Below are 113184 nucleotides of genomic sequence, written 5' to 3'. Positions count from 1 at the left end.
CTTCTTGCCACTCTTCCATAAAGGCCAGATTTGTGCAGTGTAAGACTGATTGTTGTCCTATGGACAGACTCTCCCACCTCAGCTGTAGTTCTCTGCAGTTCATCCAGAGTGATCATGGGCCTCTTGGCTGCATCTCTGATCAGTCTTCTCCTTGTCTGAGCTGAAAGTTTAGAGGGACGGCCAGGTCTTGGTAGATTTGCAGTGGTCTGATACTCCTTCCATTTCAAGATGATCGCTTGCACAGTGCTCCTTGGGATGTTTGAAGCTTGGGAAATCTTTTTGTATCCAAATCCGGCTTTAAACTTCTCCACAACAGTATTACGGACCTGCCTGGTGTGTTCCTTGGTCTTCATGATGCTCTCTGCGCTTTCAACAGAACCTTGAGACTATCACAGAGCAGGTGCATTTATACAGAGACTTGATTACACACAGGTGGATTCTATTTATCACCATCAGTCATTTAGGACAACATTGGATCATTCAGAGATCCTCGCTGAACTTCTGGAGTGAGTTTGCTGCACTGAAAGTAAAGGGGCCGAATAATTTTGCACGCCCCACTTTTCATTTTTTTATTAGTTAAAAAAGTTTCAAAAATCCAATAGATTTCGTTCCACTTCACAATTGTGTCCCACTTGTTGGTGATTCTTCACATAAAATAAAAAATTTATATCTTTATGTTTGAAGCCTGAAATGTGGCAAAAGGTTGAAAAGTTCAAGGGGGCCGAATACTTTCGCAAGGCACTGTATATAGAGCTTTTCTGGACACTCCACTTAAAGCGCTTTGCAGGTAATGGGGACTCCCCTCCACCACCACCAATGTGCAGTATTCACCTGGATGATGCAATGGCAGCCATAGTGCGCCAGAATGCTCACCACACACCAGCTATCAGTGGAGAGGAGAACAGAGTAATGAAGCCAGTTCAGAGATGGGGATTATTAGGAGGCTATGATTGGTAAGGGCCAAGGGGAACTTTGGCCTGGACAGTGGGGTAACATCCCTACTCTTTTTGTGAAACACCCTGGGATTTTTAATGACCACAGAGAGTCAGGAGCACCTCAGTTTTACATCTCATCCAAAGGAAGGCGCCTGTTTACAGTATAGTGTCCCTGTCACTATACTGGGAATTTAGGACCCACGGAGACCACAGGGTGAGCGCCCCCTGCTGGCCCCACTAACACCTCCTTCAGCAGCAACCTCAGCTTTCCCAGGAGTCTCCCATCCAGGTTCCGACCAGCCTCACACCTGCTGAGCTACAATGGGCTGCCCACTGTGAGTTGCAAGGTAATATGGCTGCTGGCCGCATGAATAATACAAGCCAGTACACAAAGTAGATGGTGTGCAGATATGGACTTTACTTACTAAATGTATCAAATATTTTATGAACAACAAAAATGTCCATTCATCAAAACATGCTTGACAGTATTAGAATGTTAAGCTACAAAATGTAAAGTGTAGGATGCAAACAAATGTACAGTTAAAATTGTGAAATGCACTATTAAGACCCAATTTAGAATATAGTTTATGCTTTTAGTCATCTCCATATAAAACAGATACTTTTGTTCAGAACAGAGAAGACAAGAAGGAGTCCACAAACCAGTGGGTGTCTTCAGAAACAAGAGAGAAACCACAACCAGAGCTCACAAGGCGAAACTAAGGGGAAGTGTGTTTTTAACTGAAAGCAGGAGTCACTTCCTCCTGTAAATGGCAGTGAGAATTTGGAATAAAATGCCCTGCTATGATGCTGAAGCCAATACACTGACTTCTTTCAATAAATGACTGAATAAAATCCATTAATCTATTAGTTTAGAGACCATATGGACCAGATGGGCTGATTGTTCATCAACTTGATTTGGGGCTGGAAATTCAGGACCATTGTGAATTGTTACTGTTTTCTACAGCAAGCAGAACAAGGCCTATCCCCTCCACACCTTGGCATTAGAGAGCGTCTTCAAAGTGACTCTTGCTTCCACTCGTACTGCACAGTTCCACTCCTACACAGTTTGTCTTCAGGCGTGAAACATGCCAGAGGAAAGAGCCTGACTGTTTGAAACATCTGTCAGCAGCCAAACGTCAAATTTAATATGACAAGAGTACAATGAACATGCAAGTCTTTCAATATTCTTATTTAAAAACTCTTACATGGTTCTTTTGATTCTGTAACACTGAAAGAATGTTTTTTCCTTATTTCCATTAGGGGGGTGTAGAGGTATAAAATATCAGAAACGTTCTGTGCAGAAAACCCACTGCAATCTGAGGCACGGCTGTGCCTTTAAGAGCATCCCATCCCCAGCACTGTGGTCACCCGTTGCCTACAGGAAGTGCAACTTCTCAGAACAACATCTCTGTAGCCATATTTACACAGGCACATTTATACTATAAAAGATGAGAAACTAAACCTCCTGTTAAAGGACATTTAAAGATATCTTTGCGTGTTTTAGGTGACTTTATCCTCATAGCCTCAGTCACATGACACAGTAGCTGGCGTCTTATCTGCCTGAAGAAACGGTATAGCTCCTCCACCCCAGTCAGAGCACTGTGTAACTCTGGAAACACAGGTTCAGTGCTGCTATGCTCCTGTCAAATATGAACCTGTACTAATTAATTGTCATTTTTTTATCAAATCAGTAATAAAACTATACAAAAGAAAATTCTGTCTCAATTACAGTAATTATAAAAAAAGTACATGCAAAGCATCTCAGTGTCCATTTTCTATTTCCAGTGAAATGCAGATTACAGTCTTTTATTGCTTGCAGTGAGCTGGACTCAGAGATGTGTTCCCCTGCATGTCATAAGCCATGATTTCAAAGGACAAGGAGAAGAGTGAAGTGTTTGACATCAGTGGGATTGCATTCCTTGCTCTGACAGCACTGGGCCTCCTGGCCTTGTACAGCCTTTAAAGCTTAACCCTCATCCTCTATCCTAATCTCTGAATTTAATTATCCCACCCAGAATTCAAATAACTGTCAGTTATCTCAGACTGTTACTGTTGGTACTTTTAGCATTTTTAACTCGATGAGCTCCGGCTTTACAGGAAGCTGGGCTACAGACATTTACAAGCTGTTTATCACACCACCAAATAAAAACAATGTCTATTGTAATCAGAACTAGCTGGGGAGGAGGATCTTATCTGAAGCTTGAAGTTCTGTGTCCGATAACATCGCTGTCTAGGCGCTGCCCCAGATCTGGGTCAGACGCCCGGGGCTGAGATCTGGACCATGGGGACATGCCCTGTCGAGCCAGGCCTGCACTTCAGCAGCTCGGGAGGTGTGTATTTTTAGCAGTTTTGGTTTTGACATATTACAGCACTTAGGCTGTTCTAAAAATTAAAAGAGTCACTGTCAAATTGAAGTCAATTAAAGAGTTTTTTTTTCTCAGCTGCAATTCTTTTTTTTGCCTTCTGTGGCTTTTTCTCTGAGTCTGTGGGAAAGCATATGTCAGGATTCACTGTTATCATAAAACAAAGTGTCTAGATTTTTAGGGATAAGGTTTCCCTAAAAGTGTGTTTCTGCATTGAGAAGAAAAAAAGAGCCAAACAGGGCAGTATCTAAGACCTGTGTACAGCTGATTACATTTGAGCAAAGTGATTTACGTGCAATTAATTTAGGAACAGATTAAGATTCTGCAGAGACTTTACTGTATAGCACACATCTAGTTATTCTCTTGAAATATCCTCAATACGGACACTTAAAGAGAGGGAGAAAAGTACAGTTGTGCTACTATAAAGGGTTCAGGTCATTCATGCTGACTGTGCTGCCAGCTCCTCGGTCCACTCTTCCTCTCACCCTCCCATAGTGCTGCGCTAGTAACTCTGCTACTCTGCTGCTCTGGCCAACAGGCGCTGAGTGATTTCACACTCTGCGTTATTTCCTCAGAATTTCCACCTGCGCACTGACGTTCTCAAGTGCGGCACCTAGTTCTGTAACGGCCAGTTTCACAATAACTGTGATTCCACAGCTGGGCACCACAGTGGTGGACACCAGTCTATTGCAGGGTACACACAGACACGCATTCACACCAGGGCCAATTTTCACACACGTCAGTGAACCTGCCTACACATGTTTGGACAACCATAGGGAGAGCATACGAACTCCACACAGACGCCGGTGCTAACCAATGCTCTTTAAAAGGTAGAGGTCATGGAAAGCTCTGTGACATGAGGACACAGAGAGCTCCAGTCATTCCCATGGGGAAGACAAGGCAAAGGAGTAGTTGATGCAGATCATGTCTTTTCATGGGGTGTCTTTCAGTGCGGGGGGCACGCATGGACTTGTGCACAGGTTGCATTTTTTAAGCGCCTTGTGCTGCATGTTTGAGGCCTCACAATTTCCTGCGTGTGCCTGGGCCAGCAGCCCGTGGCCACCTGTTTCAGTTCCTGTTGGTGGGTGAGAGAGTGCGCTTCTCTGCTGGACTTAAGACAGCCACTTCCTGTTACAGGCTTGATGTTCCGCACAGTCCGTTTGTAGCTTGAAGGGCTCTGCTGGGCCGGTGCGAATACAAACCAGAATAGTAACGAGACAGCGATAGCACAGAAAGGTACTTTCTGCTCTCGCAGATCGTGCAAAGCCCCGTGTGGATCCGAGGCGGGGCGGAAAAGCGACACCGAGCGTCAGGGGCTGTCGGAGTCAGCAGCTCTGCACAGGGCGGCGGAGAGAAGGAGGAGGGGACAGAGGTATAAACAGAAAGGAGCATTGAATTTGCGGAAGTCGGGGAGCGGGTGGGGTTTCTGAAAGAACCCGAGCCGAGAAAGGGCTCTGTTCTCCAGCAGGAAGCTTTCAATGTGCGACTACAGGGCCTCCTTTGACTAGAGCAAGAAGGGGAGTATTGATGTCGCCGCGCAGTCTGTCGGAGTGCCACCCCTTACCCCTGTGTCATTAGAAGGGTATCGGTGTCAGCGATGCTGAAGAAACGTTTGAAATCGCCGGTTTAGTATAAAGGAAGGACGGGTTTCTAACAAAAAGGTGATTTTGTGCGTTCGCACTGACAAAATAAATTATCATTTTTCAGTCCGTACAAGAGGATAGCAACAGACATTAATCGGCAAGTACCCCTGTTTCTCCTCCCGATCAGAGGAATAATAATGAGTAACGGGCAGGAGATGTCTCCGGATTTTGTCTTGATGCGCCTGGTGTCCGCCGCCGAGGATGACCGCTTGGACGAGGAGAACGGTAATTTATCGTCAGCCAGCAGTGTCGTGGCCGGGTTCGGGACTCCGGTCTTGGGTCACCACCACAGCAGCGGCATGAAGAGCGGGTTTGAATTCGAGCTGGGCAGCACGGCCGGCCGGCCGCGGCCGAGCAGCCCTTCCCAGCAGCTCAGGCTGCCGCCGGGCGGCGGGACAGCAGCACCTGCGGACGGTGTGATGCTAACTCGACCACCGCAGCCTCTGCCGCCTCCTGCAGCCGACTCAGCCTTGGCCCAGCGCTTCGATTTCGCTCACAGGGCCAGGGGCTCACGGCCGCAGCTCATGGTGTTTCGGAACCTGCTGCGGGCTGGAGACGGTACCAGGGAAAGCGGACCGGAGCACACGGCTCTGCAGGTGAGCGACGCGGAGAGAGAGGCGTCTTCTTGCTCCGTTTCCACTGCGAGTGTCGGCAACAATAACAACTCGCTCTGCGGTGGAGATGAGCCACAGCAGCTTCATCTGTCTCAGAAGCCGAGATGGAGTTTGCACTCCCGGGTGAAGCCGGCGAGGCCGGCTGCCGATACAGGTAGCCTCCACCGAGAGGGGCCCGAGCTGTGTCACCGGCACCGCCTGGTTTCCGATACCCAGGGCTGGCTGCCCTTGCCCGGGGTTTTACTGGACGGAAAATCAGTCCACCACCCTCACGATTTCCTGGACTCTAGGTGGGCCTCGACGCTCGGTGGAACAGAGCTGCCTTCGCTAGGAGACCCCGTAATTGATCTGGCGAGGAAATTTGGGGAGCTGGGGGTCGACAAGACCTCGAAAATGCTGTTCAAGGATGGAGAGCTGCCGCACTGCCCCTGCCAGGGTGTGCTGGGCCCGGCCAGCGCGGGCATGGGGCCTGGGGAGGACCCCACGGAGACCAGCGACGCGCTGCTGGTGCTGGAGGGGCTGGGGTCCGAGGAGGTGGACGGGCTGGACCTGCACGGCTGCCTGGAGGAGGAGTTTGCCGACGGCTCGGCTCAGACTCTCGGAGTCGGTGGGAAAGGGCTGCCGGGCGGCCTGTCCAGCAGGGCCCTGACGGGGCTGATGCGGCAGGCGGAGAGGGCGGCCGCAGAGCCCTGCTGCCCGCTCGACAGCGACCCCGTCTCGGGAGCGTCGACGCCCGTGGGCTCGTCACCCTGCGGCTCCACTCTGGATTTGCCCGCCCCAGGCCTGGCCCCGGCCGGCAAGGTCCGGGTGGGCAGGTGTGCCAGCTCGCCGCTGGCCCAGGCCACAGGGGGCGTGGAGCCCGGCAGAGTCCTCAGGGTTCCTGGGAAGTCACGGAAGGGCTCCCTGAAAATCCGCCTTGGCAAGCTGTTCAGAACTAAGAGCTGCAACGGCTCCAGTGACCCGCTGGATAAGCGGCACTCCGTGGACCTGGCCGCCTCGGCCGGCAGCCTGAGCGACACCTCCACCTCCAGCGGCGGGGAGCAGGACGCGTGCAGGTGAGGGCCGCGGTTTCCAGCTGCCGGGGTCTGTGACGTGGCAGCAGGTGTTTCTGGGAGGCCTCGCCTGGCCGGGATGGCGCAGGTGTGAAGGCGTGTGTGTTCCTGTGGGATGCGAAGGGGCATGAGGTGTGTTTGGGGTTGCTGTTACAGCACGGCTCTGCTTGTACAGGGCAAGAGCATCAGAAGGCTCTTAGGTCCCGGTGGCGCCGATGTCTCTGGAGGACTCCAGGTGTCCCGTGTGCATCAGTCGGCTCATCTGGCTCCTGTGTGTGTCTTTGTGCCTCCATGTGTGTCTTGAGTCTGTCCTACACACTTGCGCTGTGTAAAGTCCTCATTTTGACTCTGTAAAATGTAATTCTCACTACAGAACATCACTAAGGAAGTTTATTTACTGATTTATTTGCCCGACACTTTTACTTTTAAGGGACTGGTGTTTGCACCTAGGTCTACAGGTTTGTATTGTTGGGACAGTACAGGTGAGGCACCTTGCTCAAGGGTGCACTGTCTCAGCTGAGATTCGAACCCACAACCTGATAGTTACCCAGTCCAGAGCACTGACCTCTGCACCACCCAGCTGCTGTTCACGAGAGAAAACCAGTCTTGCATCTTGGTGATTTTTACACAATCATTGTTATTATTGTAGTTGGTTGTGGGCTTTTGGTGCTTTGAAGGAAATGTCTGTCTTGAGTTCAAACAGTCAGGTGCAACAGGGATGAAAGAAAATTGAGCAAGTGTAAAAAATACTTTCAAAAGAGGAAGGAAATGCTCGCGTGTGTAAATGAAGAGCAGAGAAGCACTGTGGAAAGTAGAAAGTAGTTTAGATAATTTATAGTGAGACACAACATCAAGCATGAAATTGAAAGGGCACAAACACTTCTGTATCTTGCAAGGTGGGCCTTGTGCAGACAGCTTTGCAATACGCTGTCATTTATACCTCAGACATGAAAGTATGGTGGAAAGATGGGTTAGTCCTACTTTGTGTTGGTATGGATTTTTAGATGGTGAGGCAGTGGCTGAACTTCAGGTGGGCTACAGAGTTTTTAAGCTCTTTTGCTCAGCCTTCTCTCTGCAGCTGCTTGTCACAACGCACTGTGTGGCAGCTAGACGCAGTTCTCCGCTGTCCTGCTGACAGGCTGTGACTGGCTTTCTGCTGGGGGAGTGTGTGCACAGGGCACAGGGCCCGTGTGTGCTGCAGTGGGCTGTGACTGGCTTTCTGCTGGGGGAGTGTGTGCACAGGGCACAGGGCCCGGGTGTGTTGCAGTGGGCTGTGATCAAGCACACAGACTAGATACCCACATGCACTGCTGAGGGGACTGGCTGGTGTTTCAATCAGTCTTTGTTTCGATTTTAAATGTTTCTGCACTATAAAAATGCTGTTGAATGATGCTTGTAAAGAATGGGAAAAGGTTCCGTTTTGCAAAGCAGTTTGATGAAATCCATGTGGGTAATATTGCAATACTTTCATCTATGTAACATTGTCCCAGCTCCTGACACCTGAGATTTTTCAGAGATTAGACCATGTCTAGTGGAGCATCTCAGCCTTACAAAGCCCATGTCTGCTGTGTTCTCAAAATGCCAGGGAGATAAAGATCAGGGCTCTGTTAGCATTTCCACTAACAGCACAGAGACTTTCTTCCTCTGCCTCACTGTGTGCACTGGGGGAAGAGTGGATATTGCAGCCTAGTACAGTTCATTCACTTTGTGGATGACCAGAAAGTCTTCTGATATTAGCTTTGCTGTCATTTGGTCTTTTAAAATCTTATTGCTTTGTTACTTTATTTCTGAAAAGACAAGTTCTGAAGCCTGTTTTTTTGCATGTCTGAATATCTGTATAAGGAAAAAAGGACTGAATGTTTCAAAACATACAGTTAGAACAGGATCATTACAGTTTTAAATGGTGTATTGCTTGACAATCATAGCTTCGCATACAGATCTATATATAATATATAGGCTGTTAATTCAGTAAATAGAAAGTGGAGTCCCAGAAGACTCTGTGTAGTCTGTTAGAGATATATGTAGAAATCCTTTAAGTTTTACTGCAAACCTTTTTTAAAAAGGTTTTTTTTTATTTAAGCTGTTCAGTTGTACATCATTTCATTGTGTTGTGTTGGATTTTATTACTTTTTAAATTATTAATTTGGCTGACACCATTGTTGTCAGGAGAGCAAATGTTACAGTAAATTGCAATATTGATGTAAGGGGATGCAGTAATGCTACAGCTTGAGGCTGTGCTTTACAGAAGTCTACACAGAGCAGGATGCACAGTAGTGAGCGAGGAAAGGGAGCACAGAAGTGGTATCTGATCCTCTAGATGTGGCCTTCCATGTGGGCTGAGGGCTGTGAGGGCTAGCAGATGGCTGGGCCTTGCTCAGCCTGGGGTCCGCTGGTTATCTCCAGACCAGGTCAATACTGGCAGCCGCCACATGTCCCTTCAGGGCTAAGGGGGAGGTCAGAGCTGCGGCGCAGTGCCTCTCGCTGGCAGACCTGCTGCCCTCCCAGTCCAACGGCTCTCTGCAGCCAACTACCGGCGTGAGGGCAGGTGTCGTATTGGCCGCAGAGCCAGAGTCAGTGTCCCTGCAGCCTGTGTGGGATCTACAGGGGCTGCTGCAGTTTGTCAAATGCTTCCTGACCCATCGGATGCTTCCTGATAGTTCTTCCTTTTAGTATTTTCCTTGTTCTGTTTCTCAGTCTGTGCTTTTATGGCTCCAACATCCCCAGTCCATACAGGCGTGAGACATGGAGGTGGGCTTCTGTATGAGGGCGTTATGTGGCACCAGTCTAACCCTGTTTATGACAGCGTCACATATCTGCTCATCAATAAATAATACTAGGAATTCTTATTTTCCTGTTAAACACATGCTTCAAAAAGTTGTGCTTTAAGTGGAGTCCACAGGAAATAAGAGAAAAGATTACAAGCACGCATTATGAAATAAGTTTATTGTCATCTTTCTATGTTTTTATCATCCGTCCAAAACAGTGGGAATTTGTCATTGTATGGTATCACTGTACAAAACTATAGCAAAAAGACAAACAACGCTCAACATAAATTAAATACATGTTAAAAACAAATAATAATCCTAGACATGCAACAGTACATACAGTGGATATAAAATGTCACACACCCTTATTGAACTTGCAGGTTTTTGGGATGTAAAGCCAGAAATCAAGATAAACCATGTCAGCCATTTTTCCATCTTTAATGTAACCTTGCAACCAACAAATTTCAATAGAAAAACAAATAGATAATTATTAGGAAAAATAATTGAAATAAATAAACCTACAACACCCTGGTTGCATAAGTGTGCACCCCCCCTCCCCAACTAATACTTTTTGGAAGCATCTTTTGCATTTATTACAGCAGTAAGTCTTTGTGAATAAGTCTCTATCAACTTTGCACACCTGGACTTTGAAATTTGATCCCACTCTTCCTTGCAAAAAAGTTCAAGCTCCTTCAAATTGCCAGGGGATCTGCCAGCCATCTTTAGGTCATTCTACAGGTTTTCTATGGGATTGAGGTCTGGGCTCTGACTGGGCCGTTCCAAGACTTTGATCTTCCTTTTCTGAAGCCATTCCTTGGTTGACTTTGATGTGTGTTTTGGGTCATTATGTTGGAAGGTGAAATCCCTCTTCATATTCAGCTTGCGTTTTGTGCCAAAATATCTGGATATTTGGAGCTAGTCATTATCCCATCTATCTTGACCAGAGCCCCTGTCCCAGCTGAAGAGAAGCAGTCCCAGAGCATGATTCTGCCACCACCATGCTTCACAGTAGACATGATGTTCTTTGGATGATGAACTGTGTTGTCTTTGCGCCAAACATATCTTTTAGAATTAAGGCCTTTGTCTCATCAGACCATAAGACATTTTCCCAAATGGTTTGGGGTGATTGAATGTATTTTTTTTTCTCGCAAAATTTCGATGTTCTTTTTTGTGAGAAGTGGCTTCCATCTTGCCACTCTACCCCGTAGCCCAGACATATGCAGAATACAGGAGATTGTTGTCACATGCAAAGAGTGACCAGTACCTGCCAGAAATTCTTACAGCTACTTTAATGTTGCTGTAGGTCTCTTGGTAGCCTCCCTGATAAGTTTTCTCCTTGTCCTGTGTCTCCACTTATTGATGATAGTCTTCACAGTGCTCCATGGTACATCCAATGCCTTTGATATTCTTTTATACCCCTCTCCTGATCGGTACCTTTCAACAATAAGATCCCGTAGGTGTTTTGTCAGCTCCTTGCGGACCATGGCTATCCCAGTAGGATGCAACCATGGATGTTTCAAGGAAATCCTACAGCTGATTTGTATTTGGTGTTAATCAGAATCCCTTTCATTGATGGCAGGTGTATGCTACCTACCTTTGGACATGATTTTGAATGTGATTGGTTAACTCTGAACACAGCTACAGCCCCCATTATAAAAGGGTGTGCACACTTTTCAACCAGGGTGTTGTAGGTTTTGTAGTTTCAATTATTTTTCCTAATAATTATCTATTTGTTTTTCTCTTGAAGGTCAGATTAAAGATGGAAAAATAGCTGACATGATTTATCTTGATTTTTGGCTTTACATCCCAAAAACCTGCAATTTCAATAAGGGTGTGTAGAATTTTTATATCCACTGTATATACACATCTCCCTTTGCCTGTATTATAATAATAATAATAATAATAATTGCTTACACTTATATAGCGCTTTTTCTGGACACTCCACTCAAAGCGCTTTACAGGTAATGGGGACTCCCCTCCGCCACCACCAATGTGCAGCATCCACCTGGATGATGCGACGGCAGCCATAGTGCGCCAGAACGCTCACCACACATCAGCTATCAGTGGGGAGGAGAGCAGAGTAATGAAGCCAATTCACAGAGGGGGATTGTTAGGAGGCCATGATTGATAACAGCCGATGGGGAAATTTGGCCAGGATGCCGGGGTTACACCCCTAGACTACCATTTCACATAATCTGATAGCTTCATACAGGAAACAGACACTTTTAATATACTGATTGCACAGGGAACAACAGATTTCTTGTAGACATTTTTCTTGGCCTCAGGCTTTCTAAACCACCTCCAAGGTAGCAGTTGGAAATGAGAAAGAAGAGGGTGGGAGGGGTTGTCAAAGATTAGCAGAGCTTTCTTTTGAACTGCGGTATAGTACAGCTCTTTAGTTCAAGTTCGTTTATTGTCATTATACTCATATACAGGTATATGGTAAGCTTTAAGCTGTTTTTGTGGTCAACCAATTATTTTACTGGCAATATAAACAATTCTGGCCAGCTTCCCTTTACTCTTAATACTCAGACTACCAGACCACACCGTGATACCAAACGGAACGATGATTTCTACTATTCTGTAAACCCTCTTTAAAACGTTTTGTCTCACTCCAAACCCTTTCAGCCTCACGAACAAAAACATACACTGACTAGCGTTCTTTAAAAATGCCATTGGCATTCTCTGTAAAGTTTAAATGATCATCTATCAATTTTCCTAGTTGCTTGAAACACTGAACAACCTCCACAGGCTGATTAATAAGAGGGAGAGGTTGAAAATCTAACGTTTTACAACCACAAGTATCCAGTTCTTTGGTGTTACCAGCATTAATATGAAGCTCAACTCATACCACCTTCCCAGTTTACTCATGTGTTCAAAGGAAGACTGTTAAGAAAAGTAGTGCATGCATAATAATGTTGGAAAGAAAGAGCAATACAATAGCTGTACAAAAATAATCTGAAAATTGTATTAAATACAAAAACTCTAGCAAGTTTACAAAGGTAGTGTGGAACAAAGCATTCATGTATTGCAGAGATCCCATTGTCTGTGTGCTATGTTTACAGCGAATGAGTCCAGCAAATTAAATCTCCAAACTGAACATTACGGACATGAGTGCGATACAGTGTGAGAGTTACTGAAGGATATGGCTGAGGGCTGAGAGATCACAGGTGCTGTCAAAACGGATCAGTCCTGAGCAGATAGTGGGATTAGAGTTGAATGCTACGCCTGACAGGATTGAAAAATAATGCTGTCCTCTAGCCTGCCTGGCTGTTCAAAAAATAGTTTTTCAAATGTTACAGGGCTACGACCGGCCCTGCTGACTACCTTTCCCCCTCTAGCCTCGGGGCGCAGGTGTGGTGGAGGGTTAGGTTGAAGGCTGAGAGTGGGGTGAAACACCAGGAAGCCCAGAGCCAGATTGTTGTCTTGTTTCCCCTGTGGGACAGCACTGCTGAGAGTAAAAACATGATGCGCAGCACAGAGCCTGGCCACAGACGTGTTGACGCAGTGTGAGACTGCTCAGGAAACCCTTGGTGAGCATCTTGGAACAGAGGTGTCTGAAGTGCGGTGAACCAGTTTTTAAACACACCCTGGAATCAGTCTGGGAGCCAGCAGGAATTCAGAGCGAGCTTATTAACAACACCATCATTTCCAAGTCTGCTTTTTAGTTCGGAGAACTTAGTCTGCAGTTATGTTTCTGTTCAAACTAGATTCCACTGCTTGCTTCAGTGTGACTCTCTTCCATTGTAATCGGAGGCTGTATGTACAGTACAGAGTGTTTGGGATGGATCCTGGCTGCATTTGCTTACTAAGGTTAAAGGCTGCATGTGAGATCATTGTTATCACTTCTAGAAATATAGCTTATCTTGTGGTTTGGAGAAGAGAAGTGTTTTGGAGTATGTGGAGCACAGTAGGCAGCCCAGTTCCTTCCTTAAAGAGATCACTCCCCCTCAGCCTGACTCAGGGCCCAGGTCTAGGAGCTCAGCTTTCACAGCAGAGCTGTGCTCCCGTTTCCTTATCTACAATGTTACGGTACAGAAAGATCAAGGTAGTCAGCGACTTCTTTTCTTTTGTATTCACAAATTTATTGACGATACCCACAAAAGAAAAAGAAAATACTTATAATAACAATTACTCATAACGAGTAACAAAAAAAACAAAAGTTCACTTATCAAAGAGTCTTTGTCCATAAATGCACTTCTATCACTTTTCTGTAGATTAAGCTGTTCTTCGGGTTTCCTTTTCTATTTGTGTGTCCACCAAAATGAAGTAAAAACAAGTCGCAAAGTTCAATGTCCAAAGTCTCTCAACGAACGGTAAATCCAAATATAAATCTTATCCGTAAGTGAGCGGATCCTAAAGAGTGCTGAATCCCTCTCCATCCTTCTTCTCTATTCTCTACTCTTCCCACCACTAAGTTGATCCCCTTTTTTATACACCTGAATCAAGTCTAGAAACTTCTAGACCCCTCATGTGACATGTCCACATCCAAAGATTTACGTAACCATTCTAGTACATTCTAGACAATAATACTAATTATTTACATAAAGTAATATCAATTACAAATGACAAATGTTCTAGTAAATAAAAAACATAATTAAAAAAATAATTATTCATAACACATAACTGCAAAAGAATATAAAAAGGTCAGAAATGAGTTGAAGCCATTAAGCTGATCTAGCTCACTTTGCTGAAGTCAGCCAGGGGATCGATTTGTACAACATGGCTGGGTAGAGTGTTCCATACACCCACCTCCCTTTGTGTAAAGAATTAAGCTCTACTCTCTCTTTTGTTGATATGCTTGTTTGTGGTTTGGGAAAGTCAGTAGAGGTCCCCGACAGTATCGTACAACACGAAAGTGTCTGGTTGTGTGACAGTTGTGTGAGAGTCCCTGACAGTGTGGGAGCCCAGCCTGGTTTCTCATCCCTCCAGTGTCCTGGGACAGTGAGGTGAGGGGTCTATACCAGGAGGACAGTCCTTAGTGTCCTGGGACAGTGAGGTGGGGGGGTCTCTACTGAGTGTTCTGGGACAGTGAGGTGAGGGGGTCTGTACCAGGAGGACAGTCCTTAGTGTCCTGGGACAGTGAGGCGAGGGGGTCTCTACTGCGTGTCCTGGGACAGTGAGGTCTCTGGGTGCAGGAGTGGGGCTGTGAGGCTGGTATCTCCTGGGGTGGAGAAGCAGTGACCTCACGTGACACACGGCATTGCTACACAGAATTAAGAATTACTGTACCAGCATGTGTCCATAATGACTGGTACCAGATGCATGCTCACTCTTCCATCCTTGATTAGCTTTATTGTTTGTTTTCCCCGCACAAGACAAGTCAAGATGAACTCTGCTGTTGTTCTCAAGCTGATAAAGCCTCTTTCACTTCCTCCTTTTCCTATATAGTTTATTTTCTGTTTCACATCATCTTCAGTGTTCTGTAAATTATGCTTTTTAGCATAAAACGCAAGCAGTCTGAGAAGCTCTATGAGTTGTTAAAAAAATACCATCTTCTCTTTTGCTCTCCTGACTTTCACCCTACCTGGGAGTCTGTCACTGTTAAACCTCTAAGCTGACAGAACATACGGGCCTCGGCAAAGCCACAGATTCTCCATACAACCCAAATATATCTTATACCTGCACACAGCTCCCAGCACTGACCCACACCTGCACACAGCTCCCTGCACTAAGCCACACCTGGACACCGGCACACGGCGCCCTGCACTGAGCCACACCTGGACACCGGCACACAGCGCCCTGCACTGAGCCACACCTGGACACCGGCACACGGCGCCCTGCACTGAGCCACACCTGGACACCGGCACACGGCGCCCTGCACTGAGCCACACCTGGACACCGGCACACGGCGCCCTGCACTGAGCCACACCTGCACACAGCGTTCTGCCTGACCCACACCTGGATGCACAGAAAGCTGCAAGAATGAATTGTTTTATGGTTCTCTACCACACAGCATCCCACCAATCACATTGCAGCTATATTGCAACACAGTATTGCACCTATCACTAGACCTAGATTAGAATTTATTCCTTTAGGGGCTCTTGTGTTGACAATTTCATCTCCATTCCACTGGTAAGCGTAAATCAGTTAAAACATGTAACTACCATAAAATGCTCACTGTTAAATGTTCACTCACTAAGCAACAAATCAGTTCTGGTTAATGATATGGTGCTTGACACCTACTCTGACCTGTGCCTACTAACAGAAACCTGGCTTAGGCCCACTGACACTATTCCTTTAGTTGAAGCCTCACCTAATGGCTATATAGTTTTTACAGAAAGCTCGTTGCTCAGGGCGTGGAGGTGGTCTAGCAGCCATGTTCAGTGAGTCTCTGAGAATTGAATTAAAAACTGTTAATGACTTTCACACATTTGAAGCAATGCTCCTTAAAATAGCACCCGAATCATGTACATACATTCTTTAAGTGTACAGACCCCCAGGACCATATGCATTGTTTCTTGCAGAATTTGGTGAACTGCTCTCTGATTGTTATGAATTTAGACTAAGTTGTAATATTAGGCGACTTTAACATACATATGGACATACAGACAAACACCTTCAGTAAAAATGTATTGTCTCTCCTTGTCTCTGTATGTTGTAGTCAGCATTAAACAGGACCAACACACATATACAGTCATACACTAGACTTAATTATCATAGAGTTGATATTCATCATGTACTAGTCCATCCAATCAATAACTCTTTTTCTGACCACTCTTTAATTACTTTTGAGATTCGACTGCGCTTGATAGCTCCCAAGGAGAAGACTATTACAACACAACACATCAACAGGGGTACTTCATTAAATTTCATGAGCACGATGAACAATGCTATCTTCATCTCCAGTAATAATGTTGAAGAAATCACACATAACTATAAAACAGTGGTCAGACAGGCCCTTGATGAAATTGCCCCATTAAAGACTAAGGTAGTCAAAGCCACTAGACACTCTCCATGGTGTAATGATCACACACGATCCCTTAAACAGGAGTGCCACAAACTAGAGCGCAAATGAAGGTCTACTGGTCTACAAGTATTCAAGTCAGCATGGACTGATGGCCTGCAGCAATATAAGAAAACCCTATATAGAGCTCATTTGGTCTACTACTCTGAACTTGCACCTTGCATCAGGTGTTGTACCTAATCAATTTAAGGTAGCGGTTGTTAGACTGTTCCTTAAGAAGCCAAATTTGGATCCACAAGTTCTTAACAACTACAGGCCTGTCTCAAACGTCCCATTTCTATCTAAAATTCTTGAGAGAATAGTTGTGGCCCCAACTTCAATCGTATCTGGACTCAAATTATATACTTGAGAAATTCGAATCAGGTTTCTGCCTAGGCCAGAACATTGAAACTGCATTAACAAGAGTCGTAAATGACATTCTGTTAGCTAATGACGTGGGGAATGCAACAGTGCCTGTGCTTCTAGATCTTAGTGCTGCCTTTGACCTCTCTGTTTTGTTATACAGGCTTGAGTTTGAGGTTGACTTATGTGGAACCATCCTTAAGTGGTTTACTTCATATTTAACTAATCGTTTTCATTTTGTTCAATTATCTAATAATTGTACTGCTTCATCAATGTCACCAGTTCAATTTGGGGTACCACAGGGATCAGTGCTGAGACCAATATTGTTCTCTCTGTACATGCTGGCGCTAGGTAGGATAATACAAAAACATTAACTTTCATTCATATGTTGATGACCCTCAAATATACATTTTGTTTACACCTAACGACAACTCATCTATTATCACTTTAGTTAATTGCATTAATGAAGTAAAGACTTGGATGTGTGAAAACGTTTTGTTACTCAACTCTGATAAAAATGAGGTTCTGTTGTTTGGAGGCAACAATACTGATAGGACTACTTTAACTTCAGCACTTAACTCAGAGGATTTAAAAATTTGCCTCAAGGACTCATCACGTAACCTAGGCATCATATTAGACACAAGGCTCTCATTTAACTCTCATTTATTGTTTAACTCTCTATGTATCGAAAACATGCTTCCTACAGTTAAGAAATATTGCAAAACTAAGGTAGTTTCTCTCCACTCAAGACACAAAGAAATTAATACATGCTCTTGTACACAGCAGGTTAGACTACTGCAATGCCCTACTATCAGGGAGCACCCACCACTCTTTCAACACCTTACAGCGAATTCAGAATGCAGCAGCTAGAATTGTTACTAGGAGCAGAAAGTACGACCATATAACCCCTGTACTTAGCTCTCTTCGTTGGATTCCTGTCAGTTACAGGGTCTACTTAAAAATCCTTTTACTTATTAGGCTCTCAGAAGTCAGGCACCTGTCTATCTAATAGAACTCATTAATGCTACCATCCAAGTCGCCTGCTTAGATCACAGAATGCAGGTCTCCTTCATATTCCACGCATTAATAAAAAAAGTTGGTGATAAAGCCTTTAGTTACAGGCCCCTAGCTTATGGAACGGTCTCCCACCCCATGTTCGGGATGCAGAGTTAATCTCAGTATTCAAATCCAGACTGAAAACCTGTTACTTCAGCCTAGCCTACTCACACCTTACATCATAGCCTGCTGCAACCATGGCTGCTGGTGATGCTGTACATGCCGTTGTGTGTCTCTGTGTTGGCCCACCAGGTAGATACATCTGTAGAGGTAGATGGTGCCTGAGATGGGCACCATCTGAGTCAAATGCTGCATCACTGCCATGGATCCAAGAGGGACACCATGGATATAACTATCGTTTAGGAGGACTTTGCTGGTCAACAGAGATCTGTAGTCAGTCGGGCAGCCAGTTGACCTTGGACCCCTAGGGGTTTGTTTTCTCCTTACTAAGGAGTTTTTGGTTCCTCTCCTCCATTGTCTTCCGGTCTTTTCTGTTCTGTATTCACATGTGTGGTCACTTGCATTGATAAGTGCTTTGGGGCAACTTTGTTGTGAGAAGCGCTATATAAAAATAAATTGAATTTAATTTTAAGACTTGTCATGCTGACAGTGTCTCTGTCCCCTTGCAGGAAGCCGTGTCTGACCAGGACTCAAAGTGCCTTCTCTTCTGTCTCCTTCAGCCCCGTCTTCACAGGTGAGAGCCTTCCTGATTGTGTTGACTAGGCCTAGGCCACTAGAGTTTTTTTTTTTAATTGAAAGCCAGAGACTAGAGTCTAAGCACTACTCCACACCGCTGCTCTCTGTACTTTGCTATACAGGTGGACAAGACCTCATACATATTGGATGTGTTCATTTTGTTCCTGGTAACTTATTAATCCAAGTATCTTATCCAGCAGGATCCAAGAGAAGTAACTCCAGTTATATAGCTGGGCTGTTTGTTCCAAGCCCCTACAACCTTTTGTGTAAAGATGTGCCTCCTGAATCAGAATGAATGCACTGAAGTTCTTCTGAGTTTTCTCTAGTGTCCTTTTGTCCTCGTTTCACAGTTAGTACTGAAGTTGTGCACCTCATAAGAGGTTTGGTTCATTTGACCTGTATGTATAAAACATTTTTGCCCTTCTTTGAATTGAATGTATATTTTTTAATTTTAATGACCCCAAGTTTACACAGTATTCTAAATCAGGTTGTATCAACATATTATTTAGTTACCATAACTTTTCTTGACTTGAATTCTGCTATTTTTCACAATATACCCTCAGACCACACAACAACACCTAAAGTCTTCTCATAGGTCACATCCAGGAGCCCAGTGCCACTCATTTTATATTTACAAGGTCTTGGCACTTGTCTGAGTTCAGGACCATTTTCCAGGAGTTTGCGCACTGCCGGATGGTGTCTGAATCGTTTTGTAATGTCTTTACTGTTTCTCAACCTCTTGTGTGGAATCTTATCCAGGACACTCAGGTCCACTCAGACACAAACCTTCCAAACACACTCTTGAAGGTGTTCCAGCTGGATCTGATTCTTGGTTTGTTACTAGCAAGCTGGGCTAATTGACCACCACTCATTTTTTGCCTTCCTGAAGTTCTTGAACTAGTTATGACCCTTTCAGGGTGACTGTCAGTGACTGCTCTTCTCGTCTCCCTCTCTCCGGTACCGGCAGGCGAGACTGTGTCGCTTGTGGATGTGGATATCTCTCGAAGGGGAGCAAACTCTCTGCACCCTCCCACCCCACCTCCCCCACCTCGTCGGAGCCTGAGCCTGTTAGGTAAGATTCTGCTGCCCCATCTCACTCTGTGTCTGGAGCTGCACTGAGGCCAAACGGAACTTCTCAGAGTGAAGGGAGATTAAACCCGAACTGAAATCACTTCGGTCACCACACTTGTCTGTCTGTCTCTGTTGTTGTGCCTTGTTGTGGCTACTGCACTGCAGCTGCTCTGTCTACTGCCAGTCTTCCACCCCCAGCACACTTCTGTAAGAAACACATCAGACACTGGAGGGCTTATGTGCTTGTCAGGAGACATCATCGCTTTCTGCTTCCAGCTCAAACATCTTGTACAGCACTGCGAGGTCTGGTCTTCAGCGGGCCTGCTATTTAGTTTGTTTACTAAAAACTAGGTGATTTTGTTTTTCTATGAGGTGAAGCGTAAGGGCCCTGTGTGTGATACCGCGGGCATTGCAGTGTCCTGCTGCAGCTCTAGCAGTGAAGCTGCAACACTCTGCCTGGCAGACGTTCCCAAGACTTGACTTCACAGCTCTGACTGCTGCCATGAAGTGTGGTGCTTCTTGTTACTCCTGACTTTTAAAACCAGAGCAGCAAGTCCTGTGTCTGTACTCCCTCACTGCTGGCATGTCCAGAGATTCATTCAGATTCTCTGATCTGAACCTTTCTTGCAAAACATGCAGACGATGAAACTTTTGAAAAACAATTCTTAGAAAAAAAACTGAAGTATATCAAAAGAAAGACTAGATGATCGATGTTTAATTGTAATGCTGAACACAATGAATTGTGGTTCATTTTATTTTTGTATGATACAATAACACTTTGTCTTATTTCTCAGAAATGTGTTTTGTGGTTTATGAGCACAGAATCTTACAAATAACAAACAGTAAAAATAAACATTACGTTTTATGGCAGAATAGTCAAGGAAACATATCTGCTGACAGACCCTGGTGAGAATAGTTAAGCTGTTTGGACGCCCAGTTGTGTTCTTGCCATTTCAGCTCATTTTTACTTTATAATTTTATTATAAAAAATCTTACCATTGGATCTATAACATATTAATAATTAAAGTACTTTATTACCAGTAATATTATACTTTCTGACAATATTTTTAAATTTTTCTACAAGTGAGCTATACTTTTTGTACAGTAACTGCCATTCAGTTAGTGCCCTATAAAAGGTGCTAATCTAGTTGGTAATAATATTGTTAAGGCAAAGGGGAAATTTAGTTTCTTGCCCCCTTAGAGAAAGATTTGGATAATTCTACAGTTGAGAGTTGCAAAAGGTTAAGGTTGCTCAGCGTGTCTGGGCGCTCCTCCTGGGACAGGCCATCACTCATCGCTGCAGCCCCTCCACTATGTTCCTGGTGGGGGGTGGGGGGGGAGAGGACAGTGGGCAGCTTCTTCCACAGAAAATGGAGATAGAGGGAGGGTAGGAGTCCGTCTGTGCCCCCCAGTGCAGAGCCCGGTTTCTGTGTGCTGTCATCTCTGTTTGTGTGCACTCTCCTTCAATCCTTCCCTCTGCCGTTGGCTCCGGAAAGCAAATCAGATTCACGTTTTACTGCAGTTTTAAATTGTTCTAGGGTGCTACTGTGGAAGCCGTTACTTTGTTTTAACGAAGTTATTATAGATACACCAGCAGTAGCTAGAATGTTTTCAGATACATTACTTTCTGTTTGATTGCTGCAATTTGTATAAGACTCCTGCACCTGGTAAAAACTGAAGTGGGTCACACTGCAGTGCGATAGCCGGCCGAATTGTTTGCTCCGTTTTACTGCAGAGCTGTGCAAGTGTAGAGTGTCTGAGCAAAAGCACAGGACTCAAACAGCCACACGTCTCCATGTCTTTTACTGATAGGGAATATCTGTGTGAGTCATGTTCTTATTTTCTAAGGCAGGCAGTTAAAGACAGGGTGTCAGTGAAGCCTGCAGGCTGGGTCAGTGCTCTGTGCTGTTTGGGAGGGATTGGCTGCTTCAGTGCAGACAGTGAGCTATGGCACAGCAACAGGGAGAAGATTATTGTGAGCCACGAGGGACCTGCTGTGTCCAGTTCATCTTTTCTGTTTGCAGTGTGAAATTTCTGTATATAAGATACCGTGGGCAGGAGATTGTTCAGTGTCAGTAGCTGATTGGCCTGTTCTTGTTGTATATTTAGTCTCGTTGAAAAGCGGACAGTCTTGCAGGGTGTTTTCTGTGGTGCACAATTTATTACATTATTTGTAACATTGGGCAGCTCTGTCTCCCAACTTGATCACTTTCAGATGTGTTTTCTAATCTTCATAGCCGCAGTTAAGTCATGTGCTCGATCTTCAGATTCCTGCAGCCCGTCCTCAAACATTTTTCCATTTCTGCTTTCCTGAAGGGCTGAAGTTCAGCAGCAGGTGGAACTGTCACACTTCTTGCTGTCTCTGTAGAGCTGAAGTGTGTGTTTTGACCACAGGCCTTTATTTGTCAGCTGCCCTTAGCTCATTCCAAGTTGTTGAATCAGGCTGGTTTAGTGCCTTATTTGAACAAAGGAGTGTTAATTAGGTATCTAAGACCAACTCATAAAAAAATATAGAGACTTATGCTGCTTTTGTTCAAGGCAGTCAACAACAGCTCTCAAGCAACTTTGTGAGGGAGTTTGAGTAATTTTATAGCTGACAATATACCATGGTTGTAGTTCACAAGCCCGGAGTGCAGCTGTAGGGTCGGACGTGCGCGAGGGTTGTGTAGTGGCATTGTGGTCTGTGTGTCTGTGGACTGCCCAGTGCAGACTGTGCTCTGTCCTGCTACTGCTTCTTGTTTGTCTGCCTGTGTGTCAGTGCTGATGCCTGTGCAGAAAGTACAGACAGACACAGAGTCCCACCGCTTGAAAATGGGCTGCTTTGACGGAGAGAGAACACTTATACCAGCAGTGGAGAAGTCAGGAGCAATGAAAAATATCATTTACAGACAGCACTGTCTGGTACAGCTCGACCCTGAGCATCGTGCAGGGCCTGATGCAGACACTTCCACATGATACTCCTAATTACTCTATGGGAGTGTTATGGGAAAACTGATACATCCACAGTGCTTAGATGGCGGAACCATTTTAATGTGGCAGGGCTCTGCACCAGTGGAGCATAACAGCCAGGAAAAGGTGAAAGGTCAGCTGATTGACTAGGGGCCCCATCGCTGTCTGGACCTTCACAGCGGTCGGCTGGCTGTACCATGCATCACCTCCTGACCTGGCCGCCTTTGAAACTGTGCACTCTTGTTCTGTTGCAGATGATATAAGTGGGCCGCAGCCAGGGCCTTTCCTATTGAATGTTGTTGGGGCTTCCCTGCAGTCCCTCCCTCTGCCTCCTCCTCCTCCCCATGTCACCATCCAGCATAGCCTCAGCCTGAATGGTAAGACCGGCCGCCAACGCAGGGGTCTGAGCACGGGGGCAGTAGCGGAGCAAGCACATCACTGCTCAGAGTCCGGCTGTGCTGCACCTGTGGGTTTTACCCTGCTACTGCTTTGCATTGGACTGGTACAGGTCTACTCAGGGACAGCTGTTTCCCTGGATAAGCTGGCAGAGTGCTTATAATTTGCTTTAAGCAGAAGAGTCTGTTACTATATCAAATGTTAAGGAAGTTCAGAAGTGAGCTGGCGTAGAGAATTGCAGCTGATTATGGTATTGCACTTTCAATTAAATATATTACGATGAAAGAGTTTATGATCCACCGTGGCTGTCAAGTCAAGGTCTTCATGAAGTGAACAACCACAGGGAAGGTGGACTAGCCCAGGTCCTGCTCCGTTCTTAGATGTCTTGTCTTGGGGTGGTCTATACCTCTGAGCACTCCAGCTCGCTTGCATCTGGAGGTCTATGCCAGGTTCAAGTCACTCAGATGTGTTGGCAGAGCTGGACTAACAGAGTCAGACACAGAGACAGTGATTCCAAGTGGCGTGTGCTGGCTGCACACTCAAGATTAACACTGGGACTGTGGACTAGCTGGTGTTGGTACAGCAGTGTTGAGTACTACTGGACTGTATTCTGGGTGTTTGATTCTGTACTAAAAATGACAAATTGCAGGCAAAGCTGAAGGTGTCCCTGTGACATGTGACTCTGTGCAGAAGGGCAGCATGCTGTCAAGCACCTGGTACAAGGAAAGGTCTGTGGGAAGGGATGTATCTCTGCAGGATAGGACTGTCTCCCTGATGGACAAGGTTGTCATCCCGGGATAGAACAGTTTACAGTTTAAATGCCACAATCAGTGGAGCCCAGGGAAATCCAGTCTGAACTTTAGAGAAAGCTAAGGTTTCAGCCCTTTAAAAGGAGGAAGTGGGAGAGGGTGGTGCCCTACAAGCGTGGCTCACACTGAAACACGGCTGGGAGTGTGGAGGCCAGGCTGGGGCTCCCAGGGCACGAGCCGTCTACCTCTTGCCCACTGCAACAGCTCCCCCGAGCGGAGCAGCAGAGTCACTGGGGTTCCCTGAACAGCTAAGCATCTGTTGTTCATGAGTGTTGCAATCAGTCTCTCTCTCAATGCAGCTGAATGGATTGTGTGGAGGTGGCAGCAGTCTAGTTTGTTATAAAGTCATGACGTTTTAGATCTGGTCACCTCCTGACCATATCCTGTCACAGATGTCAGTACGGCACTAGCAGTAATTGTGCTCTTGTTCTGTTGCAGTAGTGAGTGTGATAAGGCCATTAATAAAATCTGTTTTCTCCTCCATCATCTCTTTCTGCATGTAACGAATGGAAGTCCCACAGCTGCAGTAAGATAAGCTAAGATCACTTTATTGGCCATATATAATTTCTTGTATGAGGAATTTGTCTTTTCACAGACCCCAGCTTGCTCTCCATGAGACACACAGACAGGGAGAGAAGCTTGGGGTCAGAGTGCAGGGTCAGCCATTGTACAGCACCTGGAGCAGTTGGGGTTAAGGGCCTTGCTCAGGGGCCCAATGGAGTAGGATTCCTCTGCCGGCTGCGGGATACGAACCGGCAACCTTCTATCCTTAGTCACAGAGTCAAGGCAGTCCCCCATTATAGCCAGCAGCCATATCACCCTGCAACTCGCAACTGGCAGCCCACTGAAGCTAAGCAGGTGTGAGCCTGGTCAGTACCTGGATGGGAGACTCCTGGGAAAAACTAAGGTTGCTGCTGGAAGAGGTGTTAGTGGGGCCAGCAGGGGGCGCTCACCCTGCTGTCTATGTGGGTCCTAATGCCCCAGTATAGTGACGGGGACTCTATTCTGTAAACAGGCGCCGTCCTTCGGATGAGATGTAAAACCGAGGTCCTGACTCTCTGTGGTCATTAAAAATCCCAGGGCGTTTCTTGAAAAGAGTAGGGGTGTAACCCCGGCATCCTGCCCAAATTTTCCCATTGGCCCTTACCAATCATGGCCTCCTAATAATCCCCATCTATGAATTGGCTTCATTACTCTGCTCTCCTCCCCACTAATAGCTGATGTGTGGTGAGCGTTCTGGCACACTATGGCTGCCGTCGCATCATCCAGGTGGGGCTGCACATTGGTGGTGGTGGAGGGGATCCCCATTACCTGTAAAGCGCTTTGAGTGGAGTGTCCAGAAAAGCACTATATAAGTGTAAGCTATTATTATTATTATTATTATTATTCATATTCATATTCCAACATGCAATTGCACGGATCATATTGTGCCACAAGTCTGCCCCGCAGTGTGCAGAGAGTAGGTTTCTCAGGTGTGCCACTGGTTGTAGTCTGGTGTGCAGCCTGCTGAGCAATCTGTGTCACTTCAGTGAATGCATGTGTTAATTTGATGTACAGTCAGTTTTTGTGCTACTGCACCCCAGGATCATATCTACAAAAAGACTTTGCTCTCGTGTGGGGCACTGGGACAGCACTGCAATATTTCTTCAGACTAGACAGTTACATTAGTGATTTATTGTTTTCTTACCTGCATTGCATCATGAGTTTACACCATTAACTTTTACAGTTACTTTCTAAAAAAATGGTGGGTAAATGTTGTACTTCAAAAAAAGATACACAGAGACAATGTCAAGGAGACTATTGCACAGTGTCAGAGGCAGTGTGACAGCACAGTGGCAGTGTTAATGTTGCTTTATTAGCCCTATACAATTTCTTGGATTAGGAATTCGTCTTTTCGCATACCCCAGCTTGCTCTCCATGAGACACAGACACACAGACAGGGAGAGAAGCTGGGGTCAGATTGCAGGGTCAGCCATTGTACAGTGCCCCTGGAGCAGTTGGGGTTAAGGGCCTTGCTTAGGGGCCCAACGGAGTAGGATTCCTCTGCCGGCTGTGGGATTTGAACCGGCAACCTTCCAGTCACAGGCACAGATCCTTAGCCACAGAGCCACTGCTCCGCCCGGCAGTGTCAGAGGCAGTGTGACAGTGCAGTGGCAGAGGCAGTGTGACAGCACAGTGACGGTGTCAGAGGCAGTGTGACAGCACAGTGACGGTGTCAGAGGCAGTGTGACAGCACAGTGACGGTGTCAGAGGCAGTGTGACGGTGTCAGAGGCAGTGTGACGGTGTAACGCGTCTTAATGAACTATCAGAGCCAAACCAAAACCGTACACGTATAGCCACTGAAGGATAGCCACTAGACTGCTGGAGGCATCAGCTTGATTCCGATATATTCCGAAATAGCCCTTACCCTTCAATTACAGTGTTTTAGTGTACATTGCTGAACCCTCAGTGCGAAACATTAGATGAATCCTTGACTACTCTCTGACACACTTCATTGGTACCAGTTTGGTCTGAAGCCTTTGATAAAGGCCTCCTGGACCCAGTACCCATGTGTGCAGGCCTACCCAGTCCATCATCCAACTCTGTGTTGGCTACACTGATGGGAGGTTTGAACAGTGATTCGGGGGCATCACTGCAGAGAATAAGACTGTTTAACTGCAAGGGTCATGAATGTGTAAGACACCCTTGATGACCTGTGGCACGGTCACACCTGTATGCCCAGGCAAGTAGCGCGGTGTTGCTGTGGTGTGTGCCTGTGTGCTCAGTCGCCGGTTCCTGCCGTCAGCTGTGCACTGAAGCCTGTGCTGTCTTTCTGTGTTTCAGACACCTTCCTGCGCGCGCTCCCTCGCTCCTCGCCCTCACAGCCTGATGCCCCCCCTCCGCCAGCAGCGGCCCCCACCTCCCAGTCCCTGCTGTGTCCCCTGAGCCGCCCGGACGCCAGCAGCTTCGCCGCCAGCCTGAGGGAGCTGGAGAAGGTGAGACTGACGGCCGCACACCCCCACTGCGCACACCCCCACTGCGCACACCCCCACTGCGCACACCCCACTGCGCACACCCCACTGCACTCACCCCCACTGCACTCACCCCCACTGCGCACACCCCCACTGCGCACACCCCCACTGCGCACACCCCCACTGCGGACACCCCACTGCGGACACCCCCACTGCGGACACCCCCACTGCACACCCCCACTGCGCACACCCCCACTGCGCACACCCCCACTGCGCACACCCCACTGCGCACACCCCACTGCACTCACCCCCACTGCGCTCACCCCCACTGCGCACACCCCCACTGCGCACACCCCCACTGCGCACACCCCACTGCGCACACCCCCACTGCGCACACCCCCACTGCGCACACCCCCACTGCGCACACCCCACTGCGCACACCCCACTGCGCACACCCCCACTGCGCACACCCCCACTGCGCACACCCCACTGCGCACACCCCCACTGCGCACACCCCCACTGCGCACACCCCCACTGCGCACACCCCACTGCGCACACCCCACTGCACTCACCCCCACTGCGCACACCCCCACTGCGCACACCCCCACTGCGCACACCCCACTGCGCACACCCCCACTGCGCACACCCCCACTGCGCACACCCCCACTGCGCACACCCCACTGCGCACACCCCACTGCGCACACCCCCACTGCGCACACCCCCACTGCGCACACCCCCACTGCGCACACCCCACTGCGCACACCCCACTGCGCACACCCCCACTGCACTCACCCCCACTGCGCACACCCCCACTGCGCACACCCCCACTGCGCACACCCCACTGCGCACACCCCCACTGCGCACACCCCACTGCGCACACCCCACTGCGCACACCCCCACTGCACTCACCCCCACTGCGCACACCCCCACTGCGCACACCCCACTGCGCACACCCCCACTGCGCTCACCCCCACTGCGCACACCCCCACTGCGCACACCCCACTGCGCACACCCCACTGCGCACACCCCCACTGCGCACACCCCCACTGCGCACACCCCCACTGCACTCACCCCCACTGCGCACACCCCCACTGCGCACACCCCACTGCGCACACCCCACTGCACTCACCCCCACTGCACTCACCCCCACTGCGCACACCCCCACTGCGCACACCCCACTGCACACCCCACTCCCTCCACTGCACACACCCACACTGTACACACCAACTGCGCACACCCCACTGCGCTCACCCCACTGCGTATACCCCCCACTGCACTCACCCCAATGCACTTGCTACACTGCGCACACCCCACTGAGCACATGCCCACTGCACTCACCCCACTGTGCACACTCCCACTGCACACCCCACTGCGCACACCCCCACTGCGCACACCCCCACTGCGCACACCCTGATGGACACATGCACAGGAGTGCCCCTTCCTCAGAAAAGCATCATGCATTGGTCGTGATGTAATTAGCACTGGGCTCTCAGGGTGTCCTTGTCCTGAGCAAAGTTCAGAATCAGGGTTTGGACCCAGTACTGCTGGGTCGCAGGCTGAAGGGTCCTGGTTTTTAGAGTGAGAATCCCCTGGAAACAAGCCTGTATTATTTTCTTTATTGTTTATGTGGTCAGTGGATCTCCTATCCAAGGCAGCTGACAATATACATGAAGCTTTGTATTCTGAGTGGGTATGAAGGAAAACTCCCGAGACCCACGCCCTGTGCACCCCTGCCCTGCCCTGCTCTAACCCTGTGTCCATGCCCGCAGTGCGGCTGGTACTGGGGGCCCATGAACTGGGAGGACGCGGAGATGAAGCTGAAGGGGAAGCCGGACGGGTCATTCCTGGTGCGCGACAGCTCTGACCCGCGCTACATCCTGAGCCTGAGCTTCCGCTCCCAGAGCATCACACACCACACGCGCATGGAGCACTACCGAGGTGAGGGGGCATTCCCGGGCGCTGGGGCCTCAGGCCAACAGAGGCCTTTATCTGCTGTCTGAAAAACAACAAGCAGGTACGTTCCACTGAGAGGAGCGCTGAGGGGAAGTGGCAGGAGTCCCTGTGGGCAGGCTGACCCAGTTTGGTTCTCCTCTTACGGGAAACTGTTTCTCGTGGTGGTCTGGTCATTGTCATTGCCGGCCACCTCAGCCCCAAACCGCAGCCATGCGAGAGGAAATGGCAGCTCTGACAGAGAGACAGAGACACACACACACAGACACACACACAGACACACACACAGACACACACACAGACACACACACACACACACACACACACACACACACACACACACACACACACACAGAGACAGACACACACACACAGCGAGACAAGGGACTGAGCAGTGGGGAAAACCCCAGGCTCACTGTCAGTGAACCCATCCGCTGACCTGGATGGTCAAGCCACAACCAGCAGAGAGAAACAGATGAACAAGTAAAGGTTTATTCCACGCTGAAAAGAGAAGAAAGGAAACACAAGGTTTCGGCTGTGGAGCCTTCTATGGGTGTGAGAAAGACAGGGAAGTCAGCAGCTCATATAGCATAGGAGAATAAAAGCTGGGAGTGTAGAGGAGGCAGGAGCAAGGGGAGGCAGAGTCCAGAGAGGTGAAGAGAGGTGGGAAGTCGAAACCTGCAAACGAAAACAGAAACAGAAACAGATGCTGGGCTGCAGAGAGGCCGGGTCTGGGGTGAGCAAGTTGAGACAGGAGAGCACTGAGAAGGAAAAGGGGGTGGCAGAACTGAGAGAGAGAGACTGCAGGGCTGAGAGAGGAAGGGGGAACCAGGCTAAAAGTGATTTGGAGAGAGTTTGCAGGGATGCTGTGAGCTGATGACTCCACTCCCCTGTGGCCTGAGGTTTGGCAGTGGATGGTAATTCTCATCCAGGAAGTGATGTCGCCCTTCAGCCAGCATGGCTGAGCAGCGTAAGGTCAGGCTTAGTCAGCCCCAAGTAAACCAGCAAACTATGGCTAGGAGGTGTGACAAACTGCAGCTTGTGTCTGTGCTGTATGTACAGAAATGGGCTGAAGCTTCTAAAAAACAGAACCCATGAATTGCATGTAAGATTTAATCTTCTCTGTATAATTTATTTTAGATTTGATTCTAAATCTTTCTGCCTCTGTAGCATTCTGTGTGTGTGGCTCAGCCAGTGCTGCTCTCTGACTTTGTTGCTCCGTCCCTGCAGGGACCTTCAGTCTGTGGTGTCACCCGAAGTTCGAGGACCGCTGTCACTCGGTGGTGGAGTTCATCGAGCGTGCCATCATGCACTCGAAGAACGGCAAGTTCCTCTACTTCCTGCGCTCCCGAGTGCCTGGTGAGTGCGCGGGCCTGGGCTCTGCCCCAGCTCCCCGGCTCCCATTTCACAGTCAGACCAAGTGAAAGCAGTCTAAAAACATCCAAGACCAACAGACCACAGGAACAAGGAAAATTGCTTTAAATTTCTCTGTGCATTAATGCACTTAAACAAAACATGTGCAGGGTAGGGTTGTGATGTCTTGTCTGCGGGGCTTCCCCCATGCTTCTCCTCTGCAGCCAGGCGGAGGTGAGCCCGCCTCACTGATCCTTGTCCACCTGTCTCCACAGGGCTGCCTCCGACTCCAGTGCAGCTGCTGTATCCTGTCTCTCGGTTCAGTAACGTGAAGTCTCTGCAGCACCTCTGTCGGTTTCGCATTCGACAGCTCGTCCGAATCGACCACATCCAGGAGCTCCCCCTGCCCAAGTAACGCGCCTCTCTCTTTCTCTGCATGCTTCCCAGCTTGTTCCTGTCCGCCTCTCGGACAGAAAGACGAGAAGGACACAGTCTGTCCTTCTCCTTTTCTCTTTGATTTCTCATTGTGCTACTCTAGCAGTCTGTGGCTGATTTCACCTCCATCTTTTAATCCTTCTTACTCATCTGAGGCTTCCTGTCTGTGGATCTGCCTCTGTTAACCTGTCGGAGAGCATTCTCTCAATGAGGAGAGCATCCTCTCAATGAGGAGTTCTATCTGAACAGGTCTGTGTCTTCAATCGGAAATGCATGGTCAAGTTGGTGTTTGTACATTACTGCAGCAGTCAGCCCACATCTTAGCTGAGATAGTCTGCTCTCAACCTCAACAGGACAGCCAAGCTCTGCCATGCAGTTGTGCCCTGTGAAGCTGGGTTACCCTGTTCTGTGCCTGAATCCTGTTCTCCTTTGCACTCAGACCCCTGATCACATACCTGCGGAAGTTCTACTACTATGACCCTGAGGAGGAGATGTACCTGTCGCTCAAGGAAGCGCGCAGCAGCCTGAGGGCAGAGCAGGAGGCAGAGTCTCAGACGTAGCTGCTGGAACCATGTTGGCTCAAGTAAGTGTCCATGTGGGCAAAGCCATCACAGGCTGCTGTTACCCACTGTAGCTCTTCGTTCAAGCAGTGAGGAGTACGTTTGTCACAGGAGATACTTGACTTGATGGGCATGTGTAAGACAAGGATAAAACCTTAATTGTGTTCAACTGCAAATTGCAGATGGTGTCACGGGATTGTCATTGGAGTCCTAATATAATTCATCTAAAATTAATCTTCTTGATGTGTCTGAAATACTGACTTCTTATATTTAATCAACTCAGCATGGCCTTAGCACTTATCCTGCAATTTAGAGCAGCTGAGAGTCCCAAACAGGAATGCCTGAATCTAGTGTGTCTGTCCTTAGTTTTTGTGGCTCACAGGTTGGTGTCCCTAGAGGAAGTGTGAGGGTGTAAATATCTGGAGGTCAATTTTATAATAATTATTTTAATGTTATATAAAGATAAACCGGCAGGAGAGAGGAGACTGTTGTGTCCGACTGTGCCAGGAAGTCCGAGAGCGAACCACATGCCTCCAGAAACACATCCTGGCCCTGAATCGTGTCTGCCCGCGTCCTTCTCTCCCAACCCCAGAGGGGGGTTCCTCCACTGGAGCACCAGTGGTCTGGGCAGGCTTCCCACAGCGTTGCTGCTCGGGGGTGATGGAGAGGCTGAGGTTTCAACAGAAAGACCTTGCTGCCTCCAGCTGGGGCTGTGAGCTGGCTGTGTGTCTGCACTGCGACCGAAACAGACGCGTGTTGGGCATTTATGACGGTCAGCCTGCTGACTGGGACTCAGGCCATTTCGGATGTTCTTTCTTGTTTCCTCACACGTTTGCAGAGGGGGACCCAGGGAGGATCCCAGCCCCTGGAGCAGGGCGCTCTGGTGCTCACTGCTGTGGAGCCATGCTGACACTTTTTGCTAACAAGCCCTCCAGTGGCAGACTGTCCTGGTAGTGGTCTCTCACTCTGAAGGCAGATTTCTTTATATTTAGCCATTTTCAGTCGCTCCCCTCTTTTAATTCAAGTCAGGAGGGCGCAGATGCACTTGTTTTGTGAGCACACTGTGGCTGGCTTTTATTCACATAATGTTGGGCTCTAGTTCTAAAATTAGTGACAGGTCTGTGTGCTGCCAGTGTGCAATTTTACTGTTCTGTTTCCTGTCTCTTCCAGATTTCGGGCTGTGCTGCAGAGTGTGACCGAGGCTGGGCTGTGATCTGACAGCAGGGGGCAGCACCAGCCCTGACTGATGGGGATGTGTCTCCCACTGCAGCCCAACACTGCCCCCTGCTGCCGGTCAGCACTGCTGCTGTGGTGATGGACACCCCCCCTCTTCCCCGGACTGTGGGAGTGGGGGGGTTCACTGGTGGGAGACTCCTCTCTCTTACCAGTGCAGGGGGCACTGCCACCAGACTGGAGTATTACTGAACTGGAGTGCTGTGACTGGCAAATGCACACTGGATCCTGATTTGGACACTGGAATTAAAAAATAAAAAAAGAACTGAGTTGAAATAAACCCCAGGACTGCTGTGGATTTTGAAATGATTCAGAGCTCTAGACACCCTGCACTTCTTTCTCTCCTCAGTGTGTCCCAGGAGCAGAGGAGAGACATGGTGAGGTCAGCGTTTCCTCTCTGCACTGAGCCTGTCTGAGCTCACTCCTGTCTCTCGGGTGAATACAGCTCTTGTCATCCGACTGGTTGTGGCAGCTTGCAACACTGACACACTCCCCCTGGGACACTACCTGGCCTGCCTGCCACAGCTGGGCTCTCAGAGAGGACACTGTGAGCACGTCTGGTATGAACCTGAATTCCTGAGTAGGACCCTGCTTCTTTTGGGGGTAAAAAGAATCCGATGTGAAGCTCAATCTCACCTCAGTGCTGAATGCCTGACGTCTCTTGCTAACGTTCGTTAGCTCTGTGTGAGCGGAGCTGTTTCAGAAGTGCTTCTACTGTACCCACTGTCTTATGGCCTGACTGTATAAAATGCAAAGGACTTCTGCTGTACTAGGAGGGGGGTATGGAGCTGTGTAAGTGTCTGCTGTCTAGAAGATTTATTTTCTTATTTATTTCTTGTTCTGTTTTGTGGTGACTGATCTGTAAATAGTTGTTCTAAAGAAACCAAAAAGGAAGAAAAAAAGTGAAAGATGGGGCCCTCAGTTCAGCGATGGGAGGTGGTGTGGCGGCAGTGCGTGTGAAGAGCATCGTGGGTGAGACAGGAAGCTGTCAGCATCTCTGCACCGCCCAGCAGCTCACCTGTCACTGGGGACATCTCTCTGATAGCCTAAAGTAGGCTAAAAACTACTTTTTCCTTTTTTGATAAATACATTCAAAATCACAGACTTGGCTGTGCGACAATGCACGTGTTTTATTTCCAAATAAAACAGGTTTGTTAGTCCGTTTTAAAGGACTTTGCTTCTTGTCCCTTTTTGCGTTTCCGTGTGCTGGTGTGTCCGTGCTCAGTATAGGGCTGGAGGGGGAGAGGAAGCAGGAACTGCAGCTGTGCTCCTGCTGGCTCCTCTGCAGTGCTCCCTGCTGTCGCCATGGCAACGCCCCCCCCCCACCGGAGAGCAGGGAGGCAGCAAAGCCGAACCATCGGGGACACGTCCTGGGAGCTCACAACAGCTCAGACCTCCAGGCTCCTCCCTCCCTCGCCCCTGACCTCCCTGCGCTTCTTCATCCTCTCTCGCCTTTCCCACCTCCCCCGGCATCCTCTCTCATCCTGACCTTCAGCTCCTGCAGGCAGAGGGGTTCCCATGGTAACGGGCTGAGTCTCCGTCTCCGAGGTTCCGTGTGACAGTGGGGGGGGGTCCGACGCACATTGGGAACTGCAGCAGTTGCTGTAAGCAAGTACTAGAAAGGAAACAGAACAAGCAAGCCCGTTGTGTTTTTGACAGCAGTGCAGCCAGAGCTCCTGTGTCAAGAGTTTCCTGACAAACACGGGACCTGGAGGCCCGAGTCAGGAAGGCATGCTGGCAACTGGGTTCGATTCCATCCTGGGGGCCTTCTGTGGGGAGCCTGCACGGTCTTCCTCAGTCTGTGCAGGTTTTCACTGGGTGCTTTGATACTATGAGTCATACTCATCAGTGACATGTTGAGTGGATTAATTGAATGTGTGTCTCCCTTGATGGGCTGGCGTGCAGGCTGTAAAGAGGCACATGGAATGATTAAGCAATGGTAAAAAAGGTATTACTGTGAGGAGTGAGAATCGTCCTCCATAGTCTAGTCTTTCTCACCTGTATTTTTATTTCAAAGACAATACAATTGCGAACGACGACCACATCGGATGCCAATTCATTTCAATACGGAACAGAATAAACAAATGCATTAATTAATTTGGCATTTCCGTGTTTATTATTCCATGTATTCGTCTTCTTACAACTGTAAAGGCTGCCGGTGTAAATGCGGCGGAGATCGAAGTCCTCGGGACAGAGAGGAAACCCGAAAACCTGTATTTTCGGCAAATACAGAGGACAGAAATAACGAGAAGTGGGAATTCAACGGGCACAGTAAGGTTAAAACACTATTTCAGGTCGCACATTAGTACGTTCACGTCAGTTAAACTGTAACTCGGCAGCACTTGCACATATCAAACGGTACACTTGTTCTTGATGCGCTACATTTCCGGGTGTGTTAAAAGTACAAAACGTCTTGGCGGGCTCCAGCCGTCAGTACAGGAGGAGAGCGGTGGCGTCACTTCAGACTGACTATTTTATTGTTAATAAAAGCACGGAATTGCGAAGGGTCCAAGCTCACCGACAGAGCATTAGACAGCAGTTCAAGAGGCCCTCGAATCAAATCAGCTGCGTCGCCTTCAGAAACCCACACGGAGCGCCTCGCCTGCAGCTCGCCCGTCCGGCTCCGCTCTTCAAACTCAAACACGGTTTCGAGGGCCCGGTCCGGCCAGGCTCCACCTCCGTGTCATCGTCACCCCCTTCTCCGCCGGCCTCACACCGAGGGAAGACTAAGATATCTTACAAAAACTGAAATAAAATAAATAACCCCAGCGCCCCCGCCGCTACAGTTGAGTCTTTGGATTAAGATTCAGAGGGCATCTGTTGAGTCTGATTCGATGATCACCGCAGTGCCCCGGCTCAGGGGCAAGTAGCTGCTCTCTCCCGGACAGAGGCGTTTGCGGCGCCATTGGTGCAGGATGGCTGCAGCTGCTCAAGCGCCCCAGTGCAGCTCCCCTCCCCCCGCCACAACCCGCCTTCCCCTGGCCCGGGGCGGGAGACAGCGTGTAATCAACTGCGTCATCTTCCGCACAGAACCAATCACGTTCCACTTAGTAAAGCATCCCACCCCCTCCTCTCACATCATTGGGCAGCATAGTTGTCATTCAGAATTTGAGCGACAGATCCGTGGGGGAGGTGATTGGATATAAAGACTGTCGGTAAAAGGAAACGCCCGCTCCATTGGACGGCGTTCCATCAATCCATTCTTCGAGGTCCGCCTAAAAAACTCTAAAACTCGGTATTCTATTGGTCTAGTTTGACGTCAATCGACGAAACACACGGTCCTGGCCCAACTATTGGCTGGACTGTACTTCATTCACGGAGATGCCCGCCAGCTATTGGCTAAGCGCGCCGTCCGTCAGACTCCCGCCTGCTTCTGGATTGGCCCCCGCGCGCGGGCGGTGTCGCGCGCTGGCTCCCTCTCGGAGGCTCGCGGAGAGCGAATGTCGTCATGAGCGGTGGGTAGGAATTAAAACGTTGGTGTTTATATTACATTGTACTTCGTAAAACAATTGATTTGTAACAAAAACGGATACAAATTAATCCCGGGTGCATTAAAATGGGTAGAAAGAAGAGGAAGAACCTATGTGCTGGTTAAAGCGAACTGCGTTTTATTCGCTCAAGTTTCCACGGAATGAGTGTTTTTCTCGGGAAGCGCCCGCGGGCGGTCGTGCGGGTGGCGGCCGGAGCCCCAGGCCGGGGCCGCCTCTCCCTCTCCCGGCCGCGGAGCCGGCGGGCTGCGCTCTTTGTTGTGCTTGTGGGTGTTGTACCGGGCTCCATCGCCGGCCGTGCGGCTCCGCCGAGTGTCCTGCGCTCGATGGCGGCGCTGTTGCAGCCCTGGCGCGACGCTTTTAAAGGGCCCGGCGCCTCCTCGGGGGCTGACCTCGGCCGACGCATCCAGAAACACGGTTTCGGCTCCCGATCACTTTGACGGCACCCCAGTGGGTTCTCTGGCGTGCGTGGCGTGTCTGTGTTGTGCTTTCGTCTGGTACTTGTGCTCGGGTGCAAGGGGGCGGTGGGCACAGCTCCTGCCCCAGGTGCTCCGTCAGTCCCACGGCCGGCCGGGTCGGTTCAGCGCAGCGGTGGGACGCGGACACCCAGCTTGTTAAATTAGCAGCTCCGTCCCGCCTCTGAAGCAGGTACGACATGGTCTTTGGCAAAATGAGGGCTGCTGCCTGCAGAGTGAGAATTGAGTTCTGCCAGCAGTTTCAAGGGTGCCTAGCGTGCTACTGCCTTACTAACCCCAGTGAGTTTTTTTGCGAGGTGTCTGAAATAAACCGTGGATAGGGTGAGGATGCCTTCACACTTGGAGCTCATCTTGGGCGGCCTCTGTCAGGCACCACATGGACGTTTGATGCAGGGACAGTGAGACTATCCCCTCTCTTGCATGTCCCCCTAGGCACTGTACACAAATTAGGAGTAGGAGAGAAACGCCCTTCTGGGCCTCTCTGAGCACTGGTCAACAGAACTTGCTCAGGCTGAGATGCACAGGGTGAGGTGCTAGAAATTAATGAATTTCTAACAAAGTGAGTAAATCTGTGGGACAGCTTTTAAGAGACCCTACAGAGTGTTCTGATCGAATCCTATAAATGAGTTCTTACTTTCTTGTCTCAATCTGGTGAAGTTTATTTTGCTTTATCAGAAATGTCCCGTGCCTGGAGCTGGGGCTCCTGTGCTGCAGCTGCAGTACATCTGGCTCGGCTCTGCACTCTTACCACAACACAGGAAGCTGCAGAAATCTCTTGAAGATGTTATTTCATTTCCTCTCTGCCCGACCGAGCAGTAAGATGACAGAAATGACTAAGACAAGTGAAAGAAACAAAGGGAGAGAACAGAGAACTAGTTTGCCCTGTTTCCTATGCTACAAGCCTGTTGTTTATCACTGTGCACACACACAATGTTTGTACATTTTAAAAAGTAAGCAGATAGGTTATATTTGGAATAACAAGGTAGCAAGATCAAGTGGTAGGTTCTCCTAAGAATGTCAGGTGCTCGGTGTTTGTTATTTGAGTTTAATTAAAAATTCAGAACTGAGTTGATTAGGAATCTGTATAAATAGCCATTTGGAAACACATGATTTTAGTCTACTGAAGATCAGTGAAAGATATGACCGTAACCCTGCCTGAGTAATTGAGATCATCTGTTTGCTACTGTTTTGACTGAAGGCATTCTGTGTGTGAGAGATTGTAAGCTGTATTTGCTTTAGTAATCCATAGACTAGTGTACATAAACCAGGAACTGGCTGTGTGATGGACAGGCCATGTACTGGAAGGCAAACGATCACCCCACTGTTAAGCATCATTACATCCGTCTGATCCTTCTGTTTAACTGACTGCAGTGGCCAGCCACTTCCAGGAAATAAGTATGTACTGTACTTTAGCTAAATGACCATAACCCTCTATCTTCATGAAAAATCTCTTCATGTACGAAGGCTGTTGATAGGCAAAATGGTGACCGTCTTTAATGGTGCTGAAGTGTTTTCTTCAACTGTGTGCGGAGACGTTGTGGTGAGCTTACTGATATATTTTTCAAGGCAGCTCGGGGGATGTGTAAGTGTGATGCAGGAAGAAATCGTCCGTAGCAAAATAATACTTTTCAATTGCTGCACAATGAGGAAGACTGAAAGCAGGCATGTAAGCAGGACATGGGGGTTAACACCCTTACTCTTATGAGCAGTGCCACGGGATCTTTAATAACCAAATAGTTAAGACTTCAATTTTACATTTTCTCCAAAGGATAGCCACCCTACACACTAGTCTTCCCAGTTATCGTACGAGGCCATGGGTTTGGAAATTCTAGCCCAGAGGGAAGTGCGTCACCTTCAGACCTGCCACTAGCACTTTCAGCAGCTGCCTGGTTTTTCTTGGAGGCCTCCCAGCCCATTGCTAACCAGATCGGGCCTTGCTTAGCTTCTGAGATCAGGCCAGATCAGGCTACAAGTGTTGCTGTAGAACAACTGAGAGACCCAAGTCGCCTTCAGCAGAAGACCACAGTGACCAGCCAGCAGGAAGAGTGGCAGGACCTTCCACAACAGGTGTCCCGAAGCTGAGCAGGTCTGTGTTTCAGTGCGGCCAGGATCGTGTTAATACTGAAGCAAGTGGTACTCAGCACTAACTGTATTGTTTTCATCCTGACAGCATGTCCCATTTCACACTGAAATATATCATGAATATATCAAGTTTCCTATCTGGATTTTTGTTCACGTTTTCCTGGAATGTGCAGTATCTATTTTTAAAGTACAGTCTGCACAGCTGGGTCCTGAGGTGCTGGAAGGCGGTTACAGATGTTTGAGACTATGGAAGCTAAAGGCTTCATCGGGTTACAGACAGGGACTGGGGTTACAGTTAAGTGCACAAGTAAGAGGTGCAATGGCTGATTTACTGATGCTGTTTGTTACAAAATCTGTTGTGAGCAGGAGTTACACTGGAAGCTGAGTAAGTTTGTGTCGTGTGTTCCCAGACCAAAAGGACAGTATGGCCGCCACAGCAGCTGTTAGTCCCAGTGAGTACCTGCAGCCCTCTACCACCTCAGCACAGGTAAGCACAGACATTTTCCTAATGAATGATGTTTTGATATATATCTGAATATCCAAAAAATAGCACAAAGAAATCCATTCATCGCTATGTATTAATGAACATATTTGGAATATTTAGACATCTCACATTTCTAAATATTGTTTAAAATATTTTCAAATAATATTTAGACATTTCACCACATACACGTAAAAAGCAGTGAAAATATCTCATTCTGTTTGGTAGGTATTAAGAGTTTAATCTTAATCTCTGTGAATTAGAAGTCTTGAGAAATGCAAGCTGTATTGAAAAAACAACATGTTTCTTTTTGTATATAATTTTACCATCCATATAAAACATTTCTGTAAAAAATATCATCATAATCTGAGCTGTGGCTGTGTACTTTCTTCTAGTTTTTTTTTTGTTTATCTATGAATGAAAAATATATATATATAGGAACAAGTAATAGGTTTATTCCATGCTGAAAAAAAGAAGAAAGAGAACACAACGTTTCGGCCGTGGAGCCTTCTTCAGGTGTGAGAGAGACAGGGCAGTAGGCAAAGGTAAAGTAGCGGGAGAACAAAGGTTGAGAGGGAGGAGGAGTGAGAGGCGGGAGCAGGGGACAGAAAGAGAGGCCAATCAAGAGGTGTGAAGTCAGAATGGGTGCAGAGAGGTGTGAAATGAAACTTCCAATGAATGGAGAAAATTTAAAAGAACAGTAATCTGTCGTTAAGGGAAGGGAGAATGTGTGATCCTAGTTGCAGAATAATTTTAGTTTCGGTGGTCTTTCTGATGTATGAGTTCGGAAAACCGTCTTTGAGAACACAGACGGAGAGATTAGAGTGGTCGTGGCCGTCAGAGGTGAAATGAGAAACAATGGGCTTGGAGAGATCTTTAATCTTCACAGCCCTGACGTGTTCTCTGAAGCGGTCTCCGAGTCTCCTTCCTTCCGAAACAGCCGAAACGTTGTGTTCTCTTTCTTCTTTTTTTCAGCATGGAATAAACCTATTACTTGTTCCTTTGCAGCCTACGCATGCTGACGCAGCTACCCACCTGAACTATATATATATACTGTTATTAGGTTCTAGTTATTAATCAAATGTGAGACATAATTTAACCAGCACAGATCTTTATGATATAATTATATTGGAATCGGTGCTTCTGCATTGTTCTACCTGTCACTTGTAAACCACTGTATACACTGCCCTGGATAAGACTGTCTGCTTTGCAGTGAATCTATTAGCACTTACAATACCATTAATGAGATTCAAACTTACAGGCTGTTTGTACAGTATTGTATAGCCCTGAATAAATATGTAGTGACAATACCTCTATAGAGTAGATGCTTCTAATAAAAATGATTTTTATTTATCATGGTAGAATAAAAGCTAAGGGGGTTGCAAAAGAAAAATGCCCTCAGCATGATCAGAGGAATTAATCAGAGTGTTCCTCGTCGACAGCTGTGATTTATACCCACTGATGAGACAAGTGTCCTGGGATGATGAACTGCTTTTTTCTGTACAGTGTTGTGTATAAACTTCAGTGAATTACTTCTAAAGCATTATAGATATATGTGGATAAATGTCCCTTCTGCAGTGTCTTCTGTGTACTTTCATAGTTAAAGAAGCTGAAGTTGTATTTGCATTACGTTCTTCAGCACAGTCAGTTCACATCCTCTTATCTGTTTAAGGAGGAGAAAGTAAAAGTGTTTGGCTGCTACACCAGCGTTCTTTGCCTGATCTTTGACATTTATTCCTCAGCCGGACTCCCAGCCCTCTCCCTTGGCCCTCCTGGCAGCCACCTGCAGCAAGATCGGCCCGCCTGCCGCCCAGGCCCCGGTGAGCACCGCCCCTGCCCAGCCTGCCACACGCAGGTTGCAGCCCATCAAGCCTGCGCCCATCGCTCCTGCGCCTCCCAAGAACATTGGCTTCCTTTCGGCCAAGGGCAACATCATCCAGCTGCCAGCTGGGCTGGGCTCCTCGAATCCGGGCACTCCACTGCTGCTCACCATCCAGAACCCGGCTGTGGTCAACAAGGTGGGCCGGCCCAGTGCTAACATCCAGTACCAGGTGGTGCCGCAGCTTTCTGGGAGTGCTGGGCAGACCATCCAGGTGGCCGGAGTGCCTCAGAGCGGGCACAGCCAGATCCAGATCATCCCAGGAACCAACCAGGCCATCATCACCACGCAGCCTGCCCCTGCCACTCCCGCTGCACCGCAGAAGGCGGTGGCCATCAAGCCCTCTCAGAAGAGGCAGAACAGCACTGCCAACATCGTCCGCCTGCCGGGCGGGCTGACGCTACCGCTCAACGTGACGGGGGCAGAGGCCGCGACGCAGATCGTGGCCGAACCTGAGCCCGTGTGTCCCGCGAAATTGATACGCAGATCCCGGAAGAAGCTGGCAGCTGCAGCAGCACCCCAACACCAGCCCCCCCCACCCTCTGTTGCTGTAGCTGAACAGGTGGAAACCCTGCTTATAGAGACCACTGCAGACAACATCATCCAGGTAGGCCTGTTTACAGTACTGGGTATGTGATAATTACAGTGATGCACCAGTGCTGTAATATTCTATATGTATGAGTAATATTCTCGTTAATTTGATTTGTCTGATACCTTCTTCAGAGTTGACCTGTAAGAGTTTCAGTGAGAAATTGACTGACCATGTGCGATTTGCCTCTCAAAGCCCCCCTCTCTGAGTGCCTGTGTGTAACCCCGGCTCTGTGCTGTGTCCCAGGCAGGCAATAACCTGCTGATCGTGCAGAGTCCGGGCTCAGGCCAGCCGGCTGTGGTGCAGCAGGTCCAGCTGGTGCAGCCGAAGACTGAGCAGCCACAGGTGGTCCAGATCCCACCGCAGGCGCTGAAGGTGGTGCAGGCTGCCTCTGCCACGCTCCCCCCTGTCCCACAGAGACAACCCACCCCGAGTGTGCAGGTCACCCCAGCTGAACCCACACAGGTGTGCTCACACTGCCTTTACTGCACAATACTAAAAGTCAGTATTGTGTTACAGCCATATTGTCCAGAAATCTTTGAATTGCACAATTTCCATCTAAAATCTTACAATCTTTAATGGAATACAGAACTTTATATGTGAAATCCCTTTGTTTCCATTTGATTATAGTATGGACGAAGGCAGGTTTGTTGTTTGCTGGAGTTGCGATGGTGACCACTGAATTGAGAGTGACCCTTAGCTCAGATAACTAAAATGCATTTCTGAGTCTTTACATCGCAGAGTAATGTAAAACGCTCCCTTCCCAGGTGCTAATCAAGACCGCGTCAGGGGAGTGGCAGGCAGTCCAGTTACAGGAGACCGCACTCACCCCAGCAGCAGCCTCCTCGAGTGCTGGGGGGTGTGTGTCAGCCAGCCTGCCCTCAGCGGGTGGCAAGAAGGGGGCGACTGCAGGACGTAAGGAGAGGACACTACCCAAAATAGCCCCAGCAGGGGGGCTGATCACCCTCAACACAGCCCAGCTCTCCTCTGCAACGCAGGCAGTGCAAACCATCAATATCAACGGGGTGCAGGTGCAGGGCGTTCCTGTCACCATCACCAACGCAGGCGGTAAGGGCTAAGCTGCTCCACTGTCTGTCTGAGAAACACGGACTTGAACCACGCGCGCCTTGTGAGGCTCCGATTGCTGAGTGTTTGTATGGATGTTTCCATCCCTGCTCTGTGTGATTCAGGCGGTGTGTGCGTCTCTCCCCTCAGGCCAGCAGCACCTGACTGTGCAGACGGTCCCGGGAAGCGGGCTGGCGATCAGTGGGGTGAGCCCGGCGCAGAGCCACCAACTCCAGGTGGAGCACACCCTGGCGCTGGAGATCCAGGGGCAGCCGGGCGAGAAGAAGCGCCGCATGGCCTGCACCTGTCCCAACTGCAAGGACGCTGAGAAGAGGCAAGTGGCCATTGCTAGCAACGATGAGAACAACCCTCGTTTCCATGTCACAGAGCTCCCAGGAACTGTCCTGAGGATTAGCACTTGAATTTCCTCTTTTGTAATGCATTCACATTTCCCAGTATTTCTTACCTTAATGCTTTCTGGTGCCAGCCCTCTGTGGTCATGTTTGTCTGTGTGACCCTGGCTGACTGTCTCCTCAGGCCAGGGGACATCGGGAAGAAGAAACACATCTGTCACATCCCCGGGTGCGAGAAAACCTTCCGGAAGACCTCGCTACTGCGGGCACACGTTCGCTTGCACACGGGAGAACGACCCTTCGTGTGTAACTGGATGTTCTGCGGGAAGCGCTTCACACGCAGTGACGAACTTCAGCGGCACGCCAGGACACACACAGGTCTGCATCCAGGGCTCAGTGCAAACCACTGTAGACATACTGTACCGCTGTCACAGCACTGGGTAATAGAGCTCTGTAGTAACAACACCTAGCCAGTAACACACTGAAGTGGTAATCGTCCACAACACACCAGGAACACTAGCAATCATTTCCATGTCTTCACAACATGGAAAAGGCACTATACGGTGATACAAGTGTCAATATCACAGAGAGAACACTGTGCAGTGTGTTTGCAGCATAAGCACATCCACAGTGAAGAAAGGCTGTTCAGCTTTTCATGCTGTCTCACTTGGTGACTCCTCATTAGACACTTCAGTTGCCACATGAACTTATCGTCATGTGCAGTGTGTTTTTTGCAATGACTGAGGGTCCAGCTCTTCTCAGAAAATGCTAGCAGACCGAGGCCACGTCGCTGTTTTCACCTGTCCCTCTTGGGGCAGAAAGGTCATTAATCATCAAATGGAGGAACTGGTGCAGTTTTTGCTTGAAGTTTATTATACAACACTTTATCATTCGCTTTGGAATAAAACATGGCTGGGTTTGACGGGTTATTGCTTGGATGGTAATCAGGTTCCAGTGCGATCTACATTAATGCTGGACTGATTTGTTAGGACTCAAGACGGGTTCAATTAATGGGTAGTAAGAAGGAAACAACGTCAGGAAAGTCAGGGCTGGGCAGGTTACCTAGTCTTCTGGTCTTTTAATTTAGGAGACTGCTGGCAAAAGCAGGATGTAATAACAGACCTTGGGCTGGCAGTGTTCAGGTGTCTGCACTAAAGGGCAGGGCTTGTGGGTTCAGATCCCAGGCAGGACACAGCTGCTTTAGCCTTGAGCAAAGTGCAATACTCAGATGACTTAAACCCACCCAAAGAAATAAAGATCCTTTTTTAATACTGATGACCCCGACTGGTTCACTGTGCTTGGATGAGACTGCAGTGTGCTGTTGTTATTCTTCCTGTTCCTGTGCTTTATTGAGTTGTGTAATTCTTAACACCAACCTGATGAATATGATAAGTCTGTTCTGTGAAAAGCAGAGATGTCTGAAATAGTGCTTTCAGTATTGAAATATTTTTTTGTTGTCTTTTTCTGCAGGAGACAAGCGTTTTGAATGTGCACAATGTCAGAAGCGCTTCATGCGGAGTGACCATCTCACTAAGCATTACAAAACGCACATAAACACCAAGAACTTGTGAAAGTAATTTTACTCGTGTGTATATTTATATATCTACGCATTGATATATACACACATTTAAAAAACTGATACTGAACTGGGGGAGGTGGCAGGAAGAGGACGAGTTAGTTTGCCTTGTGGACCTTGTCCTGGGTGGGCACCATGACCCCACACCCACTCATCCCGGCGCCACAAGAGACCCTAGCACACTTTCTTTCCCTGGGTCTGGAGATCTTATGTTTGACTTTTTTATTAAATCATTTGGATGTATGAACATGAGTGTGGACAGACTGTGCACTCTGGGACTGTTTCAGTAGCCTTTGTGTCTGTAGCACCTGAACCCGCAGGGAAACGGGGGTTCAGCTCAGAGATGGGGCATTCTTAAAGAATGCTTTTTAAATCAGTTCAAAACTGATATGTTACACTTATGAGATCAAAACCTTTTTTTTTTCATCAAAGAAGAGGAAAAGTCGTTTTTAATGTCCTTTCTGAAGAGGAAGACTTGACACCCCAAACGTACAACTGGCCAAAGGCTGAAGGATGCTGTTTTTAATCTGTCTTTTGTAATATATATAGGGCGTTAGACCGGAATGATGATGAGCATTCGGGCTGTTCTGACTGGGTTTTGAAGGATGAGAAAGCTGTACAGTTTAATTGAAGTGTAATGTTGTAAAGCTCATTCCTTCTTTTTCGAGAAACTGAAAAAAAGAACCTTAGAGAAACTTTGTTCAATATATAAAGTTGCCTTAGATGAATTGCACCCAGTATTAAAAGAGATTGTCTGTTGTGAGGAACTGCTTTTATAGGTTTATTTTTTCTCTAACATGGTAAGAAAGCTTTCTCTGCAGAGTGGATGTGAAGCCACAGACTTTCTATTTAACTACTTTCCTCCAGAGTGAATACAAGAAGGGAGTTTCCAGGCAGTTGAAAGGAAATATGGGACACTAAGTATATGTAAACATTTTTTCAATAAGATGATTGTCCCTCAGGCCTTCAGAAATAAGCATCTGACATCAATTACAATCTTTTGGTGCCAGTTTTCCAGTTCAGTGGGTATTATTCTAGGTTTTATTAAATGTTTGTCCTTGAACTATAGTTGTCTCAAGGAAGGGGGTGTCACTGACCTCTTAATAAATATTATTCAGACTTAACTCACACCTGTCCTTCTTAAAATACATTAATTTATTATATCTGGGTTTAACTAGTCCTCAAAACAGTGAACACGTCTGCTCTTTCTTGTGCAATGCTCAGTGAGAAGGATTTTACTATAATAGAAAAGGCTTCAGATTTCAATGCAGTCTTTGTTTTCATCTTGGTTGTGGTTAAAAAAATAAAACTTGAATCATTTAACGCCTCTACGGGTTCCCACAGTCCCCTTGGCAGTGAGATGTCTGAGTTGAGTTGTTTCAATGGTGATTTCAATAAATATACAACTCGTGCAGCTGTAAAAAGGAAAGGCAGCAGATGTTCGTCAGCTGCTGTTAAATGGCTCTAAGATCTGGTGTTGAGAATCGCTGGAATTAAACACTGGGACCAGATTTAGTTATGTGCAAGCAATAAAAGTGGATTTAAAATAAAACTTGCCCAGAACTATTAAAAGTAATGCAAATCAACTTGAGCTGAAACATAAGCACTGATGGGTGTTGCTTTTTAAAAATATTTAGTATTTTTAAACCTTTTTAATAAGTCCTGACTTGTAGTGGGAAAAGCTCTCTCAAAGCCTGTTCCTCTGACTATAACTGCTCTTTTATTTACTTTAAATAAAAATGTACTTTTATTTGCACTGTAAAGACACCTGTATAGACCCAGCAGGGTTCTGTGTGTCCAGTTGTTTGTGAAGAGGGTCAATAAAATCAGGGTAGGGTTCAAGTGTCTTCACCATTCAGGAAGTAATATACATGCTTCCATTTTCATGGCTGTAACAGAAAATACACTTTATGAAAGAGTTCTAGTTTAATTCTGGAACATGCTTAAACTGATATTTCTATTCTAAATCAACAACTGATCTCTATCCCCATCATCAGGCTGTTGCATAAATACACAAGGATGGTACTGTAAGGGAAATTGTTTACCTTTATTTTTTTCCTTGGAAATCTACATATTGTGTTTTGAATTATTTCGCTGTATATAAAATGCAACTAACTAAACCCTGAACTATATAGTCACTGAACTAATTTTCACTCCTGCAATTTATACAACAGGTTGTTAATTCATTTTTCATTGTTCTTTCCTACCAGCCAATTGAGAATAGTGTTGCTACCCTAATAAAACAGCTGCCTGTTTGCCACTGTTTCCAGTGTGGTTTTGGACCGACCATTGACAATGCAGCTGAGTGATTTCAGTGTTTTGAAAAAAAACTAAAAGCATTATAACTTTCATTGTTAGTGGGCAGTGGGAAGCTCTTTCAGGGGTAACAGTAGTGCTCCTAGGGTTTATAATGTAGTTCCTGGGTCATGCCTGGTGGGAACTGCGTACTCACTCAGCATAGACTGGAGGCTACATCATAACCTGGAGGGTCCTGCTGTCCCAGTTACTGTAACAATTCTTACATTGTAAAAAGCCACTGTAAACAAGAAAACATTCAGCTGTAGTGGAATGGTAAAAGTATAGCATTAAAAAATAAACTTGTTAATAATTTTATTTGTGTCGGACACGTCTGGCCAGAGTGTCTTAGGATATAGAAAGTTTGCAGTGTGTAAGTACACGGGACAAAAGTGTTGGGCGAATCGGTTAAAATGAAATAAAATAAAAGAGCACAGACCTGGATTACAGAAAGTGCTGCACAAGTGAAAAACGCTAAAATTAGCAATGATCAGAGTGTACAGTCTAAGAATGAAAAACAAAAACAAGGGGGGTCGTAGAATGCCCCCTTCTGTGGCTGGGAGGAGGTGAAGGAGAGTAAAGGAACTGAAGACGGGCAAGAGGCAAGTTGTGCCTCTGATGTGTACGGTGACAGGGCAGTGCAGGCGCTGGGGTAGAGGGGCAGCGCTGCAGAGGTCAGGGTGACATGGGGGGGGGCAGTTGGAGTTGGCAGGGGTGGCGGGAAGCTCTCATTGTCCACGTGGGAGGGTGTCTGGGCTGAGAGCTGAGGACGAGGAAGGAGTCGGGAGGTTCTTAGAAGAGGAAGGCTAATAGAACAGAGGACAAGGAAGAAGAAGGAAAAAAAGTCCAGCCTGCAAGTGGTGGAGTTTAATGAGGAGAGGAATATCAGTGGGAAGAAAAGGGGTTTAATTTCATTGCAACATCTGCATGATAAATAATACAAAGAGCCATAAGAGATGATGACCGGTCCCGGGAATTTGAAATAGATAACAGTGATGCACCATCTTTAAGGCAGGACATTGAGACAGCACAAACTGATATCCATACTTGTGTAAAACAATGTAAACCTTAGATTTCTCTGAAGTCTCCAGTAAAATCCTGTTTCAGAGCAACGTCCCTTCTGTCCCCTGGCTGGATCTGCCCCTGAGCATCTGTCGGCTGGTCGGGACTGCTATGTTAGAGAGCAGACTCAGCCCTGGGCTCTTCTGTTTCCTGGTTGTTCCAGCACTCGGTGTGCTCTGTTTCTTGGTGCTGTCAGACATCCTGCTCGCTTTGGCGATGCCTGCTCTAGCGCCTCCTCCTGCCTTTCCTACTCCTGGAGCGGGGCTTGCGTGTCCGCTAGGAGCCACTCTGTTTGGGGGGATGCTTTTGGTTCTGGTGCTGGCTTCAGCAGCGGTGTTGCCCAGCCTGGGTGGAGCTGTGTTGGCAGGGCCTGCTGCTGCGCTGCTTGACCTTGCCGCAGGAGTCCGAGTGCAGCTGGGTGTCCTCTTCGTGGTGCTCAGCCTGTCTTTCCTCCCCCGAGGGGGCTGCAGGGGAGGAGTGGACTTCTTCCTGCTGGGATCCTCGCTGCCTGGGCTCTGGCTGTGCTGACTGGCAGCAGGTGTGGCCACCGGCTCTGGGGGGGCTGCGGCTGCGGGTGCAGGGGTGGCCTCACTGCTCCTCAGGGCCAGGAGCTCCTGCAGCAGGTCCTCATGCTCCGAGGCTGCCCAGCTCACTCGGCCCCGGGACCGACGGGCCATATCCTCCCGCAGCGCCCGGAAGAACTCTGCACAACACACACACGCGACTCGAGCAGACCGCTGAGGGAGCCCGAGCGGCCAAAACACATCCTTTGCTCTGTGCAGTAGATTTACTCATTTATTTTTTATCTTATGAACTAAATAAATTACTAAAATATTCTAGTCTTGAGTTCACATTAATATATATGACTGTATTAAAACTTAAAAACAAGCATGGTTGTGTGGCTTAATGTGGCTTGAGTATCTTACAAACTGGCCCTTTAGATTTGCATTAGTCTTTTTATGTGTCCATAAACTTCCAGCTATGAATAATAAAAAAGCATTCAAGGGATTTAAATGAAGATGCTGTAAATGGCAAAACAGTATTATAAAGAGATGGTTAAATCATTTTAAAAGGCAGAGTGTCGCTTGATTAATCAGGATGGGTTCACTGCTGGGGAGGAGGGGAACAGACACGGAACAAACATCCCTGAAGGCTGTGCCTCACCGTGTATGCTGTCCAGGGACCAAGGAGTGAGACTGCAGTAATCTTCCTCTTCCTCCTCCTCTTCACCCTCAAGGTCACTGCTGTCCTCCTCGATGCCCGTCTGTCCCGGGACCTCCTGCCCGTCCAGCTCCTTCAGGTTCGGCAGCGCAGCCCTCACAGCTGCCCTACAGACCGACAGAACCGAGATACCGAGGGCTCACTGGCACAGCTAGGGTTGAGACAAGCCACCAGCAATAATGAAAGGGATCTGAAGTTTCCTTAACAGAGACGTGTGCTGACTAGCGTGTGTTGTGTATGTAGATCTGCCACCAATGAGACCAGACCGAGACAAGTGTGTGCATCTCCATCATCACTCCAGGCTTACCGGTAGCCGCTGTGCTCCACACAGGGATTGCCCCTTAAGCTCAGGATCAGCAGGCTCTGGGGCAGGCCGTCTGTAGGGGCAGACCAAAGACAGGCATGGGATAACTAAAGGAAGTGCGGGCAGCCAAAGGCTTTTATCAGAGGCCCCAACTTGGCACCAGAGGGATTGAGGGCCCTTATTCAAGGACAGTTTTTTTTTTCAGTAAAGCTTTTAGCAGAACAACAGAAGTGAATGCAAAGTTCCAAAATACAAAACACCACCATAATTTGAAGACTAAGGGTCTTGCAGCTGTGAAGTCAGGTACCAAAGGGCTGGAGCTGCATGGCAGAAGGGCTCTGCCCCAGGGGGGAGATCACCAGACCTCACGGGGGACCTGCCCCTTTATCTACCTCCGCCAGCCTGTGCCAGAAACCTCTCCTCTCCTTACCCAGGTCCAAGTGCTGGATGAGGTTGTCGGAGAGGTCGAGGAAGCCCAGCCTCTTCAGACACTGAAGATTTTCTATCCTTGTGATTTTGTTGCCGGCAAGGGTGAGAAACCTGGAGGAATGAGAACAAGTTCTGTCTGCGTGATGAACTTTCTGCTGTTTGTAATGGATGTCCTACTAGCACGGCCTTGACAAATGTTCATCAGTTTAACATGTCTGTGCTTGTGCTGATCAAAAGGGCAGGAGATCTCTCTTAAAACAGGAAAATATTAACAGCCTTAAACTTTGATTTCTCCAGCAATGAGTCTTAGCAATGTTCTATGGTAAAGAATTTACTGATGTGTGTATGATAAACATCTCATTCTGATCTGATGTTTTTAACTTGTATAGAAATATCCAAGAATGGTGACTATTTGGCCTGTCTCACTCTTCTGCTTATTAGTAGCCCCAGTATGCTGCCCTCATCTAGCCATTTCCTGAAAGTTATCAGAGGCCATGCTTGTTGTTAATACACAGAGTATATTTTCCTTCCAGAGCCACAGACGGACAGTGCTGCCCACTAACATTCTCCTACAATGCTAATGAAAGGCACCACCAATAAACTCTTACCTTAAACTAGACAAACAGTCCAAGTTTTCAATTTTCTTTATATTGTTCTGCAAAACAAACACCAATTATTATTCTGTCCCACCTAATGCAGTAGTATTGGAAGAGACTGTTTCCAAAACAGAACACTGAGATGAGGTCTAGTAAGGACCAGGTGGCGTTTCACTGATGGTACTGTAAGGTATTTGGCAGTGTTTGACAGCACTGGTACAGTGCTCCTGATACTACATTGTGCAAGCCCAGTTACTGTGACTGGGATTCCCCCAGTGGTGATGGATGGGTAGGGTGGAATAAGTAGGCCAGGGATTTCTATGACTCTCCTGCGACCCTTGCTGGCTCCTAGACTGGAAACAGATGGTCATCCAGGGGAAGTCCCGGAAGACAGGAGACCCAAGCCTCACTGCAGAGGTACAGGCCACGCACGAGCCCCTCACCTGCTGCAGGTAGAGGCCACGTCACCGCCCCTCACCTGCTGCAGGTAGAGGCAACGTCACCGCCCCTCACCTGCTGCAGGTAGAGGCTACGCATGAGCCCCTCACCTGCTGCAGGTACAGGCCACGTCACCGTCCCTCATCTGCTGCAGGTACAGGTCACGTCACCGCCCCTCACCTGCTGCAGGTACAGGCCATGCCCTAGCCCCTCACCTGCTGCAGGTACAGGCCATGCACGAGCCCCTCACCTGCTGTAGGTACAGGCCATGCACGAGCCCCTCACCTGCTGTAGGTACAGGCCATGCACGAGCCCATCACCTGCTGCAGGTACAGGCCATGCACGAGCCCATCACCTGCTGCAGGTACAGGCCACGTCACCGCCCCTCACCTGCTGCAGGTACAGGCCACGTCACCGCCCCTCACCTGCTGCAGGTACAGGCCACGTCACCGCCCCTCACCTGCTGCAGGTACAGGCCACGTCACCGCCCCTCACCTGCTGCAGGTAGAGGCCATGCCCCAGCCCCTCACCTGCTGCAGGTACAGGCCATGCCCCAGCCCCTCACCTGCTGCAGGTACAGGCCATGCCCCAGCCCCTCACCTGCTGCAGGTACAGGCCATGCCCCAGCCCCTCACCTGCTGCAGGTACAGGCTACGTACGAGCCCCAAGCACTCCAGGTTCCCAATGGCACTGATGCTCTCCCTGTCCAGGCGCACTGTCTCCAGGTCTTGCAAAGCCTCCATCCTGAAACACAGCCAAGCTGTCACTGCAGTGTTGCTGCAGTCATGCTGCCTCGTATTTCCTTATGGAACAATATCTCTCTCCACAAGCTGGGAAGCTGTGAGCTGTTCCAGTACACAGCACAGTCCTCAGACAGAAGCAGGTGTGCACAGAGAGTCTTCCCAGATGCTTGGATCTATGTGTTTCTTTTGGCCTGGGCATCACATTTGTATATCTGAAATGGATTTATCTTGGTAGACTGTTCTAAAAGTTTTGTACAGATCGCATGTGCAATGGCAGATACCTGCCAGACTCTGTTCCACAGTGCGGTCTACACCGACTCTATTACAACCTGCACATACAAACAGAAAATAAATGTTTCGATTTGTTGTTTTGAACAGATAAAGTTTTTTGCTATAGTTGCCTGAATGGGCAAGTTTTGATCATTTTATTGATTTATTGCTGGAGCATAGTCCACTTCCTTATCTTTGATCTTACAAATGAGACCATCTTACTACGATGAAGACCAGACTCCACCCAGAGATGTCCTGTGCACAGCACATTTGCCCACTACACTTTATTAAACACCTGTCTTTTCACTTACGTTTCTGATTAACAACTTAATGTTACTTTTGGTTTTAAAGTCATTTTTCTACAGCTTTCCCCCACTTTCTTTATGCTTCTGTTGTGTATTATAGACTGATTATATATAAGATTATAAACAAAAGAATTCTGCTGTTGGACAACTTTTGTGTTTCCTAAATAGTACACGATAAAATTATATTATACATTAAAAAAATCTCCCAAAAAATAAAAATAACTTTATTTAGCTGAGTTTTTCAAAAGAAAAAATATATATTTTCTAAGTTTCCTTTTCAGACGTTTTCATTAGAATAAAAAGTAAGAACATTTCGTCGTGGCCAGAGAAGCGGCTCTCTGCCGCCCCCTGGCGGAGGCGCTGTACTCACAGGTCCCGGCTGCAGCGGGGGGCCGGGCGCTCGCTCAGGTGGCGCTCGGCGATCAGAGCCGCCGATATGTAGACCTGCTTGTCCGCTTCTCTCCCGCTGCGATCTGCGGGGACTGAGAGTCACTGCGAGGCTCCCTGAGATCCGGTATCCCTGTGCTGCACTTACCAAAACAAGCCCTATCATGTCTGGAAATAGAGTAGATTCCGGCTTCGTGTCCAACTCGGCATCCCCTCGGAAATTTGTAGTCCCTTCCGAAATGCGCTTGTGCTGTCATCGATTCTTACAGTTTATATGGAAAAGTCACAGATGCACAGAGCCTGTGTGCTTTCACACTGAACGACATCCGTTCGTTTTTTTACATTTAAAACATTTTAAGCATTTATTTTATAAGTATATACAGAGTGCTCGACTGTTATCATAAAACTACGCTAAGTGATATTTCTCTTATGTCAAGCAAAAAAAAGAACTTTAGTTCTAAAACACGCTTGTATCAGGCTTCCTGTGTTCTGAGCTGTAGACGTTTCCAGAAGTATATTCATGTATCGACTCCACTTTGCACAATTCTTAATTACACACTTAACGAGAAAATAAAACTATTATATCATACCTCCTTCCATGACGGGTGGGCTGGTGTCTGTGAAGAAGCCGCAGGCCTAAATGCTCCGGTTGCTAGGATACAGGTCGGAGCGCTTCACGTTCAGATAGATTCCACACCTTGAGAAAAAACAGCAGCGCCACCGTGTGGCTCGGCAGGTCCAGGGGATGGACAGAAAAATGGATTGTAAAAGTGTTGGGGAACATCAGGCACTGTGGTCAAGAAAGCTGTTCCCCCTGCCTGACATGAACCTGACATGAAGACAGACACACGTTGCTTCTTGCACAAGCTGTACTTTATTTGTTTGTTGCACAGATGTTCCAACTAGGGATGTTGTCTGGACAGCAGGGCAGAGCAAATGAATTAACTACACACTGCAGACTACCACTGACACATCACAATGCTCAGGATTAAAGTTCACATGGTTGTTTTCTTGATGAAGAAGCCTTGACGTGATGTTAAGGACTGGAAACCTTAGGACACATTGTTAGGTCTCTGGAACCCTGTGTTTCATATTTTCATATGTGTTGATACAGAAAAGTGAAGCACGATGCACAAGTTGCACAACAGCACCACCAGCAGGGGGAGCCAGTCAGACCTATATGAACACACCTATGTGCTGGAATAACTCTCCACCCACAATGTTCTTGGTGGCATTTCACATTTTCTTATCCCCAGAGTTTTGTATTATTCTGGATGGGATGGAGCTTGAGTGATGCAGCAGGCCAGCAGAAGCACAGATCTCCCTGCCCATCAGTGCTCCTGCTTCTGGGGGACAGGTGGTGACAACAGTGTGGCTACAGAGAGACTGTTTATAGGGGAAAAGAAAACCCCCAACTTCTAGATCTGAAAAGGTATCAGATTTTTACCCACTGAGGAAGAATCACACATCCTACAGCTCAGCCATATGCTACAGGTGTATTAAATATCCACAACAGATGTATCATATTAAAAGACAGGCTTGCATTCGCTGGGTCCTTTTGATGCTGTTAATTGCTAACACTTAGAAACAGGCTTCTGCTTGCTGCACTGGATAAGAAGATTCTACCCCTGCCTCTAACTGTCTCTGCTTGGCTGTGCTGGTAATTGTGTATGTACTGGGAATGCTATTCAGGCTGTGGATCAATGGTGCTGTCTGAAGTCCGTGTCCCAGAGCTGCAGGGCTGTAATACTCCATCAGGGGGCACTGAAAGAGAATAAAATAATAACAGCTGAAAAAGCTGCAACAGCCAACAGCACATTGCAGATCTTGCTCTGTCTAGAACTATCTGCATTCGTTTTCTTTCAGTTTTATAATAGTGATTTCAGGCAATTGATTTGAGGCAAGTTTCCCCTTAGTTTTACTATTTGGTGTTCCTAGACTTTCATATTTTCCAGTATAACATAGTTCAATGTCAGAACACCTCATGCAAGTTAAGGGAGCAGTGTCCAGCTTTAAAACTACTCCCTTAGAGAGAACAGGAGGGGTGACAGGTGGTATCACCTGCGCTGCTGGACTATACCTGCGCCCCCTCACTGGTAGAACTTCATCTCGGTGTCCACGCAGTCGAAGAACAGATCGCCCAGCTCCTCCTCCCCCAGTCCGCCCCCCTCCTGCAGTATCATGGTGATGTCACTGAGGCCCTGCTGCTCCAGATCACGCAGGGTCTCCTGAAGCTGAGAACCCCAGTCCTGCCAGAGAGAGAGAGGCGGATATCAACATCCCTCTCACCCCCAGCACAGCAGAACACACACACTGCTCCTCTCTCACCCCCAGCACAGCAGAACACACACACTGCTCCTCTCTCACCCCCAGCGCGCAGAACACACACACTGCTCCTCTCTCACCCCCAGCACAGCAGAACACACACACTGCTCCTCTCTCACCCCCAGCGCCGCAGAACACACACACTGCTCCTCTCTCACCCCCAGCACAGCAGAACACACACACTGCTCCTCTCTCACCCCCAGCACCACAGAACACACACTGCTCCTCTCTCACCCCCAGCACAGCAGAACACACACACTGCTCCTCTCTCACCCCCAGCACGGCAGAACACACACACTGCTCCTCTCTCACCCCCAGCACCACAGAACACACACTGCTCCTCTCTCACCCCCAGCACCACAGAACACACACACTGCTCCTCTCTCACCCTCTCACCCCCAGCACCACAGAACACACACACTGCTCCTCTCTCACCCCCAGCACCACAGAACACACACACTGCTCCTCTCTCACCCCCAGCACGGCAGAACACACACACTGCTCCTCTCTCACCCCCAGCACGGCAGAACACACACACTGCTCCTCTCTCACCCCCAGCACGGCAGAACACACACACTGCTCCTTTCTCACCCCCAGCACGGCAGAACACACACACTGCTCCTCTCTCACCCCCAGCACGGCAGAACACACACACTGCTCCTCTCTCACCCCCAGCGCCGCAGAACACACACACTGCTCCTCTCTCACCCCCAGCACAGCAGAACACACACACTGCTCCTCTCTCACCCCCAGCACCACAGAACACACACTGCTCCTCTCTCACCCCCAGCACAGCAGAACACACACACTGCTCCTCTCTCACCCCCAGCGCCGCAGAACACACACACTGCTCCTCTCTCACCCCCAGCACAGCAGAACACACACACTGCTCCTCTCTCACCCCCAGCACGGCAGAACACACACACTGCTCCTCTCTCACCCCCAGCGCCACAGAACACACACCCCGCTCCTCACCGGGTCGGCCTCTATGGCAGACAGAGCTGCCTCGTGTGCTCGGTACAGCTCGTGCCTCCTGTCCACTCGGCTCTGGAAGCGCGGTTGAGTCCTGGCCGGGTCGGCAGCACCAAATTGTGGAGAGCTGACCCGCGGCACAGGGGTCACAGGCTCGGTGAAGATAAAGGGCTTGAACACAGACCTGTCGGGGTGTTAGGGGATCGTTAAGGCTCTACCCTCTTCCTGTTCAGTCAAGAACAGGACGCCTTGAAAGATGCCGTCCCTTCGCACTGACCTGGAGGGATCGGGGGTCGCGGTGAAGAAGTGCACGCAGGGGCGCCGGGGGTCCCGGGGCAGAATGGACACCATGCTGCCTGTGGTGCGAAAACCCCCCGAGTCCATGCAGATCCCACTAGGCCGGTCCCTCAGGATCTCCATCATGGCGCCAGCTGTCACAGAGCCTGGAACAGAGAGACAGCCCACAGATTCACTGCCTGCTGAGCAACAGCAGAGCACAGATCAGTGAAATTCACTGCAGCCCCAGACACCAACTGCCTCTGGTCCTCATTCGGCCCGAGCTCTTCACAGCCCAGCGGAATCAAGTCTCGATGGTTTCCAGGTCTATAAGCATGGAGGCTGTTAAAAGAAGCTTGAAACCCTGCAGCACCAGAGGCTGCAGGACAGTCACAGCGTGACTCGACACAATGAAATAGTACCCTTGGTAAGCATAAGGGACCTGCCTTCATACACAGTGTAGATCAAAAGTCTCTACACCCTTATTGAAATTTCGGGTTTTGTTTTTGTTCACTTTTAATGAGATATTGTAACCAACAATATTTAAGTGAAAAACAAATGGATCATTTTTAGCAAAAAATAATTAAAAATAAACTGTGTATATGTGGGCTCTGCGTAGGAAATCCCCATGCAATTTGACTGAATTCGAGCTCTTTTGCAGAGAAGAGTGGGATAAAACTGAAAAACCCAGGTGTGCTGAGTTGATAGCGACCTGTCCAAACAGACTCACTGCTGTAATCCAAGCAAAAGGTGCTTCCATGAAGTGTTAGTTAAAGTGTGTGCTCATTTATGCAACCAAAGCATTGAAAGGTTTTTATTTTTTTCCTAAAAATGATACATTTGTTTTTCACTTAAATATTCTTGGTTACAAGATCATATTAAAGGTGAAAGAAGGTCTGACAGGATTTGTCTTGATTTCAGCCTTTACATAAGGTAAAGCTGCAAGTTCAATTAGGATGTGTAGACTTTTGATATCTACTGTAACCCTGAAAGGTGAGCGCCCCCTTGTGGTTGTCTGCCAATGAATCCGAGTGAGTAAGGGACAGCAGCCTTGCTTGAGGGTTGTTTTTCTTCATCCAGCCTCGCTCTGGGAGACAATAACAAGCTGCTCTGGTGTCAAACTCCCCCCCACCGTCTGCTCAGCACTGGGGCTGCCCTGTCAATGTACCCCCTGTACCCCCACACCTCTCCCATCGCTCTCCGAGGAGGACGCCCCGATCCCATCCAGCCTGCAGCTGGGCCCCAGCTCTCACCCTCCCTCTGTCTCAGCAGCTCTGTCCCGCCGCGGTACCGCTGCTTGGCTGCCTCCATCCTGGCCGGGGGGTCGTCGGGGGTGAAGGCGCCGGAGAAGCTGAAGTCGCCCTCGCCGCTCCACCAGCCCTGCGCCTGGGCCTCCTGGCGCAGCTCGGGGTGCTCGGCGTCCACCTGCGTTGTGATGGTCAGCTGGTTGGAGATGTTCTTCACTCCGGCTGCAGGAGACAAGACTCCGCACTAAGACAGCTGTTCTCCCCTTCTGGCAGACCCACAGACTGCGTTGGTCACAGGTAACAATGAGAGGTTAAACACTTCTCTTTAATACACCCAAACTGCCAGGGAAATCTAGGAAGAATAAAGCCGACGTGCTACACTTCCCTGAATGACATCGTCTTGGTAAACCCCCTCTCCCCGTCCTGAAGCGCTCACCGGTGACTCTCTGTGCTGCCCACAGCCGCCCGGCTGTCTCCAGGACCCAGGCCTCGCTGCGGTCAGCCAGCATGAAGGTGTTGTGGTAGCTGAAGAGCGCCGGGTCCTCCCTGCAGCGCCCCCCCTGGCCGTGCTGCTCCAGGAGTGCGGTGATCACGCCCAGAGCTTCCCTGGCCGACGCCCCTCGCTCCAGGCCCAGCCTGGCGCACACACAGTGGGCACAGACAACACAGCACATTAAAACCACCAGCCCTGCCAGGCAGAAAAATAGTGCAGCACGAAGCAGGCACATGAGAGCAGAAACAGCCGAGCGTATCTGGCTGGTGGTTTTGTGCATCACGAAGCACCATCCGTAGATCGTAGGACAATAGTCTTGATATTTAAATGATATTATACATTTAGCTCACACCCTTATTCAAAGTGACAAAGTGGCTTCATACTCATTTATACAGCTGAGCAATCTAAATTAAGTCTTGCTTCAGGGGACAGCAGCACCTCCCCCAGGGTCTCAAACCCCGCCCACTCCCCCACACTGCACCAGGGTCTCGAGCCCCGCCCACTTCCCCACACTGCTGCCTGCAGCACTCGTACCACAGCCTGGGAAGTACTGAGTACATTTTTAAAATGTCTGATTTCTGATTTATTGTACAAGAGGCTGCCATTCGGAATCAGACTTCTGGGCATTAGCAAACTGCACCTCTTCCCCATCAGCCTGCTGAGTGTCAGAGCCAACTGGAATCGCCCACAGGGTTGACACTGACCACACACCTGACCAGATCCATGCCAAGCAGGGCTTCTGTGTCGCTGACCGGCACCCTGGTCCATACCGCCTCATTGCCGATGCAGACGCCATGCTCGTTGGCACCCATCTCGGCACCCCACAGCCAGGCCGGCCGGCTCAGCACCACAGCGTGGGTCGACTCTGCCTGGGGGATCTCGATGTATGTGCACTGTGGACATCAACACGAGAACAACTCTCCCTCAAAGCCCATAACAACAGTAACAAAAATCCCAAGACCGTAGAGACTCCTCATATTTACAAAAGCAACCTAGGGACACTACTGGGGACAGCTCTGGCACTACAGCACCAGCTTGCTTCCCAGTCAGTGCTAGAGCTCTAGGAGGCCCAGCAGTAACTGGGACTGTCCAGGTCTTCGCCTCCCCGCTGGATCACCCCCCTCCTGCAGGCAGACAAGCAAGACGGGGGCTGGTGATGTCACGGCAGGGGCATGGCCCCCGAAACCCCTCCCCCACTCTGCTCACCTCCACCTTTGACCCAGGAGGGTGGGAGGCGGCAGGGAAGTAGACCACCTCCTGCACCTCATCGCTCGGCCGGTCCGAGTTCTTGCCGAAAATGACCTCATCGCGCTGCGAGCCGGGCGGCAGCGACACGAAACAGTCACAGGAGCAGGGTGGCGCAGCGGGACCGTCGGCCATGACACCTGCAAGAGCAGCACAAGCAGCTGACGCCCTGACCTGCGACCTGCGACCCCCGACCCTCCCTACTGCAGTAACATACAAACGCTGAGCCCGCAAACTCTTTGGAACAGACTGTTGCACTAGGTCTCAGTAAAACATTGCAGACCTGCAAATTAGGCCTGTATATCTTTCTGCTGTGGTCTGTGGCAGTAAAGCTCTGCAAGGCTGCAAGAGGAGCAGACGTGTTTTCTCTCCTGACTTCAGCCTCATGAGGACAAAGACAAGTGCAGAACCAGAGGACACCTCTACACCGAGGCCAGTGTCTAACCCAGCAGGGCACAGCTCCCATACAAAAAGCAGAAAAATTACCAATGAAAAGAAAAACAAAATCTTACCAACAAACAAATAAAGAGATATATTATATTATATTAAAGAGATATTTATTGAATAGACTAACTGCCTTAACTGCTTTATTATTGGATACAGTTCCAAACTCCATTCAGACTTCAAACTGTTCAAAACTCCCGTGCTGGGAATTAGAGAACTTGCATTTGGAGATTTAATTTTTCTACCCCTGTTGACATGTTCAAACAAAATATCAGTACAAAACCACTAAATGTTTAAAGAAAAAAATGTGAGTTTCAGGATTCTTAGACAAGCACTATGAAATAGTAGTCATTTTTGTACCTATGCATGACCACCTCTCTCACAGTTGGGTAACAGCTGTGTAAGAACTCAAAGGAATGTATTCATTTGGAAAGTAAGAGACACAAGGATCAGTCCACACCCGGACCAGGACAGAAAAGAGAATTTCTCCCGGGAATAGCTGATTAAAGGCCGTCTCCCATGCCAGCGGGTCTGGTCTGAAAAGGCCTGACAGAGTGTCTCTGGCCACCGGTTCGAGTGGCGCTGAGGTGAGTCTCGGCGACCTGCCGAGACCCGGGTTCCGGTCCAGGATCGGCTCCATTACAGTTATAAGGGTTGACAAGGGATCACCCGAGTCACGTGAGCCTAAAACCAATGAGGGCTGCAGAAAACTGCCCCGGTCGTTAGATCAACCCCTCAGCCACTTCCGTCTCTCCAGTCATCACGGGCAAAATGTTTCAAGGCGCGCCGCCGGAGCCGGGACTACCATCTGTGCAGGTGCGCCGTATCGGACGAGTTCGTTCTCAGATCTACGGAATTTAAGGTGTCTATATATCATTTTTTTTAAAAAACCCGATACTGTGCGTGTGCCTGTGAGAGTCGGTAATTTGCACATGAATACCCGAAGCAGGTCCAATATTCTGCTGTCTGACACAAAAAACAGTGACTGGGCTGCTGCGACGTTCTCCGTATCCTGCCGGCAGTTTGACAATCGCTAACCTTGTCAGACTACGATCTGATTGATCCCAGTTCCTGGTTCGTGTGCTGCCGAGGCGGCCTTCCACAGACAGCGGTCAAAACAGACAGGCCTGCGTGGGTTTACCCACTGCCCGTGGCATTGCTGTGGCCGGGAGATTACACCTTGTATCAGCTGTGCATGCAAGCCTAGAATATAAACTGACATTAAATTCAACGCGGAACCACAGGCGGCGAGCAAAACGAATTTCGGATCAGTGGTGTGGCTGTGTGGACACACCCATATGAATGTCCTTGTGCTAATCGCTTGTTCACAGTAAATTCTTACCTTGGCAGAGCTCGGGGCTGAATACCGTTCTGTCACGGACACAGCAGCTCAGCTACTGGCGCTGCTTATCTGGCAGATTCTGGATCAGATGATGCGCCCACAGAAACAAACAGCGCCGCGCCGTGGACATGTTAGGAATTGCTGCAGGAGGAGCGAGGTAAAAATGTGAACGCTTGGAGACGATTATTAATTATTATCATCATCATCATCATCACGATTTATGCCTGACTTCAGCAGACTGCTCATTGTCAGGTTCAGGAGAGTTTTTCACATTCAGATACAAATTATTAATTTAATTACATTATCCTTTCCTGAAGAAGCGAACTGAAGCGAAATGCCATTCTAGAACCACTCTGTAAAAAGGACCGCTGGGTGATATATGGACACTATACCGAAGCCACATTTTAAGCTACATAGAAACATCTCGGTGAATCTAAAACATTTCATTTGTTTTGTGAAACATTTCTGGATCCTCTCCTCCACACAATCGTTTTTTTATGTGTCTTTCATTGTGGCCGCTAGGTGGCAGGCGCTCACCATTGTGGCCTGTTCTGTCTGCAAAGACGTGCGTTCCGTTAGAGAAAGGTTAAGCTCTTTATGTTTAAGGACAAAAGAAACTTATCGCTTAGAGCGGCAACAAATTTACAACGTTATTGTCAGAAAACTGAGCGAGTCATTGACATTGTATTGAACAGTATTGAACAGACACAAAATAGGTTTGTGCTTCGTTTCACTCAGCCTGTCTGGGTTTCTATGTCTGTGAAACCCAGCTCCATTCCTGCCATACAGCTCGGACCAGCATGCGCGGTCCCTGGTCCCAGAAGCCCCACACTCCCCTATGGGGCTCAAGTCCAGCAAGTAAAGATCACAATGATGCCGCAGGTCTGTGTCGTCACGGGTCGTGTCCTGGCGTCGATGGGCCCTGTTCTCCTGTAGCTTCAAACAGCGCAGAAATTGCTGGTTCCGAACAAACCAGCGGTACTGTACCGCCAGAGCCCAGCCTCCATCATGGGCACCCACATGCTGCTGTCTTGATATGAGGGGCATGTTGAATACTTCGTTTTTCTTGATTCATTTTCTCAGAGAAAGAGGCTCCTGTAGTGTTTATGCAACAGTCAAATTCACCCCCATTGTACCTCGGTCAGTCAAGAATAGACTGATTCAATGCCAGAAATATTCCTTTTCATCACTATGTGATAATAATAATAAATTACCATCCATCCATTTTCTAACTGCTTTATCCAATTCAGGGTTGCAGGGGAGCCAGCCCCTATGCCAGCAAGCAGCAAGTGCAAGGCAGGGTGCACCCTGGATGGGAGACACATGCAGACAGAAACACACACCAGGGCCAATTGTTTCAGAAGCCAGTTAACCCCCAGCATGGCTTTGGACTGTAGGAGGAAACATGGGGAGAACATACAAACTCCACACAGACAGCACCCCAGGTCTGTAATTGTACCCAGGGCCCCAGTGCTGCAGGGCAGCAATGCCCACCACTGTGCTATAATATTATATTTATCATAATTCTATTTTTTTTACAAATATATGTATACACAGCGTTCTTTTGACGCTGTTAGTAACAGAATAAAGATAAGACTTTTTCAGTGTGCTGGACGGTCTCCCCACCCCACCGGACCGTGACTGGAGGGACTGCTCCGAATGATTGCAAAACTGAAACCTAAGGACTTCAGCCTTAGTAAGGTGGATCCCAATGCTGAAATTACTGAAGACAATACTTCTTCACAATCTCATTTTATATTCATTTTTATATGGTTTATATAAACCATCTGTGCATGTTAAACCAAATCTTACAGATCAGGTTTAAATAGACATGTTGATGTCATAGTCTATGTATCTGTACTTGTTCCCACAAAAAGGCGAGATGGGAGAGTGTAGGTGAGAGCAGCTTCCTTCTGAGAAGCACTGCTCATTAAACGTGTTGACAGAAAGAGCAGCTCTGAGGTGAGCAGGTGACTCAGCGCAGACACAAGGCTGGGCTCTCCATGCGCTTGGCCTGGGGCAGCAGCAGGGCACTGCCGTCTATAACCCATTAGGAAGTCCGTGTTGAATTCCGCACTTTTCATATGTGCTAAATCAGTCTTCTGGCCTGACCTAGTCTAATTTGATAACATTAGGTGTCTGAGCTCTAAACAATGTCTGGCTCAGTGCGTGTGCCTGATTGTGAGAATATAGGTTTGATATTTGTTACAGAATAGCATAACATGAGCTTACTCACTGTCTGATGACCATCATTGATGATCTTCGCAGACCTGTTTTTAAACAGGTTTAGAAAGAGACAACAGCAGCAGGAGAGGCGCAACAAGGAAACAAGTTTCCACTTCGTTCAAGAGTTGGGATGTTCTTGGCTTGGAGCTCAAGTGCAGACCTCTAGCCTCAAATTAACTGGTTGCCTCTCTGTGGTGGAAGGTGTAGTGCTCATTTCCAGATTACAGATGGAGTGTGTTTTAAAGAAAGAATCCCTGTAGATATCCACTCTGCTAGAAGAATTGTTTTTTTTTAAAGGCACTGTGAAAGTCAACCCAGTGGACTTCAGGATAAACATGGAGACCTAAACAATGACAAATGCAGAAGTGCATTTAAATTGGACAAAATGAGGTACTTCTTTACATAAATGGTTGTGGAAGAGTGGAGCAAACTACCCAGAAATGTTGTCAAAGACAATTCCCAGGCTTCTGTCAAGAAAGACAGAAGAGATCCTTGGATCGGTATGTAACTACCCAATGGGATCAGATGGTCAAATGGCCAGCTCTCATCAGGAACCTTGATCCTCTCAAGAATGAGTGTGGCCCTGGCTGTGTCTGGGCATATTTGTGAATGCTGGGTGAACAATGTTCTACCCTTGTCAGTTTGCTTTGAATACACTTCTCCAGCTCAGCGTTCAGAAAAAAACCCAACACACAAATAACTGTAACTACAAAAAAGTTTTTAATCTCATTACACAAAGTTCACAGTGTTACACTAACAACCTACTTGATTTTCTACCACTTTTATTCAGTTATTCTCTAAATTTAATCTCAATTTAAAACTTAAAAAAAAACTATCAAAACCGACTAACAGATGTAGAAGCCACACGGTAAAACTGGTGATTACTCATCGCCCCCTGCTGGCGGAGCGTGGCAGTGCGGCGATGAGAAGGAGGGAATCGGAGAAAACAGAGGGGAATTATTCTTAATTAACCCCCTCCCCCTTAGAATTAAAATCAAAACAAAGGACAGAAAACAGAGAAATTGCCAAACCAGTAAACACAGCTGCTGTGTACACTGGGATTTAAATATGCCAAACATCATAAATTAACATACAGCATCTTTTTTTAAATCTCATAATATTTTATTTTCTCCATCTTAAGAAAGCACAAAGTTTTAAATATGTCATACAGTACTTAAACTTAATTTCATTCATTAGTGATGTTCACCTCTCACACAAACACCAGCTCCCTCCTGAATGGCAAATAAAGACAGCAGCTCCATTGTACTGTCAGGAACAGCGAAGTGACTGTTGTAGCACAGGCCGTGCTCAGTTCTCTGGCGTCTGCGATTCGTATGGCTTCAGTATTCACAGGGGCTTTGGAAATATTAGAGATAAAAAAACAACCCCCGGCACCTTGCATGGTTTGTGTGTGAGAGAGAAGGAGGACCCTGTAGCGTTAGAAAAATTCTGGTCCAGATCAATATTTTAAAATAACGACCACAGCGGCCTCCTTTGGGCATCAGTGCTCAGTGCGCCAGATCTCCCCACCGAGGTGTGGGGCTTCGTTCTCTGGACCACTCCGAATCCGTTCCAAGAAAGGCAGAAGCTGATGTACTTCAACAGTGGTTTAAGACCCAAAATATCAGTGCGCTTGTACGTGCAGTACACAGTACTGCTTTCACTTCCAGTGTCCATGCCTCACGGCTTCTCCCACAGGGGCGACTTCATGTCCGCAGGCTGATACAGCAGAGCAGCCAGCAGCCAACCAGGAGCCGAGACTTAGTGAAGATCTTAAACAGACTTGAAAATCAAACAGGAATAAGTGCCTTATTAGAAATCATACAAACTACAGAATACCTTCCCTCTAGCCTGTCTTGTCGTAGAGGGGCATCCTAAAGCTTTCCTTGCGAATACGAGCTGATACTCTAACCTACAGCACCAGCTTGTCTCATGACCTAACAGCGCCCCCTACACGTCAGCAGCCAGAGGGTCAGCCGCTAGGCCCTGTGCAGCTCTCTGCCTACGACTATCCAGGACTCTGAAGATCAGGTGCTCTTTGCGTCACAACTACCGACATTGAACATTGATAAGAGTTGACTAGGCCTTGGCTTTGACTAGACTAGCACAGCAGCCCTCGCTGGCTCTCCCTGCTCGCAGTGCCGAGCTCCGCGCCCCGTCGCACTGTGTATCCAGCCCGGAGCCGGGACCCGGGACCCGGCTGCGCCCTCAGTTGGGCTGGCCGCTTCCCCCGGGGCAGCTGGACTCCGGTTCCCTCTTGGGTTTGAGGGGGGCTTCGCCGGCGCCAGCGGCAGCCGCGCTGGAGGGCGGCGGCGGCTCGTAGCACTTCCCCACGGCCGCCCCCGCCTCCTCCTCCTCGCGGGGGGGCTCGTGGGTGCGCATGTGCTTGGCCAGGTGGTCGTTCCGCATGAAGACGCGGTTGCAGATGCTGCAGGTGAACTTCTTGGTGCCGGTGTGCGTCTGCAGGTGGCGCTGCAGCTCGTCGGAGCGCGTGAAGCGCTTCCCGCAGAAGAGCCAGTTGCAGACGAAGGGCCGGTCCCCGCTGTGCCAGCGCAGGTGCGCTTTCAGGTGCGAGGTCTTGGCGTAGGCCTTGCCGCAGCCCGGGATGTGGCAGTTGTGCAGGTGCTTCTTCTTGCTGCCGTCGGCGCAGGGCCCCAGCCGCTCCGCGTCCACGCAGTTGGGGCAGCGGCACACAGCCTGGCCGGAGCCACGGGGGGCCGAGCGCCGCTGCGACTTGGGGCGGCTGCTGCTCTCCATGGGCTCGTCCAAGGGGTGCTGCTGCTGCTCCTGCCCGGTTGTCTCCATCGGCTTGAAGCCGTCCTGAGAGAAGAGGTGCGGGGATGGAGGGCCCAGGTGGGAGGGGGGAGGGCCACATAGCTGGGGGTCTGAAGTGTAGGGTCCCAGGGTCTGCAATCCCATAGCTCCCCCTTGCCCTGCGCCCTGTAGCCCCCCCGGTGCCCCCTGCAGGTCCATCCAGCTCCCTGCCCCGGCGTGGAGGTCCCACCAGGAGGGCACACTCATGTCCTCGGCACTTCCACTGGGGGGCGCTGGCCGGAACCAGGGCTCGTAGGGGTGCGCCATGGGCTTCCTCGACAGAGATCAGTACAGCTGCGACCAGGCACCCAGCGGGTAAAGGCACAGCGAGCGAAGACCAATTCCGTTTCCCCTGGACAGGAGCGTGTGGATCAGAACATCGCTCCCGCTGGCCAGAGACACAGGCAAGCGCAGCAGAGCAGGTGGGAGCAGCTGCCCAGTGAGGTCACCCTGGAGGTCACAGCCAGAGACCGAGGCTGGGGGCAGCGTGGCGCAGCTCAGGGATGGCGCGATGTACAGTGCATCTCCGTGCAGCACTCCTGTCCACACAGCAGCTGGCCTGCAAACACAGGGGGTGGAAATTATATCAGTCTCAGTCAGGCTGTTCATGCTGCCCAGGCATCAGCTCTCCCTGGAACTGTTTCTGCCAACGATGGTGCCGAGTTACAGGAAAAAATCTGGCTGTGCAAGTGCCGTTTTAAACCAAAACTTTAATCATTCCCAAGTAAAATTTCCATTGTATACACATACAGTCTGAACTAATGGAATCTGCCATCACTCCAGCTCCTAATTATGCTGTTATCATATCTTGGTACAGTACTAAGCCAAGGGAACTAAAATCCATAGGAGAGCCACAAGAGGGCAAAGGTAGTTGGAATTAAGTGTAAAGCAGAACCACACGAAAAGCATTAAATTTCAGTGCGCTGTAAATTCAAAATAAGGGAAGATTAAGGTACAGATACACTTGCTTCTGAAGTTTTCAAGTCAATGGAGGCATAATGCTTGTTTTGCCCAAAAAAGTAAAAAAGACAAATAAATAAAGCAGAGGCGTGTCTCTCGAGCCTGCCCCCCTCCTTCCCCCTGTATCCAGGGAGATCGTCGGGATTCTCACGCTGCACCCTCACTCCTGACAGCGGGAGCATCGCTGCTCAGTAACGGCATGTAGGAACGGAAGCCCAGGGAGAGCCGGTGCCAGGTACTTCCCATGGAGCTTATTAAAGAGAGGCAGGACAGAAGGGAAAACAGGTTTACGAGCCGAGTGCAAAGAGCAGCTTAGATGCAGCTCTTTCCGAGAGAGCGAGCCAGCCTGCTGACAGCGCTCAGCCGCAGGCCGTGGGCTGTGCGGAGAGGGGAATGCAGGGAGGTATGGCTGCAGGCCAGAGTCTATTTGTATGTCTTTGTGGTTGGAGGTGAAGACTGGCAGACAGCAGAACCTGTTTTATGAATCACAGGTTGGCCAGCAATTTACAACACAGTTTCCCTGCAGCTCTTCTCTCTCCGTTCCTCTGTCTCTCTGCGACACACGCTGGGATTGGCAGACAGCCATGGCGCTCATCCCCGAACTCCCTGCCAGGACAGTACTGCAGCAGGGAGAGGCAGGGCTGGAACAGCACCAGTGCCCATAGCAGGACCCCTCAAATTCGTCTGGGTGCTTTCTGCTTAGAGAAATACAAACTGGTACTTCACCTTAATGGCAAAGGCACTGTGAAAACCTTTGGGTTTTCAGCAATCACTCAACTTGGTCTGTCCAGTGCAGCATTTTGCCGAGAGGCTGTGGACACACTCTGCACTGCTGCTCTGCCCGTCCCCGACAGGTCTGAGCCTTTTGGGGCAGAGGAGAGGTCACTCGACAGCAAATCAGACCAAGGAAGAATGTGATCAGAAACACCAGCATCGAATCACAGAGGGCACTTAGGCATTTATGTAGAAATCGGATATTTTGAGTCAACATATCGGATATTTTGAGCACGGTAATATCGTGGAGCCCCGCACTCGAGCTGGAGTCCAGACTGCACACTGAACCGCAGGGAGACAAAGGGATTCAGAGATGTGCGCATCGCAGCCACCTGCTGTGTGTGAACCCAAACAGCCCCTCCAAGTTAATCAGGCTCCTAAGCCCTGTAAACAGCTGAACTCCCAGGAGAGGAAGCGTGGAGTCTGGAGAGAGGGAGTGTGGGAGAGAGGGCGCTGCTTAGAGTCAGTGTGGCCCTGGGGAACAGCCAGAAGGATTTAGGAGAATTAACATTTCTCAAAAGGAAAAGTGTACAATAGACAGTTAATCTGAGCAGAGAACACCCTCAGATCATTAAGCACTGTGCGAGAGGAAACAAGCAGCACAACCAGTGAGCTGTGAGGGTTCTGCTGAACCATACCATAGGACAGCCTTGCCTGGTGTATTCCTGGTAATTTTAGGTTATTGACAGTTTTCCTACTCCTTGTACATACATTTAATTTCCCTACAGTTGCCTTGTGGCCATTGGTCATCCCTGTCTTGACCTATTGCACAAAATAGTCACATTGGTGGCAAGTACAGCCTTCACTGTAGCATTAACAGAGTCCAGTTAGCAAAGCGCAGCTAAATCTTTGATACAGTACAATACTTATTGTGCAATTGAAATAGAATAGAACTGAGACGTTTACATGCACATGTACCATACTACACCAGTGAGAAGCCAGGTCACAGATAACTCAGTTCAGGGGGAATATGTTCAAAGAGGGGGAAAAAAAAAGTGCAGTTTTGGTTTAAGAAATCTTTTAGTAAAGAAGCATGCGACCGAACTGCTGGTTTCAATGCATCCCGGAGCTCCAGCCATGCCTCCTGGTCTTGTCTGGCAAGACACACAGCGCTCTCTTGCCCTCATAACTGCCAAGAGCTCTTGCCTGGACATAAAACAGCAGACACTCATAAGTTAGAAAGATATTCATTATGTTATTATGACACAGACTTAACTGCAACAGCTGGTTCCTTTGGTTAGGAGAATATTTCCAATTGCCACCTATTCTGAATTGATGGAACAAACTGAGAAACGTGCCAAAAAACAGCACAAACCCCCAGCCCTGAGGAACTGCTGCCCTGGGCAAACAGCGCGATTACAGTACAGCGCAGTCAAGCAGTGAGCAGGGGAACCTCAGCCACAGACTAGTCAGACTACACTTCTTTGACTGCTTTTTTCTCCTCCATTAAACAATGCCTTTTTCCACACAATATTTTGCATCACCTGCATGTCTTGCGGGCATTTCAGAGGATTTACTAGCATTACTATGCTTCCATAATCAATAATAATCTGGTCAGCAAGGCTGGCCTGGACTGCACTGCCATGAGCAGCTGTAAAACTGTAAAGCCCAGGGACTGCTTAAGGATTTTATGTCTGTTGGAACATTATAAGTTTACATTCTTGAGCTTTTTTAACTGTAGCCAACACCCACTGCGTCAGGGCACCAAGTAACTCAGAAACTTTGAGCTTCTGCTCCAGTGAGCTTTCAGAGAAAATTCTCGCTGGGTTTTGGATCGATGGCCGTGACAAGAGGCCAGAGCTGCAGCACAGTAAAGCCAGTGATGAGAGGGGTTCTTTTAACCACAGCGAAGCTCGGCAGCATCAGCATTAGCACTGTAGAGATGTGTGAAATGTGAAAGCCATTTACCACCTCATGCAAAAATCCACCAGTACCAAGTACTACAACCAGCCTGTCGATTTCTCTTCTCTGTGCATCTATAGAATCTCTCCACTCTGTATACAGCCTGCCTGCTGCTGCACAGGGCCGGTATATCAAGGTGTTTAAACAGACGTGCTACTGCAGATCAGAGGCAGCAGTTCAGCTTTGTCTTTCTGAACTGTAAATTCAACACCAGGGCTTAAATAAGCCTGCATGACCCAAAACCCATTTCTTACAATGGTTTTGCAACTCTGCTTTTAAATCTTTCCTGATTTCACATTTAACATTTCATTTAAATGTTTTGTTTCCTGAAAAGGAAACAAAAATCCCAGAACATTAAAACCTCATTTCTTTTTTTCAGGAAGTCAATCCTGTAAGAACTTCACATTCAGAAGGCAAACCACTGCAGAGGAGGGTCTGTTTGTTACTGTTGGGAGACAAGAAACCCTTTAATAAGGGCTGTGAAGTGAACGGTCAGGCTGATTTATTGCAGAAGCCTGGGGCAGCTCTTCTCCTCTATAATTACTGCAGAGTGCAGCTCAGACTCTCCACCAGGCAACCCAGCCGGTGTCTCACAGAGCATCTGGGAAATGCAGGGGGTCATAGATACCATTCACAAAAAACTGCCATTGACAAAACAGACAGTAGAATTCCACAAAAACACCTGGAACAATAGCCTGAGGGCAGCCAGCAAGCACAGGCTATCATAGAGAGTCCAGGCGGTGGGTGCTGGACATTTGCAGATGAATCATAAACTGGCAGTGAAGTGTAATTCTGTGAGAATGGGCAAGAGATTCTTCCAGGAACAGGATGAAATTCATTGCTTTTCAATTCTGGAGCAAAACATCTCAGCACTCTTTCCTGTGACCAAAAAACTCAAATCTTCCCAGGCCAAAATATCAACTGTGCATTGATCTTGCTTTCCTTCCCGTCAGTTCTGGTCAAGAGCTCTGCGTCGCCTCAGAGCTTCAGATAACGATCCATGAAGAGAAGCCAGCTGGATTCTCCCAACGCGAACACGTTTCACAATCTCGGCGAGAGAAAGGAGAGCTCGTGTCAGCCGCGGACAAACAGCTTTGCGAATTAAGTGTGAATTCCACACACACAGATGGGAGACACCGTCTCTGAAAATTCAGGCCATGGAGGAGGGGGTCCTCTTGACCTCCATTCTGGCGGCGGAAGTTCCCCGGACACACCTTGTGCGTTTCAGCTTCAACAGGCGGTGTCTGGTGGACGCTGAAGCTCGGCGCTCACGGAAGAGGTCACTGTGTGGGCAGCTGGCTGGTCAGGCACTTCTCCGCGGTGATTCTAGCCTTAGAAAGAAACGTCTTCCAAAACCGGGCTACCCATATAGGCTCACACAGAGGTGCAGATACCCAGAAGACACGGCGGCATCAAGTATTGCACTGAATTTACCATGTTGACTATTTCCACTGCCGGTATATTTGCCACAGCTCTTGCAGTTACCATGATTAAGCTTGATCACACTTTACACTGTTTTTTCTGTGCTCTCCCACAGAAAACTTTAGCGTTTCTCGGGGTCTGTGCTACTGCTTGCACCGTGCGAATGCAGTTATGTTGTAAATCTCAGACGCATCGTAAGTCTCTCAGTCCAGGACAGCTGAGCGTGTCGAAATTTGCCCTCAGTACACCCGCGAGCCTTCAGAGTTTGCCCAGCCTCCGCCAGTCTACAGAACGTTACATATGATTCGCGTGTGAGTCAGCACAACACCGGCCTTACATTGCACTGGTAGGGTCTCAATGAATAGGAAAATTCACATGTATACAACTGTCAACTCCTGACACTCAAAGACGGAGTGACCTCCTTTGAGCCCTGAACTCAGCAGTTAAAACTACTCGAGCGAATTTCTGCGGAAAGACCTTCACGCGGTGTAGATGGAGACCTAAACTGCAGTGACTTCATTCTGGAAAATGCAGTCTTTGCACTAGGGTGCAACAAGCTCTCTCCAAAGAGCTTTTTGAGATTATCGTCGTGTTAGAAGCTTCACGCCTTCAAGAGCTTTAGTAGAACCTTGAACGGAACCACACTCAACATTGCGTAGATGAGATCTATATCTGTAAACTTTATTAATCGTGTTCTGGAAAGATTTGCCAGAAGCTAAATAGACAATACATAAACTTGAGCCTTGGGCTTATTGATGTTAACCCTCTCGTGTATGTCTAAAAGAAACGCACTTCTCGTCAGACCTATGCGTTTCTATTATGCGCTTTTTGGTAAGAATTCATAGATTTGTTCCTAATGCTTGCTTTGTGTCCCCCCGTTTCTACTGCCAGTGCGGAGCCTGATGAAACTGATGTGTATGAAAGTCACCAATACGGTGAAACCGCAGGGGATCTGACCCTATTCGGGCACAGTGCCAGTGCAGGGGACCCCACTCCCACTCGGGGTCCTGCGGTCTGAGCGCCGTGCGGCCGTGTGGCTGGACACGCTAAACTCCAGCTGTAGGAGCCCCTGAGTACGCCCTGGCAGAGCCGGGCCCAGGTACTCTGAATAATCCGTACAGTGACAGAACAGGCGTGTTAAATTCAGTGGGAAGCAGGGAAGAGTTTCAAATAACAATCAAGAGTTAGTACTATTCAGTTCTCCGTTTTTTTAGCGATTGTTTGAATAAAGTTGCTTTGCTCCTAATCGCCTAATATAAATCAGATTTCTGTGCTCTCTTCGCAGTTAAACTTCATACAAAGAGGATAAAGAATTATCACGAAAATACTCATTTGTCCCGTTTAAATAACTGAGGAGTACATTTGCGTCGAATACCGTGAATAGGAAGCGAAATAAAATCTTGTCGGGTTTCCACACCGAGCCCTAATAAAGAGCTTATTGTGTTAAACCCTCGCGCATTAAATCATACCTCAAGGGACAAGAGTTGTAATAATTATGGAAGTGTAAATTCTCTCCTCCCTCGGCGACGAGGAGAATTTATGTTGTAAGGAATCGCGCTGTTCAAAAAGATTAAAAATCCTTTTCCTTCAACAGCGTTCTTCTTTTAATAGGCAGGTCAATGTATTCGATTAATTAGACGTTATTTATGGGGGATTTAAAACGAAACTGTTCTTTTCGATATCTTGCATCGTTTAAATGATTTCTATTTTTGAAACAAACCCGAGACCTGAGACCGCGCAGCAACTCGGTATCTCACCCGGGACACCGGCGCTCTGCGGTCCCGCCTTCGCTGTCAGCTCGAAAGGGATCGCTGGTTCTGAAACCCGCATCTTCAGGATGCGCGGGCTCTTCGCTTTTACTGGAGCAATAAACGGATACACGCGCAGGCAGGCTGCGTCACCAAGCATTAATTCGGTAATTGGTGCCGTTAAACGTTATTTTCGCTGGGAAAGCAGCGGCCAAGCAGCGCGTTCACACGCCGAGACGCGCGCCCCAGCTCTCCCTCAGCCGGTCCCGACTCGGCTCCGTCTCCTCTCATTCCCCGGTGAAACTTTTCACTCCGGTGTCATATTTGCGTCTCAAACGGCCGCATCATTAGTCGATCCATCAACATAATGATTTAATACAAATGAAATCATAACAGAATAGACCTTTTCTATATCTTAATACTCAAAGCTGGTACTTCTAAAATAAAACGCGCAGTGAGGTACATCTATCTGTGCGAGATCTTGAAGTGATTTTCCATCTGTAATTGTTAAGCAGTTGTGAAGCTGGTGTTAAATTCTGTCTGGACTCCGAGACGAGTTCCACAGCAGCGCTGAACTCACTGGCGGGCGGCGGAAAGGCGCCTCTGAATTCACCTGACAAACTCATCACTTCAGAAAGAACCTTAAACTCCTCGCTTGGGTTCTACTAAGAACATTAGTTTTAACTGAAAAATATATTGTGCGACACGAAATTAGTATTAAGCAACGATGAGCAGGTATGAAAAATTGTGTAACTTACATAAAAAGCTATTTAGCCATTTCATGTTTATGATGTTACCCTCTTCCTCTGTTAACGTGCTTTAAAATCTAAAAAGGCTTAACCTGATATATACCCTTATTATTTCTAAAGAACAAAAAAACAATCACTTTACCTGCTACCATCTGTCGATCGAGCCCGGCTGTCTGGAGATAAGGAATCCGTTTCTTTTTAAAAACCGAAGCCAGTCGCGGGGAAAGGCGCCGAGGAGCGAGCTGGGAGGCCGTGCCGTGTGGAGGTCAGGTCAAGGTGCTCTGAAGGGGTTGGTCCCTGTCTGCCCCAGCGGTCCCACAGTCAGGCCCGGGCAGCACCGTGCCAGGTGAGACTTCAGTTCAACAGTCACTGCGCTGCGACTGCCTACATTACCTCTCTCTCTACCTTTTTCCTCTCCTGTGGCCCCACCCTTCTGTAGACATTTAACCCTTTTTAAGGTGCGATAGCGCCCGCAAAAAAATCCGGCCCGGGGATTTCACGGAGAAAACGAGCTCTATATTTCCGTTTACCAGATTACTGCCGCCGCTCAGACGTGACGTCGGGGGCTGGTAGAAATGTGAAGTTTTAATGACTCTCTGACCACCGTTTTCTCCAATACCCTCTCTCATAACGCCTTATAAGACCTTCGGCGTGCTGTTATATACTGAAGTGTTTTCCCCCAGCAATTCATTATTTTAAAGATGATATTGAAATCGATTTATCCTTAACCAAGGCAAGAATAGAGCCGACAACCCTGCCGCCCAGCCTCGCGAATCGCACCTTTGTGAAGGGATGGATTAGGCAGAGGGAGTGCTTGTGACACATTTTCGTGTCTAACCAAAATCTTTAGGAACAGCAGATTAAAACTTTTCCCAAAACGAATATTACATAGGAACTATAAAATGCATGGGATGTCGCTACCCGGTATTTATATGGGCCTTTCTAAACCTACCCCACACTTACAGAGCTTCGGAAATCGAACCCCAGTTACTACCATCTCGGAACAAATTTGTAACAAAATGCAATTAACTACGATTGTAACTAAATTTTTCTACAGTTGCCAGAAAAGGCTGGTGTTTGTTATGGGGTGTTTATTAACGAATATACAACAATTTACAGAACAGTTGCAGCCAGGTTAGATTTTAAAACCATTAACCGTGGAGAATGAAGATCGTTGCTGCTGTATATGACCGTCTTTAAACGCTCAAGAACACTATCGCAAGTGGAGAAAAAGCCGCACAGGCCACCCGTGTCCCCGAAGCGCCCGCAGCAGAGGCCGGTCTGCCCGCGAGCTAGTCCCCACCAGCACTCGCTTCTCCGGCACGAGAGTTTAATGTGGGAGCCTGTTGTCTCGCTGTGGGTGTCCACAACCTGCACCACAATGAGAGGAATATCGCAGGATTTAAAGTATTATACAGCACACCATAATCTCACGTACAGCTGCAGGCGATAGTACTGAAACCCTCTGCTCTCTCCTACAGCACCGGAGCTACCGCTTGCTACGAGCCGTGGGAAGTCTGCAAACTCAGAGACATGTCTGGCTTTACAAACCAGATTTAATGCTTTAAAAAAATCTTAAAATCCAGAGAATACAAACTTGGCGAGGAGTATTAATTTAGCTTTATGGTGCTAAGATCGCAAATATGTTTATACCCTAAAACCAATACATCTGACCGTTTCAGGTCTTAGGAGTCCAGTAGTGACTCAGTATAGCGGACCACCAGGGATATCAGCTCTGACCTTTCTCCAGAAACCCATATCTGGGGTTTGGGCTGCAGGTGACCCCCTCTCTGCTCGCCTGAAAGCAGTGAGAGCGCACTGGAATCTGATCGAACCGGGAAAGAACCGAATCAGCAGAACTAGGCTGAACATCACGCATGTTAACGCATCCGCACACAGCGGCTTACGCCACAGTCGGGCATATCGCTCGGAGGACAAGGCGGGGTCTGGGCTCTTCAGCGATGGAGAGCCAGTGAAGAGCTTCTTCAGATCCGCCGGCGCGGTTTCGGTAGGGGCAGTGAAAGCAGGTTTGAGACTTTTTAGTGCAGTAGAATGGACAGGTGTCCCTTGTTAAGTCATGTGTTTCAACAGATCGTCATAATTGCTTACACTTATATAGCGCTTTTCTGGACACTCCACTCAAAGCGCTTTACAGGTAATGGGGATCCCCTCCACCACCACCAGTGTGCAGCCCCACCTGGATGATGCGACGGCAGCCTTAGTTCGCCAGAACGCTCCCCACACACCAGCTCTCAGTGGGGAGGAGAGCAGAGTGATGAAGCCAGTTCATAGATGGGGATTATTAGAAGGCTATGATTGTTAAGGGCTAATGGGAAATTTGACGAGGAAGCCGGGGTTACACCCCCTAATCTTTTCGAGAAACGCCCTGGAATTTTAATGACCACAGAGAGACAGGACCTCGGTTTTACATCTCATCCGAAGGACGGTGCCCGTTTACAGTATAGTGCCGCCGTCACTATACTGGGGCATTAGGACCCACATGGACCGCAGGGTGAGCGCCCCCTGCTGGCCTCACTAACACCTCTTCCAGCAGCAACCTCAGTTTTCCCAGGAGTCTCCCATCCAGGTACTGGCCAGGCTCACACCTGCTGAGCTCCAGTGGGCTGCCAGTTGTGAGCTGCAAGATCGTAGATAAGCGCAAGTGCTCAGTGACGAACCGTCAGCCTTTCGGACGATATTTGTGCTGCAGGATAGTTCATCCCGCAGCCTTGATAACATTTTCATAGTCATCCTACCGGAAAGACAGTTATAGAGGCCAGAGCGACGAGACTCCGGAGCCGACTGAAAGCACGGACGCCACTGCTACTCTCTGCTCCCATAAACACGTCAAACGTGGCCCATAACCTCCGAAGTGAACACAACTGGGCTGTTCTAGTGTACCAGTGAACACTTATGAGAGTATTTTAAGGAAAGGCATAAGTATCGGAACCAATGCCTCTCGGTACACAGTGCATTGGGTCAGGCATCACCCAGCAGGGGAATAGAGTTTAGAAACAAGGCGGCCACCTGCCTTCAGCTCGCTTGGTTTACGTATTTTGTCCGAGAATCTCACCAGGGTCTCGGCTTTAACTTAGCTAGTAGTGAGACAAGCTGACTTTAAAACAGTTGCAGAAGAGAGATAATACGGTTTGGACGTAAGCTAAAACAGATTTACAGATCACTTCGCCGCTCCGTGGACTGATGTCCGTCTCCGTCTTCATAACCAGAAAGCACACGACCGCGGTAACCAACCCCCTCAAGTACCCGGAAGGACTGACCTATTGCTCCCCCGCCCCTTCACTCTCCTCTTTTATCCCCGAACTCTATGAACACCACGTGGACTCTCTGCCAGCTTTCCCACGCGCGAGAATTCGGGTCCCCGCGTGTCTCGTGGAAATGCTGCAAGGGTCTGGCAGTGAGCGAGGAGGCGGTTCCGCTCTTTCACCGCTTGATCCAAACTCCCACAGCCCTTTAAATGAAGCGCCGTTTTAGAACAACTGAACACATTGTTTGCATCAGCTACAAGTGCTCAAGGCCCAAAGGTTTGGGACTGGGGTTTGGCCAGTGTTCGTGTCTGGACACTTTGCACTCTCTGATGCTCAGAAATACAGATGCACTCTCAGAGTGAAGAGGACCACAGGGACACACAGATTCTCCTTGCTGCTTCAATAACTTGAAATGCATTAGAAACCAAAAATTAAAAATGAACAAGAAGTTGAATATTTATTTCACCAGGGATTTGTCTCTGGGCTCCTCAGACAGCCTAGCTGGAGAGCTTCCTGAAGGTTTTTTCCAGCGATCAGAGTGGCAGAGTTAGATTGGGTTTCACAGCTGGCACAGTATGAGACGCTCTGAGCCCACAAATCAGCACACCAGCGATAGCTCAGTTGTGGTTATAAATACTGTAGGTTTATGTCAGTGCACTAAACACGAAATTCCTCTTTCTTTCCTCTCTCTGTAGCTCTCTGTACTCCAGCTAAGTGATATCACTTTACTCATAAATAAGCAGTTAGCAATCCAGAATCCAACACGATGCTTAAAAAAATCTCTTCCTGTTAATGAGCTTGTCAGCCCAGCCAGTCAGAAGCCCTCCGCAGAGACCTGTCTGCTCTAACACGTGGGCTTGCTGGGTGTCTCAGGAGTGGGGGAGTGGGGCTCCCACAGAGCACAGGTCCCTGGGGCTAGGGCCTGGGACTGGAGGGGGCAGAGATGTTGTGCCCATCATGCCACAGGACTGTGGGCTCCTTTGGGAGCTCCTCGCCTGGCTGACAACACTCATGCAGCCTCACAAGCTTCTTCCCTAATGAGAGAACTAAAAGATGAAGCTGACACGAGTCTCGTCTGCCTAGGATGCTAATTTAGAAGTTACTGCAAGGAGTTTAGAAGTTCCAGTTTGATTCTGTGCAATTAGCAATTTGTTCCTCCTTTCTTGAAAAAAAGGTGGGATACCCCAACTTGATGTACTGTAACCATTTTGTGACTGGTTCACTGAAAACAACACTGAAGTTTCTGGAATGAATGAGTATGGAATCCTGGTCTTGTGTTATGAGCTCCTTTGAGGTACATATTGGTGACACAGCTCTGTGGGAAAATGTCTACTGATTGTAGAGGCGCTCTGTTCATTGGGTCAGACCTTGTGTAATAGCAAGAGTAAGCTGTTCCAACTGTACTGGTCAGAACTGGTGATGGGGAAACACATTATTTGTTAACCCAAAAGATGGGTTGTATAGTTGTATAAGATGTGTACACCCCAATCCAGAGAGGGCCAAGTCCTGCTTTAGCATTGTTTTGCCAAAGTACGGAGAGTGGTTTTAAGTCAGCCCTGTCCTGCTGACTGGGACAGAGCCTGCGAAGGTCCTGGTGGAGCGAGGCACTGTGGGAAGCCAGGTGTTGTGGGTGTGCGCTGAGAAAGGAGGGGCTGTGGGCTTTGTGTGTGGGCAGCTCAGACGTCTTCAGTTAGCTGAAACGGCTCAGGCTGGGGGCAGCAGGGCTGCCGAAGCAAACTGAGTAATGTCTTCTGCTGCACACAACCCTCCCAGGGCCTGGGAGAGCCAGGAGTAATATTTCAAGGTGGCAGGTCTTGTAGCTTACAAGATCAGATTAGGCTAGAAACACGAAAAGAGAAAGACATGAACCTGAATATATAAATCATCACAGGTGAATAACGTGGGGAAGTGTGAATTTTTCTCTGATGACATAAGTGTGCTGTAGGAGTGAACATGTGATTGTGGAGAACACAGGTATGCATATATCAGACACATCACTGCGCTTGTCAGGGCTGCTGAAGATGATTAAGGTGTCAGCGTCCAGATTAGCCTTTCCAGATCTGTTCCCTCTCTCCTTGCGGTTTCCATTATTTCTCCCCTGAATTTCTGAAAAGTCAAAACCACATTGTACTCAAAGACAAGCACATAGCTACAATGCAGCTGGTCCACAACTCTTATATTTATACCTGAAAAATATCGGTTCTGTTATTGGATACCAAAAGATACCTTTTATACACCCCCTACCAGAACAGTGCAGGAAACTCTCCAGTTCGGCCATCAGCACTGACAGCTGGACACATCCTGATGTGTTCCAGCAGATCTGCTCCAATGGCTGTGGAAATACAGAGCCCCTCAGGGCTCTTCCTAGAGCACACCAGCCCTGCTCTCTGTCTCTTCATTTCAGTAGCTCTCTCTGTTGGTGTTTCTCTTCGCCCCTCGCCTACAAACACACGATGCTCTTTCTAAACAGACGTAAGCCAGATCTGCTACATCATGCCTTATGACTACTTATATACAACTACCTTAGAACAGCAAAATAAGGAAGAGGTCTGGTCTGCTACTACTTTACAGTCTTTTTACAGTCATACAATGTCCAGCCTTTCCCTCTACTTTGGACAGAAAAGGTCAACTCCCAATTGAAGATATTGTCCTTTCAAGTTTTAGTATTATCTACAGTATAGTCTTAAGAGAAATGTAGGAATGAATAGCAAACAACATCAAATATTTGCTATTTTTATTAATATTATCATGTTATGTTCAACTTGACATGTAATGTGCTCTTGTCCATTATTTCTAGGGTTTTATTATTCCTGCTAGCATCACTCATAATTTCATACAAATCCCATGCTGCTGAAATCTGAGCATTGACTCCCCCATGACCATGACCTCTTGATAGAGAGGTTAGAAAATGGATGGATGGCTGTTATTATTAGTGTTAATAAAAATAGAAAATACTTCAAAGTTTTTAACTGGGAAGACACAATGAGCTAATGTCTTGAATGTAATGACACGCCTGTCCTAGGTGGTGTGTATGGTGTGCATACAGCGGTATGTGTCTGAAGCTGTTTCACTGCAGGGTCACACAGCTGAGGGACTGGGGCTGCACAGAGCCAGTAGTAGTGCTGAAGCTCTCCAGTCGCATCTCTGTGAAAATCCCTTCACGCGAATCCCAACATCTTAGATATAAAACAAATAGACAGGCAATTAAGACAGGCTGGAGCCAAAACTATAAATCTAATTGATATCTGACAGGAAAGGAGGGAGTTCTGCCCTCAGGAGCGAAGGAGACTTTTATTTCTCTCTCTTGCTAATATTCTACTCTTTGTCTCCCATCTATCTCCTTTCCTGCTCTCTCTCTTCTGTCTCTCTCTCAATTGCTGGCTATAAGCAGTACTAATAAAAGGTTTCTGGGTAGTTGGGAGTGCCAAGTTTTCATTTTAATGTTATTGTTTAATTTGTTACCTAACACGAAGGTTATCATTTGTCAATCATACCTTGAAAGAAAATATTACTGCTATTTCTGTCGCTGAGTCTTGCTTTTAGATTTCCCATTGATGGTTCTTGAGCTCCTGGGGTCTGTAGTCACAGAGGTGTGCAGATCCAAACCAGAGTGAGCTGCAATTTCTCCTGCTTCTCCGCAGGATTTTGTCACACCAGACAGAAAAACCCAGAGAGCACTATGAAAGTGGTGGCTCTGTGGCTCAGGATCTGCGCCTGTGGCTAGAAGGTTGCCAGTTTGTATCCTGCGGCCAGCAGAGGAATTCTACTCCGTTTGGCCCCTGAGCAAGGCCCTTAACCCCAACTGCTCCAGGGGCGCTGTACAATGGCTGACCCTGCGCTCTGACCCCAAGCTTCTCCCCCTGTCTGTGTGTCTCATCGAGAGCAAGCCGAGGTATGAGAAAAGACAAATTCCTAATACAAGAAATTGTATATGGCTTATAAAGTGATCTGAATATTACTGCTGTTTAATTTAAAGATGATTCTTTTTCAGTAATAATTAAGGATGATAGACAGAGCAATGATGGAGTTAAAGCCGGCAGCCTGATGAAGAAGAGAAAGAGAAGACAACAAGGTAAGGGAGGTTAAGAATGAGAGTGCTTGGCAGCTTATTAACCAGAAAATCTTATCTTTTCTGAAGAAAACAGCTGGATGGCATAGTTTGTCCCAGACACCCACAACCCTTTGAGTACAGAAGTGACTCCTGTTCTCAGCCATAACTGTACTTAACGTCCATGTTTGTCCTTCCGTTCTTGTTTCACAGTTGATCCTGAGGTTGGCCAGATATACCATGGTACAGCTGTGGAGAAGACACACAGACAGACACTGAGAGTGACACAGTGTAACACACACATGAGCACAAACAGACACTGGGAGATACTGACAGACAGAAACACAAGCTCGTAGAAACACACACACACAGCTGCAGTGATGGAGTTGTTCGTGTGCAGGATGTTTCAGTGGTGGGGAACAGCAAGCCTGTATTTGGCCTGACTAATTTTGCTGTGCATGTGCGCTCATTGTCTCATTAGCACTGAGTTCTACCTGTTTTCTTGCCTAAATGTTAACTGTAACATAAGAGCTGTTGGCAAATCTGCCTGGGGTTTCTGTCTGATGTGAAACAATACATCAATATTTAAATAGTAGATAAAATTGATTTATCTAATTTTGGGATGTTGTTTTAGTGAAGCTGCAGTTCCCTAAATTCAGTATAGACCTATTTAAAATGCATTAATTTAAAAAACAAAAAGCAGTATTTGAGGGTATCATGATCCTACACTTATAGAGCACTTTCCTGGACACTCCACTCAAAGTGCTGTACAGGTCATGGGGATCCCCTCCACCACCACCTGTGTGCAGCCCCACCTGGATGATGCGCCAGAATGCTCCCCACACACCAGCTCTCAGTGGGGAGGAGAGCAGAGTGATGAAGCCAGTTCAGAGAGGGGGATTATTTGGAGGCCATGTTTGGTAAAGGCCAGAGGAATTTGTCCAGAACACCGGGTTAACACCCCTACTCTTTTTGAGAAACACCCTGGGATTTTTAATGACCACGGAGAGTCAGGACCTTGGTTTTATGTCTCATCTGAAGGACGGCACCTTTTTACAGTACAGTGTCCCCATCACTATTCTGGGGCATTAGGACCCACACAGACCACAGGGTGAGTCTACTGTACTATAATGTTGAAAATGATTGCTTAACCACTTTAGAAAGGAACCAAATAAATATGTTTTGACGTTTTTTTATGTTTTCAAAATGAATGGTTTTTCCATTTTTGCACAATGATATTATCTTGCTCTTCCTCATTCAGTCCCATTTATTTCACTCTAGTTCTCATTTTAATATGATTTTACTGGCCTAATTGTTGTGTTGGACTGTTCTGTAAAACACATTTCTCCAATGGGATGACAAACCTCAAATTGAATTAACTTCAATATATCGACAACAAAGACCTGCTCGTGAATCTGTCATACTTCTCTGTATGAACTATTATTGTTTGCTGTTATTTTAAAAGTATTCTAACCTTTTTATTAACAGACTTTTATTTGCTTTGAATAAGCTTTAATGCCGCCAACACGTCTGCTATTGGTCGTAGTGTTGGTAATTTCTCATGTCTAATTAATATTTGATTTGTACTGTTTTCTTTACAGGTGTCTCTTGAAAGAGTAATTTTGACTCTCATGTGACAATCCAAGACAAATAAAGATTAACAGAAAAACAAAATGGGTTGTCATCATGGTTCCAGAGCTTGTCCTGAGTGATGTCAGAGGTCACTTGGGCGTCAGTCGTGATGCATTCTGGGAGAGGAAGTCGGTGTGGATCCCTGAGTCTGTGACACTCTGTTTCCATGCAGATATGGCTGTGTTCCAGCCAGGACAGGACACAAGCCCTGAGCCCCAGTTTGGTGGGGGGATGAGTGCCACAGAGGTGTGTTTTAGTAGTGTCAGCCATTGCTTTTCTGTCTTTAGCTGAATAGTGTTGCAGTATTTCGTTATAGTGTTGTACTGGTTTCCTAAACAGACTCTTGTTCTAATCCCCAATCACTGAGGTGTTTAAAGACCATTCCTGTTGCAACCTGCTGGGACTGAACCTTCACATCACCTGAGAGAGAGATAAGATAGGTGCGGCTGTTAATTAAATAATTGCCATTTTCTTTTATTTTTAGAACTAGTAGTTTAAGACCATGAGTATTCTCTAAACAGCTAACATATGCTGCATTTCCTCCTTAAATCCATGTGTTCTGACAGACAGTCAAGAACCATCAGCTCTTAATACAGAGAGACAGCGAAGTTCTATGATCCTAATCCGCACAACAGTTTCTTACTCCTTCACACTCTTTTCTCAGACTTCATATAGATCTGCACAAATTGAGAAACAGAAGGAGAGAGCTAAATGTTTGTGTATGTGTGTCTGTGCGTACATTTGAATAAATATCACTCTGCAGGATGAGAGACCACACACACAGACTAAACAATGTTTATCGTTCGCTTAATGAGTCAGTCATATTTCCTCACAGATAAATGTTTGAAATACCTAAACATACCTTGAAATTATATTTAATTACAGTACATTTACATAAATTACAAGGAGAGCTTACAAATTCTTTAAATGTATTTCATCTGCTTAGACAGCAGGTTCGACGTTCGAATATTGTCAGGCCTTTGTTTTTGGGAGTGGTGTCGAACCCGAGCGCGGAGCGTGTGTGGGACCGGGGGGCGGAAGGGGCCGGAGCTCGGTCCGATCCGGAACCAGAGCTGCTGGAAACAGCCGGACGTCTCATCGTCGCGTCAGGACTCCTGTGTCTCCTATGGCTGCTTCCTGAAATCCAGTTGTATGTCTTGAACAGCGTACTTCTTAAACGACACGCAGGGGCAATTTTAATATCATGAAGCCTGCGGCAGTCGTCCTGTAACACCCTGCAGGGCGTTTGCTAGGTCCCCTTCTTATTCCTCAAAATAGACTTCTCGAACACTCACGCAGGATTAGCGTCGAATTCTGCCTTGACTCGAGACTGGGTGCCGTTTGTTTTGTCTGCGGCTGCTCCCTCCTGCCCTGATGGACATGGGCACGGAGGAGCCAGGCCTCTCCGGTGAAGCGGTCTGTTTCTCCGCACACGCAGCGGGAGACAGGCCGCCGGAGCTGGGAGCTGGGACCCACTGCGCTCGAGAGTGGGGCTCCCGCGTCTCGGGAGCTGGATCGGCAGGAGACAACACATCAATTAAAGCGTTTAATTTTCGGTTTTGCCTCTTGAAGGAGAGCAACACAAACAGTGCCAGGTGGCACGGGGCTGTTCTCTGTGGTTCAGACACTCAGACGAGCCGTCTCGAGGCAGCCCTTTCAACTTCTCCCTAATTTCTGTTTTAATCCCGTATCCCATGTGCTGAGGTTTGCCTGACCCCACCCCAGCCCACACCCTGCCTCTCCCCCCGCAGGGCTGCCGTGGGTCTGTACCTGTGGCCCCAGGCCCCCTGCTCCAGCCCTGTCTCCCTCACTCCCTCACTGGCCCCCCTGTAATGTGTGCGCTGTTTCTTTAACTGCTGCTGCCAGCCTCCAGGGCAAGCTGCTGTGTTGCTATTAATATTTCCTTGTTTACAAACACATGAGCCCTACCAAATAATAATCTAGGTGAATGGCATACCTAATTGTTGTAATTACAACTGATATGCTTACAATTATCACATCAAATTAACATTCAGTCGTTATAAAGAGTAAACCGTTTTTTTCTGAGCATTAGAAGCCGGTTCAACATGGTGATGATGCAGGAGGCTTTTTTTGCTCAGAAAAACGTTTTCTTGCATTCACAGTGGTACTGAAAGCCTCTTAAGCACGCCCTGTTGATATCAGACTCATAGAACAGTGGATGGTTTAACCCAAGTGGAACTGTTCTCCAGTTATTTAGTGTTACAGACAAACCTTAAAATTTGACCTTTCTATTGAGGTGTAATGGTTTAAGATAAGATCACTTTATTGTCCATATACAATTTCTTGCATTAGGAATTTGTCTTTTCACAGACCCCAGATTGCTCTCCATGAGACACACAGGCAGGAAGGGAGAAGCTTGGGGTCAGAGCACAGGGTCAGCCATTTATATGGCACCCCTAGAGCAGTTGGGGTTGAGGGGCCCAAAAAAGTACGATTCCTCTGCCAGCCATGGAATTTGAACCTGCAATCTTCCAACCACAAGTGCAGATCTTTAGCCACAGTGCCACCACTCCTGTGGTTTATTAGAAATTCCATCATACCTGCAATGATCACAAAGTGTTGCGTTAAACAGCAGCCCAGCAGATACAAGGGCTAAGGAACCAGAAGACAGCTGCAGTGCAGATGCAATCAATTCTGTGTTTCTTGCACCTTCTTGAGCTGAGGGCTTTCGTGAACCTTTTTGAGAGCAGATTTGGTGAGCTGGCTCTGCAGCAGGACTGACTGCCTGTGGACAATGAGAGGTGCCTCAGTCTCAGGCCTGAAACCACCTGCACGGAAACACATGGAACAGCCTCTGACAAAAAGGACGTCCTGCCCAGAGTGCGCAATGAGTGGAATTCATGTTCAATTGTCAAGGCAGTATGTGGGCTGGAGGATTTATGGCTGTCTTGTGTATGTCGACACCTGCGACACTACAGACAGTAAATCAGTGCAGGAATGCAGCCAGCAGCCTGCAGCCCTGCCTGCAGCCTGTTTGTGTAGCGAGACATTGCAACACTCGGACACAGAAATGGCTCCTATTGAGAAAGACACGTGCCTCTCTAGCGCAGTCCACCACGACAGCTCTTGTCCGACAGCCCTTACACAACACCACCAGCTTCTTGGGATAACACAACCGGATCCTTCTTGTCTGAGAGGCGTGTGCAAAGGTAAAGTAGTGGAGTAAGAGGTGGGCCCCTCTGTGTCGTGCATCCTGGGCTCACCTGCAGGACTCAGTGGTCAGAGCTCCTCCAGTCTGTGCTCGGCTGGGCTGGAGCTATACTGGCAAAGGACAGTGGGCAGGCTCCTGCAAGCTGGGTGTATTATTCTACATGTCAGACCACATCCGCAGAGCAGTAGGTCACAGAACCAGAACCTGGTGGGAGGGTGCAGTATGGGGGTGGGATTTAGTCCAGACATCACCAGTCTGACTGGGCCCCGCGGGCTATGCAGAGCGTGACTCCACCAGGGAGCTAGAGTTGTGTCAGCGCTCAGGGCTCACGGTGTGAAACGTGGAGAACAGGCCATCTGGAGGAGAACAGGCCATCTGGAGGAGAACAAGTGCGGGTCCCACTGCCTTGTGCCCTGGTGTGCAGTGCAATAGCAGGTACATAGACAAGAAACATTCAATTTAAAAGGTCAAATAAAATTCCTTCTGAGTCTCCAGAAACCCCAGTTGTTTGCAGAGGTAAGAGTCTGTCAGGAGGGGGGGCAGCCCCTCACAGACAGGTGAGAAAGAGCTGCCCTGCCCCCCCCCCCTCGCTGCACCAGGCCCAGAACCTCTCTGCTTTTCTTTTTAACTTCAAACCTGTTGGTTCCTGTGAGCAGAGCTTTGATTGTGCAGCAACACCTGTATTTTAGGAAGGTACTTCCTCTGCAGCCTCCGCCCCCCTGCTTTGATAGTTAAACTGCTGCGGCTCCTCGGCCGGCACCGTTATTACCGTCTCCTCCGCTGACGCCAGCGCCCCCCCTCCAGCAGCGCCGCTAACTGCCTGTTTGGAGCTGCATTCCTGGCCTCTGTCCCCCCTCCGTCGTGCTTTCAGTTTGCTCCTGTTTTCTACTGTTCCTGTTGCTTCCCTCTCTTGTTTGCAGCTGGGGCTGCTCAGACCTCTCCTGACCCAGAGGGCCGTGTGGCTGGTGTAGAGAGCGCCCCCTCATGGCGGAGCGTCGGCCTGACTGTCTTCTTCGGCCAGCGAGAAACCCACAACATTCTCAGCCATTTTCCCTTCAGCAATCTGCCACTTTGACCTCTGACCCAGGGTGTGAGCTGTATGAACTCGGCACTTGTTGTCAGCTTCAGCTCAGTTTGTCTACATTCCTGTAATTTCTGGGTCAGGATTGAGGTCCCTGTTAGTACCACCCTGCAGTGGCTCACAGGACCCACTTCTATCACACTTGGAAGAGTGCACTCCAAGCAGCTGCAGATTGTCCAGGTTGAGAAGTACAATTCTGCTTCAGTCTTCAGTCTAACAAATCAGCAATGTAACTAATAAGTCTGCTATTCTCACACCTGTGGGCTTGTGAATCTTTGAAAGCATTCCCAGTGTCAACCACCAGAGCAGGAGTGTGCCCCTGTCTGACTGAAGCTCCTGGTGAAGAACAAAACAGAACGTTCAGCTCAAAACACATTTAAAAAAACAGCTTACAGTATTCTTTTTCAATATCTTGGATTTTCTTTTCTTTTTAATTCACATGTATTAGGCTTTAAAGATTATTCCCTTAAAAATGTTTAGCACCTCTGTCCCAAGTTATATTGCAATAAACGTCCAAGCCTTTAGTTATTGCATTAATCCACTCCACACCAAATATATAGCTGACAGATAAACACAGCTTCAGGTTTATTTATGTAAATGCTATCACAGAATTGCTTGTTAAAGCAAACGCCAAACTGCTCTCATTGCAGATCAGACGCACACACAGCATGTAATTTCACAGAGATGAAAAAGATCTCTGCAGTATGAGGAAATAAAAAACAGAAAGGTAAACACTTCATACGAAGAGCTTGTACTTTCACAAATAGCTTGAAGTGTCAGAGAATTGGACAGGGAAAGGGGGGTTTTGATTGAGTTGCCAGGGATGCAAACAAAAATTTAAATCCTCTGTGTCAAACTTCCAAAACGGTAACTGATACGTTTCTGCTTACGGATACTAATGGCAAATGGAAATACAACCTTTGTGGAAATAGAAAAGAGCTACAAACCATATCAAGAATGTATATGGAGTGGTGGCTATGTGGCTAAGGATCTGTGCTTGTGACTGGAAGGTTGCCTGTTAAAATCCTGCAGTTGGCAGAGGAATCCTACTCTGGTGGGCCCCTGAGCAAGGCCCTTAACCCTAGCTGCTCCAGGGGTGCTGTATAAATGGCTGACCCTGTGCTCTGAAACCCAAGCTTCTCTCCGTGTCTGTGTCTCATGAAATTGTATAGGGCTAATAAAGCAACATTATTATTATGTAAGAGAGTAACCATCTCGACAGCAGAAGGAGAAGACATGGTGCTTGTTGGGCAGCGAATGGCTGAACTCACAGTCACAGTGTTAGACACGAGCAAACCACCTGCGCATAGCTGTGTTGTGAGAAGGCTTGTTTCTGTGAGGCAAAGTGAGAGCATGGCAAAACCTGCGCCAGCGCAAAGCGAGGGCACAGTGTCATCGTGAACTGAGATTCAGCTGGTTCCCTGTCAGCAGGGCGGTGCTTGTGAGCTCGGCAGCAGGCCACTGAGCAATACATCTCTTAGTTTGTGTCAATCAGCAGCCCATCATTTTTTCATCTTGCTTTTTGGTATTCTTACTCTTGCTTAATATATAAAAACCACAAGGCTTAACTTCGGCTTTCCCTTAGTATTATTGTTCAGATATTGTAAAGCAATTAGTTCATTTAAAATATTTCAGATAAATGTAGATTTTCTGACCCTCTGTGAAATGCAATACTTGCCAATGAGATACCTTTTAGACAAGCTGGATACCTTTTTCAATATATATGCACTCAAATATATTATTTTATCAAAATAGAATTGAAATTTTTAACTGAAAATTATTGGACACTTGGATCAATTAAATCTAGAGGGAGATGATTTAAAACAGTCAACCCGGGTGCAGAGATTGTGCCCAGGTGCAGGAGTCATGCCCAGGTGCAGGGATCGTGCCCAGATGCAGGAGTCATGCTCAGATGCAGGAGTCATGCCCAGGTGCAGGGATCGTGCCCAGATGCAGGAGTCATGCCCAGGTGCAGGGATCGTGCCCAGATGCAGGGATCGTGCCCAGGTGCAGGGATCGTGCCCAGATGCAGGAGTCATGCTCAGATGCAGGAGTCATGCCCAGGTGCAGGGATCGTGCCCAGATGCAGGAGTCATGCCCAGGTGCAGGGATCGTGCCCAGATGCAGGGATCGTGCCCAGGTGCAGGGATCGTGCCCAGGTGCAAGCTGGGCCCAGGTAACCTTCTATCTGAGAAGCAGCTCTACTTCCTGCTGTCTATTTACATTATGCAACTTCCTGTCGCTTGAGACCCTTCCACTCTTCTCATGATCCTGTGATCAATCAGACGCTCACAATCAAACAAGCAAAGCTCCTTTTTAAAACTCCTCCTCCTGTCTGCGTCTCTTCCTGTGTTCTAGTCCTGTGTTTACCCCTCCTCTAATGCGGAAACAGCGCCTGTCTGAGATCCCCCCGGACGTCGAGGGGGATTGGGTGTCTGTGTGAGTGCCCGTGAACGTTTGGGTTAGGCTCCTCACCCACCTTCCCACACTCACACACAAGCAGCCCAGCATGCTCTCTGAAGGTCTGGAGTCTTGCCACTCTGCTTCTTCTGTTTTAATCCAGATTTTCCTCTTGTGGAGCCCATCTGTTTCCTATCAGTAATCCCTCCGGTTTCCTGCCCTTTGATTTGCAGTTGTGGGGCTCAGGGCGAGTGTCTGTGCTCCCAGGATGCCTAGCAGGACTGAGTCCATGTCTCCCGGAATCCTGCAGCTCTCCTCCCCACCATCTCCATGTGTGCTGTACTGTACTGTACTGTGCTGTACGTGCTGTACTGTATTGATCCTGTACTGTATTGTGCTGGGCTGCACTGTGCTGATACTATGCTGTAGGCCTGAATCAGCATCTCACTCTTGGCTTTGCAAAGTATTATGTTTAAGATCAGTCATGTCAGGATAGTTTGTAAGTTTCCGTGTACATCTTTCAGTCCTTGGAAAGAATCATAGAAATAACACAAAAACGGAATGTGTTACCCCTGCAGGCCACGGAATGAAAATAAAAACAATTACAAAGGGGGTAAGCCCTTCACAACATCAAGATATTTTGTTTTTTCCCAGGGTGTGACTGATCCCAGGATCACACCCAGTCATCTTTGAAAGAGGCCAGGGTATCTGCTTCAATAATACGGCTGGGCAGTTTATTCCACACTCCTACCACCCTACTCCTACAGTAGTGCCCATTCTGTTCTCAGTTTTTAGTACATTTCCATGTGGCTTCCACTTCTGTCTTCTGTTTTATGTTTTACTGATGATTTTCAAGAAGTCCACTTTGTTGGCTTTGTCAGTTCCTTTGGGGTTTTTGAATACTTATATCAGGACTGAAAAGGTTGAATTATTTAAGCCTGTCAGTATAGGATGGGACCCCTTGATGCTGGTTGCTCTTTCTGAATTGATTTCAGGGCAGAGATGTCTTTCTTGTGACTTGGTGACTGAAACTGTGAGCAATATTCTAAATGAGGACTTCCTAGTGCACTGGATAACCACAAAGCATTATTTACCTTGATCCCAGCACCCAGCGCGATCCGGTAGCAAGCAGTACCTGATGAAAGTGCAGATCGTCTTTAGAGCAGAGCTCCTGCACAGGGATTTTCCTCTGTGGCATTCCTGGTCGGTAAAACGCTGAATAGAAACTTCTGTCTCCCACGTTATCTCCTGATGAAGGAGAGGGTGAGAAGTTAAGTGGCTTAATTAGTTCCCATAGTGCCTCTGCATCATCTGAGAAACATGTTAACACTCGCAGGAAATCAACAGAGAATGCAGCAAAATAATTACTGGGGGGATGACACATCACTTGCGAGAGACCAAACAACGTAAAACTGGTTAGAAAATAAATGCGTTTTTTTTAACATAGCTTGAAGTTCGGGCACGCGGCCTGAGCAGTCTAGCAGTCAAGCAGGGGCTCAACAGATGAGTTTCGCTCCTCCGCTGTGAATGGGAGAGAAGGTTCTTGAAACAAATTTAGAGCATTAAGACACAAGCTCCTGGGAGACTGGGGCTTAAAACGTTAGAGAGTGCAGTGCAGCTGGAATTCGGGATTCTGGCTGTGCAGTAATTTCGGAGTGGAGATTTTAACAGGCGCAATCGCGTCAGCCCGCATTAGAGCAGGATTAAAGGGAGGCCTTAATAGGAAAAAAAAATGTCACTCTTTCACACAGACAGCTGGCTGTGTCGTAAGACGCTCATTATAACGCTTTATGTTCTCATGCTACAGTTTCTTTCCATAGAAATGTTCAACAAATTACTTGGTTGCTAGCAACGTCATCTTGTGTGAGAGTGCTGGGGGATGGGAGGATTTATGTGAAATAATTTCTCTTTGTTTATTTTTTCGGGCGAAGTAATTGCCTAGAATGTGCTTGACAGACATCCTAAGCTGTCCTAAAATTACGATCCAAGGACTCTTAATCAAATGGTTGCTCAAACCTAATTGCAAAATTTGCGAAGGTCCTAGTTTCCAAAAGACAAGGGGGGATCTTGCTGGAGGGCAAGAAAGCTATCTGATCATTAGAGAAGCCTGTAGCTCCAGACACACTGGTGAGGTGTGACCTGAAGTCTCACTGCACTGCTCAGCAGTCGTCTTAATGCATTTGATTTACTCGCCAGCTTCAGATTATCCAACACTAGGTACGTGGCAAGGGAAATTCAGAAAGTCTTAGACCATTCAGGACTGGGCAAAGAGAGGGATTCAAGGGATTTTACATCTAAACTCTTGAACAATGAACTAGTAAAATTTTGTTTGGAATACTATGTAAGATTTTGTTCCCTGTACAACAAAAAAGGATGCTGATCAGTCCAGAGAAGTAGAACCTGATGTCTGTCAGAATCTCCTACTCTGAGAGACTGAGAAAATCTAAATCAAGAATTCAAAATCCTCAAAGACAAGGGCAAAGACATTCCAGTGGACTCTTTCAGATTGGACAATGACACACAAATCAGAGAAAACTGAAACAAGTGGAAAGTAAGAGGAAAACAGGAAGCACTACTTTACACAAAGTGTTGTGGGAGTGTGGAACATGCTACCCGGCCTTGTTATTGAGGCTGTTACCCTGGTTTCACTCAGTAAACAGCTTGATGAGACCCGCAGATTAATTAGTTAGTAACTGCCACCCAGGCTAGACTGGCTGAGAATGGCTGCTGTTCTGAAGTTACTATTTTCATATTGACATGATCTCTCATTTTAAGTCTAACTTGATCCCTGGCGCTCAGCGTTCAGATCAGCTGGTTGTCAGAACTTGTGTGCGACCCCTGAGCATGTACGTTGCCATGGCGACCTCCCCACAGCGACAGCGCCTCAGGGCGACAGACACTCTATAACAGAGCGATTAGCAGGCTCCGGCGCTGTGCTAACGAGCGTGGAAGGAAGAGCTCTGCCGCAGGCTGCTGTGCTGCAGTCGGGACCCCTCTGTCCAGCCCTGCGGACAGCTAGACTGCGGGCCGCTGCCCCATTGGAGCGTCTCCCCTCGCCGCCTGTCAGTACTGGCGCAGGCGGGAATCCAGATCGCACAGTGCATTCCTACACAGTCCTTAATTGCTCGACTCTTCCGTTTCAGATTCGTGGAAGTCGCACAGGAATTTGGCATGAGCTCAGGAAAAAACGCAGCACTGAATCGAGAGCAGAAATCACCCAGGAGCTGTTTTTGAGGTCTACGAGGATGTGCCCTTGGACTGCTCAGGAGTCTCTCGGCCAGGGGGCCTGCTGGTGCCGACAGGGGCATGTTTGAACCTAATATATAGTACGGGACAGGCGCAGCTCTGCTGGGCCTCTCATGTGGCTCAGGTGCTCAGAGCAGCACGGCACCACACCCAGACTGCAGTGACAGGGTCCCCAGCTGCAGGACATTTTGGCACTCTCTGGGCTTCAGGGGGGCAATGTCACCCCTGCACCATTACCAGTGCACTGAGCCCACTTACACACAATTCAGCACTCTGGTGTCTGTGTGTGTATGAGCCCAGTACTACACCTGTGACTGGCTGTTCAGCAGGGGTGTGTATTTGGTTGTCTAGTCTGAGTAATGAAGTGTTGAGGGATGCAAACTTGTTGTGAAATTCTGCCATTAAACACAGGGATTCTGCAGCCCAGGTGCAGAAAAACAGGCCCTGCTATCTTACTTTTCTGTGTTTACAGAGCCTGCTGTTCAACTGATCTAGGACTGTCCATGGCTACTGGGGAATCTGTACATGCTTCTTAAACCAAAACTACACACATACCCTAATCCTAAACTATGTCATGCATGTAATATAAGAGGTTGGAAAGTATAGACAATACTCACTGCTGGGCAAATTGCAAAATGCAGTGCAGATTTACTACGGAGATATTGCTAAGGTTCAGGTCTCACCTTCACATCTGACTAGATGCTGTCGCCTGGATGGTGACCAAACAGGATTGGGGCTCAACTCAGGCGATGTCTAAACAGCCAACGCCTTAGACAATGACCTCAGAATGTCTGGGGGGGGGCTCATTTTAGAAACATACATCATTGCACTATTCTATTCTTCAACCAAAAATTGAAACAAAAAGGAAAAATGTCATTTCTTTTGACTTCTAAATAGATTTTATTTTACAGACCCTGGGAGGGGCATTAAAGTCACCCCTGACAAAAACCGGGACAAACCCAGGCCAGCTGCTGTGTGGCTCCTGTGCGCTGTTGGCTCGGCCTGTGCTGTGAGGCTGTTTTTCAGAGGACAGACCCCTCATTAGACGAATCCTCCTCACCCACACCCTGTCCTTAGCAGCCGAGCTTCTTCCTTGAGCTCCAGTCAGGCATTTAATTTCCTCTTCCTGCCTGTTGTGTCATTAAGAGATTAGGGGAGAGGGCGCAGCCCTCTGGGGGCCTGGTCACAGCACACCTGACTCAGGTGCTCTTTTCTGTCCTGAGTGGAAAACCACAGAAACTCCATGCAGCATGAGAGGAACCACCCAAAGACTAAATATAAAACTGCGAATCTGAGAGTCCCAGGCAATTCGAATGTTCCCCTTTTCTTGCAGAGGGATTTGTTGTGCTGATCTGTGATAATTATCCAAGCAAACTGATTGGGTGTTTTTGCAGTTTTCCATTAGGTGTATCGGTTTCATACCAGAACGTTTACTTTGCTTTGCCATAGTTTCTCACATTATATACCCTGCTCCCTGTGTTTTTACCATGATTCCTCTGGGCTTTACTCTGTTTTTACTGTGTTGAGCAGAGACATTAACCTTTGGAGGGGTTGTGTTTGTCACTAAGAGGATGAACAGTGCGGCGGAGTCGGCTGGTTGAATCAGGCCCCTGTGTGGCTGGGTCACGTGCAGCCGGAGCCGACGCCCCCAGCCCTTGCCTGCTGCCTGAAGACGTGTTTGAGGTGATTTTGTTCATGTGAGCAGCAGCCTGACATGTTTGTGCCGACAGGTTTTCATGGGAAAACGGGCTCTGCTCTCCGCGGACGTCACGCCTGCCTCCATTAAGACAAGAAACAGCCATGAATGAAGGAGCCCCCTCCCTCCCAGCGCAGGCAGAGACGAGCCCCTGCACTCAGGCTCCAGCAGGGAACTTACCTGAGCCTCACAGCCCCCCCTTCCCCCGCCTGCAAGATAAGTGGGCTGATACTGTGTTTTTGGCACCAGGCAGCCATATGAAAGCATACCTTAAGAGCAGGTGAAGTACAGCAACTAATCTTTGAACTGAGACAGTGTTTTCCGAAGACAGAGGCTGCTGCTGAGGTGGGGAAGTCTCGGATAGACCAGCTCTGATCCCTTCATTCAGCACCTGTCTGCGTGAACCCAGGTTTATTCTGGCTTAGCAGCACAAGCCCATGTGCAGCCCAGTATTACCTGCGGGACTTTTTAAAGAGCCAGTGACTCCAGGTGCCCAACCCCAGGCCCCTGCACAGCAGGCGTGCAGTTTCACGGCTCCTGTCTTTCAAGGTTCTGCTCCTCTTTGTACTCACTTCTGTCAGGTGTGCATCTCTGCTCCTGCCCTGCAGGGGTCACTCTTCTCTCTTCACACCCAATTCACATTCAACGTAGCAGGGGCTTTTTAAAGGCTGGTCACAGTTCTATAACCACAGAGAAAACTATTAAACTTACCTAAAGAAAAAAAAATGTCTCCTTCCCCTAAGTCCTGCCTCTTTCTGAATGTGCACATTTAAACTCTTTACAGTCACATTCAGGAAACAGGATGGGAAACTTTGTACTGGAGCAAAACCATGTCGAAGCTGCTGTGTATCTAACCGCCAGTGCCTGTTCTTCAGCAGCTCAGAAGACCGGAGAGACCTGCTGGTGATTGAGGAAAGGAATTAAAAGGACAGTTTGTTTTTTATCCTGTGAAAACAGACAGGTCGCTTCACATCACTGCACAGCCCAGGAAACAAAATCCAAGTAATCAACAAAAATGACAAAAACAGAGAGCTGGACCCACACTGATCAGAGAATTTCAGAATCAAAGTCTGACTTTAAATGTGAAAACTGGGAAAAAAAGCATGCTTTCAAAGCTGTCGACTTTATATTTAAACTGTTGATATTCCTGCAATTCTTTTTAATGATATAAATGAATTAGTTCTTAAAGGAGGTTTGGAGATTTCAGGTGACTGCAGGGACCGTAAACAAGGGGAGGGGAGCTCAGGGCCCTTCGCTGCCGAGCTCATTCCTCAATCACACTGTCGCTGTCTTGCAGCAGGGCCACACACTGTCGCTGTCTTGCTGCAGGGCCACACACTGATGCTGCTTCCTGCTGTTGTTTTCCTCCTGATGCCACTTCTGAGGGAAGGAGTGTGAGCAGGGTGCTTCTCTGCAGCATTTGCATGAGTGTTGATGCCGTTGCCTGAATTGGGGGGGTTGGGGAGCTGACAGGTTGCAGCCTGTCTGGAGGCAAACAGGATGTTTTGAGACCGTCAGGAGTTTCAGATGAAGATGAAAGAGCAGGGTGCGGGGTGGAGCGGGCAGTGAGGATGTCAGGGATTCCTCAGGGCAGACAGACAGTCTGGTCGCTGCCCTGGAGTACACGGAGCCCCATGGTGTCGGAGAGGAGAGGCTGGCCAGCCATAACCCTGACCATAACTGCGCCATTAATTCAGCTCAATCTATGAGTATGTTTTGATGGAAAAAAATGTGCAAAATAACCCCAGTCTATTAAGCAAAGAGAAAGTGCCTAAGATCTCAGTTGAAAGGGTTAAATACTCAAAATGACTGTTTTTTTTTTAGTACAGGAACAGTTCTTGTCCAGGAAATAGATGTGCAGAACCAGGTGAGGGAGGTCTGCAGAGGTCTTTATTTCCTAATTTAACTACTTGCTGGTTTAATTGAAACAGCTGAAGCCTTTCTGCTTCTCCAGCCGGGGGTGGCAGGTGAGGAGGTGACGTCTGCAGGGCTGTGGTTCTCAAGCACCAGAGCGCCAGGCTGGCGTTTCCCTGCTGCCAGGGGTGCCGCAGGGCCACAGCCCTCCGGAGAGCCGCAGCGGGGGGCACCTGGGGGTGTGCAAGAGGACGTCAGCAGAGAGATCTTCTCTCATACGGTACAGAGAGGTCTCTGAAGAAGACCGGACATTTGGCAGAAGTATTCCTTTTCTAACGCAAATTCAAGCAGTGGATATACTGTTCATGAGTTGGACTAAACGTTCAGGCGCTGCGATTGCTGTGCTGGCCACAGCACTGGCACTGCAGGACCCAGACTGCCAGCTGAGTCTGACCCCCCTCGCCAGCTTGGAGGGCTGCTGCCAGAGACAGGCTGGCACAGGGGCAACGTGCTGCTGGAGCACTGACAGGGCTGGCTTACCCTGCTTCTCATCCTGGCACCTTTGCCAATCGGCATCGAGCACCGTAATCAGCCTGCGGTAATGACAGGCCTCCTGCTGCTGTGTAGGCACTGTGGGCGGCTGCCAGTCAGCATTACTCATTAGAATATCAGACTGATGAGCCTAATATGGGCTGTGTCTCTTAATTGTGTTGTGACTGTGGCTATTCTGGTATCTGTGAAATGATACTGCTCCTCCTCTCCTCTCCATCTCCAGACTGGCTGTCCATGCAGGTCACAGCCAGTTGACAGCTACAAACCAAATCCCTTCCGCCAGCAACCTTCCCTCGGCGCAGCGCCCTCCTCCTGCCTTAGGTTTGACGGCAGCTTATCCAGACTTTCATTATTAAGCGCACTAGTGGCGCAACTCCCCCACCTGCTGGCCACTTGTCGCTACTGCAAGAATAAAGTTGGACGTAAAGTCGCGAAGCTGCTCGGTCTATTCCGTAATGTTTTCTTTAAATGTTTTATGTACCACTTCTTGAACTATATATATATAATTTAATCTGCAATATTTCTTATATATTCCAGGCAATTTCCCAGTTGGCCGACAGACATCAGTCTTTTTTAACTAAGGAAGCAACCGCGTCTGTCCTGCTAGGCGCCACCTGAAGGTGAAAATTCAGTATTACATTTCTGACGTTTTCACATCATGAGGAGGTTATCAATAGAAAAATAATCATTAATCTCACAGAAAGGTTTGGGAGAACAGGGCTGCTTGAGCTACGCATTTGTAGAACAGGGCTATTTCTGTCTCTTAATGCACATCTTTACAGATAGCGAGTTAGGAATTTATTTGTTGATGCGTTGACAGATTTCTCATAGCGCTTTGTAAACTTAATTCTAATTTCCACGCCTGCATTTCGGGATCATAGTTTTTTATCGTTAAATCTTTTGAAACGTTTAAAATGAAACTTAAATTATTATTCTTTCGAAAACAGAATTGGAAATTACCATAAAACTGGTCATATAAAACTGCTTTATATGTTACAAATATTTAGTGGATGTGGAAGAAAGAAAATGGAATTAAGTAAAAATATAGCTAAGCATTTAAAATCAATATTTTATTTAATAATGTTACTATAACCTCATTTGAGTTAATAATACGTTATCCCTCTTCACGTGACTGAGGCGTGACGCAACTTGTTTGCTTCAACACGTGTGGGGGACAAACCGGAACTGTTCCCATGTCACATGACCGGGGTCTGAAGCCAAACCCTGGCGATATATCCCAGCAGGGTTTGGAGCTCCTCCCTCTTTCCCTGAACCAAAATGTCTAAGAGAGGTAAGAGATCGCTGAGACTGAGAATGAGAAATCCGAAGTCATCCTTAATTCCTGGGGTACTTGGTGTTTCACAGTCATTAGGTTTAATAAAGAGATTAGTTAACTGTTCACAGCCGCTTGGTATTTTACGTGTATCTGTAATGAGACAAAAAAAAATTGATTGCCAGAGCCGGGCAGTCGTGACACTCGGGAGAAGCCATGTTGGGCCTCCGGCTGAAATGTTGGGGTTTTGTCCCGAGCTATCGCTCGGGTCCCAGCTGTGGGAGTAGCCGTGCGCTGGGACTGGGGTCCGAGTGTGACCGCATGCGGGTCCGGAGTGTCCGCAGACGGGCTGCGGTGCGGAGGCCTGTCTCTGTCCGCGGGCCTGAGCCGCAGCCCCGGGAGCGCAGTAACACCGGAGCCGAGGAGGAGCTCGCTGGCGCTCCGTGCGGCTGATGGCCGAGCTCCGGGCCCAGGGCCGGCCTGGCGGAGAGGTCCTGCCCCGCTCCTCTTTTTACAGCCGGTTTTGTGGGTTAAAATGACGAAGGACGCGTCTTCGCCTTGCTGTGCTGTAGAGCAGTCGGGACTGTAGAGGCAGACGCGCTGAAGTCCAAACGTGTAGTGTCGTTCCTGATGTGCTGGCTGTACAGACAGGAGCTGAAGTGTTGCACTGCTCAGCGGCTGAGAACGGAAGGTGGAAAGCTCTTGCAGGATCGCGTGTAGAACCTGCGGGCCGGGCCGGTCCTGGTGCCTCAGGTTAACGAGTTTCTTTCTTCTGCTGCCTCTGTCCCGCAGGACGCGGTGGTTCATCCGGCGCGAAGTTCCGCATCTCGCTGGGCCTCCCGGTGGGCGCCGTCATCAACTGCGCCGACAACACAGGTGAGCCGTGCCGAACCGAGCCGTGTGGGTCCTGCTCGCTGGGGATTGACCGGGGACGAGCCCTCCCGAAAGCGCTCGCCTGGCCTGTGCGCAGTGGCGCGGCGAGCTGTCGAGGGAGGGGAGATGAAGAGCGCCGCTGATGGGTGAGGTGGCAGCAACGTGCTGTTCGTCCTCAATCCACGGCGCGACACTTGCCGGCTTGAAACTCAGCTTCTCTCCTGACACCCTTGTCCCCCTCCTCTCCGCGTAGCATGAGATGGACAATCCGGCTCAGATTTCCAGCGCGGAGCTGTCGGCTCACTGTCCGCCCCGCTGTCTGTTCCAGGTGCCAAGAACCTGTACATCATCTCTGTGAAGGGCATCAAGGGGCGCCTGAACCGGCTGCCCGCTGCCGGTGTGGGCGACATGGTCATGGCCACGGTGAAGAAGGGCAAGCCGGAGCTCAGGAAAAAGGGTGAGTGCGGCTGGGGCTCGGCACAGGCGAAGGCTGCCTCTCTCGGTCTGGGGGCAGCTTCCAGTTACAGCCAGGAGACGAGACTGGTTGCATTTCTTGCTGGGTTTGTAATCTGTGCGTATTCTAGTAATTCAGTTTCGATTTGGGTGGATTCTAAACATTATCAGTCCCTTTCTGGTTCCCATATTTAAACCCAAGAAGAACAGAACTACCGAGGTTAACCTCTGGTAATGGGCAAGTCTTCATGTAGAACTTTAGGCTGCTGAAATGTGTAAGCAAGAGCCATGTGCAGCTCACAGATGCACATAAGGCTGGATAGTGTTTAGCTTCTTGGGAATACCGGGAGAGTTTCTCATTGTCTGAGATGTGCACAGTGCTGCTAGTTTACAGGATGGGTTCCAGAGCTGTTGCTGCTCGGTGGAAGACTGCTGAAAGGTGATGGTTCTGTAGTGTGCCTGTTCATGCCAATGTGATCCATGGGCCTGTGGAGCCTCTGAATAGTGTGCGCCAGTCAGGAACAGTGTTTTCCTAGCTGTAGGGTGTTGGGTCTGACCACTTGAGTCCTCCTTATTTTAATATGTTGATGATCTTCTTGAGTTAGATTATTTGTAGAAATGTATTCATATTCTCTTCCCCCTGGAGAGCTGCTATCAGGTAGCTGATGCTGCACACGTGCCTACTGCATCAGCTACATGATCATAGAGATTCCAGTGGTGGCAGTTCTACTATGTTATTACATATTTGGGGCTGCAGTTTTTAGGCTGACTAAAAGCAATTAACACAACTGTGTACATGTGGTCACAGGGGGGTTATGTGTACAAAGGGATCAGACACCAGACTGCAGGGATGTTTGCGGACAGTGGATGTCCAGCTGTCCCAGCATGTTCCTGGAAGTGGCCCTAGTCTGCCGCCTCCCTTCTGTACACGCATACTGTCGCACTTATTTCGCTGGATAGCAGAGCGTCCAGTTTGTGGTGTTGGTGTGTTGATCTGACACCTTCCCCTTCAGAGGGATCCTGCTAGGCTCCCAGCTGCTTCAGCCAGTGGAGGCTGAGTCCGGTGCCCCAGGCGCCGGTGCTGCTGCGCGCCTGGGCTCCGCCACCGGATGGCGATCGCGCGCTGACGTGTTGACTTTGCGGTGTGCGCTGACCTCCCTCTGCGGCTCGTTGCAGTGCATCCTGCGGTGGTGATACGGCAGCGGAAGTCCTACCGGAGGAAAGACGGGGTGTTCCTGTACTTCGAGGACAATGCGGGGGTCATCGTCAACAACAAAGGAGAGATGAAAGGTGAGTCGCCGGTCCTGCGCGCGCCAAACCCCCCCCCACCCCACCCCCACCGCCTGCCCTTCTTAAAGCACTTGCCCCGCCTGGTGTGCAGTGGCGGGGTGAGCTGTCGTGGAAGGGCACAGGAAGTGCGTCGCTGTTGGGTGAGAGGGCAGCTGCGTGTGCTGCAGATTCTCAATCCGCGACGGGACACTCGCCAGCCGCTGGGACAGCCTCTCGGAGCGCAGGGTGATTGACACGAGCTGTCAAACCTCCTTTGGTCTTTCCAGCATCCTTTGCTTGATTGGGTATTGTCCACCGGACAGCCTCTCGTTTGCGCCGTTTGTGTTTTCGTGTTCCTGCCCTGCCGCCCCTGTGACGGGGTGTCCCCTCCTCTAGATGCACTGTTACAGCCAGGGGTTTGGGGGGGGTTGTCGTGTCTGGAGTGGTTTACCTGTCTGTTCCCTCATGCCAAGGTGTCTGTGAGCCTGTTGACTCCCTGTTTTTTAATCTACTGATGAGTTGCTGATCCGCTGAGTTAACTCCAGGACAGCTGTTTGGGCGCCATGTTATGCACAGTCTCGGATGGGTAGAGCTCCTGTGTGTATATCGGCGTCTCTAGCAGGTGACCCTGCAGCCTGGCCTGTGTGCCGAGTTCTGAATCAACTCTCTCCTGTCTCTCAGGCTCTGCCATCACTGGCCCAGTGGCAAAGGAGTGTGCGGACCTGTGGCCCAGAATCGCCTCCAACGCCGGCAGCATCGCCTGACACCCCCGTCTGCCCCTGTTTGTACAAACTCAATAAAAAAAGTGGTTTTGCCCAAAGACTCCTGCTGTCTGGTCTGTTCTGGGGGGACACCTCCTCCCCGTTCTCTCACTCACAGCTGACAGGGTCATGTGAATGTTGATTTTAGGTGTGGACTTTCCTTAACAACTGACCTGGTTTTCAGTGCCGAGTCTGACATGTGCTGCTGCTCTCCAGGCTGTGTCCATGAGAATGGTTTATTACTGTGAAGGTGCAGGTGGGAGCTTGGTGGACTGCTGCTTGAATCCACACCAGGTTAGTTCCACAGGGCTGGAAGGAGGGATTCCAGACAGCTGGTCCATGGAGATGCTGTCCTGTTCTGCTCCTCCTGGGCTTGGTCTCCTTCCTTCAAACTCTGTTTTCCTGAAATGAGCATCCCAACCCTCTGGGCCTGCCTGTCCTGCAGTCTCGTGAGGTGATCAGGCCGAGCTGGTGCTCTGCACACGAGAGGGTCTTCGGGCTGAGCCAAGGCACAGTGAATCCAGGGTTTGAGGGCATTTGGACACAGGAGTGTCTGGGACCTCCACACCTTGTGCTGTTTCTTGAGCCCCATCAAGGATGAAAGTAAAAATTCCTTACACTTAGATAGCCCTTTCCAGGTAATGGGGATCCCCTCCATCACCACTAGTGTGTAGCTCCACCTGGATGATGTGACAGTACTCTCCCTACACACCAGGAGGAAGGCAGAGTGCTGAAGTCAGTTCAGAGTTGGGGATTATAAGAAGGCCAGGGGAGAATTTGGCCAGGATGCTGGGGTAACACCCCTACTCTTTTCAAGAAACCCCCTGGGATTTTTATTGACTACAGACTCAGGACCTTGGTTTTGTCTCATACAAAGGATGGCGCCTTCTTACAATAGGGTCCCTGTTGCTATACTGGGGCATTAGGACCCACACAGACCACCGAGTGAGCACCCCATCCTGGCCCCACTAAAACCTCTTCCAGCAGGAACCTCAGGTTTCCCAGGAGTCTCTCCTCCAGGTGCTGACCAGGCTCACACTGCTGAGCCCCAATGACCTGCAGGTGGTAGAGCTGCTGAGGAAGCTACCTGCCACGCGAGGGCAGTGTGAGTGGACAAGTTCTGGATCCCAAGTTTCCATACTGGCTTGTGAGCAGCCCGGAGAAAGCTCTACAGCCGAAACATTTGTTTCTTTCTTCACGTTTCAGCATGGAGTAAACCTTTACTTGTTCCTTTGTCTTTTTCATATATAAAGTTTAAATTTGCAGCGGAAGGCAATCATTTGCCATTATTATGAGCTCATGGACGTGTATGTGTCTTACAGAACACCAGGGTCCTCTATAAGAGCAATAATCCGAGTGAGTAATGGCTGTTGATCAGCTCTTGTCTTTCCAGAGTCTGACTGATGCACTTGGGACTTCATCCCTCATCCCGGCTGTCCAGCGAAGTGAAACTGTCTATTACCTAAAATCTAGTTGAGACTTTTTTTCTAACTTCTTGTTTAAGGAAGAATATGAGTACAGTGTTTTTTTTTTTTAAGTTTAAAACTCGCTAGTCTTATCCAGGTTACACCTCAGAAGCCTTTCGCTTAATGTGACCTGTTGCGTGACTGTGTCACAGGCTGCACTCTGCTTGAGAAGGCAGTGAGGGGCTGCAGCGCTTCTCACTGAAATAACAGTGACGTCATCCAGCACCGTCACCCCCACACGGGCTTGTACAGGTCCCGCAGGCTGCTGATGTCCACCTCCGAAAGCCCTTACAGAGATAAAAACTGCATCACAGCTATCGCCCTTCAAATGTGCTAATTGGAGGCTTTCTAGAACGTGAATGGCGCTGTTCATGGTTTTCTAACAGTTTTTCAATTTTATCATCCTTTTTTCTAAATACGGTCTTACCTCACATTTTGAATGTAGTTTTTTTTTTCCATTTATTTATGGAAATATCACAGAGGTACACTAGTCAACTTATCAGTGTTTGTAAGATTGTGTTTCTGTGAATTTAATTTTGTACATTGAGGCATTGCATGGTAAGTACAGTGCAGTACGAGACCTTCTACAACTAGAGCAATTACAAAATAGACTTAGACACTCCTACCACCCCAGAGAAGCCCAGAGCCCTGACCAGTGTCATGGTGTTGACCTGTTCAGGTCACTCTGGGCTGCAGGTGAGCAGCCTCAGTGGTCTGGTGGCACACAGGTGAAGCTCCAGCCTGGGTATGATGGGCATTGGGATATCAGGGCAACACGCCCACCCTCCAGCAGGCAGAGACTGCCCAGCTTTGGCAAGGTGACATCATTCCCCCTGCACTGACTGCAGCCCCTGGCCATGGGGACGAGTCCGTGTAGCCCAGTGCTGCAGAGGGGAGAGAGAATTAAGAACAATTTTTCATTTACATTCTTTAACTTATACATGAAGTGTGTGACGGCACATTGAATGCAAGGAGTCACAGTAATTTTCATCAGTCCGTGTTGATGAAGTGTTGCCGTCTCACTGCTCTTGGCTCTTGGGCTCCTTCTGTGTGGAGTTTGCATGTTCTGCCCAAGGATTTTCTTTCATGTGATGTTGGCTGAGTAACCTGGAGGGAATTCCCCCTGTGTGTGTGCCTTCGGAATAGCTTCCCAGCAGCGGATGTGTGGCTTTTATGAAGTGCCTGTGGTTTGGTGGCAGCTCTGCTCCTACAGACTTGGAGAAAGTGATGCAGTTGAAAAAAACTATTACTGCAGTTTTTAATGAAGCAATAAGGAGGAGAAACTCAGTGTTTCCCCGGGAGCTATGATCCTGCCCTCTGATCCTGGACCAATTCCCTTCAAACCGGTGAATCCAACAAAGTCTTCCATGCTGGTTGCCTCTCCTTGACAGCAACGTTGTGACTGAATGCATTGCAATCGCGATGCCCGTAAATACACCTCTGCGTGAAAAAAAAAATCTTCACAATAGATTAATTGGTGTTGGAGAGTTTGGGGAGTCCTGTCGTGCCGGAGTGACGACACTTCTTACCGACCCACAGCAGCCGGCGCGCCGGCTCGAGGAGACTGCAGGGTTGCTATAGTAACGGCATAGGTGTCTGCCCAGGTTGCAGCCGGCAAACAGAGCAGTGTTGATTTAAGGCACGTCGGCACAGCATGCGTTGTCCGGGGGTATAGCTCAGTGGTAGAGCATTTGACTGCAGATCAAGAGGTCCTCGGTTCAAATCCGAGTGCCCCCTTCATTTTTTTTTTCAGTCAGCAATGGGTCTTCAGGAGCGAGACTGCATTGTAGGACCCAATTCCAAATTATCCTGAGATTCACGTTAACGCGTGTGATTACGTGGAAACAGTGTTGAAAACTTAGATTATTTAAACAAGCGAAGACATTTAAAAAATACTAAAAATGCAAAAAGGAAAGCAAGTTGCAATAATATCAATAATTAAGCTTGGAGGAGCAAGGAACTCCCCGGACTGAAAGGGCTCGGAGATACAGCTCAGGGGCTGAGCGTTTCATCGCTGGGCCGGAACCAGGTGACCCCCTTCTCTAAAATCAACAAAACATGTAATACCATGACCAGTATTTAGGGCAATAAAATAAAGAATGAACAACACTGTGGTGTGTACTGTATCTGGGAAAAACGGAGGCTGTGAGGTATGACGTGCTCTCTGTGTCTGTCACCTTTTTCAACAGGCGATACCAGGACACAAGAGGCAGAATAAGGCAGAATAAGATCAGATTTATTGTCTTCTAAGGGAATTTGTTTGTGGACACACAACACTTCTGTCCATTTAAATATAATGCAAAAAAAAACATTGCACATCACTCTATTGCACATTTATAACACATTTTAAAACATATTGCACGCAAGTGGATTGTAAAGGTAAAAAATTGTGTTTAATAATTGTTTTATTGCCCTCCCCTCGCCCCCGGGTAATGATAACTGCACAGATACCGTATCTCTCGAAGACCAGGTGGGAATCTGCTTTATCGGCAGTAGCCGTGTCACGCTGCAATCCACAGCCGGCAGCCCACTGATGCTCAACAGGTGTGAGCCTGGTCAGTACCTGGATCGGAGACCTCCTGGCGAAAACTAAGGTTGCTGCTGGAAGAGGTGTTAGTGGGGCCAGCAGGGGGCGCTCACCCTGCACTCTGTGTGGGTCCTAATGCCCCAGTATAGTGACGGGGACACTATACTGTAAAAAGGCGCCGTCTTTCGGATGAGACGTAAAACCGAGGTCCTGACTCTCTCTGGTCACTAGAAATCCCAGTGCGTTTCTCGAAAAGAGTAGGGGTGTAACCCTGGTGTCCTGACAAAATTTCCCGTTGGTTCTTACCAGTCATGGCCTCCTAATAATCCCCGTCTCTGAACTGGCTGCATCACTCTGCTCTCCTCCCCACTGAGAGCTGGTGTGTGGTGTCCAGGTGGGGCTGCACGCTGGTGGTGGTGGAGGGGATCCCATTACCTGTAAAGCGCCTTGAGTGGAGTGTCCAGAAAAGTGCTATATAAGTGTAAGTTATTATTATCATCATCACCTAATCCACTTCAATACGGAGAAAAAGAGCAAAGAAGGAGAAAACCCGACCGTCCAGGTGAAACTCCAGTGTCTCCTGCAGCTCTTACCGCCGCCGGTTCTGCAGCCAAACACGTCTTTTACACAGAAACTAGTGATGAAGAAATGTTCCGGCATGACGCCACATATTTCTGCCGTATTTACAAATATGCAACAATAAAATCATAACGAGCAAGTCTCTGTCCCATTCATAATAATAATAATAATAATAATAATAATAATAATAATAATAATAATAATAATTGCTTACACTTATATAGCGCTTCATTCATGGTGATACTGTGCAATGTCCCCAATAATACAAGCAGCAACATCCTGTTCCATAATCCCAGGAACACAGTGAGACAGGAGGGGTTTCAATGTTTTCTCTTAAATTGGAAAAAGACAAGTAAAGCAACGCACATGAGCGCGGAGGAGGAATATGGATGGATACTGCATCTGTCTGCTCGACAAACGATGTCCAGTTCTTGGGTCAATGTTCCTAATGAGATCGGGCTGGTTTTTGTTTTGTAATAAGATGTAAACTTGACATTTTCGTGAATAATAAAAATACGTCTTTAAAGTTATTTTTTCATTCTATAACATTTGATTCAACGTTTCTCTTCCGTTTTCCTTCAACATTTCATTTGCTCTCAGATTTTTCATGACTTAAATTCCCGTCCTGTTGCCGCGTGCCTTTAAAAATGCGTCTGTGTGACTGGGCTGATTGTAATACACATCGCACTGTAAAATAACTTCTAGGAGTTTGCGAACACATGTGCGTTAATTGCGCACGGTGTAGTTTGTCGAATACCACTTGCGCAGCGCCCCTCCTCTTCCCCTGCGCTGGATGACGTCATTCTATCGAATTTCCGGCTCGGCGGTCGACAACAGGAAAATAACAGAAGAGGCCTGAACTTTTCTTCTGGGCTAAGACAAGCATCCCTGTCGGCATGGGAGGGGGCGATCTGGTAGGGTTTCTGCGATTTATTTACTACGGGGAAGTTGTTGTCTGTTAAGCAGATAATTGGTTTTTCCGGCAGTGACGAGTGCGCGATGTTCGGGAGACCCGAGCCTGGGCCTAGTGATTCTGGTGCCGTTTCGAGCGGTTTCCCACTCGAACAGAAGAGAAGCCTTTCTTCGCGAGTATAGTATGTCCGCAAACTGGCGCTGGAAGACGGAGCCCAGTGTGTAGCTGTGCTCACCGAGCGGTGTTATCCGTGAGGTCTGGAGCTGGAGGGCGCATCCTGAGCTGCTGTCGACACCTGTCACAGGGTTAATCGGGGGTGGTTACCCAGTAGTCGTAGTAACTATCCAGATTTTATTGAACAGTTAATAAAATATACATGGGCGGTGTGGTGGCTCTGTGGCTATGGATCTGCGCCTGTGGCTGGAAGGTTGCCGGTTCGTATCCCGCGGCCGGCAGAGGAATCCTACTCTGTTGGGCCCCTGAGCAAGGCCCTTAACCCCAACTGCTCCAGGGGCGTCGTATAAATGGCTGACCCTGCACTCTGACCCCCAGCTTCTCTCCCTGTCTGTGTGTCTCATTGTAAGCAAGCTGGGGTCTGCGAAAAAGACAAAATTCCTAATGCAAGAAATTGTATACGGCCAATAAAGTGGTCTTAATAACAAATGCTTTTTCCCAAATAGAGAGCCTCACTTCTTGGGTACATGTAGGTAAACAGTGATGAAGTGATGTCATACTGGGGAAAGACCTAGCTGAAAGAGTCTGCTGGTCGGTTCCCATGGCGACACAGGTGATGACTGATTTGTCATCACAGGGAGCATCTGGGGGCACCAGGATCTCTGTTGCTTCCCCTGCTCCACTCTGTCTTCATTGATGTGACACGAGTGCATGTGTGTAGTAAATGAAACCTTTAAAATAAGCCCTCCCTCCCTGTGACAGAACCTGAAGAAGAGCTGGCACCCCCAGACTCTGAAGAACATCGAGCGCGTGTGGAAGGCGGAGCAGCGCCATGAGGCCGAGCGCAAGAAGATCGAGGAGCTGCAGAAGGAGCTGCGGGAGGAGAGGGCGAGGGAGGAGATCCAGCGCTACGCGGAGGAGACGGGTGCTGTCAAGTGAGGACCTGCAGCCCTGGTTTACTGACGCTCTGTCCCTCTGGTCTTATAGATAGACACTTTATTGATCCCGTGGGGGAAATTGCAATGCAACAGCAGCTTCACACAGACAACACAGCCACAGTGTAACGAATGATACAATAATACAATACAATACAATCAGTACAGTGAGGGGTGCACTAAAAGAGTTACTCACAGTCCAGGACACACAAAGAACAAACCAGAACAGTACACAAAAAGTTGTATTGCACAATATAAGTATAAATATAAATGTATTGCACAACTCCGTGGCATATATTGCACAGAAACGGTTGTAAACGGGAAAGCCAGATGTAGCAGACAGTTTACTGTTCAGTTCAAAAACAGGTCAATGTTATACGCCCCCCTCTCCTGGCCGTTTGCTTCCCCCCAGTGCCTCACCTGTCCCCCTCCGTCTCCCTCTGTTTCTCTTCCTCCCTCGCCTGCTCCCCTGCCTCTTGGCTTCATGCACCCGCGTGGCGCCTGCTGTCCTAAACGGGCGCGCCTGTCCCACAGGAAGAAGGATGACCGGCTGGACTGGATGTACCAGGGGCCTGGGGGCCAGGTGTCCCGTGATGAGTACCTGCTGGGCCGCCCCATCGACAAGCAGATCACCCAGCAGTACGAGGAGCCCGACAGCGGCCCCTCTGCCCAGACGGGTCTGCTGCCCGGCTCCATCTTCAACCCCCCCTCTGCCGCCAACGCCCACGACATTGCTGCGAAGATCCGTGAGGACCCCCTCTTCCTCATCCGGTGAGCCTGAGAGCTGAGGCTGTGGACTGAGGACGGCAGGGAAGCATAAACTGAAAGAAACACAGCAGGGACAGAAACCACATCGAAGAGAAATGTGCAGATCAATGTGGGAAAGGGGAAAACAGGAAATACTATTTCAAAGCCTGGCTGAACAGATGAGTCTTTAGTCTAGATTTAAAGACTATAAAAGAGTTTCCGTTTCTCAGATGGGAGGGGGGTGAGTTCCAGAGCTGTGGAATAACGAGACTGGACGTGTGTGGCCAGAGATGCTTGTACTCATAAGAAGGGGGTACTAAAAGCTTCTTGAGCAGAGTGTAAGACCCTGCTGGTTGTGTAGGCAGAGTAATGAGAGGCTGAACTAACAGGCAAGAGAGCCTGAATGTCCTTAAGAAAATTGTAAATGACTGTGAGTTTCACACATCTGTCCCGTTTACCAGCACAGAGCTGGACACGGCCCATTCCAGCCAAGCGTCTCTTCTTCAGTCTGACGCCTTGCAGGGGCTGCAGGTGACAAGATGGAAACGGCTTCAGCTCCAGCTTCTCCAGTTTTTAAATTTTACCTCTTCCAGTTCTGCTGTTTCAGTTGTGAACTTTTTTTTCAGTAAACGGGAAGAGGACAGAAAGAGAGAGGTGCTGACCAACCCTGTCAAGATGAAGAAGATCAAGGAGATGGTAAGAGTCTCTGCACACACCCCCGTCTCTCGCTCCAGCCATCTGCAGCTCTCAGTTCAGATTGCGTGGTTTTAGCTGTCCTTCACCACTGCTGTCTCTCCCCAACAGCTGCAGAAAAACCTGGAGAAGAAGAAAAAGAAGAAGGATAAGAAAAAGAAGAAGCACAAGAAGCATCGCCGGCATAGCTCGAGCGAGGAGGACTCCAGTAGTGACGAGGAGCAGCCATCCAGGTGTGGCTACGACCCAGCCTGCCTGTGCCTCTCTGTGTGCCTGTCCCTCTGTCTCTCCTGTGGCCTGTCCTTGCAGAGGAGTGATGAACCCATATCTGTCTTTCAGGTCTCGACGGAGAAGTACCAGCCCCTCCCCGCCCTCCTCACTGCCTCGCCTGCCTGGGTACGGCCTTCAGGTGAGTGCTGCCATCACGCTTCCACAGAAGGTTCCCCTGCACCTTCAGTTCACTAACCAAGTCTTCGGATCCCCTTATTTTAATATTCAGCTGAGTCACAGGGTTTACATATTAAATTCCGTCTTATATCACATAAATATTTGAAGGCAGGGGTCTCCTTCCCTGGTGCTGGAGAGCCCCAGTCCCCTGAATCAATCCCCTGAAATTGTAGGTCACCCTGACCTGGCAACATGTATAGGTAAGCAATCAATTAAGCAACTGAGTTCCTTGAATGAGGAAACTGTGGCCCTGGAGAGATTAAATTTATTGTTCCATACAGTCTCTGAATTTCTTTATGTACCGTACACCTACAACTGCAAGCCGGATTCTCAGGCTTTGATTAATTGTCCGCTTGATTGACTTTTTTTCTACTGTTGAATCTTGTGCTCCTACAGTTGCCGGCCAGCAGGAGTCGCCAGCGTGCAGCGTCTCCGGACCAGGAAGCAGCTGCAGGGCGGTCAGGGCTCCAGGGTCCGAGCCGCTCGCCACACAGGAGCTCCAGCCACGGCACGCAGTGAGCTGTCGCCCTCTCCTGCCCCCGCCTGCACAACTTTAGAAAGCACTTCCAAACTTTTTTTGTCAGGGTTTTATATAGTAATTATAATAATAATAATTAATAATTGCTTACAGAAATTTGGCCAGGACACCCGGGTTACACCCCTACTGTTTTCGAGAAACGCACTGGGATTTTTTTAATGACCAAAGAGAGTCAGGACCTCGGTTTTACGTCTCATCCAAAGGACGGCCCCTGTTTAGAGTATAGTGTCCCCGTCACTATACTGGGGTATTAGGACCCACATGGACCGCAGGGCGAGCGCCTCCTGCTGGCCCAACTAACACCTCTTCCAGCAGCAGCCTTAATTTTTCCCATCCAGGTACTGACCAGGCTCACGCCTGCTGAGCTCCAGTGGGCTGCCAGCTGTGAGCTGCAGGGTGATATGGCTGCTGCCTATGACTATGACTGTCTTTTTGGTAAACTTGGTGAAATAAAACAGTAGTTGAGAATTTTAACAGAACATCTGCTTGCTGGACCACTGCCTGTTGGACGGTGGATGTGTGCGCTGCTATCAGGTGCTGAACCTGAGCGTTTTTCCCCCCTGCCTGCAGCGCCCGCGGCGACAGGGAGCAGAAGCACCGGGGCCAGAGCCCCCCGCCCCCCCGGCACCGCGCTCACCGGCAGCAGGGCTCCAGCCACACCAAGTAAGTGAGCGTCTCCCGCGGCGCGGGGCCGGCTGCGCTCGGCCTCGGCTGCCTCTGAGCCCCCTGTTCCTGTCCGCCCCAGGCGGCTGTCGGCCGAGGAGCTGGAGAGGAGGCGGCGCGAGATGATGGACTTCGCCCGCTGGCGGGACGAGGAGCGGGCTGGCAACGTGGAGCGGTACCGCGAGGAGGAGGAGCAAGAGAAGGCCCAGGAGGCGCGGTGCAGCCGAGACGACAAGTTCATCCGGTGAGTCACGCCGCCGCCGCCGCCGTGCTGGCTGGGGCGGGGGGCTCCCCGACTCCCTGCAGGGCTCTCACTCCTGCTCTTTCCTCCCGCCTCGCTCCGACGCAGAGACATGAAGCTGCAGAGCGCCTCCACCTCCTCTCTGGAGGACCGGGTGAAGAGAAACATCTACTCCCTGCAGAGGACTCCTGCGGCGCTGGAGAGGAACTTCATGAAGAGGTAGCGGAGGGAAGCAAGGGACGGCGTGAGCGCGACGGGGAGAGACGCGTCTCAGGTTTCGGAGTAGATATGGTATCCCGGGTCCCTGTGTTCCCCACTGCCGTGTCCTGATAGCGTGTTGGGAGCAGCCAGCAGGCAGCACTGTCCAGTCCGTCAGCCTGCATTCTGTCCTGCCTGTTCATGGTGTCTAGCAGCATGGAGGCAGACCTGCAGCAGGCTTTCTGACACCTGAACGCGGCACAGATCAGAAGGGTTTTGCTGAATACCGCTGAGATTACAATCCACGGTTTTTGGTACCTCCAGCTGTAATGTTACAGAACAAGATAAGATAAAGTAATAGATACTTTTACTGTATGTGATAGCAAAGCCCAACCCAGTGAGTGTGTGGTTTAACAGCCTGTGTGCTGGTGTTGTACCTGACACTCAAGGGACCGGAGTCACGGAGAACAGTGTTCAAAAGGAAATGCCTGCAGATTCAGATCAGTGTCTCTTGGTTTAACTAACAGTCTAGTTTGGTTAATTGTTTCTTAAATTGAGGAATCCATTATTTTTTCCAGAAAGTCAAATTGAACCTTGTGGACAGATAGGGCTCTTTCCTGCTCAATGCTAAATTCTGTAAGTGTTGCAGAAAAACAACAGGGCCGTCTCCACAGCTCACTCCTCGTCCCCAACTTTCAGGCTGCTGTGTCCTCTGGGACAATGTCAGGCTTCCAGAGCATTTTGCTTGTTAGATTGGCAGCTTGTCTCTGCAGGTATCTCTGTTGTCCTGTGATCTTTGAAGGATCCCAGCGAGTCAGTTTGAGCAGAAGAGCAGGAGGGCGGCTTTGTGATTCTGGACAGAGTGTTCCTTCATTCAGGGAAGAAAAGACTCGTATTTCCTCCTGAGATTCATTTTGATATATTTTATACAGGACAGTTTTTTTTTACAAATCTGAGATACTAATACAAATACTGTCAAAGCCGGCTTTGTTTGCAGTATTTATTCTGGACCTTGGTTTGGTTTTTTCAGAGATGCATGGGAGTTTATTCAAATGTGTACATCTGCGTGTTAAGAATTTAATTTCTCACCTCCAGACTGTGGACCTCTCACTGTTTCAGTTGTCTCAAGCGTTGTTGTATTATAATCAAGAGCTGTCTTTCTTTTTCCTGGAACATTACTGTAAGACAATGCAAACAGCACCATGTAAGAATATTGCTTTTAAAGATTAAATTTTAGTTATGTCCTGTGTCAGTTGTCTTAATGTCTTCTTGCAGTACGCAGTCTTCTTGCCGAAGTCGAGAATTGTCCATGTGGCAAAGTTCACACAAACTTCACATATGTTCAGTATGTACATGCTTGCCTGCTCCTAAAGGTTTAGTGCTCACCTGTTTCTAGAGTACTGAGCAGACTGACAGCACAAGACGGGTCTAAACTCCTCCTCAGGTCAGCACCCCAGCAATGCAGCTGCCTTTTCAGACAGCTGGGTGGACAGAGCGATCAGGGCAGAGAAAGCGAGTCAGTGATTCCACACTGTGGCCAGAGTCAAAACGTGTCTTCCAGTCTTAAGACAGCATTCTAAGATGGGGGGCTGTCCACCCCTGGTGCTGGAGTGCCCCAGTCACATGTCCACATACGCCCGCATACAAAGGTCACCCTGAAGAGCTAGTTTTCAGATAGTGGTCCTCACACTTCACCCCTAAGCTGTGATGGGCAGCCTTGGTTTAAATTGTCCTGTTCAGTGCTGTATAGAGGAGCTGTACAAAGACCATGAACTGTGATTGCTCCTGAGAGGTGGTGGTGTTTATATGTCTTAATTCAATTAAAAATACTTTATACTTGGAGGGGGGAATCAATTTAATTGATGTGTCCTGCTACTGTCTGCAAAGTGTATTGGGGCAAAAGCAGGTTTGTCTGTTTTGTGGAATGAGGATGGCAATTATATGGGCAACAAACCTGCCTCATTTTAGAATATAGATAGGTTACAAAGGAGAAGGTGCCAGTCAGCCTGTCTGTGTGACTGATAGAAAGGTATTGATCCAGATGTCCTCTACAGCTGTCCTGCTGTTACAGAGAAGTTCCCCAAGACATCAGCTTCAATAACAAGGGTTCAGGACATAGCTCCAGAAATTTTCTGTGTAAAGAAGTGTCTCCTGTTTTCTGGCTTTAACACTTCAGAACTTAATCTTGGGTAGAAAAAACACAAACATGCCTGGCTCATCATGGAACTTATTTTCAGTAATTGTGATCAGATCTATCAGTTGAATGGAAATTCTTATTTTCTGCGACAGCCTGGGAGCCTTGCGGCCGTATGCTGTGATGAATTCGAACCCTTGCATTGCAGAGGTTAGTGCCCAGCTCTGCTGCTGC

The 113184-nt window shown here is 48.5% G+C and overlaps 7 protein-coding genes, 3 long non-coding RNA genes and 1 other non-coding gene across 23 annotated transcripts; 6 read left to right on the top strand and 5 right to left on the bottom strand.

Moving 5' to 3' along the window:
- The first annotated feature begins 4397 nt into the window (after positions 1–4397).
- Positions 4398–33313, top strand: socs7 (suppressor of cytokine signaling 7). 4 transcript variants are annotated; one of them, XM_088622680.1, is made up of 10 exons: positions 4398–6610; positions 18367–18431; positions 19401–19505; positions 22708–22830; positions 26483–26634; positions 28380–28548; positions 29791–29883; positions 30189–30324; positions 30788–30931; positions 32079–33313. In XM_088622680.1, exons 1-9 carry the CDS (start codon positions 5079–5081, stop codon positions 30906–30908), a joined length of 2496 nt encoding a protein of 831 aa, XP_088478806.1. In that variant the 5' UTR covers positions 4398–5078; the 3' UTR covers positions 30909–30931; positions 32079–33313. The 4 variants fall into 4 exon arrangements, with proteins under 4 accessions (XP_088478806.1, XP_088478805.1, XP_088478804.1 ...); XM_088622679.1 differs by having other exon boundaries at positions 4399–6610; positions 29791–29919; positions 31371–33313; XM_088622678.1 differs by having other exon boundaries at positions 4400–6610; positions 29791–29919.
- On the bottom strand, positions 33247–35271 carry LOC148638885 (uncharacterized). Its single transcript, XR_015930923.1, has 2 exons — positions 34660–35271; positions 33247–33756 (listed from the first exon to the last, which is right to left on the bottom strand). It is a non-coding gene; the product is annotated as an uncharacterized LOC148638885 (long non-coding RNA).
- Positions 35272–35496: 225 nt separating this feature from the next.
- sp2 (sp2 transcription factor) lies at positions 35497–46386 on the top strand. Of its 5 annotated transcripts, none has more exons than XM_088622684.1 (9): positions 35522–35596; positions 37874–38191; positions 38598–38674; positions 40411–41154; positions 41383–41601; positions 41904–42204; positions 42352–42535; positions 42739–42932; positions 44025–46386. In XM_088622684.1, exons 3-9 carry the CDS (start codon positions 38612–38614, stop codon positions 44123–44125), a joined length of 1806 nt encoding a protein of 601 aa, XP_088478810.1. In that variant the 5' UTR covers positions 35522–35596; positions 37874–38191; positions 38598–38611; the 3' UTR covers positions 44126–46386. The 5 variants fall into 5 exon arrangements, with proteins under 5 accessions (XP_088478808.1, XP_088478810.1, XP_088478812.1 ...); XM_088622686.1 differs by lacking the exon at positions 35522–35596 and adding an exon at positions 35597–35614; XM_088622685.1 differs by lacking the exon at positions 35522–35596 and adding an exon at positions 35603–36277.
- Positions 46387–47277: 891 nt separating this feature from the next.
- Positions 47278–52917, bottom strand: LOC148638883 (leucine-rich repeat-containing protein 46-like). The gene is made up of 8 exons (XM_088622691.1): positions 52771–52917; positions 52164–52266; positions 51111–51219; positions 50050–50096; positions 49443–49552; positions 49016–49085; positions 48652–48815; positions 47278–48190 (listed from the first exon to the last, which is right to left on the bottom strand). The coding sequence occupies exons 1-8, from the start codon at positions 52778–52780 to the stop codon at positions 47529–47531; spliced, it is 1275 nt and encodes a 424-aa protein (XP_088478817.1). The 5' UTR covers positions 52781–52917; the 3' UTR covers positions 47278–47528.
- A 118-nt stretch (positions 52918–53035) lies between these two features.
- scrn2 (secernin 2) lies at positions 53036–60623 on the bottom strand. Of its 3 annotated transcripts, XM_088622689.1 has the most exons (10): positions 60525–60617; positions 60221–60385; positions 58700–58878; positions 58205–58386; positions 57437–57636; positions 57007–57222; positions 55755–55920; positions 55481–55661; positions 54261–54429; positions 53036–53944 (listed from the first exon to the last, which is right to left on the bottom strand). In XM_088622689.1, the coding sequence occupies exons 3-9, from the start codon at positions 58871–58873 to the stop codon at positions 54271–54273; spliced, it is 1278 nt and encodes a 425-aa protein (XP_088478815.1). In that variant the 5' UTR covers positions 58874–58878; positions 60221–60385; positions 60525–60617; the 3' UTR covers positions 53036–53944; positions 54261–54270. The 3 variants fall into 3 exon arrangements, with proteins under 3 accessions (XP_088478815.1, XP_088478816.1, XP_088478814.1); XM_088622690.1 differs by lacking the exon at positions 60221–60385 and having other exon boundaries at positions 54242–54429; positions 60525–60623; XM_088622688.1 differs by lacking the exon at positions 60221–60385 and having other exon boundaries at positions 60525–60623.
- On the top strand, positions 59613–61748 carry LOC148638881 (uncharacterized). Its single transcript, XR_015930922.1, has 2 exons — positions 59613–59998; positions 60533–61748. It is a non-coding gene; the product is annotated as an uncharacterized LOC148638881 (long non-coding RNA).
- A 1703-nt stretch (positions 61749–63451) lies between these two features.
- On the bottom strand, positions 63452–76371 carry sp6 (Sp6 transcription factor). Of its 3 annotated transcripts, none has more exons than XM_088622693.1 (2): positions 76295–76371; positions 63452–66123 (listed from the first exon to the last, which is right to left on the bottom strand). In XM_088622693.1, the coding sequence occupies exon 2, from the start codon at positions 65829–65831 to the stop codon at positions 64959–64961; it is 873 nt and encodes a 290-aa protein (XP_088478819.1). In that variant the 5' UTR covers positions 65832–66123; positions 76295–76371; the 3' UTR covers positions 63452–64958. The 3 variants fall into 3 exon arrangements, with proteins under 3 accessions (XP_088478819.1, XP_088478818.1, XP_088478820.1); XM_088622692.1 differs by lacking the exon at positions 76295–76371 and adding an exon at positions 73262–73522; XM_088622694.1 differs by lacking the exon at positions 76295–76371 and adding an exon at positions 72380–72568.
- Positions 76372–97222: 20851 nt separating this feature from the next.
- Positions 97223–100754, top strand: rpl23 (ribosomal protein L23). The gene is made up of 5 exons (XM_088622833.1): positions 97223–97357; positions 98132–98215; positions 98541–98669; positions 99842–99955; positions 100616–100754. The coding sequence occupies exons 1-5, from the start codon at positions 97345–97347 to the stop codon at positions 100696–100698; spliced, it is 423 nt and encodes a 140-aa protein (XP_088478959.1). The 5' UTR covers positions 97223–97344; the 3' UTR covers positions 100699–100754.
- Positions 100755–102594: 1840 nt separating this feature from the next.
- On the bottom strand, positions 102595–106065 carry LOC148638877 (uncharacterized). Of its 2 annotated transcripts, XR_015930973.1 has the most exons (3): positions 105482–106065; positions 104995–105134; positions 102595–103045 (listed from the first exon to the last, which is right to left on the bottom strand). It is a non-coding gene; the product is annotated as an uncharacterized LOC148638877 (long non-coding RNA). The 2 variants fall into 2 exon arrangements; XR_015930972.1 differs by having other exon boundaries at positions 104995–106065.
- trnac-gca (transfer RNA cysteine (anticodon GCA)) lies at positions 103827–103898 on the top strand. Its single transcript has one exon. It is a non-coding gene; the product is annotated as a tRNA-Cys (tRNA).
- cwc25 (CWC25 spliceosome associated protein) lies at positions 106050–112063 on the top strand. Its single transcript, XM_088622972.1, has 10 exons — positions 106050–106181; positions 107117–107289; positions 107824–108060; positions 108663–108732; positions 108841–108962; positions 109069–109138; positions 109573–109691; positions 110285–110377; positions 110460–110621; positions 110727–112063. Exons 1-10 carry the CDS (start codon positions 106164–106166, stop codon positions 110839–110841), a joined length of 1179 nt encoding a protein of 392 aa, XP_088479098.1. The 5' UTR covers positions 106050–106163; the 3' UTR covers positions 110842–112063.
- The last annotated feature ends 1121 nt before the right edge of the window (positions 112064–113184 follow it).

The sequence above is a fragment of the Lepisosteus platostomus genome, chromosome 28 (assembly GCF_059453375.1).
Source record: "Lepisosteus platostomus isolate fLepPlt1 chromosome 28, fLepPlt1.hap1, whole genome shotgun sequence".
NCBI classification, from domain to species: domain Eukaryota; kingdom Metazoa; phylum Chordata; class Actinopteri; order Semionotiformes; family Lepisosteidae; genus Lepisosteus; species Lepisosteus platostomus.
This window is presented reverse-complemented; position numbering and strand designations above follow the sequence as displayed.

Coding starts and splice junctions, on each gene's coding strand:
- LOC148638883 (XM_088622691.1), bottom strand. Junction 49,553..50,049: donor GACTGTTTGTCTAGTTTAAG/GTAAGAGTTTAT, acceptor TCATTCCTCCAG/GTTTCTCACCCTTGCCGGCA. Junction 49,086..49,442: donor CATCCAGCACTTGGACCTGG/GTAAGGAGAGGA, acceptor CTGCCCCTACAG/ACGGCCTGCCCCAGAGCCTG.
- cwc25 (XM_088622972.1), top strand. Junction 108,061..108,662: donor GACCCCCTCTTCCTCATCCG/GTGAGCCTGAGA, acceptor CTTTTTTTTCAG/TAAACGGGAAGAGGACAGAA. Junction 109,692..110,284: donor AGCTCCAGCCACGGCACGCA/GTGAGCTGTCGC, acceptor CCCTGCCTGCAG/CGCCCGCGGCGACAGGGAGC.
- sp2 (XM_088622682.1), top strand. Junction 41,602..41,903: donor CCCCAGCTGAACCCACACAG/GTGTGCTCACAC, acceptor CTCCCTTCCCAG/GTGCTAATCAAGACCGCGTC. Junction 42,933..44,024: donor GCACGCCAGGACACACACAG/GTCTGCATCCAG, acceptor CTTTTTCTGCAG/GAGACAAGCGTTTTGAATGT.
- socs7 (XM_088622679.1), top strand. CDS start 5,079: ATGAGTAACGGGCAGGAGATGTCTCCGGATTTTGTCTTGATGCGCCTG. Junction 19,506..22,707: donor TCGGAGCCTGAGCCTGTTAG/GTAAGATTCTGC, acceptor GTTCTGTTGCAG/ATGATATAAGTGGGCCGCAG. Junction 26,635..28,379: donor GCCTGAGGGAGCTGGAGAAG/GTGAGACTGACG, acceptor CCATGCCCGCAG/TGCGGCTGGTACTGGGGGCC.
- sp6 (XM_088622693.1), bottom strand. CDS start 65,831: ATGGCGCACCCCTACGAGCCCTGGTTCCGGCCAGCGCCCCCCAGTGGA.
- rpl23 (XM_088622833.1), top strand. Junction 98,216..98,540: donor CAACTGCGCCGACAACACAG/GTGAGCCGTGCC, acceptor TGTCTGTTCCAG/GTGCCAAGAACCTGTACATC. Junction 99,956..100,615: donor CAACAAAGGAGAGATGAAAG/GTGAGTCGCCGG, acceptor CCTGTCTCTCAG/GCTCTGCCATCACTGGCCCA.
- scrn2 (XM_088622690.1), bottom strand. CDS start 58,873: ATGGCCGACGGTCCCGCTGCGCCACCCTGCTCCTGTGACTGTTTCGTG. Junction 57,637..58,204: donor CTTGGCATGGATCTGGTCAG/GTGTGTGGTCAG, acceptor TGTGTGCGCCAG/GCTGGGCCTGGAGCGAGGGG. Junction 55,662..55,754: donor GCGACCCCCGATCCCTCCAG/GTCAGTGCGAAG, acceptor ACACCCCGACAG/GTCTGTGTTCAAGCCCTTTA.